Source organism: Equus asinus, chromosome 10 (assembly GCF_041296235.1).
Source record: "Equus asinus isolate D_3611 breed Donkey chromosome 10, EquAss-T2T_v2, whole genome shotgun sequence".
NCBI lineage: Eukaryota > Metazoa > Chordata > Mammalia > Perissodactyla > Equidae > Equus > Equus asinus.
In genome coordinates, this window is record NC_091799.1 from 66,964,556 (window position 1) to 67,108,734 (window position 144,179).

Sequence of the window (144,179 nt, forward strand, 5' to 3'; positions counted from 1 at the left end):
TTTGGTGACTTACGGCACGGGAAGGTGCTGGCCGTTAGAACTGAATGAGGGAAGTGATATTTTATCAGAATAGTTCCTGCAAAATGCTTGAGAAGAGTACACGGTTATTTGAACAGGGTTTTTGGCAAGGGAGAGAAGTAAACCCCTTCTGGGGAGAAGGAAACTTCTTTTTATTGATTTATTTATTTATTTTAATTTTTATTCTTTTTTATTGAGACATAATTAGCATATAACATTATATTAGTTTCAAGTGTACAACATAATGATTCAATATAAACTTCCTTTCATGAGGCTGAAATGTGACAAGGTAAGATATGATCCAACTTATTATTTGTAATAGGACCTTCTAGAAAAGAGATTAATATTCCAATGGGCTTGAGCTCCAAAAGTACGGAAATTACTTGGGTTTCCCTTCTGGTTGTTCATCCCGTGATTAGACTATGTCAAAACCTGAACTTAGTTGTGACTTTTTCCCAGTTTAATTTTTTTTTCCATTAGAAGCCCCAAATAAGCAACTTATTTATTCTCACGTTATTATCCAACCAATTTTTCAGCTCACACTCAACCTCTGTTAGGCATGAAGCTGGGGAATGGCTTAGGGAAAACATCTGATTGAGACATGCTTGCATTTTTCACATGACTTTGCCAAAAGGGGTTTCTGCCTTCAAACTCTGAGGCTTCCACCCTGAGAGCTGCCTTAATTTAATATTCCAATCTGCTTTGCAAGAACTTGGAAATGGAATTCGAGCTAGTTTCTGTACATAATTTCTAGACTGGTTCTCTTTTTCCCTGGGAAATGACAACCTAGTGCCTCCTTGGGCAGGGTTTAGAGAACCCCACGAAAATACAAGGGTAAGGTTTTGATGTGGCTTTTATTGTCATATTGACGGGATAGGCTTTGATTTGGGAATCTGTGCTTAGAAAGGAGCATGTAGAATTTTGGCAAGAAGGCTGTTTTAATAAAAAATAATCTTTAAAGATCAGAGAACTGTTACCAAATGCATAAGATAGGTTAAAAGTCCATTGCTTTTGCTGCATTCATAGAATCCTACTTTTGCGGAGTATGAAAAACAATACAGCTCATCCCTATCCAAAATCAACTTAAGGAAAATATAAAAATACTTCCTTATGTCCAACAATAAGGTATTCTTTTATGTGAGGTGTCTTTGGCTTGGAAAGCAGGCCTGAACTCCCAGTGTTCTGGCATCTGTTTTTGTTGTATTGACATGGCTTTAACATGGCATTGCAAGGTCTCTGACATGGGTTTTCAGGATGTTTATCTGAGCTTGCCAGTTTTTCCTTCACTTTTATTAATAATCTAAAGGAAAATATAGAAGACATATTTGGGTATTTGTAGGTTACATAAATTTGGAAGCTTCTGCTAACTGAATCAATATGCCTAAAAGATCTCCACATGTTAGATTGATGGACTGAAACTAAGGGGATAAAGTTTAATAAGAAGTGAATATTAGGTCTTAGGTTAAAAAAAATAAATTGACTGGAGAAGACCGGCTTAACAGAAGTTCATGTGAAAAGTCTCATGAGTTTTATCACCAGGAAGTTCAGTGGGAGTCTGGCGTCACATGACGAGCATTAACTCTTAGAGTGCATTCATGGAGGTAAAAATCCTCCTATCAAGGATGGTAATGGTCCTGAATTTTAACCCTGGCCAAACCTCAGCTGAGTTCCATATCTTTAATAGGGTCCAAGACAAATCAGAGTTTGTCTGGAGATAGCTAACCAGGTAGTAAAAATCAGGCAAATGTATCATTTATCAAATTGTTGCAGGACTTACAGGAGCCATGATATAGTCCAAAGAGGACAAGCACAGGAGGAAAACTGAGTGATTGCTGTGTGGAAATATTTATCTGAGGGGTTGAAGGTTTCCCAGAATTAGAATGTCTAGCTCTGGGGCAAGACCAGGATCAATGTCTGGACATTGCAGGGAAATTGTTTGGGGGTTGACATAAGGAAGAATTCTCCTAAGAACAAGATTTGTTTGAAAGTGGAATGGACTGGCACAGGAGGGGAGTCCCCTGATCCTGGAGAATGAGGCCAGACACCAACCTTCCGGCAAGGAGGTTGTGGAGGATTGAAGTGTGAAGCCGTGCTGGATCCCCCTTCAGATTCCATCCATTGCCAAGTAGGCAAAGTTTGTCTCTGGAGCTGTCCTTCTCCCCTTTATCCCAACTGTTACTCTAGGAAAGACAGGATCACCTGCATCCCACCATGATATTACTCACTTCAAGACTTGATGTTGGAGCCCAGAGAAACTATACTTCATCGAATTCCCACCAGATGGGTCGGCTTCTAGTCACGCAGACCACACTTGCTTCAACTTACAGACAAAGGAAACATCACAAGAATGGGAGATTTTCATGCTCCTGGAGGCAGAGATTTGGGCAGGGGTCAGCTTCCATTTCTTAGATGAAAACACATAAACAAGTCTCTATTTCCTATGGAAGTAGGAAGTCGGAGAATGTTTTGTCCTAGCCTGTCAGTTCCGGACAGTATCCTGGTCTGTTTGAGGGCAAGAGCAATCTTTACCAAATGGGCACAGGAGAAACAGAATCTTACTATCTACTGTTCTTTTGTACTGTTGTGGGATTAAAAGATCAATAAGAATGGCAGCTGTGATCTTGGTGTTGGATGAGAATTTTTTAGCCACTGCTTCCTACTTTAGGTCACTTTAGCATCAGAAGTGGGCAATAAGTATGGAATATTTGAATATGGCTGCAATCATAAATTCTCAGCTTATTCCTCCTGTTTCGTCTCTCTCCCAGCCAGGAAGGAGGGTGGAAGAGGAGTGAGTCCATACCACAAGAAGGCAGGATAGCAAATATTTTTGAGGTGAAGAGCTACCATCCCAGGAGATGGGAGAAACGCCTGGAAGGGAGAAGACACCTGAAAAGTATTTTCTCTTCCACCCAGGAGGCTCCTGGGGACCACTTTCTGAATCCGGCATCCTGCCTGTTGGTCTCTTTGCAGAGATGTGCAGAAGCCCTGTGGAGTTCCTGAGGAATCCTGCAGCTGCTGGGGCCTTGAGGAGATGGGCAGTGTGTCTCCCGGTCCTTGTTAGTCCCACAAATGGCCCATTGAGGGGAGCAGGAGAAGGGAGAGGCATCGAGGGCTGGCCCTGGGGTCCCTCAATGGGAGTACTGTTCAGGCTTGGGTGGAAGCCAGCCCTGACACCATGCTAGTTGTTAAAGCCTCATTCTTCCCAAGGAGGCGGCTGGAAAGGCAGCAGAGCAGCTGAGGCTCCAGAGAAGGTACTTCTCTTGTTCCTCACAAGGCCTGACTGATACATGAGAGGAAGCCACTTCCTTTTCAATTATTTTCTGTTGTTCATTACATTTACATCCCAAGCGTTTTTCCTCTTCCTTCTTACTCTCATTTTACTACTCAAGACCCAAAACTGATGGACTTTTCCTTTCTCTCCCCAATCTCAACTGAAACTTAGAAATGATGTCAAATTTTTCTGTTTTGTACCAATCTCCCTGCAGCCCATCAGAGAAGCACCCGAGAATGGCTGCAGTTTTCCTGTTTCTCTTGAGCCCCGGAGGATTTCAAAGTCTCTTTCAAAATGAAGAGTGGATCTTTGGAGATTGCAAAGTACTAGACGCCCACTGTGGGAAACGTTGCTTTTCCTACCCACCATCCATACTCCTTTTTCTGGTAACACCACTTTGATTGTCCTTTGAGGGCCACCCTTCTTCCACATTCAGCTCATAGGCATTGGTAGGGTTGACCTGACCACGGAGGCTCCCTGGTTTCAGGGTAGGCACAGCATCCTGGCCTGCATCTTCTGTCCTGGCTTTGGGTGCGGGGTAGTTGGGACCCAGACTGAGCCATGTCAGAGCCAATCCTGAAGGATTTGGGGGAAGTATTGGGAAAGAGACTCTGTTTTCACCGAGGTTGTTGACTGGGTAAAGTATAAGTTGGCAGCTGTGGTGATCATCTTTGCTGCCACATGGGAAGAGTCAGTGAGAATATAGGCCACAGAGGAAAACTGAGCCAAAGTGACAGACCCCTGATGACATAGGGTGTATACCGGACCCAACTATGCCTGAAGCCTGGACCCTGACTTCTCAGTTATGCTGGTCAGTACATTCCCTCTTATTCCTTTATCTCATTTGAGCTGAGTTTCTGCTCCTAGCTCCATCAGTTTCTGTTAGCTTGACTCTTTTAGTTGCAACTAAAAGGGTCCTAACTGATACTAAGCTTTTTTCTGCTTCCTACTGCCTGCTAAGGTTACCCTTATCCAGTTATTTGCTACAGTGTCTTGCGACTGCTCCAAACTGTACCAGGGCTAAGGTGTACTAACCTTGTCCAAACTTTCAGCCTAGATGAAAACAGGAAGGCTCACTCACCCAGTTCTCCTCTGACTGGATGGGGTAACAGGCACCACTGAAATCCCCAGCCATGTCTTGAGTCTGTGGTAAGAGCCCCAGCATTGCCCATTCATTCAGCAATCATTAATTCTATGTCTACTACAGAATTCCTTTAAACAGCTCACAGTCAAGCAGAGAGACTGGTGTGAGTGCAAAGAAATATGGCAGGCACTGTGAGGAGAGTCTACTTTTGCCTGCCTGGGAAGACCCAAGGAAGAAGTGGCCAGTTCCTGTCTTAGCAGGATGAAGAAAGATCTCATGGAAGAGGTGATGCTAGAACTGTATCTTCAAAGATGAACAGAGGTTTTCAGCTAAAAAAAGTGTAGGAAAGACAGACCAGCCCAGCCTAGGAGAGAAATGTCAACTGTGGACTATTACCTGTCTTAAAAATCTATTACCTGCAGTATGGAGAAGGCAGTTCAATCTTGTATGTTTAGCACATGCCTGACTGGTATGCTATGCTGTCTAGAACATAGAAACTTGTCGTCACACTTGTCGCCTCCTTCCTCCCTTCCCCAAATTCATAAAATACTATAAAATTTTCTTGCTGGTAAGCAAGGCCATATAGATGTTAGAGTTAAGTGTGGTGGGTAGACTCAGTATTCCATGTGTAATCACCAGCTTGGGGGCTGTGAGTCAGTGGTGGGGAGACAGCAGTATCAACAGCAGCACCATCTGCCCTCCTTCTGGATCAAAGTTAGAATTGTACACCCTCGAAATAAGTTGTCCAGTGGTGGCCCCCTGTCTTCCTCTTCAGCTCTTCCAATAGTTTTGTAAGCTCCCCACTCCTTATACTGAATCCCTTTTGGCTGGAAATACCTAGAGCAGGTCCTGGTGTCTGCACTGAATTCTGACTGATACGATTCCCCACTGTGAGGTCCAGAAGGGCCAAGAGCTGTTTGTCTTGTTCTCCACTGCATCCCCAGTACCAAGCACAGGGTTTGGCAGTAGTAGGTTCTCAGTAAACAGTTTTTGAGTAACTGTATTAAAAGTCATAATATGTAAACGGGCGTACATATGTATATACAAATAATTACAACAATTCAAAAGATGCCATGAGGCTGCACATACATGGTCAAGAGCCACCGTACTAGCGATGAGTGCTATGTTGTCATAGGCTAGTGGTACTCTGGGCTGGAGTGTTCACAGAAGACTTGATGGAGAAGTCTTGGTGGAAAGGAGCTAGGTTCTGATGGATAAACAGGAATTTGGCGGGGGGAAAAAAAGAGTGGGACATTTTAGATATCAGTCCTTAGTGCTCACGTCACTCTGATGACTAATGTGTACTCACTCCTGAAATGAGGACTAAGTTCCCTTTGAAATGCACACGGACTTAAAAGTGAAGGGAAAAGGTCTTGGCATGATGTTCTCGGGTTCTGCCAAACCCTAATGTTGTGTTTGGAGCCCTCCTCTGCCCCATAGGCCACAAGAATTCCCCTGTCCCAATCCCATACCCACATCAAGCATGTTTCCGAATCTTCTGGGAAGCCACACAGTGAGCAGTCAGATGTCTGATCCTGCTTCAGAACAAGCAAGGCAAGATCCGAGTTCAACCAGCAGAAATTTCCTCGTTGGCTGTCAGTTTCCCTGAGCTCCAGGGTTGGGTGAAAGGTTTGGGGGACAAATCTCTCTTTATCATGCAGTGATTACAAGCAAAGCGATGTGAGTGAGGACTTTTGTACCTGCCAGTCAAGATGATCAGTGTCACCAGAAGGCCACTAGGCTCACGAGCTCTTCTTTACATGGGAACCAACCCAACCAATGCCAGTTTCTCATTTCATGGTCTATTAAAACAGGTCATTATTGCCTTTTAAAAATAGAGTACAATGAACTCTCAGGATTGTGTTAAATAAACGAATAAGGATTTACCACAATTTGTAGCCCTGACGTTAGATTGGCTGAAGATGATCAAATTAATCAGAGATGCAGCCTTACTATGTAAATGTAAGAGAGAAAGCAAATGTCTACAGAAGCTTTGTAAGGCTGCAGAAACTTTTCTCATGCTGCATTCAGGTTAAGAAAAGGGGCAGATGAGTGAGGCAAGAGCTGTAAGGGTTCTAAACAGCTCGTAAGAAGAGACCTGCATACCTGAGAAGATGAAGACCTGAGAGCTGGGCTATTGCTCTGGACACTCAGGCTTTGCTTGAATGATGTAAGCCCTCTTTTTTCTAAGTCAAAGTAAAGTCAACTTTGGGTGCCAAGGGTTTAAAATTAGGAGACTCCTAATTATACGAGAGAAATATAGGAACCTATAGCTGCCATCCTTGGTATGCTCTGAGACCTTATTGTTTTGTTGTTTAACCTAACCCCTCATTCTATTGAGCTGTTGATTAAATGTCCTAATCTCTCTAAACTTCAGTTTCCTCATTGTAAAGTCCTTAGGGACTTTATTGTGAGGATTAAATGAGAAAATGCATGTATATTGCTTAGCCCAGATGCTGACACAGTAGATCCTCAGTAAGTGTTAACCACACTTCCTGTTACTATCAACATATATCAGGTCATCAGTTCAATGAATTGTGGACAAATGAATTGCTGAACCATGCTGGGTTAGAGATCATAAACTTCGAGATGGTTCCCGGTCTCTGCCCTTGGCTTATTGTGTAACTTCAGTCACTTGCATAAGTCCAGGGGGTGGGGAGAGATAGGACTTGGCAGACAGCAGGTCATATGATAAGGACTTGGAGGGGATGTGGTTGACCAGAAGCTCCCAGGACCTAGGTAAGTGGCTCACCTGAGTGACTCAGTCTGAGGCTGCATAGGTTTGTAGGATCCATAATGAGGGAGGTGGTGGTTAGACTCATGCATGAGCACCAGGCTTAGAGAAGGATAGGGACAAACTAGAGGATGTTATGAGATGAGGGATAGTCTCTGAATCACATTTCCTGAGGTCTAGTGGAGGAGATGGAGGGATAGATTTGGGAAAGTGGGCAACAGGGTAACTGAATCAAGCTTCCAATAATTTGAAGGTTGCTCCATGGTAAAAACTAAGACCACTGGGTGGAAGTTCTGGGGAGGCATTTTCAGTTCTATTGCCAGTTGGGATGAGGGTGATAGAACCTTCTAGAAATTAGCAGTGGAATGGACTACCATGCAATGCAGAGTCTCTAGAACTGAGGAAGTTTTCTGTCCAGGAACATATGGAAGGGACTCAGTACAGCCTTGTGGGTGGAAGTGATGGCCAAGGAAGAATTTTCCTGAGGAAAAATTCCTCAAGAAGGAGTAGACATGAGGCAGACGAGGTTGGGGAAGTGGATGGGGGGGAAGAGAGAGAGCATGATCGGCGCTGGTAACTGTAAGTGCTTTGGTATGGTGGGGGCATAGATGTGACGGGGAATGACTAGTGTGGAGAACAGAGAGATCTTTGACAGCTTTGTATGTTATCTTGAGAAGACAGCGCTGTATTCTGAGGGTTACGGGGAGCCACAGGAAGGCTTTAAGCAAGGGAGTGACATGGTGCCGTAGAAAGTTATTCTCACTCCATCAAAAGCCTAAATAGAGCAAGAAGAGAATCAGCATTTCCTGAGAACCCACTGTGAACTGGATACTTCACGTAAATGATAGCACCCACACTCACAACCACCCTCACAGACAAGGAAACTAAGGACCAGAGAGGTTAAGTGATTTTCTGAACATTGCCCAGTTATTAAGTGACTGAGCAAAGACTCAAAATCAAATGGGTCTGATTCCAAAGTCTGTGCTTTGGTTCACTTTAGTGAAAACAAAACGAAATAAAACAAATATCTCTATTGAAAATATACCCAAATCTCAAATCCCCAGAGGAATATTTCTTAGCCATTCTGTAAGACTGAAATAACACCCAAGGGTGCCAACCATGAGGCTTTCCCCTTTCAGGTGACCTGCTGCTGTAAGACCCTCTTCCTCCTGGCTGGAGATAGTTAGACAAGGGCCATCTGACACTCCTTCCAGGGAATTTGGGATTGGGATTCTGACGGCAGCCAGTTTGTCTTTTTATGTAGCTGGGTACTTGGTTGCTAAGATGCAGCCACATCCCCCTGTGTGGATGGAGAAGCAGAGAAAACGAACTGCAGAGAGAGAAGAATGTAGCAGACGGAGAAGCAGAGAGAGACAGAGGATAGTCTTGCCTGGGGCTTTCTGGTTCTTACAGTCCGTTGGAATTTCCTGAGAGCCCCTATATCCTTATAACCTACTCTTCTTTTGATTTAAGTTAGCTAGTTTAGTTTCTGTTAAAATGGAAAGAAATGGATGCATCGGAGTTCCTAAGGGGGCGCTGAGGAGGGCAGGCGGTGAGAGAATGTGGACTTCACTCTCCAAAGGGCTGAAAGTGGTGGGGAGCAGGTTTTGGGGGATGGAACCCTGTGATGCCTTCTGATAACTCCTCAGAGAGTCACTAAACTCGTGAAATGCTGAGTGAGCCTAGGTTTCTCGTGGGAACAGAGAAGGGGGTGGGGTCTGAGGACACCCTGATGTGGGGCTTCATGGAGACACTGCATGGGGAGGCAGTGGGGCAACCGCAAAGAGGAAGAAGAGGAATGAAGGCAGGAAAATCTCAAGGAGGGGATGGACCTATCGCAAACCTCAGAAGTGGGGTTCAGGCCAAGTTTAACAAATCCAAAAGAGTAGAAAAGCACATTTGGTTTATAATTAAAATCAGAGGTTTAAGTAATATAATATTACAGAGTTCCATTTATTTCATTTTATTTTTATAGAAACAAGGCATAAAGATATTCTAGTAAAATTCCAAGTTATGAATGTGTGTGGAGTAAGAAATGAAAGCCCCCACTACTTTCCCAAATATTTTAGTGAAATTCCACGTGGAACTTGGCCAGGCCCTGAAGAGTCCATTTGGGAGTGAAAAGTGTCCCAGGCTGTAGGAAGCAGGTGAGAGAAGAGAGCACAGCACTGTCCTTCCTCCCAGTGGATATGGGAACAATGCTTGGGACTGGATTTGCTTTTAATTAGCATCTAACAAGCATACATTAAAAATTATCTGTCATTGCGTAAGGCCTTTTTGTTTGTTTCTTGAGAAGGTACAGAGATTTCTTGTATACCTCCCTGCCCACACGCCTGCATAGCCACCTCCGTTATCAACATCCCCCACCAGATTTGTGACCATCAGTGAACTGACATTGACACATCATAATCACCCACAGTCCATAGTTTACAGTAAGTTCATTCTGGGCGTTGTAGATTCTCTGGGTTTGTACAAATGTATAATGACACATATCCACCATTATAGTGTCATACAGAATAGTTCTACTGCCCTCTGTGCTCCACCCATTTATTCCCCCGCCTTCCCCCTCCCCAAACCCTGGCAACCACTGATCTTTTTACTGTCTCCATAGTTTTGCCTTTTCCAGAACATCATATAGTTGGAATCATGTCCTGGAGCAGGATTCTAAGCTTCCTTGACTCTTTTCCACAACAGGTACAGTAGAGAGAGCGGGGCCAGTTGGTGTCAAAGCTGTGGGTGCCCCTGAGACTACCAACTGCCCTGCTGATGTGCTCTCAGCCCCACCCAGGCCAGCCCCACCACAAGCAGCAGGGTGAAGGGAGTGACCACTAACTCCAGAACCCCATTTCATTGCCCTGCAACCCAGCCTTCCTCAACTGTTTTTGAATGAGTCACTGGGAAAGGGACTTTCGAGAGATGAAATTTTTGTCTTTTGTCAACTATTCTGACACCAAGCTTTTCCATTTATTGAGAGTTTTGCTCAGTTTGAAGAGTTGGTTAACTGGGGCTGGTTAGGTGAACCCTGTTTGCCTTGGGGAATTCTTGGGCATGAGAGAGGAGTTAGCAACCAGCAGGTATAGCCAGAGTTTCATTTGTTTATCTATTGATTTAAACATGAATGTTTTTTAAAAAAATAAACATGGAAAAAACATAAGACAAAAATTTTAGATACAAAATCAAAGCCTCTCTCTTTTCCTACTTCCAATTCTACTGCTATGATCTGAATGTCTGTCTTCCCCCCAGATGCACATGTTGACATCTTTACCTCCAAAGATGATGGTATTAAGAAAGTGGCCTATGGGGCTGATTAGACCATGAGGACAGGGTGCTCATAATGAGATTAATGCTCTTATAAAGAAGGCCCCAGAGAGACCTGAGCCCCCTCCGCCATGTGAGGAAACACATGCTGGCTGTTAACCAGGAAGGGGGCCCTCACCAGAACTCCACCATCCTGGCGCCTTGATCTGGGACTTCCCAGCCTCCAGAACTGTGGGAAATAAATTTCTGTTGTTTATAAGCCACCTAGTCTGTGGTATTTTGTTGTAGCAGCCTGAATAGACTGACACCTACCTTTACCAATTTCTCTCTTAGAATTAAAAAAATCAACATAATAGCCTATATACGCATATTCTTTTTCATTTTTTCGTGTGTGTGGTTTCTTTTTCCGGTAAGGAAGATTGGCCCTGAGCTAACATCTGTTACCAATCTTCCTCTTTTTGCTTGAGAAAGATTGTTGCTGAGCTAGCGTCTGTGCCAATCTTCCTCTATTTTGTATGCAGGATGCCATCTCAGCTTGGCTTGATGAGCAGTGCATAGGTCTGTGCCCAGGATCCAAACTTGCAAACCCTGGGCCACCAAAACAGAGTACGTGAACTTAACCACTATGCCACTGGGCCAGCCCTCTTTTTTGTTTTTTGAATTGCAAATAAAGATACATTGATCATCTTTGTACATGCATCTTTGTGTACTTTTATTTCTACAGTGTACATTTTTTAAAGAGGAATTTCTAGGTCAAACTGCATGTATATTTTTAACTTTGCTAGATGCTGCCAAATTTACTTTTACAAAACTATACCTGTTCAGACTCCCACCAACAGTATATGACTGCCTGTTTCTCCCCATCCTCACCAATGCTGGGGATTGCCAAACTTTAGTACTTTCCAGTCTGATAGGGAAAAGCAGTGACTTTTTAAAAAAATAGGTTGTGTGTGTGTGCGTGTGTGTGAGAAATTTTGTCCCTGAGCTAACATCCATGCCAGTCTTCCTCTACTTTATATACACAGCATGGCTTGATGTGCAGTGCATAGGTCCATGCCTGGGATCCAAACCTGCGAACCCTTGGCCACCAAAGCAGAGCTTATGAACTTAACCACTACACCACTGGGCTGGTCCTCAAGCAGTGACTCTTTTGATTTTCATTTTTTAAATGTTGAACAATGTAGTGCACTTATTGTATCTCCCTCTTTTTTTTTAATGAGTAGATAGTTAATTTCTTTTGCCCTTTGTCTTATTGATTTGTAAGGACTCTTCGTTTATTAAGAAACCAGACCTTTGTCAGTCAGATATGTTACATGGACTTTTCTCCAGTTTTTAATTTGTCTTTGACTTTGTTTATAATGTCCACCATATTTGCCATATGGAAGCTTGTTTTTTATTTTAATTTTTTGTAGACACATTCATCAATCATTTCCTTTAGGGCGGCCTGAGTATAACACCCCATGCTGAGAGGAAGAACACAAAGAAGCCTTCTAGGAGAGGGAGAGATAAAGCTCAGCTACCAGTTCACTATGATGACAACATTGTGTCACCTGAGACTTCTCTATAATCATAAGAAAGAGCAGTGCAAAGAAACTTTTTTTTCTACATGAAGTGGGGATGAGGAGATGTTACAGTAAGGGATGATGAAGAGTTCAGAGGAAGGAACATCCCCAAATGCAGCCCGGCAAGGGAATAGGACAATAGAGCCTAAGTTGGAAGTGAAGGAGGCAGCCGCTCTCATGCTCCCGAGCTTGACTTTGGGCTGTGGAGATGGGTGTGGGTGAGTGGGTGCAGTAAGGAGGTAACTGCAGGTCTGGATGACCACCTCCTGGGGCTTCGCTATCTCTGGTAAGTTGACTCTTCCTCTCTTCTCCCTCCATCTCCATCTCCATTCCCTTTTCTCTGCAGCTCAACCCCAGCCTAGAAAATGAAAAAAGTCACATCCCATAGAAGACACTCTCCCTTGGTCTGAGGTGAGTCCCGCTCTGAGGACCAGTGACCATGGAGTCCTTGGGGATGTGGGTTGATATTGTTGTGTCTCTTCTTTGCTGGTCTTACTGGATGACCCATCTCACTGAAATGCTGAGAAAAGGAAGAAGGAATTTGAGAGATATAGATGCTATGAGAACGAGCCATTTGGAGCCCTGGCAAAATGCTGCATTTGACCCTTGTTCTTTCTTATTCAGAAGTTGACCCACCAGTTTGGATTTTGCTTCTCGTTTTTCCCTAGGTAGCTGACCCTTGGGTGTTTTTCAGCTCAGGCTCATTTCTACTAGAGGAAAAAGAAAAGGTACATTTCAACCAAGCAAGCTTACCACTTACTAACCACTCAAGATTTGGTGTGGCAACAAGCCAACGCTAAGGTCTCAATTCAAGGTTTGGGATTATGTGTGGATTTGAGCTCAAACTAACAAGTGAGAATAGAGGTGGGAATAGAAGCAGGAGAGGAAGAGAAGGGTGGAGCAGGGCTGTGGTGGGCGTGGTGGATGGGAATTGAACAGAGGAGGCTGGGAGGCGACAGCCTGCCTTCCTCAGCAGCTGGAATCACACCTACTATAGAAACAACGAGGATCTTCGAGAGAAGAGGGGCGTTAGTTCCTACCAGTTAACTGGCAGAACTTGCGGGGCAGCTCGTCACCCATGTTGCAAGTAGGAGTTAAAAAGTAAGGAAGAAACGAATGAGAGAAAATCTAGCCCTGCTGAAGCGGGCGGGAGGGCTCAGTGTCAGTCCCGGGGATTGTGAATGCGGACTTTCTCCAAGCTGATTAAACGGAATTAACTCCACAGTCTGGGATCTTACAACCTCCTGTTGCTCTCATCTGCCCAAAGCCTTGTTCTACCTCTTCAGAGCCTCCTGGAACCCTGAGGAATTTATTAATGAGGTCCAATTATGGAAAATGTCAGGTTTTTAATCAACTTTGGATGCACGGCTGAAGAGTTCAGCTCACCGCCCCTGAGAAAATGTACATTAAACGAGATTTCAGATGGACTGCCTACTTGATTTCCCCACCGTTTCCCCACGTCCAGCCCTCTCCCCTTCCCAGTTGTCTGAAGCACCTCTACCCTTGCTCCCCCCACTTCCCCTCTGTCTTCATCTTCCCACCCCCAGCTTTCACACAGGGCAGTGGACTTCAGCTGCCCCCTTGTTTTAAAACCTGCAGGACAAACAGGGCACTGCAGACTGGCGCCCCGGCTGGTTTCTGTCCAAGCCCTCCCCAACTTTAACTTGTGGCTTTCATCTAGGTGTGCTGGAAAGACTTTTCCGAGCCATTTCCACCCTCGTCAACTGCTAGCAAACAATCTTTGTTTCCTCTCCGAGGATATTTTTGAAAACAGATTAGAAGCTTGAAAAAACACTTGGAATAACTCCTTAAACAGGTTTTCCAAACACTAGGGGAAGGAAACAAAGGAGGTGGGTGGGAGCATCAGCCCTGAATACTGTTCTATTTCTCATCCTGTGTTGCCTCCGGCCCTGCAAAGCCCAGGTTCTCCCCGGTCTATGGAAACTTTGCAAACTTCCGGGGCTTGTCTCTGAGGAGGCTGCTCCTCACCCTGGGAGAGACGGGCCCTCCACCAGCTGCTGTGGGAATGGCACATCTGGCATTCCGGCAGCCACTTCCTCTCCAGGGAAAAGCCTGGGCTCCACCCTGTGCAGTTTCACAAAGTGATGCTGAGGCCCCTGGGAAGGGGCAGGAGCGGTTGTGAGCTGTTAACACCCTCCGGTGCTCCTGTGGGGCCTGAAGACTCAGCTCAGCTGATTAAACATTCTTCATCTAAGGAAGACATTTAAAGGGACCATTGCATGGCATGCCCAGGTTTTCCATAGGTGGAAATTTCACTTAACAAGCTGGGAGACCCAGTCAAAAAAAAAGAAAACAAAAAGCGACAGCAGCAGCTAGGTAGGCTGGAAGGTTGGTCTGCAGAGGTGGCAGCTTCAACCCTGCTTTTTAGATAAAGCCATCCCCATCCACTCTGGCTGGCAGGGACTTCTTTAATAAGCCAAGATCCTTGTGGTTGCAGGTGACTGGAAAGCAACTGGATTTATATTTATTGGACAAGTGAGGGCACTTGTCAGCTCCTGAAATCAGGTTGGTAACGTAGCTAGGTCTCAGGAATGAATGGAACCCGTAGAGGGCTGGGTCTGGCTCGTACTGGTTCCTGAGAGCTGATTGTTCAATTTTCAGGAATGTTGTTAGTTGTTAAACATTGCCATTATTATAAATGAAAGTATATAAACTCACGAGTAAAAATTATATTAAACACAAAGGTAAGAAATTCTAAAACCTCATCGCTTCCTAATTGTTTCACTGCATTTTGCTATTACCTATGCTCTTGAGATTCTTTACATCTATTGTATCATGGTGTGTATTCCTCAGCCCTTTGCAACTCCGTTTCTCAGTGATGTTGCATTGGAAGCTTGAAATTGGTGTGGTAGAAGCATTTACACCACAGAAATTCGCAAATGTTACAAAGCAGAGCTTGATCTATTGCTTTGTTGGTTGTCCAGAGTCTAGACTTAAGGAAGTGATGGAGAAAACGTTGATAATGAAAATTAAACTTAAAAGTATGTTGCATCTGTAGTTGTCACATTGTGAATGGCATCAAAAAATGAGAAAATATTATTTCCATTTTTGAATACTATCCCTGCAATCTTTGATCTAGGACAGATTTGCAAATGGCCACTTACCTGAAACTCATGTCCTTAGTTGTGTCTCACTGGTAGGAACTTCACTGTTTTTTATTGCCTGTGTTTTACTTGGGGGAGAGACTATCCTCTCTTCACTATATGGCATTGCTTTTCTGGTTGGAAGGAAAGAAATTTGAGGGATTATCTTGGTGCCTCTCACATCACGCCATTTTATATGTATATACATATGATCACACCATTGTGCATACAGTTGGCCCTCAGTATCCGTGAGTTCCACAGTCATGGATTCAAGCAATCACTAATCACGTGCTATGTTTAGCAGTCTCCCTTCTGTGTATGTGGGAGCCCAAGGATACCAAGGGTCGACTAAGGGACTTGAGCATCCGCGGTTTGGTGTCTGCAGTGGGTCCTAGAACCAATCCTCCCTGAAACTGTGTGTATATGTAATATCACACTATTTTAAATACATATATTTTTTTCTCATTTATGTCATATATATATATAACCTCATTTAATCCTTAGAACTAAATGCTTTTCTTAGACCTGCATTGCTTTTCTTGTCGGTGGGAGGGAGACTTGGGGTGTTATATTCGTGCCCCTCAAATCCAAGCCAGTGTCTGTCTATCTCCAAGGAGTCAGGCAGCAAGTTTGATGTGTGCATATTTGTTCTTCTTCACAACCTTGGGCCCATGGCCGTTACCATCATTGTTTTCCACTGATGCTAACAAGCAGACCTGGCCCTGTTTCCCAAGCTGGGTCATGAGCAGAGCAGTTCATGACGTTCTTGTTTAGAATCCTGATTATAGATGATGATTTCTGTGAACCTCCTTGAAGGTGAGCCACTTCTGCTGGAAAGGTGTCATTGCTCCTGTGGATTGGCAAAGCTGGTGGGACAGGGCAAGATAGGGCCTCCGTACACAGGTCATGCAACCCAGGACTACTGAATGGGTCATTGAACCCATTACTCTGCCTCCACACTATTTCACTGAAACCATTTAAAGAGTAGCATACAAGAGGAAGAATTTGGGGCCAGCCCTGTGACCAAGTGGTTAAGTTCGTGCGCTCTGCTTCCGTGGCCCAGGGTTTTACCATTTTGGATACTGGGCACAGACCTGGCACTGTTCATCAAGCCATCCTGTGGAGGTGTCCCACATAGTAGAATTAGAAGGACCTACAACTAGAATATATAACTATGTACTGGGGGGCTTTAGGGAGAAGAAGGAAAAAAAGATTGGCAACAGATGCTAGCTCAGGGCCAATCTTTAAAAAAAAAAGAAGGAATTTTAAAAAACATAATTGTATTCAAGAATGCATTCCAGGGGGCCAGCCCGGTGGCACAGTGGTTAAGTGCGCACGTTCTGCTTTGGTGGCCTGGGTTTCACTGGTTCGGATCCCTGGTGTGGACATGGCACTGCTTGGCAAGCCATGCTGTGGTAGGCATCTCATACATAAAATGGAGGAAGATGGGCACAGATTTTAGCTCAGGGCCAGTCTTTCTCAGCAAAAGGAGGAGGATTGGTGGCAGATGTTAGTTCAGGGCTAATCTTCCTCAAAAAATTTTAAAAAAAAGAATACGTTCCAATGCCTTATGCAAATCTTTTCTTCTGTACTGTGAGTTGATTTCTCCCTATTCAGTTTTCCAGGCATATTAAAAAAATCACTGTGTTTTAGACACTGAAGCTTCCTAAAACCCCCTGTTCATCATCACTTCTGAGCAGATTTTTTTTTTTTTACCTCTTAAATGTCTCCCACAATGATTTCAAGACATTACTTTTCAGACATTTGTTTTTTGTCTTTAAGACACAGGGCTGGCTCTAATTTTTCTAATATTTTAAAAAAGATTTGGCCTCAATGGAATCTCTTATGCTCTCTCTCATGCTGATTTCTCCTTTCTCTGAATTCTTTTAAAGCTTATGGTCAGTGTTCTGCAATTTATTTGTTTTCTGTGTGGAGCACTTTTCTACCCTAACCAATATATAAGCTATGGAGGGCAAGGCTGTTAACTTATGCTTTTCTGTCCCTTAACATCTGCTAAAGTGCCAGAAAAATAGTTAACATTCAAAATGAACTTGTTGGTTTGTTAGCTTGTTGACTGACAGCTGTAAGAACTCTTCTTCCTTCTAATGTTTACACATTTCCGATTTGCTGCTTTTCATCTGCTGACGATGAAAAAGCTTGGTAGAACTGTGGACAAGGAAGGTGACTTAGCTCTGAGTGATATTCTGAAAGATCTCTCATGAATGAAATTCGTGACTTTTAGACACAAATGTTTTAAGTATCTATTTTGTCTACTCAGAATCCCCCCTATGCCCCATCATTGTTGTCTGGTCGTTACCATGTTTTGAGTTGGTTGAGGTTCTTAGAAAGCAATGCCACTATCATGATCTTCCAAGTAAATTTGTAAATTGTGTTTTAAAAAAATTTTTAAATCCAGGGGATAGAGACTCCTTTGACTTTTAACTCTTGATTGATAAATGGTTTGGCTGGATTTTTGGTAATGTTATGAGAAATCTAATGCAAATGTGATATTTATAATTGAAAGTATAATATTTTGTCTTGAAATAGTGAAAGGACTAAAGCAGTTGCCTTCTAAAATTAATCCAAACAAATCCATAAAGCATGGTAATACATTCAAATTTTCACAAGACAATTTTATATAAGAATTTTTTTTCAACAAATCTCTATAACAAATAATTTAGTATTTGGTCTTTAACAAACTGATAAAAATCCACAATATTATTTTCCTTTGTTTATAAATACAGGCTATGACAGGATTTGGAAAACCAATGTAGGTGTATTGAAGAGGGAGGGTTACAATTTCCCTGAAATAAGTCATTCCCAGGGATTAAAGAAATAACCCAGGGATTAGCATTTATGTGAGGTAATAGCGCACTTGTTCTTATGGAAAACCCATAAACCTTATGGCTACCCCATAAGGGTAGCGTGGGCACTGGATATAGACTTCTCCCGTAGCAGGACAAATCCACTAACATTTATTGAGTGCCTATCATGGGCAGTATTCCCATGCAGACTCTCAACCAATATTAATCAGATAAAATATTGCTTCGTTTCAAAGATTCAATGGAAATTAGGGGTATAAAGGATGAAATGGCCTTATACTCCTAAGCAAGCGTTTATTGAATGCCTGCTGTGTGCCTAGAACTATAGTATTATCTTACCTGCTTGATTATAGATGAGCAAATGGAAGCTCAGAGAGGTTAAGATAATTTATTTAAAGCCATGGTTTGTAGTTAGGTCTAACTCCAAAGGCTTAGCTTTTCTTCCCCTCCCATTGCCTCCCATGTGGCTGAGACCAGTATTTCCTGCCCCTATGGGATCCCTCTCCCCTTCATGGGGCTGGGGGTGGGGACTGTGATCTGGGGGATGAGTGTCACCCACAAGTACATGGGATGGAGACAGAAGGGCTCAGATCTTACCAAGGGCCAAAAGGTCTTGTGGATGGGAATTCTAGTTCCCCGACTTACAGGAATTTTGAGAGAATTGGCACTGGTATAACAAGAAATGCTTTGGGCTCTTCAGATGAAAGGCTGTAGGTAAGTATAAAGTGTAACTATTAGAGACTGGCTTGGAATTTTATACAAAGGAGAGTGCTTACTAATTAGCAGATAGCTACTCATTTGCAGATTTGTTTTCTAGTTTAGTCTCTCATTGGTGCTATTACAAGGGATAGAAAAGTGCCCGAATGTTTATGACCAAGTCTTAAAGGCTAAGTTTGCATGTCCTGGGTAGACCTATCTGCTTATAAAAATAATAATACTAATTATAATAAATCTTGTTTACACCTTCTCTTTGCTTGAAAGGCTTCAGAATCTCTGCAAATTTTAGCCTTTAGAGTCATGTTTGTTCACTGGCCTATGACTTATCTGAGCACCTGAGGACATTTTAGTAATAATAGGAACTGACAGGACCACGGAATTAATTAGGCATTGTCTCCATTTGGAGCATACCTGTTGGGGAGGAGGAGGGGGGAAGTAGAATATTTTTTTTTTAATGTAGCCTAGATGGCCACAATCTTCTAATTCCTTTTATCTTCTTAGCCAATCCTGGACTAGATCTGGAGGTTATTATTATAAAGTCCCCCCAAGTTAATGTTTCCCTTTGTCTATTGTTTATTTTTAAATGACCCAGGCAGTGGCTCAGAAAGGAATGCAATTCCCATACAACATTTTCCCACATTAAACAATTAAAAATTATTTGGGGGAAAAAGGGAGAGAGAGAAAGCAAGAGAAGGAACTTAGAGTCTTGGAAAAACTTTTATAGAAATGTGGTTGGTATTTTTCTTTTGTGGCTATAAATAGAAAGCCAAGGACAACTTAAGTGCTATGACCAAGGTCATAGAGTAGATGGGAGCTACTAAATAGGGACCGAAATAGACTGACCAGGTCATCATGTGCAATAGTACTTCTTTGTTAAAAGCCACATTTTGATATTCTTTATTCTGAGACCTTGGCTTCAAAGGCTAGCCATAGATACTAACTGCCATCCTCTTCTTTCTCCCAGCTGTTTCCACTTCCTCTCCTTATAATTCTCACTTTCATTATTCAAAAATGCAGCCAGTGAGCTCCTCAGTCCTCTCCCCAGCCTCATCTATGCTGTGTTAATTAAGGTAATGATGGCTGTTGTAACAAACTCACCCTCAATGATATACTATTGGCTTGAACACAATAGACTTGTTTTTTCTTGCTGATGGAAAGTCTAAAATAGATATCCTGATTGATAGAGTTCTATCCTCTAAGCAGTGACGCAGGAACCTGAGCTCCCTGTGTTGTGGCTTCACCATCTTCAACACGTGGGTTCCAAAGTCACCCTGGGCATGAGCACCCAGCCTCCAGAGGGGAAAATAGCATAGAGGATCACAGGTAGAAAGTTTTTATCTGCCTGGTTTCGGGGTTGCCCACATCGTTCTTTTCACATTAGTTTGGCTAGAACTCTTGGTCATGTGGCCACACCTAACTGCAAGGGAAAATGTAGGGGTTGCATGTCCAGAAAGAAGCAATGGAATTGATAAATGATCAGTTGGCCTGGTTTGCGCACTTTCTCCAACTTTGGTTTCTGTGGTTCCTTTTCCTTTCATCAGTTCTTCAGGGACACCTTTTCTGCTCCTCTGCTTATGTCCTCTCTGTAGAGAGTACAATCAACTCTCCTTAATTTACTTTTTCCTTTTAATTAATTAGTTGGTTAATTAATGTAAAAAATTGTAGTAAAACATACATAGCATAAAACTTCTCACTTTAATCATTTTTAGGTATATAGTTCAGCGGGACTAAGCACTTTCACATTGTTGTACACCCGTCCCCATCATCCATTTCCAGAACATTTTTCATTTTGTAAAACCAAAACCCAGTACTCAGTAAACAATCCTGCCCGTTTCCCTCTCCTCTCAGCCCCTGGCAACCACCATTCTACTTTCCATCTCCATGAGCTGATCTTTTTTATCTTAACATTCCACAAAACATCACAATGGTCCTCCACATTGACAACATTATGTTAATTGGATCTGAATAACAGGAAGTAGCAAGCATTTTATGTTTCTCCACCTGTATTGAGGAATAATTGACATATCACATTGTGGATTTTAAGCTGCACAGGCCCACTTTCCGTGGTAGCCCCTTGGCACCCAGCCTTCTCTCATCCCTGGAATGTTGCATCTACGGGGACGTGGATTCCCTGTTTTCATGCTCCTCTCATTGTATGTACCTTATACCTCACAGGAGAAAAAATAAACTCCTGTCCTCTCACCTGAGCCTCCTGAGCTCTCCTCTTTCCCTGAGTATTCCCCCCTTACCTTCTCCTAAGACCCTTCCGATCTGATCTCCAACACTCTGTATACTTTTTGCCTCATTCATACCCAATTTAGTTGCTCCTTCTGCCCCATCCTCCAAATCCCTTCCTCACATTCTGGGTACCTCTTCCCACTTAACTTTTCAATCTCCAATTACTCCAAATGGGCTTTAGGCTGATGCTCTCCTTACTCTCAGATGAAACATAAGCTTCCGTCTGTGGTCTCCCAAACTCTCTGTGGGCTGTCTTATGCCAGTTCTCGGTCCTCAACCACCATTTAGGTAATACCGCTTGCACTCGCATAACCTTTTGAACTGACAGAACAATTTCTCAGATATTATCATATGAATCCCATCAGTAATCTGAAAGATAAGCATCAGTAGTGCCATTTCATCTACGTAGAAACAGATCCAGGGGGAAAAGTGATTTTCCCAAAGTCACACAGAATATACAGGATTAAGACTTTAGCTCAAGTTTATACAAAATAAAAGCTTAAGCTCAAAGCTTATTACTCCTTCGAGTTTCTTGTAGCTGTCAATTTTTTCCATCTAAACTGTCTGCTGCAAGTAGTTATTCCTGCTGTCTCCATTTTCCCACTGCGCCAGCCTCTTACCTCCTCTGTGTCTCTGGCCACAAACTTAGAACTCCTTCATGCCCTGCCTTCATATCTTTCAACTCAAGACTTTGCAGAATGGAGTGGAATGCCCCTGGAAGGAGCATATGCTATACAGCTGAAACTCTGAAATGGTGAAAAGGTTTGTTGACTGCTTATTTATTTATTTATTTATTTGTTTGTTTAGTTTATTCTAATATAGCAAAAGTAATGTATGCATAGAATGTGGGACTGTAGACATCAAATAAATAAATAAAAAACTTTAATCTGCCACTCAGCCAACAGTTTTTGAGTCCCAGCTAGGTAAAATTTTATTTGCAGTTGTAAATGATGTAGAGAATGAATGAGAGTCCCTGCTCTCCAGGAGCCTTAGGGTAGCAGAAGATAAGACTAAGATCCAGATAATAATGACAAGACATGGGAAATGATAGCGGCAGCAGGAAGCACAAAGTTCACCTGTTTCTTCCGATGATGACTAGCAGGAAAATATTCAGTTGGAGAGGCTGAAGGTTGAGCTAATGAAGGAAGGGAAAATTTGAACTGGTCTTTACATTAATTAATGTAGCTATTAATTTGACAATTAATCTAAGCCTCTACTACCGGCCCGCTGCTTAATTTACGTCAAAGAACACAATACATGTAGTCCCTATCTTCAGGGAACTCACTGTCCAGTCAGGAAGAAAGCCACCCGCTGATGGCTACATATATAAGCATTTAATGGCAGTAGGGATAAGTGTTATGAAGAACAAAATGCATGAGAGTGTGTAATAGGGATATATGAGAGGGTTTGCATCAGAAGGATAGGATTTGAATATACCGAGAAAGAGTGGGTGGAGGGGGACATCTAGGTGGAAGGAAGAAAGCATGGAACTACGTAATAAAACAGTGTAAGTTGGGGTGAAAGGGAAGGTAGGAGAAGTATTAGTACCACCCCCAGGAGAGCCTCCTCAGAAGTCACAAATCTGAACTTGATTTGTCAGAAAATCAGGAAGCCCACAAAGGTTGAAGCAATCAAGGGGAACACTTGTGACCAAGATCAGAACGAGGCCACATGAGAAGGAATTACATAGCCCTTGTTTTTGTACATCAAACTACCTTGGTCCATGTGAGAGGCAAGATGAGCAGTAGAGCTGGTGGACTCATGGTACCTTTCCGTGGAAATCCTTTCTGCGGTTCATGACTGAAAGTCTTGGTCTGTTTGCTCGTCTCACAGTGTGAAAGGCAAGAGGCAGGAGCTTAGAAAGTGGATCAGGAAAGAGTGGGGAGGAATGTATTTTCACATCCCTACAGTTCTGCTGATGAAACGTGAGTGCTTCCCAGCACGTCCCAAGGCAGTGCAAGAAACAGCCAAGAGGAACACTCTTCTTTTTGTTTTATAGCTTGGACGGGGCAGAAATGAGACCTTTCTCTGGATCCTGAGAGTTTTCCTTTCTTTGTCCTCCCCAGGTGGGGTGGTTTGGCTGGGCCTACCCTGGCTCTGTTCTGTTACAATTCACGCAGCAGTTTCAAAGTGAGACTATTTATCAAGTGCAGAGAGGCACGCCCCACCAGAGGGAACATCACCAAATCTCCCTGTATGGTTCTTCCTGAACATCTTCTTTAGCAAGGTTACACCTGGCACATAGACCCTATCAGCTACTGACTGCATTCTTTACAAACCCAAACCCACTGGCAGGCAGAGTGGTTAAGATGGCTGGCCGTCATCCAGAGGATAAACAATAGAGGCAATTATTATGCAGCCATTAATCTTGTCAATTATATATTAACCCAGGCAGTGCGTAAACAGAAGCACTATCCACTTCCATTCTTTTCCTTCTCTTTCTTAGCCTTCTCCCCCAGAAAATAAAAAGGGACTACATTCTACCACTTTCTTAACATCATCGCTGCTTCCACTTTTCCATTTGTGGAAACAATCATACCAATATGGGCATTCCTTTAACATGAGTATTGATTTTATCTTTCATTTTTTTGGTGAATTCTAACACAGACGACATTCCAGTGGGTGCATCAGAAGCTGATTTTTCTGTTTTCTATAAATCTATGGTTCCTTTTCCACTTTGAACTCCCCAGTCAAAAGGATCATAGTAATGTAAAATGTCATCCTGATTAGGTATGATCAATGATCAATAACACAAGAGTATTACATATTTTGAAATTTCTTTCTATACACATGTTTATAAGTAACTACTTCCCATTCATCTTTGTCTAAGTAGATACCACCCAAAGACATCCTTGTCCACTTGAAAACCAATAGCAGTTGTCTTTGTGGTCAAAGTTGACTTAAAAAAAGAGTGAGGAACAGTTCCAGAAGCAGTTAAATGTAGCAGATGGTGAAGTGGGCAGACTTTCTCTTTAATGCCTCCAGCCTTTCTTTTTCCTATGTTCACTCTCCCTTCAGTACCCTTGACCTCTCCTTTCCCTCCTCCTTTTCCAAAATCAGCTCCAGGAAATGACCCATGTCAGTTATTTACCCCTTTATGTGCATTAGTGAGTCCAGAGAATGCTTAGTCCTGCTATGTTTACCTCTAAAGCCTTATCTTTAAATATGGAATGAAAGGAATTTCAGGTATCGAATCACAGCTCAAAGTTCAAGTGTTCAAGTTCTATTCACATAGAGGTCAGACAAAACTAATTTCTTACTGGAAGCAGGGCAATTTTTAGCAGGTTCCCTTCCCAGACTCTAGAGGTGACCGGTCTGTGCTCTCCCTCTTTGTGGAGCCATCCTCAGAGGGGAGGGTATGAGGCTGGGGTGGGCAGGACAAAGAGCACAGAGTGATTTCTAAAACGTTGCTTCATAAGCTGTTTGAGACTTACACCAGTGAACCCTAATAAATGTCAGGAATAAGAGGATACCTGGGTCAGGAATGCGAAAAAGATCTGCCCAAACAGGGCAGGGACCCTCTTCCTCCTTGGGATACAGCAGGAAATTCCCCAGGAGGCTTCCGTCTACAGGGCAGCCCTGCTGCCTCATTTTGAGGGGGAGGGACCTGGACTGAGGTCTTGCTTACCTAAATTAAGTTACCGCATTGTTTCCAGGGAGTTGGGAACAACTTTGATCTTGGTTCTCTCTCTTGATGTAGGCTGAGGCATTTATTCTGGAGCTCAACTTTGTTAAAATGGAGTTGACTAGTCAATCATTGAGGTTCCTTCTAGCTCCAAAAATCTGATGATCTCTGAGATCTATGACGTAAAATTAATTGGTACATCTCGACATAACGCTATTTCAGCCAAAATGCTTAGAGTCACTGGTAAAAGGTTAGAAGCCAAGGATGCAAGGGACAGTGGTCATTTTCCAGGGATTGTTGCCTCCCAAATTGGAGCGATTCTAGGATCATGGGAAAAAACAGAAGCTGCTGGTAGCAAATCAGTACTCACTGCATCACCATGAGATTGTTCAGGGAAATACGTCTACAAAGGGTGGGAAGAAACAGACTGAGTCCGGGAGAGTTAAGGGAGAGAACAGTCTCTCCTGATGACAGTGGTTTGAGCTGACATACAGCACAACCTCTTTGGTGAAATGATTAAATTGAGCCTTGGGAGGGTTCCCTGAAAAACCAACTCACAAGTCAGCAACTATCGGACAATCAAGGAGTGTTAATTTCACAACTGACCGACTGTTTCAAAAATACTCTTGAACAGTCCAGATCTTCAGTTTAAAGGCATCCAGTAAGCACTGGACCTCATAAATAAATAAATGGAAGGACAATAGAGAGAAATTTAGTGAAAGCTGATGATTTTAGAGTTTTTAATGATTTCTATTTTGACAGAGCATTTCTGTCTTCTACACTATTGTGGGCAATTTCGTCAGTAGCACAGCTGGTTAAAGAATGGTGTCAGCGAAGCCCAGGTCCAGGGTGAGCCCCACGGGTCAGTCATCTCTAGTTCAGGAATAAATGACCAAATCTCTTGTGTCTTCAGTACTTGGCCAGGAAAGAGAACAAAAGATAAGACACAGTCAGAGCCCTGGAGGAAGGTAGACTTTAGCAGAAATGCAGAAACACACAGTAGATAACAAACTGGAAAGCTTTTAACCTTGCAGCTAAAGACTGTGCCACCAGCCCTGACAAGCCATCTCAGGAACGGGAATCACGAGAGAGACTGAACAAGATAGTTGGACCAGGGTAAACTCATCGTCTCTCCAGAGCTTGTGTATTTGGAACGGTTTGGTGGCATCATTCCATACATGAAGACGCATGTATTTTCTAGTTAGAATGTTGATGGCTATTTCTTTTCTCATTACGAAATATAAGGATTTAGTGATGAAATAACTTTAGAAACTGGGTTCTAGTTCCTCCAACTTCTAAAAGAAAAAAGAAAAGATGAGAAATGTATTCTATGATACGTAGGTAAGAGAAATCTGTTAGTCTGCCAATATTTATTGAACATCTATTCTGTGAAAAGCCCTGTGCCAGTTTGCGAATTCCTTTTACATTCCTTACTCATAATCCTATGGGATTGATGAGCCATGTGTTTTGATCCTCAGAAAGCCTCTGCCCAGGGGCTGAAGTATAGAGTTTTATTGGCTCTTCAAGCAAAAGCTGGTTTTAGAAGCCAGAAGATTGATGGAAACTTGCAGACCCTCTCATTCCACCCTTGCCTGCAGGCAGGTCTGTTCCTTTTGCAGACCTGGCATGGTGTAACTCATTGAATATGAAATGTGCCAGTGTTGTTCTTGTGGTTAGCAGCTTTGGAAGTTTTAAATGTATTTGGGATTTCTCCTGCTGCTCCCTGCTTAGTCCCAATGAGTTTTCCTCCCTTTAATCTTTATAGAAGAACCCTTGTAAAAAAAAAGAAAGAAAAAGAAAATCTTTCTTTTCAGTGAGTTTGAAAAGTATTAAATTAATACTTAGCAAGTTCTTTAAAAAAATCATGACCAAGTTGCATTTATTCCAAGAATTCTACGTCAATTTACATAAGTTACCACATTAACCAAATAAAGGAGAAAAATTTTATGATCATACGAATAAATGTAGTGAAAAATTTTTACAAAAAATAGCATCCATTCTTTTCTCTCTAGGAAACTAGGAATAGAAGGGAAGTCCTTAATTTGATAAACAGCATATACAAAAACCTATGGCAAACATCATGCTTTGTGGGGAAACGTTAACTGTCTTGGTCAGCATCCTCAGAAGCAGAAAGAAAGAGAATCATGAGGGAAAGCTGTCAGGTGAAACCTATAATGAAAGGAAGGAAGCAGGACAGGGCAGGGGAAAAGATTAGGCAAAGATGTGGATTCAGCTGATCCCAACAGGCAGCTCTGAAATGTGAATAGTACCACAGAGTTATCCCACATTGAGGTACGGGGGCAGGTCTTCCTGGTACCCCATATCTGTTAGTCATTGGCTGCAGGCCCTCCTCAAGGGGCCATAACCTCCCACATATTCTGTGTCCAAGTGGCTGCTGCTGGCCAAGCACAGTTTTCAGGAGTAGAGTGTAGCTGTGAGCTGATCACAGCCCTTCCCCCAACAAGCCAGCGGGAGAAAGTACACCAGCCCAGTGAAGGGGGTCTGGGTGGGGCACCAGCAGAGTCTATAGATTGACTTTTTTTACATTAAAAATGACTTCATTCACTCAAAGCTAGGAAAACTTTCATTTTAACTACTTCTGGGGATCTGTCTTGTTTCATATTCAAGTTTTGATCTAGTATCATTTTTCGTCTGTCTGAAGAACTTCCTTAACATTTTTTGTGGTGTAAGTCTGCTGGTAACAAATTCTCTCAGTTTTTACTTGTTTGAAAAAGTCTTTATTTCCCTTTCACTTTTGAAGTATATTTTCTCTGGGAATAATTCTGGGTTAATAGCATTGTTTTTTTCCCTCACATTTTAAAGGTATCATTCTACCGTCTTCTGGCTCGTGTGGTTTCAGATGAGAAGCCTACTGTCATTCTTAGCTTGTCCCTCTGTATGTACTATTTCCTTTTTCTTTGATTGTCTTCAAGATTTTCTCTTTCTCTTTAGTTTTAAGCCACTTGACTAAGATGGGTCTAGATGTGTGTGAGTGGTGTGGGTTTCATTTTTCTCCTTTCTCCTTTTTCTTTACTTTATTATTTAATCTGTTTGAGGTCTTCTGAGCTTCTTGGACCTGCAGCTTAATATATTTCATTATTTTGGGGGAAATTCTCAGCCTTTATCTCTTCAAATATTTCTTCTACCCTACACATATGTTAGACCCACAGTTCTGATGGCTCTGTTTAATTTTTGCTTTTCTTCATTTTTTATTCTCTTTGTGTTTCACTTGGGTAATTTCTTTCTCTGTTTTTTTAATTGAAATATAATTGACATGCAACATTATATTAGTTTCAGGTGTACAATATAATGATTTGATATTTGTATATATTGTAAAATGATCAGAACAAGTCTAGTTAACATTTGTCACCATACACAGTTATAGAATATTTTTTCTTGTGATGAGAACTTTTAAGATCTGTTCTCTTAGCAACTTTCATATGTACAATACAGTATTATTAACTATAGTCACCACGTTGTACATCACATCCCCATGACTTTATTTTATAACAGGAAGTTTGTACCTTTTGACCCCCTTCATCTATTTCACCCGGTCCCCATCCCCTGCTCTGGCAACCACTAATCTGTTCTCTGTTTCTATGAAGTTGATTTTATTTTTAGATTCCACATTTAAGTGAGATCATATGGTATTTGTCTTTCTCTGTCTGACTTATTTCACTTAGCATAATGCCCTCAAGGTCCGTCCATGTTGTCACAAGTGGCAAGATTTCATTCTTTTTTATGACCAAATAATATTCCATTGTGTAAGTCTGGCTAATTTCTATTGACCTATTTTCAAGTTCACTGATTTTTTTTTCACTCATTTTTTTCCCTTGACTTGTTGAGTTTCTTGATCAGCCAATTGAAGGCGTTCTTTATTTCTGGTATTTTTAAAAATTATTTTTAGCATTTTCATTTTTTTCCCTATAGTGTTCATCACTCTGCTGAAATTTTCCATCTGGTTTTGCATGCTGTTCCCGTTTTCTACTAGAGCCTTAAGATATTACTCAGTTATTTTCAATTCCCTCTCTGGTAGTTCTATCATCTGGTTCATCTCTGAGCCTTTTCTGTTGGCTGCTTTGTCTTTTGAAAATGAGTTGTTTTTCCTTGACTTTTTGTGTATCTTCTAATTTTTGATTGATTGCCTGATCTAATGTGTAGAACAGTAGAGACTGAGGTAAACCATTTTTATGCCTAGAAATAGACATATCTCTTTTTCTACTAGGCCATCAGCAGCGGAAGAGGGTGGTAGTGTTGAGTCAGTCTGATCAGGAGTTGAACTGTGTTTGTTTTTTATTGTTGCTATAGTTACTTTCAGTATATCACTGGCTTCAAATTCCTCTGATATTACCTTGTGCATAGGGTGGAGGTTTCCTCGATGTTCTTGCATCATCTTCAGCTTTGAGCGTTTCCTGTGCTCTTGTGCCTCAGAGGTTCTCTCTATGCTCCTAACTCTCATCCAGCAGTAAACTCCTGTTTCTTGTTACTTGGTACTCGCCAGCCTGGTGTGGGGAGCAGGGGTTTCTCTGTTGTCTTGATTCAGTTTTTATCTTACAGAGGCCCTATGTCCCTGTATCTTGGGGGGAAGAGGGATCTTTCTTTTTTTTTTTTGAGGAAGATTAGCCCTGAGCTAACATCTGCTGCCAATCCTCCTCTTTTTGCTGAGGAAGGCTGGCCCTGAGCGAACATCTGTGCCCATCTTCCTCTACTTTATATGTGGGATGCCTACCACAGCATGGCTTGTCAAGCAGTGCCATGTCCGCACCTGGGATTCCAACCAGCGAACCCCAGGCCGCTGAAGTGGAATGTGCAAACTTAACTGCTGCACGACCAGGCCAGCTCAGGGTGCGGGGGGAGTCTTTTAAAAAGCCTTTCTGTGTGGAACATATACCCAAACTAATTAAACACGTGAAGCCAAAGAAGACTCCAATATTAGCATGGGGTGAGATCAACAAAAGGACTCTTAAATAGTGCGAGAGGGCTTCTGTCCTTCTGTCGTTCATTCCGCTCTTGTATACAGATGAAGAAACCCTCTGGCGCAGTACCGCACAACTCCAGGGGAGAACTTTACACAGAAAAGAATATAAATGGTACCTCTGTGGCTGTGCACCCCGTGGTCCTGGGTGAGGGCATATTCTAGCCCAATGTCGGGACTTTGGGGAAGTTGTTTGGAGGTTGTAGTGCACAGGGACATTTCTGGATATTTAACAGACCTCTGGCCAATAGGCTTCCAATTTTCTTGAAGAGGTAGGCAATGGTAGTTGACAGTGAGATGGGCGGAAAGAAGTACTGGACAACTTTTGTGATGCTGCTGAGGTCTTCTAACCTGTGAATCAATATGCTGTACCCAGAGAGAGCTCTCTAGTCTGTCTTTCTTTCAATTGCTTTATGACCCAGATTGAGGGAGGAAAGTGGAGGGGAAAATATACCCCCTCTGCTAGCCTATTTATGGAATAGGAGCTATTTTACTTTTTTCAGACCTGTGTCGTGACGTCATTAATATTACATTTTTGAGTGCTTTTTAAAAATAGGAAAACATTGGAAGCAGCCTAAATGTTCAAAAATAGAGGGCTAGTTAGAACTGTAATATTTTGTACCTATTAATATTTGTGAAGAATTTTTAATGACGTGGGAAAGTACTCAAAGTATAAGTCAAAGTGAAAAAAGCAAGTTCAAAAAGTGTACATATAGTTGTTTCTTAACTGTGTAAAAATATAAAGTTTGTCTAAGAAAAAGGCTGGAATGGAATCTATCAAAAAAAAACTAAGGTCATGAATTCTGGGCAGTGGAATCGTGAGTGATATCCCTGTTTATCTTCTTTATCTTTTTAATTTCCCAGAGTTTCTTTAACAAGCAAATACTACTTTTAAAATCAGCAAAAGAGAAAATGTACTAATGTAAATGTGACATTTAACAGTTACTAAAGACGGGAAGAAGTGGCATTATTTCTTATTTAGTGATTACCTTCATGTGAAAGCTCTTAATTTTTGTACAAGTACTGAGAGAAAGCATATTATTTTTGCTTCAAATGTTTTCACTCCTATCTTACATAGTGATGTCAGCTGCATGAGTCATCAATTCTGGATCCTGTAGTTTTGTTCAAAGTACACCATTTATACCATTTACATACACATTGAAGAAATTAAAAGATTTCTGTCTTCATATATATTTCCCCCTCTCTTTTTTGGTTAGAGACCAAATCTGTGTGATTTAAATGGTGTATGTGTTTTGTTTTCAATGTGTTTAGCATTAGGAAGCTCTTCTTTCCATCCAGACTAAGTCCCTTCAACTCTTTATTGGGTGAAAAGCAGAACAACCAAGCACCATTTTTGTTTACCAAGCTTCCCTAAAGGGAACATGTTTCCAGTGAGTCTCAACGAATATTGCAGAGACTTCTTTTACTTTTGGAGACACATATCACCAGTAGATCTAGAAGCATTTTTATCCTTAGGAAAAGATCTAGAAGCAGTTGACACAGTGTCTGACCTGCAGGAGGTCCTCAACAAATACTGCTATTATTGCTGATATTGTTATTTTTTATTACTAGTAAATCATTGTGTCTGTAGACCATAACGATGTCCTGTAGTCCATGTGATTTGGGCAGCCTATTTGTTGCAAGAAACAGATCAAGTTTCTTCATTCCTTTTTGTAATCATTGAGGTTCAAGGTTTTATTAACTTTTCTTTCCCCAATATCTGGTCAATTACTTATCTCTGTTTCATTTAGTTTTTTTCTGAGGTTTTATCCTGTTCGTTTGTTTAGAACATACTCCTTTGTTTCTTCATTTTGCTTGACTGTCTTTGTTGGTTTCTATACTTTAGATAAAACCACCCCTTCTCCCAGTCTTGAAGGAGTGGCCTCCAGCAGGGGATGAACTTAACTGAACCCGGCCCTAGGTCTTGGTTGTCTCTCAAACCTTTCTGACTGTCCAAGCAGCCTATTTTATTTTGAAGGCTCCCAGTAGTTAAGGGTGTGCCAAAACCTGTCAGTGTCCCAAAGAGAGGATCTCAGTCAGCACCTACATTCAGGCTGATTGGACCCAGATCCCTCAGGCAGCAGCTGTTAAAGTATGCAAATATATGCACTCTTGTGGCGCTACAAACATAAGCCCCTCTGGCCACCAGAGCCAGGCGATCTGGAGGTGTCCCTTGGATGGCAATCGCAAAAACCGGGGCTCCAGAGGAGCGTATGAACTCCCTCCCAGGAGACACCCAGAGCTGTCGGGATGCAGACGGGGAGCGCCAAGACGGCGCCCACCAGCCTCTGTTCCCTGAAATGGGCTCCCCACGCCTCTGGTTGTCTGGCAAACCGGAAGCCGCCCCTCAGGCGGAAGCTCCAGCATGAGCAAATGGCTTTTCACAGAAAGAGTGGAGTGTGTTTCCGTCTGCTGTGGGTGCAGTGCCTTGGGTTCGGGGGAGGAGGTAGCCCGCCAAGAACCATCTCTCCTCTCTGATTGTTACCATCCTGTGGGACCCAAGCACACAGAGTCCCCCGGCCGCCAGAATCAAAGGGCACGCGCTGGGCGCCAGAGCACATAAAGCTCCCTCTCTGGAGACCCCGGCCTCTGGAGCACGAGGGAGAGCGCCAAGATGGCGCCCAGCGCCCGCAGTGAGGCCGAGGGAGAGTGTGTAGACGGCGCCTGCAGGAGAAAAGAGAAAGAATGAGAAAGAAGAAAGAGGCTTCAAGTTTAAAAAAAAAAAAAAGAAAGAAAGAAAAGATGGTGCTTGCTGGCTAGAGGGACGCAAAGGGAGAGCTGAAGATGGTGCCCTCCCGCCGGCGCACCGCCAGATGGGTGCTAAATGAGATGCCTGCCCCTCGGCACGGCGCTTTGAGACTAGCAAGTGAACCCCATTCACAAAAGCCTGGACCCTCTCAGTTGCGTCTGTGCGGAGCCCTGCGGCGGGTGAGTTCAAGCGCGGCGCTCTTTTCTCAGATTGCTACCGCCTTGTGGGTCTCCTGGACGAGAGCCACATTGGTTTCCAAAGCTAGATGACTTGGGGCTGGCTCTCAGATGCTTGTTTTCTAAGTTGGGGTGCCCAATGTGGGGTTCAAACCTTTGGTTCCTCAGCAAGAAACTCTGGGGTTTTGAGTTCCCTTCTGCCTGTGGCTTGCTCTGCTGGGCGTGGGGTTTACGGCGAGACTGTGGCCCCGCCTCTCCTACCCTGGCTTTGATGTGGGCCTTCTCCCTCTCTTTTGTTTTCTTTTTAAAAATTATTTTATTGAGGTCATATTGGCTTACAACATTGTGTAAATTTCAGGTGTACATTATTATGTATCAGTTTCTGTATAGACTGCATCATGTTCACCACCAGTAATCTAGTTTTTATCCATCACCACAGATAGGTGCCCCTTTACCCCTTTGGCCCGCCCCCCACCCCCTTCCCCTCTGGTAATCACTAATGCGTCCGCCTTATCTGTTTATCTTCCACATATGGGTGAAATGGAATACTATGCAGCCGTAAAAAGACAAAATTTTGCCATTTGCAACTACATGGATGGATCTTGAGGGTATTATGCTGAGTGAAATGTCAGAGAAAGATGTCGGCCTTCTTTTGTTTGCCCAATGCATAGAGTGACTCAGACAGTTTTTAGGTTTTTCAGGGGAAGTTAGTCAACATTTAGCTGTAGATTTGGTGTGTCTGTAGGAAGAGATGAGCCCAGGATCCTCTTAAGTCACCATTTTGAACAGGAGCCTGCTTTTCCAATATCTGTTTCATATATTGGACATAGACTTTAGACATCATTCATGTGATTTGAGAACATTGTAGGAGGTTAAGCGATACATATAGGTGATTCCATGAAGGACACATGCATGTTCATGATTCCTTTAATCTTTTCCCCCTCATCAAGGGACTGAGTCTTGTATGCCACATTATTAATTTCCCCTTACATGACAAAATTTGAGGAAGAACTTCCTCATAACCTTTTTTTTAAAAAACAACTTTGGCAGGCTGAGTTTCCCCACTGTCATCAGGAGTCCCTTAGGAATTCCTATGCATTGATTATCCTGGGACACACTGTTAGACAGACAGGAAAAAGATTGGGTAGAGTCAGCCTTACATTACAGATAACAGTTCTATTCGAAGGCGTTTCTACATGACTAAAGACAGTGCAAAAATGCAGTTTTTGCACTTTATTTGCTCTCTTTTTTGGGGTAGGAACTGGAGTATGTTGGCAGGTAAGTTAACTGCTGCCAAGATTTAGAAGTTTAAAAAAAAGCAAAAGGAAGATAGTATTTATCATGTGCAAAGTGTACAGCAGATTGGTGCTCTGACTCCGTCTGAGCACTGTGGAGTGGGAGAATTTAATGTGCTTCAGCTGTGACTGGATTACAGCACAGATAAATGGCCAGGTCCTCTCTTGCATCCATTTTCCTGGGGGAAGCTTCTCCCTGCTTCCAGGGAAAGGCTTGCTCTTCCTGCAGTTACCTCCCTGCTTTTATTCTTGCCTTCCTACGTCCATTCTTTATCCAGAAGTCAGAGTGGTGTGTAAGAAAGATAAATCTGATTATGTCACTCTCCTGTTTAAAACTCTCCGAGGACTTCCCACGGTACTTAGAGTAAGATCCAGGCTGTACCTCAACTCTCAGAAAGCCATGACCTGTTCTCTGACCTCCCCTTGGTCGTCTTCTTGGGCCGTTTCTCCTTGCTTGTTGTGCTCTAGTCACAGTGGCCTTCTTTCGGCCTCCAGCAGTGGTTAAGTTTCTTCCTGCCTTAGTCCTTGCCTCCTCCTGCTCCCTGTTAGCAGTGTTCTTCCCACTTCCCTTTTCCTAGCTGGCTCCTTCTTGTCAATCAGGTTTCACCTCCTCAGAGAGAACTTCTGATTGCCCTAGTTTACTCAGTAATGATCTTATCCCTCTATTTTTAATTCTGTGCTAATGTTTTCACTCTAAGTAACTTTTCTTGTTTATTTCTTTGTTTCTTGTCAATCCTCCCTCTCACCCCTCCAAATAAAGCTTCATGATCACAGGGACTTTATCTACTCTTATGAATCTCTAATCCTACTGCCTAGAACAGTGCCTGGCACATGTTGAGGGTCTAAAAATAATTGTTAAATGAATAAGAAAATGTTCAATGGAGGTAACAATACTGACCACAGAACATTATTATAATTAAATAAGATAATGTCTATAAAGTGCTTATAATAGAAAATGACATATACTCAATAAATGTAACTATTATTGTTGTTGTTGTCATTATTATTTGGTAATTTCTTTGGTGAGTTTTTCCCCAGTCTTTATAATTTGGGAATTCCTTTTTTGATGCAATCCAACTCTTTTTCCCACAGTTATCTAATTTTCCTCTCTGTGGGCCACAGAGATTTGTACCCCTTCTGAAGTATTTGAAAATAGCAAGTTTAGCCCTTGGCATTCTTTCCTCTTAAGTTAAATAATTTTTTCTTATTAAGTTAAATAATTCTAATTCTGTTCATTTTTCTTATACTTGGAGAAGTGACTTAAAAAAAATTCTTGTGTGATCCTCATTGGAGCCCGGTGCCAAGGCTACTGAACAGAGCCATCACCACATGCTAATTAGCAAATTCCTACACAGCTCTAATTTGTCCAGATGTAACGGAAGCTGCCCTCGCAATTTTCCCTTGAAAATGACAACTTTGCAATAGGAGTTCCACCTACTCTTAAGGGACCGTATCCTCATGGAGTATCGTTGCATAGACCGTCTTATAGGCACTTTTAAAAAGACATTGACAAATAAAGGGTCTGGTCTTTATTCAACTCTCAGTTCACTAGGTGTTTTTAGAGAGCTCCCTCCGCTGTGCCTTAGCTTCCCTATTCATAAAAAGGAGACAGTGATTGAAATTAGAATCTGTGAAATTATTTCATATCCAAAGTAAGTACTGTTATATTCCAAAGGATGGGAGGAGTAATCTGGTTCAGGTCTTTCAGCATATGCAGCAAGTACTTATTTTTGGGGGTTTCTTTGTGTTTCATTCATACCTTAAGGATGGAAAACACTATGATTGCCATACCTTTCTTTTGCTATATTGCACAGAATTCTATCTGGGTGCTCTTGACTTTAATAGCAAACAGTGGTTACTTCATTAAAAAAGAAATAATGATATACAAATATCCTCAATGTGTCAGAGGAGTTGATGGGACTTTTAAACAATCTGAAAAGTATATATTATAGAATTGTAGAATGGGAAGGAAATGTCACTCTGTGTGTGACCAAACTTAGTCATGTTTGGCTATTTTCCTAAATTCTTCCTCAAAGTGGGATGTACATTTGGAGAAAAGAGACTAAATAAGAGTATGTAAAGACATTACAAATACTAATTTATCCCTTTACATTTACTCTTTTTTTTCCCTTCACAATAAAGCCAATTATGCTTTTCCTTTTCACTCAGAAGTTTTCAAGAATCGTGAGATTATGGCTATCTTAAATCTGAAATACTGCAGAATATTCATGACTGCAGCCTGACTAGCACTGCCATTTTGTTACAGAAATTTAAATTACATTAGGGCAGCAAAAGAATAATGATACTGTGAAGCACCAAAAACAGTGAGATGAAGGATAGGATTGGGAAAAATCACAAAAATGGCTAAGGAAAAGGATTGAGTTGCAAGAGATTAGAAAGGAAATTATGGATACAAAGAATAGCCAACAGAGATCTAAGACACAGAAAATAGCAATTCATGGACAAGAGAAGAGAAGAAAAATAAAACATTCAAAGACATAATAGAAGAAAATTTTCCTAAAATGAAAGATCTGAATCTCCAGATTGAAAGGGCTTATGGTAGCCCAGGAAAATTTAATAAATAATTCATATCAAGATACATTCTGGTGAAGTTAAGTAACATCAAAAAAGAACAGGAAGAAAGATTCTACATCATCCACAAGTAGAAACAGAAACAGGTCACTGTCACTCCATTTCTCCCCCCACCTCCAAAAACCTCTACTCACAAAAACAAAAACAGGCAAACAGTTCAGACTGATCTCAGACTCTTCAGGAACGTTTTCAGATGGAAGACAATGGAATAACATCTGTAGAATGCTGAGGGGAAAGAGTGCCACTCAGCCAAGTTGTCTTTCGCATGTGAGGCCAATATGAAAATATTCCCAGGAAAGGGTTTCCATGAACCCTTCCTGGGAAATTTCTTGAAACTGTAACTCAGCTAATCAGAATAAAAAGAATTAACAGTAATGCAAAAAGAAAGAAACCCAATTTATAAGTGAAATCAAAACTGGAAAAAAGCATAGAATTGGTTTAGATTTAAAGTTAAAGGCAATATTTTAAATTGAAAGTGTAGAGAAATTGCTTATACTCACACCTGAAGTAAATATTTATAAAGGTATGATTGAGCTGGTGGTAAAGTATGGAAAATAGAGGCCGGAAACAGAAGAAAGAATGATTTCACAGAAGGATGTGACCTTCTTATGCTGATCCCTGGTGGATTTTGCCTGGATTTTAATGGGCCAAGTATTCTCAAGGGATAGGAGCAAAAACTGGAACCTAATCAAGGGGAGGGTGGATTGAAGAGTTTTGTATGAATTGGGACTCCTAAAAGATGTCACTTTCAATGCGTACAAGATCAATGAAGCAAGGAGGGACTATTAAATTAAAAGTGGGACAACTGGTTGTCCTTGTAAAGGATAAAAAATGGAAAATACTTTTCACATCTCGCATAAAAATCAATTCCAGATGGATTCATTATTTAAAGATTGAAAGGCAAAATTTAGCCCCTTTTTGGAAAAAATAGAGAATATCTCTGGGATCTCAGAGTAGGGAAAGATTTTCTATATGAGATACCAATAATGATAAAGGAAAAGATTAATATATTTGACTACATTAAAATCAAGAATTTCAGCTCATTAGAAGACACCATAAAGAGAGATAATGAAATTCATAGGGAGAGAATGTATTTGCCACATATAACCATTTGCCACTAGCCAAAAGGTTAGTAACTATCCAAAAAGAACTCCTTTGAATCATTAAGGAAAAGATGAATAGCCAATAGAAAAATGGGCAATTGTCATGAACAGTCATTTTCCAGAAAGGGAAACACAAATGGCTAATAAAATCTGAAAATATTATTAACTTCATTATGTGTCAAGATAGTGTAAATAAAAAACACCATGGCATCTTTTCATATCTACCAGATTAATAAAAATTTAAAAGTTGGTTAATACCAAGTGTTGGTAAGGATATGGAGCAAGAGAAATCCTCAAAGACTGCTTGAAGGAATATAATTTGGTACTCTTTGTAAAACAATCTGGCATTAACTAGTAACAAAGTTGAATATGTGCATACCCTATGATTTAGCAATTTGCTGCCTATGTATGTTTCTCAGAAACTTTTACGCACAAGCCAGGATACATTCAGGGAAGTATTATTCCTATTAGCAAAAATCTGGAAGTAATCCAAATATCCATCCACAATGGAATGGATTAAAAAAATTCGGGATGTACATGTAATAGAATACCACATAGCAGTAAAAAATATGTGAACACGCTGTGCACATCAATATATGTTCACACACGTGCACGATGTAGAACCACGAAAGGAAGTTACAGAAAAATACGTATAGACTGATTCCATCTAGAAAAAGTTAGAAACCAGACAAAACTAAAAAATATTGTTTAGGAAAATATACATGTGGTAAAACTATAAAGAAAAGCAAGGGAATGCTTAATGCTAGTTCAGTGCAGGATCACCTTGAGGGCGCAGAGGAGGACCCACCAGGAAGGGGCACATGGGGCTTCAGAGGTTGGAGCATGGTGGAGGGTGCATGGGTGTCATTTTATTATTCCTCAGTAGGTGGTACATCTATATACACTATATATACTTTTAGTTTAAATAAACAAAAAAGTTAAACTAAAAACTGTAATAAATATGGTTACAAAGTTCTTTTATTATAATAGATTGAAAAAAATACAAGTGCATATCAAGAAAAATAATTTAGAGTAAAAAGCTTCAATAGGAAAAAAATGAAATTTACATCTCGGCCCAAATACAAAATAAAATAGCAATTACAAGGAGAAGACTTATGAAACAAAAAGAGGCAGATTTTTAAAACAGAATCCCAAAACAGATTCAAGTACACATAGAAGTCCAGTATGTAAAAACAACAGTAATAGCTCACATTTATATCATATTTGCTATGTACCTTACTACTTGAACTTGAATTAATTCCTGATGGATCAAAGATTTAAATGTAAAACGAAGCCCTCGATATATAACTCGTAATTCGGGTGTTAGCTTACATCATACTTCTCACAGGAAGCTTTCCTTGAGCTCCCTGGAAGCCTGTGAGTGTCCCTGCTGTAGGCTTCCACAGCAACCTATACTTTCCCCATCACTGCAGGTAACTCTCTTTCTGGCAGTTCTGCCTTCAAATTCTTCACACGCATACATCCCTCCCTCCCGCCTTAGAAGATCGTGATTTTGGTGAAGGCTTGGTCCTCTTCTATCTTATTCACAATGTTTACCTAGCACTGCAGAGAGTGCGTGGCACAGGGTAGGTGCTCAATGAATATTTGTTAAATTAATACATAAATGGACAAATAAATGAGTATAGTTTTGGTGTGGGGCAGGCCTATGAAATAGCATATAGGAAAAGAAGTCATAAAGCAAATAATCGAAATATTTGATGACCTGAAAATAAAAAACTGAACCTCTGTACAGCAGATGAAAGGCAAAATGGAGGGAAAATGCGTGGTATTGAAATGTCAGGCAGAGTTAATATCCCTAATTTACCAAAAATTCATAAATTGGAAAACAAAAGATGAACAAAGGAATTTCACAATTCGCACACACACCCTTTATCGTTCTCTCGAATGGTTCTGTGGATTAACTGGGCTCAGCTGGGCAATTGTTGCTTGGGGTCTTTCATGCAGTGGCAGGCAGAGGTTGGCTGGGGCTGCATCCAGGATGGCTCACTTGCACAGCCGGTGGCTACTACTGGCTGTTGATTGGGGTCCAGCTCAAGCTGTCCACCAGACTGCCTACACGTGGCATCTCATGAGGTTTGGGCTTCTCTCAGTATGGAGGCTGAGATTGAGAGGAGGCATCCCACCGACGTGTGTTCCAAAGACCCAGAGGATGCTACAGATCTCTCTAATGAATCAGCCTCAAAAGTCATGCAGCTTCATTTCTGCCATATTTACTCTCCAGCTAATTGCTAAGGCCAGCTCAGATTCTCAGAGGGAATTACATTGCACATCTTGATGGGGAAGCAGCATGCATGTATAGGAAGGGAAGGCATTGATGGCAGCCATCTTTGGAGAGTAACTCTCTGTTGCCTGCTGATTGAGCTTCTCAGGGGACTGCAGGACTCAGACTTCCTGTCCCCAGGAAAGCTGCACATGTTCTACTGGATCTTGGTTTTAAACCACTGGATGTTCAGTAGCCATGTAATTTGTGCATCTCACTATGTTTTTTTAAAAAAATCATAATTTCTCTTTCAAAACCAGCTTACTTCTGGTAGTCTATAGTGATTTCCCTTTTGCAAATGACTGGTTTTGATATTCATCCTTAAACTTATCTGGACAGTGGAGGTGGCATTCAAGAAATGGTAGCACCTGCTCCCCACTCTCCACCCCTTTTGAATTGTACCTTACAGTTCTGGAGTTAACAGGAAATTTCTCAATGTTCACTTGCCCAGGGGTGTGTGTTTGTGGGGGGTGTCACTGCACTGGGAAAACTTCGGATTTGAAAGACAGTTTTGCATTTATTTGAAAGCTTTTATTTGTGAGCTTGAGCGGTCCAAAGCGTTCTTGTGTGCAAGCCCTGCCTTTGCTTAACTCCTATTATTATCTTGCTACGGAAGTTCATGCCAACTGCTTAATTACATAGAGAGTTATGAAACAGCCAGGGCACCAGAACATTATTCAACTGTAGGTTCCTAAAGGAAAATAAACTCTTCTTCTTGCGCTGAGGACAGGTGCCAATAAACCAGGCATGTTTGGCTGTTTGTGCCCTCCTGTATAGCTCCCTTGTATAAAGGGATTCCATGGCTGGGCAAAAATCCTAGATTCACCTTTCCTAACAACACTAGCAGTTATAGTACAATAGAACCATTTTAATTCAGAGAGAGATTAAATCTGAGTACTTCAAGTCAGACTGTTCCTTTCATTGAATGTAAACAATAAAACCTTTCCTGCTTCACTCAGAAATAGGCTAATACGTTTCATGGCATACCCCTAATCAAACATCAGGCTCAATAAAAGTGTGTGTTTATTAAAGAGATGATTACATAGCTTAAGGTTCCCATAATCCACCTGTCCCCAACCATCTGCCTTCAGGAGGAAAGAATTTGTGCTAAGAAAATCCATGTTCAGGGGGACGAAGGCTTTTTGTTTGGTTCAACCTGTGGGGTTCCTGTTTGGTCTGACTCTCACCTTGAAAACACTTAGCGTTTGGCATTTCATTCATTGCCTTTGCTTTATCTGCCTTTCTGCAGAAAAACGTACTAATTCTAAATGAGCTCTGTGCAAAATTAGACGCCGAAAGAGAAACAGAAGCAGACCCCTTGAGAATGAGCGACTCTCCTGAAGGAGTGTTTTTCACAAGGCAGTGACTGAGATAGTCACCCACTCTTGCTTCTACAGGAAACAGCTTGCCCCATTGCAGAGGGTGGGGCCCTCTTATTTCTCTAAACACTTTTGGAAAAAAAAAATCAGCCTCAAATGCCAAAAAACAACTTTAACCCTCAAATCCCAGAACGCAAGGTCACCTAAAAGTCACACATTCAGTTCTTAAACCAGAAGGTTGGTGAGCTCTCTCTCCAGGCAGTGTCTTCCTCCTGGAATCTACAGCTAAAATTGAAGCCATGGAAACACTGCTTGCTCATTCTAAGTCAGAGGTACCTGTGATTTATTGAGTGGAATGAGGTGCTGGTCAGGGCATTAAGTTAAAGATTGAAAAAGACTCCTGCTCCCACAGCTGCCCCTCCAATTTGAACCTTAATTTAGACCATATCAAAGTTTTTATAAAGACATTGCTAATACCATTGTGCTGTAAATCCTGTCTGATCCAACCTTCAAATATTTATGTAAACTGAAATATGTCTGGAAAGAAGTCAAAACAAAACAAATATGCCACATCATCTCATTCCAGCAGGTCCCTCCTTCCTCATTTACATTCAGGGGTAAACCTTTCCAACTGGCTCCCAACTGTTAGGGCTGGTTAATTAGTGATAATTGCAGAGACTATTTCTTTGAATGCACTGACGGCCTTATGTCTTGCAACCAATTTAGCCTGGAGTTTTCAGCACGTGTGAAATGCGTTGGTAGCAGTTTGTTAAAATCGTTACACATAAGTGCAATTGGTTTAGTCTCCCTACAACCTGCTGTAGCAATAATGAGTGCTTTTAAAGCATCTACGGGTTGGTCAGGATGTGTTCCTTAAGCTGTGAACTCAGCCTTTGCAGTCATTAGAGTGGGTTGTTTCTCCTGGGATCATTTTGGGTGAAGTAGTCTAACTCAGCTTCAGATGCAGTTTGCTAATGATAATTTGCGTCACTTGCAAGTTGTAGCAACATTAGGATCTCATGGTATATCTTTTGGCTCATGATACCATGTAATTAGAGAGAGTAGAAAATGGGAATGAATTTTAAAGTGAGTGTGTACTCATATTACAGTTCTGAAACCCAAGGGAAGTAAAGAGGAACCATTATTTATGTTAATAATGGAATACTCTTATACTCTTTGGAAGGTACTTTGTAACCTTTTGATATTGGAAGATAAATGGTCTTTGCCCCCACAAGTTTGACTTATGTTATAGTAGTTTTTGGTTTTTATTCTTTCATCCATTTATTAAATACTTACACTGTGCTGTGTTTTGAGAGATGAAAATTCTCTCATTACTCTTCTTCAGAAGAGTGAATGGGGCACAGATCTTGCTTCGAGGGTTCACTTTCACATATCAGATCTTATTTGAGATTTACCATAATCCTGTGAGGTGAGCAGGGCAAGGCACGTGTTCGTTATCCCATTTTACAGGTGGGGAAATTGAAGCTTGGAGAGGTTAAATGACTTGCCCTGGGTCACATAGCTAGTGAGAGCCAAGATTAGGATTCAAGGCTCTGACTCTAAGCTCAGTCTTTCTTCCTTACATCATGAGGCCTCAATGGTGGGAAAATGGGGCAAACACAGTTAAGCTTGTAAAAACAAAATGGGAGCCACAGTCACACTTCACTGACCTGTTCAGAACTATATACACCAGAGCTAGATCTTCTGGGCAGTGAAAAATGCAAATAGAACACTAGGGTGATGGGAGTCCCTAGACACAGGACCTGTAGGCTTCACTCTGGAGCGTATCCCATGCCAACGCTATGTTCTTATCTCACCTCACACCTCTAGTATCCTGACATCAGTAGGGGGAGTAGCCTTTCTGCCCTTACCATGCCCCTTCTAAACAGTGTTGAGCAGAGCTTTGAATAGACTGGGGTTTGAGTGACCAGGGCACTGCAGATGAAATGAATTGTATATGAGACATTAGTGTGGGATGATGACAAAATGATTTTCTTGGCTTGGGTAGAGAGCTGGATTCAAGCAAGAGATGGGGTAGCTTTAGAAACATTGGACCAGAGTGGTAGTGGTGGTGGTGATGGCTTTGTGACTAGGAGCAGGGCTGGCTTCACGGGCATATGACCTACGCTGTCACACACAACCCTGCACTTGGAAGAGCCCAGCACTTGGTTTAATGCTCTGCTGTCACCATCTTGAAATTCTTAGTAATTTTTGAACAAAGAGCTCCGCATTTTCTTTTGCACAGAGCCCTGCAAATTATGTAGCTGGTCCTTTGTTGTTTATGCTGCTTGATTGTTTGAGTATTAGACCAATTGGCGTATTAGACAAGTATTGAAAATTAGTGAGGGGCCGGCCCCATGGCCAAGTGGTTAAGTTCGCATGCTCCGCTTCAGTGGCCCATGGTTTCACCAGTTGAATCCTGGGCGTGAACGTGGCACCTCTCATCAAGCCATGCTGAGGCGGCGTCCCACATGCCACAACTAGAAGGACCTACAACTAAAAATACGCACTATGTACCTGGGGGCTTTGGGAGAAAAATAAAATCTTAAAAAAAATAAATTAACTAATTAAAAAATTAAGGAGCCGGCCCAGTGGCGCAACAGTTAAGTTTGCACGTTCCTCTTCTCTGCAGCCTGGGGCTCGCTGGTTTGGATCCCAGGTGCGGACATGGCACCGCATGGCATGCTATGCTGTGGTAGGCGTCCCACATATAAAGTAGAGGAAGATGGGCACGGATGTTAGCTCAGGGCCAGTCTTCCTCAGCAAAAAGAGGAGGATTGGCAGTAGTTAGCTCAGGGCTAATCTTCCTCAAAAAAAAAAAAAATAATAAAAGAAAATTAGTGAGTATTAGGCCACCAATACTTGGGACTGCATGTTGTATCAACTGGAGAAGGCAGGTAATGAAAGGGAGAAGAGGGGCCCATTTTTATTGTATGCCAATTGACGTAAAGTAACCTTAGCTTGGTGGAACAACAGGAGGGGAAGTACAGTAAAAGTACCCAATTCCTGGCTTCGTCTAAAGTTAAAAAGCTGTAGCCACGAGTCTCTGTATCAGGAGAGGAGAAAAGCAAGCACTGAATTGGTTTATTTGACCTATACTTTTCTTATTGTGTGTTCAACATCCAATATAAATAGAGTCTTCTGCTGAATCCCTTGAGTTTCTTAGACATCAGAGGAGTTGCATAGAATGAATGCAAGAGTTATTTTGGCTTCAGAATTTTCTACAGAATAGGCTTTTAGATCAAGATACATGTAGAGAAAATCTGAGGGATTTATTCAGATATTGGCGTAAGGCCAGATATTGTTTCTTTATCTTGAATTAAGTAGACGTTGCTTCAAGTTTGTAAATTTTCTTAGGAAAGGGTTGACTGATGACGATGATGATGATACAAGTGACAATAGCAATTGCAACCATAGTCTCAGGTGATATTTAGCGAGTGTTTACTATGTGTTGGCTACTCTAAGCACTTTTCAAGTATTAACTTATTTAATACTCACAGCAACTCTATGAGGTATGTACTAGTATCGTCATCCTAATTTGACAGGTGAGAAAACAGAGACACATAGAGCTGTACTCGATGCACAGCTGGCGTGCGTTGGTGTTGGATTTGAACTGGCAGTCTGGCTCCAGCACCATCTCTTAACTGTTTTGCCTCCTAATCTTCAGTTAATGCTTCTCCCAATAGATGAAAATATATGTAAAAAAAAGTTTTCCCATGGTTTCAGCTCTTAGAACTGAACTCTTCTTCAACACTTGCCTCACTACTGCTTTTTACGCAGATGATGCAGGGGAAATGTGAAAAAAAAAAAAGTAAATTTGGGTACTTGCTGATGTGGCCTCTGGTTGTCTGAGCAGCTTGGGAGAAGGGGGCCAGTACTAAATGGGGAACTATGAGGTGCTGTCACCATTTTTCTCATTGACTCTCTTCTCCCTGTAAAGTTGCCTGGGGTGGTGGGGGTCACACTGCCCTTGTGCACAGTCAGAAGACAGTCTGAAGAAGACTTATCCCAGAGGGTCAAAGAGGGGCATGTTCTTTGTGACTCGTCAATGTTCTCCAAGTGGGGCATTGAGAAGTAACAGGTGCATTCAAATGGGTGTGGCCCACCCAGGAGTCAGAGCGCTCCACTTCCAGATTTCTAAGGAGCTGCCCTTTCCCGTCTGTTTTAGGGCTATGAGGTCTACAGCATAAGTCTTTTTATGGACTAATGTCCTTTAAATGGGTGCACAATGTACCTCTGTTGATTTTTCTGTTGACTGTTGCTCTATCATCCAGTTCAATCAATTTAGCTTTGCACCATTCCATATAAAGAAACAGGTATTGAATTTTACTAGGAGTTCCATTCTAGGCTTATCTTGACCTTTATCTGTACGGTCTCTTAACTTTCAATAGGTATTCAGCATTTAAAATGCATGCTTTTAAGTGGAATGTTTATTCAGTCTCCTCAGGTACTAAAGGAAAGTGGCAGTCAAAATAAATTTAAAAACAGAGAGAGTCAAAACAAATTTGAATAAATGTTTGTTTGTGACTCATGTCTTTGAGTAAAGGCACTGTAAAGAGCACTTAGAGAGTCACTCTGACTCCTTAAGAGGTTTGCTCTTGGAGATTGGGGGTGCTTTAGGGTGAGCTTGTGCTCCAGCTCATCACGCTGCTCCCGCCTGGGCTCTGCATTCTTGTCCTCTTCCAGTGTTGCTTAGAGATCAGCTCCTTTTACAGCATCAAGCTAGTGAGACCTCCTGAGCCCATCTATAAAATGAAGGATGATAGTACTTACCTTCCAGGGATGTTGTGATACAAGGTAATGACTTTGAAGTAGCTGGCACATTAGAGGTCTTCAGAAATCATACGTGTTATTGTATTCATCCGTACTCTTCACCACAAAATGTTTTGAGAGCACAGAAAAGGAGACAGGCCAGAACATGGATCTCAAATTCCAGTGATCTAGAACTTTCCTGTTTGGGGGATCAAGCTCCAGTGATTTGTAACTTGTCTTTACTAGGGATTATTCTGCTGTGGTTGTTAAGCCACACTGTGTAACCAAGTCACAGAGCAACCTCAGAGAAGTGCTCAAGACCCCATATTTCTCTCTGACCTGGACTTCCGAATACAGCATTATTCTACCCTGCGGAAAACATACAGTCCTTTCCAGGACCTCAGCACCCCTGGACGGTATATGAAGGTATTTGGCAAAATCTCCCTTTTGGCAGTAGAGGGTTTGGGTTGTGGCCAGTTTGGGCATGGTAATGCTGTTGAGTCACCCTGCCAGGGGATCAAAGGAGAGAAGCCCAAGAAGTATGCCCTCCCTGTACTCAGCTAACAGCTGGAGGAGTAAGAGCAAGAGTGGGCGGTTAAGTCTGCCGTTTTTCCATAGACCCACACAAGCTTGTCTTCCCTGTTGTTGTCTGTTGGCATCTCCTTTCTGAGATGGTGGCCGTGGCATGGACACATAGAACTTGCGTTGTAACTTGGGGGTGCAGTTGCTGCTTCTACCTTTGTCCCCAACCTTCCAGATGCATATCTAAGTCTCTAGTTTGGAACAGGGAGGCCAGAAGAGTCAGGATAACAGGACCTGAGTGAAAAGAACAGGAAGGCCCCACATTACACCTCCATTTCCACTCTTCTCCATCTGCAGTCCTCTGGTGTTGGAATTGAGGTGTGGAATTCCAGGCACCTAGTCAGCTGGCAGCTTTCTGAAACCCAAAGTTCTCACCTCTTCTCCTGCTCCTTCTTCACATCTCTCCCCTTCTTCCCCCATTTAAAAGTAGTTCATAGAAACTCTTCCAGATCTAAGGAACTAATTGTGAAATACCTTTGTGATTACAGTTTATACATTTAATTAGAAGCTGGGAATTAAGCTCCCAAATACCACAAAATGAAAGCTTGAGATTCTCCCAACAAAACCCCAGCTTTCCACGAATGTGGGCTGACTCATCCATCTGTCTTCCACTCCCCCCACCCGCCTTCTCCCCAGCCCTTGCCTTTCATGCTGAAGTCATCCACTTTCTTCACCTGGATTTGGAAAACTGCTGAGGTCTGGTTCGGCCTCATTCCAAAGTTGTCCATCAAAAGCGAGGGCGTGGAAAGTAACTGCCTGTTGCAGGGAACACAGGAGAAGGGCACACCCATTGAGTTTAGGAACCTCAGAAAGACTGTGAATAACTCATTTCTACTAACGAGAACAGACTAAAAGTGCACAATTAAATATGGAGCAGAAGGAATATCTTGTTCTTGTGATTTGATTTTAAACGTTGTATCTGGATGGCTGGGTGATATTGAAATATGTGACTTATTTCCTTCCATGGGTTGAGATAAAATGGTTCTAATTTTCTTGCTGTTTTCTGGTGTTAGAGCCCTGTGAAAAAATGTTTCTTCTCTTGCTTTTGGTGGGAATTGGATGTTTGTTGATGTAGCATATATTTAAAATATTTTGGCTTTGGAAAACTGCACTGATAGCCTTTTCCCTCTAGGCAAAATTAATCTCATCTTCCTCTAGCTCGTACAGCATGTGGCTCTAATATAGCACTTCTCATATTCTACTTTTTCTATAGTGACATGTTTCTGTTTGTCTCCTACATCAGATCTACAGATCTGTGTGGGGAAAAGTATGTCTTATGCATCTTTGTGTTTACCTGAGTCTAGTCTAGTACATGACATATGATAGGCATTCCATACATGTTAAATTGAATTAAATTCTGAAAGATCATGGGGAGAGGGAAGACTGTGAGTGATAGCAGATGCCCCAAGGTTCAACTGAAGAAGTTGCTGTACAAATGGACAACCTCCTGCCTCTCTCTGCCTGAGGGCGTTCTCTCGCCATGGATGTGAGCTTGGGAGCACACAGGTTAGGCTGCAAGTGCCAGGGGGTTATTGCCGGAGGAACAACTCTTGGCCAAGGAAGGACAGGCCTGGCTGCGTAAATACCCCAGCTTCCTTGCCCTCATTCTGAGGAATGTTCTACACAGTCTCTTAGAGGCTTCCTGCAGCAGGAAGCCCTAGTCGCCCACAGCTTCTTAACACACTCTTTATTGTCTTTCCTCCTTTCCCTGACTCACGTTCCTTCACTGGGATCAACAGCCAAAGAAGCTACTTCACCCAAATCCTTGTCTTAGAGAAGTGCTACAGGGGAACCCAAATAAAGACCCTCAAAGATTTTAAAAAAGCATTAGGAATGATGACTAGGCTGTCAGTGAGAACAAGGATCAATAAATAGAGCCTGTCTGTCATCTCTGCTCTTCTAATAAAGGACCTGGAGAGGTGTGTAAGCAAGGAAACAACATTCTGTGCATGAGCCTGAGGCACTGTGAGACTTTTGAATAGGGGGAGAGTGAAATTCTACTTCTGACCAGGAAATAGAGCTGACGCCTTATAGAAAGGTTCAAAGTGGAGAAGTCAAAGTGCAAACTTAGATCAGTTGGTGAAGGAACTCACTGAGGACCAGAACCAGCCTATGTTTCAGACAGACCAAATGACCAGATGTCGTGGAAGAAAGGTCTTCCAGACCCACAGTCACAGCAATCTTCAGGAGAGGGGTAAGGAAGAGGCATTGAGCCCTCGTACAGGAATATCTAAAACCTGGGTTGGTAGGGGCGCGGTTGGGCCATATCTGGGTAGGATCCAAGAGTGGGGGGCAGAGGGCTGGAGAGGAGCTGGGCTCTACTGCCAAGGCAGTCAATTAGGAACATAGGCTTGGATCTCAAGCCCCAGTGATCTAGAACTTGTCTGGTCTTAGCCGTTTTATATTCATTTCTTAATAAAAGTGTGTTTATGTGTATGTTACTTGTCTCAACTGAAACACAGGGAAAAATGCTAGATGAAACTAGTCCTCTTCTACATGTCTGTCAACACAAATAAAGTCTTAGCACATCCTTAGTCTTAGTGACTGGGCATGGCAGTCTCCCAGAGCCAGGCGGCCTGTGATAAAGGGAGAGGAGAAGACCAGCAGGCAGATGCAAGGATCTGCTATGTGCATACGTGTCCCTTCCTGAACTGGCTTTATTTGGCTAGGAGATCTATTCCTGGGATCAATTTTAAGGTATTCTGTGTTAGGTGCTGTAACGAAAGCACTGTTTTGAAAACACAGATTTGAAAAATAATGGAAAATCCTTCCCTGGGTTTGACAACTACTGGCAAAGAGATTTCTTTTGAAAATGAAGTCAGCTCCCTCATAAGACAAAAATAAAAGAAAACAAATTATCCACCAATTTTAGCCTGAAGGAGTAGCTGGAAGGTATTGGAAAATCTCAGCTCTAACTCACCAGCTCTGGGACCTTGGGGAAGTTGCTTCACCATTTGCCTGTTTCCTCCCCATGAAACAGTGGGGTCGCCAAGCTATCTTGAATGGCGCCTACAGTTCTGTGATCGAAGGTGAGATGGTGGGGTCCAGAGAGGCTGGATTCAGGGGCTGGCCAGGCTGGGGCCTGCTGGTGTGCTCAGGTTCTGCAGGCTTGGGCTTGGATTCAGCACATTTGGTTGACTTGGCCTCCATGGAGATGAAGGTGTGAAAACCTTTCTGAAAATCCTTTTAATTGAAACTATTTGGGGTCCTTTTCTCTAATCTGACTGTGGAGCCACATGACGATTCCATTTTTTCAACATTTTTTGAGCACCTGTTGTGCTCTTGGCACTAGGGCCACACAAATATTTATAGTACACACCTGCCTTTGAAGGAAAGCAGACTTATTTTTCTCGTGCTGATTTTTAGGGGATTTAAAAAAATGGGAGTTGCTGGGTAGGGCTGTTGTTTATGTAGCAAATGGCATTGTTTTAGGAATCTAATAGCTCTTTCACTGTGACCCATAATTATAGTAAGGCTTACATTTGCATAATGCTTTGAAACTTGTAAAGAGATTTTGCATGTTTAATTGTATTTGATCGTCACAACAATCCTGTGAGGTACGTTGCCAGAGTATTGTTATCCTTACTTAACAGAGGAAGGAACTGAGGCACGGAGAGGTCAGTGACTTGCCCAAGGTCAATAACTAGCAAGTGGTGAAACCAAATTTGCAGCTCTGATCTTGTGACTCTTCTAATTCAGAAGTCTCGTTACCATTCTGCCTCCTTTAGAAAAGAATGAGGAGTTGCACTGTGACCCACTGGGTAGAGCTTGTCTTGATTACCTCAGATTCCTCCCTGTACCCCAGGCCCCCATCCCCCAGCACAATGTCTGGTACACATCAGGCAATACTGTATGCTTATTGGTTGAAATTAAAGCCCTTCAATGAGAGAGAATAAAGAAATGACCACCTTCACACCTTCTCACCTTCATATTACCAGACTTTAAAGATTCTGATAACTCATTCTACTTTCTTGCTCACCACCCTGCACAGAATTGCCCATGAATATTTGTATGAAACACTTCATTTCCCAGCAGTCTAGGGCACTCCTGGGTAGATGGTAGCCTGAAAGAACATACTAATGCATTCACAGAGCTCTTCATTCACATTGTAGCTTAGCTTATCTTCAGTCCTATGACAACTTTGAGGAGTCCCATAGAGAATTTGGACTTTGTGCCCGTTCCAGAGACCAGCCAAGTAGACAATTTTAACAACCTCCCTGTCAATGTCATAAAGGCAGGGAATGGGGTAGGGGTTGCTGTTAAGACTGTCTTTTCACAATTACCACTATGAAGAGAAGCCAGGTACTTGTCCTAAAGTTCAGGGCTCCAGAAAATGCTTCTCTTGTTCCTGTCTTCTGGAATTATCATCCTCAGCAGAGGAGAATTTATTTTAGGCTAAAATAAGCACCTATTTCAGTCTGAAACCACAGTTACTCAACTTCAGGAAATCTGGATAACTTCAGGCAGGTGACAGTTGATGGTGTTTTCCCTTTTGTATAAGATGAATTTTAATTTTTCTCTAAGGTCAACAGACATGACGCTGAAATCCTTCAGTGGGTGCCCACTGACCTGAGCTATCCAACTTGTATTCAGCAAGTACAAAATCTATTTCAGATGAGTTTCTGTTCCCATTCTGTCCTGTCAGCAGGGAAGAAAGGGGACAATTATTTGGTGATAATTACTCTGATGGCAGTAATCTCTGGCAGCTGCTAGAGAAGAGACATAATTGCCTCCTACCACCCCCTAACCTTTTAGAATAGAACTCTGAAAGCTTGATAAGAGGGGCTGAAGATGTGTGAACAACCTCGAAATAACTTTCTATCCACTTCCATCACCCAGGCTTTAATTAAGCACAATTCATACCTCTTCAGAAGCTGGAGATGATGCATGTTAAAGAGCTCTGTAAAGGGGAAGGGCATACAAATGGCATACGTTACTATATATTGTTCACTTCCTCTTATCCAAGTCAGGAGCCTTTCAGGGCTGCTGCCTGGGAGCCTGCTTTTTCTTCCTATGGGGAGAGGGAGGAATTGGAGAAGAACTGAATTTTCTTTGGGAAATTTTGGGAGAAGATTTTGAAGTGGAAGATAGGTGAGTACATATGGAGGATAAAATTTGGGTAATGACCATGACTGTCAATCTTATGCCTTAAAGTTCTTTTGTTCCTCATGTAAATGAACGCCTCAAAAAGTAAGAAGCCAACTTTGGCCTTTCTGAAAGGGAATTTTCAGTCTTTTTCCAGTTTTCTGTGAAGCTGAGCTGTCTTTCTCACTGGAGGATTTGGAAGTAGAAAGATGCTAATTTTACTGTAATTTGTCTGGCTGTTCTCAGAGAGGCGGGGCAAAATGGGGCAAAGAAGCGCAGTTGGAGGCGGGCTGTTCGTGACATAGATTTAGCTGGTCTCCTTTCACATTATAAATATATATGCCTATTTTTATATGTTGCACACACTTTGGGTATATTTTAAAAATCTGATAGAAATCTTTTGGTGTGGCCATTCTTCTGCTCAGTTTAAACTATTTCATCGAATACTCTAATCATAAATTGTCTGAAATTTTCAGAACCTCACAGGGCCTTAAGAACACATTTGAATTTGTTCAGTAAAAGTCAGAGACTGGTGTCCGTTGTTAACCCCTCTCTACTTTTCCTCATCCCCACCTCAGGCCTGAACCTGCACACATCACACTTGTCACAGTTCCTGTAGAAGTAGTAAAATACCCCTCCTTTTCCCTCCTCTTCCTTCATCCCGTGCTTCCATTTCACTGTGTTGCACCATCTCTTATCATTGCACTTTCCAGCACATCCATGTTATGAAATGGCTGCTGGTTGAAGGTTAATGAGTATGGCCATAAAGAGTAAGGACAAGACAAGCTTACCTCCCAGGCCTTGTGAGCCCTACAACACAATTGTAGGCTTCTCGTAGGGGCCATGTGGATCCATGGGTACATTGACGTGTGAATTGATTGTTCCTGCCTCAAGAGTCCACAAATGAGTTGGGACCATTAATTTATCTGAGTAGGAGTATTGTCAGGGGATCTCTGAACAAAGCTGCCATTCCCCTGCCCTGGTGAGTAATGCCACAAAAAGCACTATCCCTTTATTGTTGTTTCATGACTGTGACAGAATGAATCTGCCTCCCCCTGATTACCCTCAGAAGGAACCTGTGAATAACCCCTTGAGTTTCTGGTGTTCTAAAATAGCCCTTCGCAAAATCTAGTGAGTGCCTGGATCCCCTGCAGATCTTGTTAAAATGCAGATCTTGTTAAAATGAGAATTCTGATTCTTTAGCTCTGGGGTGGGACCTGAGACTCTGCATTTCTAACAAGCTCCCAGTGATGTCAACCTTTCTGGTCCATGGGCCACACTTTGAGTAGCTCTGTGAGATGAGATGCAGCTTTGGGTGGGTCCCCTGTCTGGGACCTACATTAAATCCTTTTGTGGCCCACCCTTAGCCCTGGATGTAGAAATTGGGCCTCCTTCAAATACTTCAGGAAACTGAGAACTGTTATTGAATTTTAAAAATCATTTTGTTGACTATTTAAAATACAGTTATTTGTAGACCATATTTCAGAAAAAGGTCTTATTGTGTATTTTTGCTAGTCAGTACATTTAAGCATATGACTTGCTGTTAATGACACTGATCATCTTCACCTTGTTAGTGTTGCTAATATGCGTGCTCTCAGTCCACAGAACAAGTTATCTTATCTGGAAAACATAACTGGGATGATTAACAATTATGTTCCTTTGGTACTGACAATGAGCCCACAAGTGGATCTGGAGCAAGCATCAGTCTGTGGCCTGTGGTCTTTTTCAGCTTCAATCCACATGTCACTTGGGGTCTGATTATCCAATGGTCATATCTCTGTCTCTTCCCTCTAAGGGATGGGTGACTTACAAGTAATTTTCCTCCCTCCCCCCAAATGATTCCAATTTCCTATGTGTGTGTGTGTGTGTGTCTGGGTCTGGGTCTGTGTATGTGTGGGGGTGGGGTTCCCACACCACTAAGCAATTCTTAGACACCAGCAGGGTGTCCTACAATTCAATTCAATTATGACACTATCTACTTGAAGATAGATAGCATCAGACCCCAGAGCTTAAGGTCTCAGTCCCACAAGACTGCCCCCACCCGCTTCGGACACCAGTTGCAAGCTTTCACCAGCTATAGATTGGGCGTTCCAGTGACCCCCACTGAGGTTTGATTAATTTCCTGGAGCAGCTCAGAAAACTCAGAGGAACATGCAGATGGAAGAGATGCATAGGGCAAGGTATGAGGAAGGGCACGGAACTTCCATGTTCTCTGAGCTCTCTACTTTCTCCAAATCTTCACCTGTTCACCAACCTGGAAGCTCTCTGCACAACAGGCTTTTGGGTTTTTATGGAGGCTTCATTACATAGGCGTGATTGATTAAATCATTGGCCATTGGTGATTGAACTCAATCTCCAGTCCTTCTCCTTTCTCTGGAGGTCAGGGGGATGGGACTGAAAGTTCCAACCCTCTAATCACATGGTTAGTCTTCCTAGCAACCAGCCCCCATCCTTAGGTGAGGTCTAAAAAGTCATGTCATTAACATGAAAAGAGACGTCTTTATAGCTCTCCTCACTTAGGAAATTCCAAGGGTTTTAGGAGCTCTGTGCCAGGAACAATGGAAGAAGACTAAATATGTATTTCTTTACAATATCACACGTCCATAGATTGAATCTGTACCCATGTGTGAGGATCACCTTCTACCAGCTTCAATTTTAAGTAGAAGAAAGCAGGTTCATTATTTACCTTATTCCCATAGCTTAAGAGGAAAACATGGTGAATTTTCCTTTTCCTTCCTTCTTTCTCAGAATCAGGGAGGATAGACCCCAGAGTGTAGGTCTCTGGAGGAAGGACTCCCCCAACCCTTCCTCTACCCATTTCCTCCCCAGCTCTCTTCCTTTGCCTCCTTTCCCAAGCCCTTTGCAGGTCAAGAGAGGCCCCGCGGGGCTGCTGGGGAGGTGGAGAAAAAAATTTGCCAAAACTCCAGGCAGCCTCTGGAGCTTGTGGTCTGTGGTAAGTAGGAGGGTAAAGGCGAGGTGTTTGGGAGTGAGGGAGGATCCAGGCTGTCATTTCCACAGCTTTCTAGGAGGGTGGTCACCTCAGGCTGGAGGTCTGTGGGCAGGGAAGTCCTGAGCTGACACTCCATGAGTGGGCTTGGAAAGAAGGTATATGAGGGTCTAATGTGGTTGGAGCTCCTGACACGAGTGAGGCACTGCTGCCGCCCCTCACACTTACCTGTTGGAGCCCTCATTACAACAGCTCTGAGAAGCTGGTCCTCATAGCTCCATTTTATAGGGAGGAATCCACAGCCAAGAGAACAGTTGGTGCCACTGAAGTGGTAAGTAGCAGAGCCAGTATTTGAACCGAGGTCCGTCTCACTCCAAATCCCTTGAAATCCTACCCTGCAAAGCAGGGCATTATGGGAACTAGTAAGACCTTTTGTAAAGTAAGGCAGATGAATGGGGTGGCATGCAGGCTGAGGCTGAGATGCCAAAATTGGTTTTGTTTACAGTATACATTTTTTTAAAATCCGCCATATCTTAACACACATGTTGGTGGTTGAGAGATTAGTTTTTGCAGGAAACTTAAGTGCCGTTTTAGAATTCTTTTTCTACTCTGCAGAATTGGATTTCTAAATGCTACCTTTTCTGCAGCTGGTTTCAGTAGTACCTTCTGGGTGTGCAAGGGGACAATGGTGTGAATCGCACATCCCTCAGTGCTGGGGGCCAGGGGCTCCCATAGGATATTTTAAAGAAGATCATAGAAGTCAGCACAGCTTCTCTGTGGCCAAACCACAAAATTTTAAGGTTTCCTTAAAGTCCCGGAATCCCAAAGGGTGTGGGCCCTCCCTGTGAAAGAATGCTGAGCTGTGTAAAATCCTAGAGGGAGGAACCAAATCCCTTGCGGGTATGGACACATTTATCTACTTAAGGAAGTTTGGACGTGAGTTGAATTCCTTTAATGTTCATATGGAATTGGAGTTTGTAGGTGTAGAAGTTATCTATGCCAGTTTGGGTCGGACTTCACTGTGCTTAGGTATCACCTCGGAATCTTGTTAAAATGCAGATACTCGTTTCTGGGGGTGGAGTCTGGGGTGGGGCCAATATCCTCCATTTCCCAAGCTCCCTGGTGAAGCTGAGACTGCTGGTCCATGGACTACACTTTGAATAGCAAGGATCTAATGCTATGCCTCCCCTCATTGTCCTTGTTCCCCTTTTCTAAGCCCAGTGCCGGATCACTTACTTGGTGATAATTTTATTTAGGGAGGCAGGGGAGACACGAAGAAGGGAGCATGAGGAATCTTCTGTGTAGATCTGGAAGAATCTCTGTTGCAGCATATTTTAGATGTGAAAAGCTGTCAGGACAACATAATGTGGCAGTGGTTTGTAGTCAAATAAGCCTCGGAAGCTTGGGTTGAAAAATTCAACAGGTTTGTTTACTTCATGATTTCTCAGAGCCTTTAATTGACTAATGTGTATTATGACTCTCATAGGGGAATTTTTCTCAAATTCATTTGGCCAAAGAATACTTTTTTTGAGAACTGTCTTAAGAGCGTAATGTTCACTGAGACCAGCTGTTTCAGACATTGACACAGGTGGCCATATGAGAGAAGGTGCTCTTCCCTGAAATACTATATAAATTCGAAATTCCTCTCATTCTCCATAGGGTAAGAGTAACTGTAAACTAAATCGAACTTTAGAAATCAGAATGACTTGAGCTGTGGGATGGATTGACTGTGTTCCATGCGTGTAGAGTGCTGGGCAAATGACTTTGGAGGAGGAGAACTGATATAAATGGATGAGGAAGGTGTTAGGAAAATGGGAATATTTTAGACTTACAGGGATATAGGGCAGGAAGGAGTCACCTAGCAAATGCTTGTAGGTGGGGAGCAGTTAGTTAGAGTGCTCAGTCCATGAGGCTAGCAAGTGTTGAGTGTGGAGAAACCCAGGAAGCAGGAGGTGGGCAAATTCAGGCAATTGTCATTCCTTTTGGATGCCCTGTGACTGATCACCTCTCTTTTTTGGGGGAAATTGCCAACCTGATCAGGCAGAGCCTTCTTTCATGGAGAAGCTGAACATGGCAGACCCAGGTTTTCTCATCCTACTTTGGAACTAGGTTCTGGGCATGTTGACCTGGCTCCGTCAATCAGAAGTGGCGTCCTAGACTTTGACTCAGAGCAAAAACAGGCACCTGGTGGACCCCATTCTGGTGAGGGTGGGACATCAATGACACTACGTTTAGTTTCTAGAGGCAACATGGGCTGTGGTTCCATAGCCAGCTTCCAGTGTCCAGTGCTGGCTATGCACATAGTACCAGTCACAGTGTCTGTGCCCAGTAGTGATGGGAGCAGTGCCTCACTGGACCAGCCCTGTAGCCTGATTTGGAGCATTGTTCTTGGTGGAAAGCCTGTGACCTTGTTCCTATTTGCTTTTTGTAACTGCTTTTTCTGCTTAAATGAACAAGAGTTGGTTTCTGTTGCCTGCAGCTTTGAATCCTGACAGACACAGGATGAATGAAACCTCTCAACTCAGCTTCAGATAGCCCCAGGGAACATTTTCAGTCTTGAATTGTAGGGTGGACTCTAGGGTTTAGAAGGAAGGTCTGTGTGGCCTGAAGGTCAAGGTCAAGGGCACCCTTGGGAGCCATGGCGAGCCACCTCAGGTGACAAGGGAAGTGAAGAAATTAATATTACTGAGTTAGCACTCACAAAGTGCCAGCTAGATGCTCTTATCTATATTTTTCTTATAATCTTGTGAAATCGATATTGTTATCCTCATTTTGCAGAAGGGGAAGCTGAGACATAGGAAGCATAATTAATTATCCAAACGGTAAGTGTTTGGAGGCAACATTCCTGCCAGCGTCTGTCTGGGTCCAATTATTGCTACATCAGGCTGCCTCTCAGTGGTCTGGTCTATAGTTATTTGCAGAGTGCCCTCCATGTGTCAGACACGGTGATACTCCCAGGTGATCCTTCCTTCGTGGAGGTTAAGATGTGGTGGAGGAGATACACAATAACACATAACTACAAACCAGGGAGGTGAGCTACATGAGAATATGTCATGGGGAAACCTGACCTAGATGTAGATGTGTGGAGGGGAATGGTTCCCTGAAGGGTTCCCTTTGAGCGGGGCTTCAAGGGCTGAGTAGGAGGGAACCAGGCTGAATGGGGAAAGGGAGCGGGGCTTTCCTGGCGGGGGGAACTAAGTACAAACCAGACATATCCCATGCTCTGTTCCTACCTGAGATGTCGCCTACTGTAGCAAACTGGTTTTGCAGAGCAAACGGTCATCTGATCTATTAAAGAGAGATACAAGAGAGCAATGAAAGAAAAAGGGTCAGAGTTTCAAAGTCCTAGTAGAAGATGGAAGAACAGCCTTGTTCTTGGGGGAAATGGTCCTGGAACCACCTGTCTGTACAAGGCCTGTCTTGTTCTAGCTTGGAAATGAGCACCCACCTGATTTCCGAACAGAGAATATAAAGCAGAGCAGAACTCAGCCCCCCACAACAGTTCCAAGCTTTTTGCTGGCTGCTGCAGGCAGGCAGGCACCAGACAGTGAGGGAAGAGAGGGTGGCATGGCTTTCTACATGGGCTTAGGACAGATAGAGTCAGACGAACCGGGCTGCTGCCTTTTATTTCTCTGGACACTCTCCTTTTTCTCTCCTGGTTTCCTTGGAGATGCTCCTTGTCAAGGGAGCAGAATGATATCAGAAATATTATTCCTACTTTTATTTATTTCAAAAAATTTTTGAGTAAAATTCTAAGTATAAGGTACAAATGGACTTTTTTTTTTCTTTTTGCTGAGGAAGATTGGCCCTGAGCTAACCTCTGTGCCTGTCTTCCTCTATTGTATATGTGGGACGCCTGCCACAGTGTGGCTTGATAAGTGGTGTGTAGGTCTGTGCCCAGGATCCGGACCCACAAACTCTGGGCTGCTGAAGTGGAGTGCACAAACTTAACCACTATGCTACCGGATTGGCTCCCAAATGGATGTTTTTTAAAAGCCCAAATCCTCAATCTCCGTCTATTAAAATCCTGTGTTAAGCCCCAGCTTCAAAATCACCCATCTAGGAAGATTTCCTTGATTCTGCCAAACAGAAGTGATGTCTCACCCTTGGAACCTCCCAGTGCCCTGCAGGGCACCATTCTTGGGGCACAGACCATGTCTGCTTTGTATGGTAGTTAGTTGGGTCCACGTCTTATCTTCCCAGCGCCGTTGCAAGTTTGATGAGTAGAGGAACTATGTATCATCTAGCATTGTAATGACCAAAGTGTTTTGTGCATAGGAGATACTCTCTCTGAAAAAATTTGCAAGCAGAAAGGAAACTGAAAGTCAGTTTTCAGTGAGAGCTCTCTTTTATTTTGTCACCCATCTGAGTGTCTATTAAAGTACAGAGTACATTATAGAGAGAGCTAAAAAAAGAATTGAAAAGATAGGGCTTGGTACATATGCCTTGGTTTTCAGTGTGCAATAATCAAAGAATGGAGTCCCTTATTTAGGCCTTTCAATACGCCGCTGGAGTACAATGTGGAATAGGAAATCTGGATTCAAGTTCTGGTCCTGCTACTTGCTTGCTATTTGATCTCAGGCAAGTTATTTAACCTCTGTGAACTTTAATTTTCTCATTTCTAGTGTATGGGAAATGCTATATCTAACTTGTGGGATTTTAGAGAGAACTAAAGAAATAGCGTAGCGGTGCTCTCCGCCCTCACCCTCAGGATAATTCCGGTGGTGGAGCCTAACAGAATGGATGGAAGGACCCTGGCATCCTCTCTCCTCTTCTTGCAGCCTGAGAGAGGAAACAGGAGCCAGCCAAGTGCTTGGTACGCTGCAGTTTCCAGTCTGGAGCTCTATACTTTGCTTCAAAGCAAGTGTGTCTCTCATTCATGATGTGCATTTGTGAATTAAAGGGCAGGACAAATTGTCTGTTTTCCAGTCATTTTCACAGCAATTGGTTGGTGTCATAAATTACTGTAAATCACTTGTCCTCTCAACATGGGACCTTCCTTGTGTGGGAGGAGGACACTAATCCCCCTTGGAAAGGGCTGGCCCTAGAGGCCCAGCGCCTCTCAGGAGATGGGATTTGTTAATAAGGGCAGTACCCAGACCCACAAGTGTTGGGGGACAAACTCAGGCCATGGCCTCACCTTGGGAAACTGCCCACTTGACTTGGATTTGGAGTAAAGGAGCTTGTGCAGCAGGTCCAAGGAGGGGCCACCAGGGTGCTCTCCCCTAGACGGACGTTCTGCTCCATGCATGGATCCAGGCTTCCCACCCTCTCCCTGGGGCGCTGGGGATCAGAGAAATCCAGGCATGCTGGGAAGAGCTCAGTGATCCAGCTTTGAGAACAGTTTCAGCTCAGTCTGAGGATTGGGTAAGTTCTTGGTTTTGGAGCAGATGCTTTTAGGTGGGTGGGAGAAAAGCGAAGCAACCAAGATGCAAAGTCTGGCTTCCATTGGTCAGGGTCAGCCTGGGCTGTGGTGTTAAGGGGGTTTCACAGTCACTGTTGTTTCCGTTGCTCTGGCAACCAGAGGAGAAATACACTACGCCCAGTGCAGGTGCACTGGGGTCGAGTGGGCCGTTTCCTCCAAGCAGTCCTGGACAGCCTAGAGTCAGCGAACTTGGGCTTCTCCCAGGATGGCTAGCTGAAAGTTTGGGGTGTGGAGACCAAAGTATGGAAACGCTGAATTCAGGGGGCTTTGACTATAGGGGCTATGGGCAGTGCACAGTGGTGCCATCCCTCTCAGCACAGGACAGCTGGACCTGGGGCTTGAAAGTGTTGCCAGGACCTCTTGCCTCTCCCTGCTTAGCCTTCCTGGCTCTGGCAGCTGCAGCCCCAGCAGTTGCGTCTGGGATCCCACTGAGGAAGCTCAGTGCTGGGTCAGACCCAGGACTTGCAGCTCTGCCCTGGAGCTCTGATGAGAAGCCAAGGAGGGTGTCAGAGCTCTCTCACTCTGGTGCCCACCCTTGCTGAGCCTGTGGAACCTCACAGAGCCACCATGCTATGCACACCTCCAGGGGCTGTCCCTCCGTAAGGGGCTCAGGGTGACAGGCTCTGGGGTCAAGCAGACACAGGTTCAGGTCTCTATCCCTTTCCTTATCTTTGAAGTGGAAATAGTCAAACCTACTGCAAGGACTTGTGAGGAGGAAGTTTCTGTGAGAGTACCCAAGGACACACCTGGCACATAGTTGGTGCTCAGTAAACGGGGCCTTTCCCCTTGCCTAATGGCCAGAATTCAAGAAACCGCTATTTCGGATGCATTTGTGCCTCCCTGAACTCACTGCTAGGTCCACTCTTTTACCACAAGTTTCAGGACCAAAGGCCTCCAGGCAACCAATCCATCAGCAAATCCTGCAGCTGTCTCCTCTCAACATACCCAGAAACTCTTCTCTCCTACCACCTCCGCTGTTTCTACCTCGTCCCAGCACCATCACCTCTTGCCTGGATTGCTGTAGTTGCCTCTGAACTGGGCTCCCCTCTTCTGTCCCTGACCACTCAATCTCTTTCCACCCGGCAGCCCAAGTGATCTTTCTACACCGTTAGATGGCACCTCTCCTCTGTTCAGAATTCAGAACTTGCCAGAGTCTGCCAATCTCATTCTGAGCCCACCCCATCAGGGCCCCCTCCTCAAGGACCTTGCTTCCTGCTCCTCCCTCCTTGTTCCTTCTACTCCAGCCACATTGGCCTTCTTGCTGCTCCTGCTAGCATGCTCCCACCCCAGGACATTTGCACTTGCTTTCCCCTCTGCCTAGTGTATTCTTCCTTCAGATATCCTTATGGCTCATGCCTTGCTTCCCTCAGCTCTCTGCTCGCCTGTCTCCTCCTCAATGAGGGCTTTCATAATGGCCTAAACATCATTCCTAATCTCCATCACTTTCTATCTCCCTGCTTACTTTTTCTTTGTATCTCTTGTCATAACTTGAAATATACACTTATGTGTTTATTTTTTTGTCTCCTCCTACCAGAATGTCAGCTCCACAGGGCGGGGAATTTCGTTCCTTCCCTCCTGAATCTCTAGTGCCTAGAACAGTGCTTGGCATATAGTATGCTCTCAATGGATATAAATTAAATGAATGAATGAATGAATGGGATGGAGGAAAGGATATATACATATATATTTAAATAATCTGCATGAAGTGGAAGTTTTCATATATTTAGTGATCTTTTTCTTTAAAAACTTTCTATAGGGATATTTTCTTTGGAGAGATTTTTTTTTTTTTTTGGCACCACCAATGTGGGAGCACATGCCAGTACAGCCCTGCTATATTTGAGGTCCCCATTGTCGCCCCACCTCAGATGATGATGAGAACACTCTCAGAGTGGTGGCCTGGGTGCAGGGTTCGTGTGGGGTCCCTGCAGACTGTTTCTGGGGCACTGGTATTTTACATGCGGGAGCCCTATTCAGAGCTGTAGTTATATTTGCTGATGATGGGTGACCAAGGCGGGGCTGTGGGGGGAAGGGATGGGGACATAGAGGATATTGGAACAGGCAGGAAGATGGAAGGGAAGTAATTGAAATAATTTCCTCCAACAAGCCCCGCCATGGGTATGAAAATTAGTATCTGCCCGTAGCGAGGTAAATTAGAGGCCCCCACTGGGGCGAGGGAAATGTCTCCAATTAGGACACACTCACGTGGTTTGGCAGCTTCCAGCTAGATGCCAATGGCCCCTGGCCACCCTCTGGTTCTTCCTACACTCCCTCATATTTTTCATTAAGACTTGAGGTAGAGAGAAGGGTGAGAATCGCTTAACTTGAGAACACTGTGAGGAAAGGAGCAAAATGAAAACCCTGCCAATGGCAGGAGAGCTACAAACTTTAATCTTCTCAAACATAATAGACTCAGAGTTGCATCTGGAATTGTGTGTGCCTGGCAAACCTAAGGTGGAACCCCTTTGAAAAACATCTGACAGGAATCGCTTCCCCATGAAATGTGAAAAGAAGCTCCCACCCAATTATTAAGCGGCTGCATAAGAGGAAAGGAAAAGTTTGTGCAGCTAACACAACATGAGGCTTGCCAAAATCATCCTGCCCTAATTCTCTTGTCAGCAGAGCCACTTTTCCGAAGAGCAAGTAACTCGTGATTTGGTTGCTTGATTCTGCCTGCCACTCCTGCTGTACACCCCCTACCCTGCCTAGGACCCCTGCCCAGAGCTCACCCTCTCTCCGTATTTTCACTGGTGGGGTATTCTTTGGGGCTGGAAACCTCAGAAATTCCGTTGAGAGCACAATGATCTACACTCAGGATATGAATGGCCACGAATGTCATCTTGCTTATCTCGCTCTATGCAACACCCAGCAGCTGCTGGTGCTTAACGAGGAGGCGGCACAGGGCTCTGAGAATCGTCCTGTGTGTGCTTTGTTCGTGCATTTTGCAGCTGATTTAAGGGCAAGAAAGGAACAAAACCGATCTGGTGTCTTTACTCCAGAGATCATCTACATCCTTCCGAGAGCAGGAAGAGCAGGTGACTGGGACACTGGACATTTGGCAAGCTGGTGGCTTTCCTGCGTTGGCATGCTTTACCGGGGTTTTCATGAAAAGATAATGACCTTTACAGAAAACAATGACCTTTGCGGAGATCTCTAAACCCTGGCAACTCAGCAGCAAGCTCAATTCCAAAAGCATTCCTCTTGTCTTTCCCAACAGAGTTGAACAACTGGAAAGAAAGGAAGGAACTTTTTAAAAAAATCACCCAAGTTTTTGGCAAACCTTAGGCGCTCTTTCCCCCACCCTGTAATTAAGGCAGAAGTAAACAGTAAGAGAATATCAAATTGCAGCTTGCTTCAGTAATAGGTGCCCAGGTGGAGCTGCAGCTTGTGCAGACCTGTGCCTTGAGACAGAAGGGCAGCCTCTTTGGGGAGCACTCTAACAGGTCCCCAGATCTGACACATCAAGATTAAGTCCTGAAGATTTGGAGCTGAGTGACAAGAAAGGGTGAGTCATCTGGGGCATTGTTTGAAAAAAGAAAAAGTTTCTTCTCCTTCAAAGATGCCCTCTCCCCACCAGCTCTGAACTCCATCTCATTTTGGGAGGTCATCTCCTGGATAGTACTGCCTCACCTTGAAGAGGCTGGTGGGTCCAAGGAGCCCAAAGGACTCCCTGCTGGTCAAAGTGTGTGTGAGGACTCTCCATCAGCCTGGCATGGTCTGTGTCCTGCTTCTGCCGCTCACCAGCTGAGTGACCCCAGACAAGTTGCTCACCTTCTCTAAGTTTCAGTTTCCTCAGCTCTAAAAAGAAAATAATACTTACCTTATAGGGTGCCTGTGAGGCTAAAATGAAACCGTGTGAAGTTCCTGGCCTGTAAGAACCACCCAACCATTGACTTTGCCTGTACCAATAGTTCATTTCTTTTTATCGTTGAGTGGTACTCCATTGTATGGCTTTACCATAATTTGTTTACCCATTCACCTATTGATTCGACCTTTGGTAGCTCCCAGTTTTTTGCTATTTGCAAATAAAGCTGCTACTTTTTGTGTACAAGTCTTGTATGGACATAGTTTCCCTTTTCTGTTGGGTGAATACTTAGGAGTAGAGTGCTAGATCATATGGTAGGTGTATGTATAACTTTTTAAGAACCTGTCACACTATTTTCTGAAGTGATTGCACCATTTTATATTCCCAACAGCAGTGTACGAGAGTTCCAGTTGCTCCATATTTTTGTCAACACTTAGTATAGTCAGTCTTTCTAATTTTATCGATTCTAATAGGTGTGTAGTGGTAAGTGATTCACATTTACTTTGGGTTGTAGTGAAGATATTTAGGTGAGTGTTCTGGGCAGCTGTATCATTCATTCATTGCCTTGTGCACAGGCCTCAAAGCTTGAATATTATCTAAAGACAAACCATCATGAAATTTAATCCTTGGTGCACAGTTGATTGCATCTGACTCAGAAGATTAAGTGAATTTCAAGCAGCAGCAGCCTAATGATTCAGCACTGTAGACCCCTTAATTTTCTTCCCATCTTTCCTACTAAAGCCAAATAATTGCCATCATTTCATTACTTCACTTATGAAGCCCACGATGATCCCTGATCCATATCACCTTTAGCTCTTATTACTAATACTAACAAATATTGTAAGATTGGCAGCTCTATGAATTTTGCCCCTGTCTTTACAATAATGAGGTTAGTGAGGATGTTCACTCCTTTTTTGGATCCAAAAGAGAGGACCCACAAGGAGAAATTTAATTCTAACCTTAGTTCTAGGAATAGCTTTGTTTTTCCTGAACAAATTGTTTGTGTTCACCTGATGGATGCTGTGAATCGTGGGTGTTCCTTTCTTTATACTGGTAGCCAGAGACTCCGAGCCAAATCTTCCTTCTGCTCCATAGCGAGGGGGTGAGACTGTGTGTTGTACATTTTGCAAACTAAGCCATGCCCAGCTCCAGCTTATTTTCCTATTTGGTTTTCTATTTGCTTTACTTTCCTTACTAGTTAAAAGATTTTAAATTTAGATGATTATATATTTTAAAAATATATGTTTATAATCAGAATTCAAAAGGCATAAATTGTCTTCTCTCACTCCTGCCCCAAAGCCACCTGGTTCCCTTCCCCAGGGACAACTGCTGTTACCGATGTGTTGCGTGTCTCTGCAGAGATAATCCATGTGAATCTCAGCATCTTTGTGGGGTGTGCAGCACGTATCTGTCAGCAGTTTGTTGAACAAGTTGGAGTCCAACTTGGTACACACAGAAAGGAACTTTGTTTCTGCCCATCACCAACTCTTGAAATTCACTATATTCTTTACCTATTTGCCCACAGACAATTCTCTGGTAGATCCCTTAGTTTTACCAGTCACTTTCAGGTATTAACAGGTAGCCTCCTCTTCATTTAAAAAGTCTGGACTAATATAGAATCCAAACCTCAATCTCTCCTCCCAGTGAACACATGTCCCCTTCTCTCACTGGGGCCTGGCTCAGCTCAGGTGTGCTTGGGGGCGCAGGCCACCTCCCACCTTCTCCAGCCTTGCTCTTCTGCCACTCCTCCACACTCAGTTATCTCTGGCTCTCCCAGGGTTGTGGGCCGGGTGGCTTGTAACTGCAACTTTGTTTAAGAAAATGCCCTTGGGCTACTGCAGTCTCTTCACCTATAGGTGCAGAGATCTGGGCGTGCCTGGGAGTCTGGGAGTTTGTCTCCCCATTTCCCTGACAGCCAATGACTGATGGAACAGCACAAGGCAAGCCTAGCTGCCTTGCTGTAAAACAGGACCAACTCGGAGATGTAATTTACTCTCTAGAGCTCCCTGTGGGATCAGCCCGAGGCTGGGACTGTGCTGGAAATCTCATCCTCCCTTAGCTTCTTCTCCTCCTCTGTCTTCTTTCCCCACCCTCGTACCAGATTTTCTGAACACTCTTCCTTATAAATCACTGGCTTGCACATGAAGCCTCATTTCAGGGTCTGCTTCTCAGGAACGCAACCTAAGACAGCAGATGTCTGACAGTCTGACACTGTTGAAAGTCCCTTGAGTTCGCTCACTAAGGCCCTTACCCATAGTTTTCTTGTCGTGGCTGAGGCCTCTCTGGAGAGGGCTACTTACAACTCTCCCCTCACATCCTGGCTTTCAGGGTCCACCCCTTTGACTCTTGATTGGGGTCTTTAACTCTGACTATTCAAGGGCACAGCTCAGTGTACTTCAGTCATCGCACGTCGTCCCTTCTTCGTCTAAAAATGTTGTTAATTATTTCATACATACATGCTCAGGATTTATAACATTTACCTTCTGTTGTGTAAATAAAATACTCACATTTGTTCTAGCTGTTCTCCCTCAGTTAATTGGATGAAATACACATAATAACCAGCAGTTCTTTTAGTGAGGCCTATCTGTTCTCTTCGTTGGGTAATATTTGGTTCTAGTAACGTCCTCAAATGAAAAACTTCAGTCACTGAGCTCTTGCATTTTCAGAAATGTTTACCTGTTGTCTTTATACTTCTATTGATGGATAATAAAATTCTTGAGTCACACTTTCTTTCCTGGAGGACTTTGTTGGCATAGCTTCACTGTTTCTAGCACTGATTTTTTTCACTTTCTATGAGTGACTCCGTATTTTTTTCAGGACACTAAAAGAATTCTTTTTATCTTTGAAGTCGAACAATTGTTCTGTGATATTTTTTCCTAGGGACAAGATGTATCTTTCAATTTGTAGATTTAAATCTTTCCTTTTTTATTGGAAAAATTATATGGCTTTTATACCTGAAGGATCAATTTTATTATTCAAAATGTTGCGCTCCTGAGATTGGCTGATGGAGCTGGATTTGAAGAAGAGCTAGATTTGATCTAACATTTTAGAGAAGGCAGACCACCCTGCAAGGACAGCCTTGTCCTGGGGGGCTGCCACCTGTGATACAAGCAGAAGTCACTTTGAATTGTATCTTGAAATATGTTACTGTTCCATTGTTTAGGTTTTCTTTTTCAGGGATGTGAATTTTGCTCATATTTTCTCACTTAATCTCTTCCATAATTATCATCTTTTTCTCTGAACTTTTTTTGGTAGCCATTTGTTTGCTTCCTTTTTGTTTTACTCACTTCTCTCACCACATCCTCCATGTCTTTTACTATATTTGCAGCAGGGTCTAATCTCCTTAGTGCCACATTCAATGTGAACTTCATTTTTGTGATGCTATAGTTTTTTCTTCCACTTCTTTTTAGATACTACCAGTTCCTGTTTCATCTACTTCTGTCTTTTTGTATTTTCCCTCAGTGCTTATATCTCTACTCTGTGTTCTTTGTTTACAGTGGCAACTCTGGGTATTTTCTCTTTGCTAAGGAACACATCACTGTATTGTCTCTCCTCTCTACCACTTCCCTGGAACTCCCATGGTAATGGAGCTTTCCAAGGATGTTGGATTCCAGTTCTACTTGGGAGGCAACAAGGACTAGTGGGCTTGAGAGTTGGACAGAATTTTGTTCAAATTTTGACTCTGCTACTTAAAAGTTGGGTTATCTTGAGGAGATTGGTCTCTCTGAGCCTCAGTTACCTCATTTGTGAAACAGATAGGACATTACTTCATAGTGTTGTTGTGAGGATTGGATGAAATAAATAAGGCAAAGGGTCTTGCTCAGAGTCTGGATTACTCAAAGTGCTTAATAAGTGTTCCCTTTCTGTTTTGTTTTTTCCTAATTAAACTGATAGATAGGTGTAAGCAATTTTACCATAACAAAAAGAGACTTTGTCTTAAATGCTCTTTAATTTAACCACTACCCTAAAGCACCCATCATAATAATAATATTAGAAAATATTTATTAAAGGTTTACTATAGTCTAGGAATTTTCCTAACTTTCTTGCATATATTAGTCATTTAATTGTTCATCATCTCTATGAGGTATGTCATATCATTACATCCATTTTACAGTTGAGGACACTGAGCCTTGAGTAACTTCTTGCTCAAGGTAGTAAGTGACAGATCCATAAATTGGTCCAAACTCTAACTTCAGTGGCCATGTCTTAATCACTAAAAAATATTGTTTATGCAACGGGATCCTTCCCTGTGCTGGGAGCTATAGCAGAAGCAAAAAAGTGTGAGTTATCATGCCTGATCTTAGGAAACTCACAGCACACATGTATATACACATTGCATAAACAGTTTTATAAAAACACAGTTGGTTCACATGCCTAGTACTTGAAGTAAGGACTCTCATTCCCAATTAGATAGAATGAGCTTTGAGATAGTACTTAGACAATGCTTTCTTCCCTGGGGATGAGAGCCTTGAACTACAATTTCTCATCCTTGTCCCTCTATTTTTAGGTGGCCTACTAAAAGTGAGTGACTTCTAAAGCATTTAGATTATTGGGTTTTCTCAGAATGTGGATGTGTTAAAAATGTACCCAGGATTTGTTCTAATCAGGTGTGGTAAGACAAACAGACACAGAAATGATTGTCATGAAGGAAGAATTTTGTACTCACAGATCCCTAGAAACATGAGGCACAACACACCAGGCCATGCAGGCAATATAGGGAAGCAACGGAATTGATCAGGGGTCAGAGAGAGAGCGAGCAGAGCATGGCCCAGAGCCTTTACTAGGGTTTTCCTGGGAAGGAATGGGTGGGGCAGGGAAGGTACACTGAGTAAGTTTAGAATTGAATAATTTTGGCAGGCTCTGAGCTATAGGGGTGGTCCCTAGTTGTCTGGTTCCTGGCCCTGGGGTGATTTAGGGTAGTGGGGATATTGGTGTGGTGTGTGAGAATTTGATAAAGAAGATGGAGTTGGGAGTGTGGACCCTGCATTGGTTGGTTTGTTTATTAAAGGCTCCCTCCCAGGGGACTCATTTGCTATCTAGGAATTAGCTAGCTCTGAAAGGGGCAATCTCTCTAGGATCAACGCCTCAAAAGCCAGAGCATCAAGAATATAGGAAATAAGAAAATGTAGTCAAGACAGTATCCATGATTGTGTGTGTGTATATGAATGCTGTAAAGAAATGATTGGTGTTTAATGCCCTTCTTGGGAGGGGACAGGAGGGGAAGTTGAGGGGAAAATTGAGCAGGTAATGAGGACTCCATCAAAAGAAACAGGCTATGCTCTACCGTTTATCAAAATATTTTTTTCATTTGGAAAATGGAGGAGGTATTATCTGACCGAATTGTTAAGGAAATTCCTATAAAAACCCAGAGACTTAATGCTGTGCTTGAAAGGAACTACGGAAAAGCAACACAGTATTTAAATTCATTGTTTAGCATGCGCCGACTTTAAATTGCTCCAGAAATGAGTTTGTGCTTTGACAGTTTTTTGGTGCACATAGCATACACAAAGCCAAAGTGAAAAAGTACAGAATCTTAAGAACTGTATCGTTTGGGTTTCTCCAGACTAAACAAAAATTTCCAAGTAGGGCCAGATAAAAAGATGTTTCTGAACCTCCCTGTCCCTCACCCCACCTTCCCATTAGGGAACTGAACTTGCATACAGTGCAAGAGTGTTGGATAAAGGGCCTTGCCCTGTTTCTATTCATGGTACGTCTCTTGCCTTTGGGCAGAGTGTGAGAACTCAGCCATATCAGGGAACAGGTTTGTTGGAATTCAGACAGTGAGTGTTTCCTCTAGATTACAATTGATTCTTTCCATAAAAAATATTTTTCTAGGCAAGTAGTTCCATAATTTATTAGCTTCAAGGACTGACAAAGTCAAATGGAGATAAACTTTGGGAGAAAATGAATAGGAGTTTTTAGAAGATGCAGACCACAGCCATTTGGAGACCTATCATTTGCTGTCATTGTGGGGAACCCACCATCAGTGTGATATGAATGCCCTGTGAACCAGCGCCATTCTGCCCTCTTTTTGCCACCTGACAGTCTTATCTCCTACAAGCCAGTGCACCAGTGTGAACTGATAATCATAGACATTTATTTAGCTGCTACCAAGTCTTTTGTGCCTTCCTTTCAGTATTTGGCCAACTGAGTTTCCAGGATCCGTTTTACTGCTTTCTCTTAAAGCAGCCCGAAAAACCAGTGAAGATATCCTCACTTCAGAAGCCTTGACTTTACTGACGTTTTCATTGTTTTCTCTTTTAGATCTAGAAACGCTGTGTACTCTCTGAGTGGGAGCAGGGCTCCTCATCTCTGCTCTGGAGGCTGGTTCCCAGGAGCTGGCCCTGAGTTCCCCCAGCAGTAGATTCTGCTGCACGTGCATTCAAACACTCTATATCCAGCCTTCTGGCCATGTCTCTTCTGGTTCAGAGCTTGACTTGGTCACCAAATTCTAAGTTAATAACAAGTAGGCTGGACAAGGAATACTTGTGGAAATATTATCTCTTTGGCTGGTTACTTCCTTCCTGTTTTCCTAGTTCCCACTCCATCTTTTCCAATTTTTCCTTCTTCTCTACTTCTACCCTCTCGTCTTTCCTCTTCTACTCTCTCTCCTATAGATATCAATTAAGCACCTGCTGGATGCTAAGGAAGACCTAAAGATAAATAAGACTAAGTTCCTGCCATTGAGATGCTCATTATAAGGAGAGCTTTATAGCAAATAATGATAAGATAGTATGCATTCAAAAATGGGTTTCATTGTGCATGCCCCTGTTCCTTGTCCCCTACATTCTGTCGGTCACTGGGTCCTGCCAGACCTGAAGCTTCCTCAAATCTCCAGTTTGATCCTTTCCTCTTCATTCTCTACCTGCTCTTCCTTGGAGACACGACCCAGTCCTATTACTTCAGCCTTCACTATATGCTAGTATCTTCTAAGTCTACCTGTCCAACCCAGAGTGGTTCCTACTCGGTTCCAGGTCCATAGAGTCAGCATCCAGCTCAGTGACTGAGACAGAAGGGAGGGGCATTAGCATGGCCAAAGGAATACAGGAAGATGCTAAAGAGGAAGTACCCTTTCAGCTGGTTTTATATGGATTTCTGCTAACATAGCTGGCGGAATTCAGATGCCGTGTACCTTTCTTGGCGCACAAGTACAGTGATTAATGAGTAAACTTAGATTTAGACTTCAGGACTCTGGAAGGTATTTGTCAAGAATGCTTTCTTCCTTACCTCAGCCCTCAGAGGTAGACTTCAGGGCCCTTGGGAAGAGTGGAGCCTTTCTTTTTCTGGACATAGGTGCTGGCAGGATTGATTGGATTGGACCATGGCAAGTGGATGAAAGGTTGCAGTGGCTCCCATTCTGTAGTCCAGAGGGGAAAGTTAATAGCACCTCCTGTTTTGTTTTACTCAGGCCAACTTGCCTGGAAAGACAGACAACGCTTGGCTTGCTCCGATCTGTGGGACTTAGCTTTCTGAGCTGGGAAAGGCACTGCTTTTCAGATTGAAGAATCCCTAGTGCCAAAGGCACTCATATGTTTGGCGTTGATTACTTGAGGTCTGACCTGTAGACAGAATGCTGTGACTTGATCCTCCCCACAGTAGTCAGTTTCTACAGGATAAATACTAGTTTTCTGAATGTTAGTTCTCAATCGGCTGGGCCATCTCAGCTTCATTCTAATCCTTTTTAAGGTCATATACAAAACTCACCTTTAAAACGATTAATCTCTTGAGGTGGGATAATAGGTGATTATACTTTCTTTATACTCTTCTGTGTTTTCTGAACTCCAGTTAATTTATATTAATTTATTAACAGGAAAATTTACAAATTACCTTTTATTTTTTTGTTTTTGAGGAAGATTAGCCCTCAGCTCACTACTGCCAGTCCTCCTCTTTTTGCTGAGGAAGCCTGGCTCTGAGCTAATATCCATGCCCATCTTCCTCTACTTTATAGGTGGTACGCCTACGACAGCATGGCTGCCAAGCAGTGCCATGTCCGCACCCGGGATCCGAACCGGCGAACCCTGGGCCGCCGAGAAGCGGAACGTGAGAACTTAACCACTGCACCACCGGGCCGGCCCCTACAAATTACCTTTTAAAAAATAAAAAGAGATCATTCAAAGGGTGGTGACATGATACACGGTATAAATGTGCGCATGTACTCAACTGAAAGAGGAATGTTAACAATATAATGAAATTAGGTGGGTTTCCGTTTTTTTACAATTTCACAGAAAGGTCTTACAAAAAATGACTACTGTCTCCTTTAAAGCATTGCTTGGGAGGCTTGTCACCTATTTTTGTAATACTGCTACTGCTTACTGTACTTTTTTTTTAAATCACACTTTTGGATTGTGGATATTTTTTAATTGTCTCATTTATAGCTTATCATCCCTTATTTATTTATTTTTTTGTTGAAGATTTGCCCTGGGCTAACATCTGTTGCCAATCTTCCCCCCCCCCACACTTTTTTTTTCTTTTAGTGTGAGCTGCCGTCACAGCATGGCCACTGACAGACAAGTGGTGTGCTTCTGCACCTGGGAACCAAACACTGGGCTGCTGAAGTGGAGCACATTGAACTTTAACCACTGGGCCATTGGGGCTGGCCCCATATCATCCTTTTTAAGAATGATTTTGATTATGATTGTAAGCTGGACCAACATCTGTCTTAATTAAAGAAAGCTGTAATTATAAAATAATGAGTTTCATTTTATCTGTCATTCTGTTATTTGCTGCTCATGAACTAGCTCTAGGGACAATTTCAAAGAGGAGGTTTTTGTTGGAATAAGTATCTTCCTAGGTATTATTATTATTATTATTATTATTATTATTATATTTTTTGGTGAGGAAGATTGTTGCTGAGCTAACATCTATGCCAGTCTTCCTCTATTTTGTATGTGGGACACTGCCACAGCATGGCTTGATGAGTGGTATGTAGGTCCGCGCCCAGGATCCAAACCCACAGACCTCTGGCTGCCAAAGTGGAGCATGTGAACTCAACCACTATGCCACCAGGCTGGCCCTCCCTAGGTATTATTCCAAAGGAATCAATATTTATAATGGATATGTTTAATTTAATCTCACTTTTTTTTTTTAAATTCTAGAGTATTCTATGTACATTCTTTTAAGGGATTGTACTATAAGCTGATTAAAACAATTATTTGTGTGTGGTTTGCTCCTAAAAGTCTTAAATAGCAAAGTGTGTAATTATAAAAATGCCACAAATACATAATATTTTAATGTTGTTGATACTTCTTGGTATAAGGTTATAAATATTTAAGGTAAGAGAAGGTACCAGCATTCTTAGAAGTTAAGGATAGAGACAGTGAACAAGGAAGGATAGAATGGGATTTACCGAAGTTTTATACATAACATTGCTTCTCTGCATTGAAGCCTAGGATTCTTGAAAAAAGAACCTTGGTTGCTGGCTTATTCAGAGACAGTGAGTACAATCCTTGATGAACACCAATGATATGCTGATTATGCCTTTAGCAACAGAGCCTGGATCTAATTCTGGTTCACAGAATAGGAAAGTTGGAAAATATTTAGGAGGATTTCCCTGGAGACTATGGTCCCAGATACCCTCAGCCAGCACATACCCTGGGAACACACTAGGTCCCCTCCCCACCCCATGTAGCCCTGTGCTTGGAAAACCTGTTTTACTAACCTCCTTCCCTTTATCTACAAGGCTGGCTCTGACCTCGCCCTCAACTAGAAAACCACCCTAGATGCCATCAGTTCCTTGGCACTCCACAGGGAAGAAATGATTCCTATTGAATTATCTCAACTCCTTTGAAGGTGGTTTGGCAACCTTTTGTTTGTCAAGATGAGCCCCCTTCTTCACTCCCCCACCACACGTTCTGTCAAGCAAGCCCATGAGAGAAAGGACAAGGGATTAAATAGAGGCAAGGAGCTCCCATCTGCCTACTCATTCTGCTGTCTGTTTGTGAGGCACCTGCCCCTGGATTTCTAGTTAAACCAGAAGTTTGCATTCATAACTGAGAGTTGGCTCTCTTCCTGGGTTCTACTCAGGAGCCTAGGCTGCCAGCCCTGAGCCAATCACGGGGCCAGTGTACTCTAGGATTAAGTGGTGCTTCCCCCATCTCTGCTCTTTGGAGGATATAGTGAATGCTCCATAAATAGCAGTTGAATAAGTGAATTACTCAGTAATTCTCTACAGGGAGAGATGGGAGGATATACTTCTCCAAACAGGACATGGTAGAATGTTGAAGTTTTTCTGGGGGTTCCATGGAAGTGGAGTGGGAGATTCTGACTAACTTAGAAAAAGCATTTTCAATATTATTTTAATTTTTTCAGTGTTTATTGAGATGTAATTTCCATATTATAAAATGCAGGCATCTTAAGTGTGTAGCTCAAAGACTTTTTACCTATTTATATACCCATGTGGCCGTCACCTAGATCAAGATCTAAAACATTTCCATCACTCCAGAAAGGTACCTCATGCCCCCTCCACTCAATAGCACTCAACCGCCTCAGCTCAGGGTAACGTTTATTCTTATTTCTAGCTTCATGGACCGATTTTGCCTATTCTTGAAAGTCATATAGAATTCTGAAGTTGTACTCTTTAGTGGCTGACTTCTTTGAGTCAACATAGTTTTTTGGAAAATTTTCTATGTTGTTGCAGGCCACCAAGTTCATTTCTTTTTATTGCCATATAGTATTCCACACATGGAAGGTAGTCGCCTTGTATATTTATAACAATTTCTTTATCCATTCTTCTCTTGATAGACGTTTGTATTATTTCTAGTTTTCTACTATTATGAATAAAACGTCCATGAGCATTCTTATACAAGTCTTTTGTGTGCATATACACTCATTTCTCATTGGTATAAACCTAACAGTCGAATTGCTAAGTCGCAGGGTAGATGATGTTTATCTTGATTAGAAATCACCAAACATTTTTCTAAGACACTTATAACATTTCATTCCCATCAGCAATGTATGACATTTCCAGTTACTTTACATCCTTGACAACGCCTAGTATTGCCAGTCTGTTTTCCCCCTACCATTCTGATGGGTATATTGTAGTATATCATTGTGATTTTAATTTGTATTTCACTGATGACTAAGGATTTTTAGAATGTTTTCACTCTCTTATTGGCCATATAGATGCTACTTTTTGTGAAGCACTTATTCAGATATGTTGCCTATTTTTAAGTTGGATTGTCTTTTTATTATTGATTTTTTTTATATATTCTAGATATGAGTCCTTTGATAGGTATCATATTGTACATATTTTCTTAGAGTATGGCTTATCTTTTCACTTAACAGTGTCTTTTGATAAGTGGAAGTTGTTAATTTGGATGAAATACTATTTATCACTTTTTCTTTTATAATTAATGCTTTTAGTGTCTAAGAACTTTTTGCCCATTCCAAGTTACTGAAGATATTCTCATGTTTTCTTTTAGAAGCTTTATCATTTAGCATTTTTAGCTTTCGTTTTAAGGTCCATCTCAAATTACTTTTTGGTATGGTGTGAAGTAGAGGTCAAAGTTGATAGTTTTTCATTTGATATCCAGTTGTTCCCACAACCATTTATAAGAACCTTCTTTCCACATTGATCTTCATTGGTGCCTTTGTTGAAAATCAAGCATCTGTATATATGTGTTTCTATTTCTGATCTCTCTCTTCTCTTCCACAGCTCTCTTAATATCTCTTAGTGACACCACCACACCATTTTACGTACTGTGGATTAGCCTACAGTAAGTCCTGAAATCCGGTGGTCTAAGTTCTCCAAATTTTTGTTTCTTCTTTAACTATTATCTTGGCTATTCTAGTTTTTGTATTTTCTTATTTTTATTTAGAATCATCTCTTCAATTTCTCCTTTAAAAGAGCATGTTGGAATTTTTTGTTGGCATTGCATTGACTCTAAGAAATCAATGGAGGGAGAAATTAACTTTTCCCGAGAGATTTCTGTTTATTTAGGTCATTGTAAAAGGAAGAATAATATTTAATGTTAAAAGATAATTTGTGAGGATGGAGTTCCTTTCAAGGAGTGGATTGCTTTTTTTTTTGTAACATAAGGCATGATCTGGAAAGAGAATTGGAAGACCCAGGAAGAACTGAATTGCTCTCTGAAATCAAGTGACAGAAAGTCTCTGTGGTGCTTTGAGGAGTGAAGAAAAATGGGGGTACTCACAACCTGGGGTGAATTGTGAAGATAAAACAATAGCCCTCAAACGGTTAGAAACCAGAAGACAGTAAGAGGTAAACTATAACTTAGATGGACTCTGAATGTGGGGCCACCTTTCTTTACTCTAAATAGAAGGTGACCCTAAGAGCTGAGATGGTGTCTAATTCTTTTAAAAGTTTTATAAGTTAAGGAATATCTTAGAGAGCAGAGAGTTGGGTTATATTTGGAAAACAAACAGAAGCAAATGTTATTGTTTTTGAAACATAAATACCAGAGAGGACCTCTGTAGCACCCACTTTTTCCCTTAGGTGGGAGTTCTCTGTGAACTACCCCATCACCATATGAACATAGATAGTAATTCAGACAGAATGACCTATTAACTTCAATTGGACACTTTGCAATTTGTCTGAGTTTACAGAAGTGTACAAAACCCATGCGATATAGTTCTCAAAGGTTAGTATTGTCTTGGAAAAGCTTGCGTCATGATGGGGATGCTGTTTCTAAAATGGCCCCAATGGTCCTACCTCCTTGTATGTGCTCCCTTGTGTAAGCACTTTGTTTGCGTGTAGGCTGGGCCTGGAGACTTATTTCTAAGGAGTCGAATACAGCAAAAGAGAAGGGCTGAACATCTAAGACTGGGTTATCAAAGACTGATTTCTGCCTTGTTTGCTCTCTCCCTCGTACAGGCACTCCCTCTCGCCCTCTCACTTGCTCACTCTGATGAAGCGAGCTGAGCTGCCCTCTTCTGAGCTGCCCTTCTAAGAGGCCCATGTGGCAAAGGACTGAGGGCCACCTCACTGAGAGACCAAAGCCCTCAGTCCAACAGCCCTTGAGGAACTGAATCTTGCCAATTCGGTAACTTGACTGAGTTTGGAAGTGGATCCTTCCCCCGTTTATCCAAGAGATGGCTGCAGTCTCCGCTGACACCTTGATTGCAGCCTTGTGAGAGACCCAAAGCTGGAGGACCCAGCTAAGCCACCGCCAGATTCCTGACCTACCGGAACTGGGAATATACAACAACAGATAATTAAGACAAATGATAATGTTCATAACTAGCATTCTTGAGTGTTAGCTGTATGTCAGGCACTGTGCTAAGTGATTTACATGTGATTTCTCTTTTCATCTTCACAGCAGTCCCATGAAGAAGATAGTAGTAATCTCATTTTATAGATGGGGAAACTGAGGCTTAGAGGAATTCGCCAAAGTTACAGAGCTAGTGAGTAAACTCAGAGTGTAAACCTGTATAGTCTTGCTCTAGAGCCTGGGTGCTTAAACAGGGTGTTCTGTTTGCTCTGCTACATCAACTAATCCCTCTCATCCTGAATACACTTTTTGCTGAACTGGCTGGTTTTTTAAATGGAACTACATTGCTGTTTTTGAATAAAGTAATCCCAGGCCTGGGCCCTTGGTCACCTCAGAGATGGGCAGGCAAAAGCCAGAGACGGGACCAGCAGCCTTGTGTGAAAAACATATTCCGAGCACTTGCGTTCTTTGATTTGGAGCTGACATTTGTCCTAGCCGTAGTAACGGAGGAGAGGGAAGGATGAGAGTGGGGAAGGGTGATTCATTATTTCAGCTCTGTGTCAGCATATCAGACTGTGAGGATGAAAACAAATCAAGAGAGAATGTTGTTGGGATGGTTTGGATATGTTTCAGTTGGGACCTACCAAGAAAAAAGGAAATAATACGTAAAGTGTTGTGATGTAAAACAATTATTGTGAGAATAGTTATATTGCTTTTTAAAAAAAAATTATTTTGGAAATAGCTTTTATCTCTTTTAATGTAACAGTAGTTATTATTACATGCTTGATATAATAAAAACATGAATAGAACAACTGAGAAAATTATAGAGAGTGGATATCACCCCCAGTCCCACCCAATAGCATTAAACAGATGGATAGTTTTTACTGTTTCATAATATGTTTGCCTCTTATTACGGCTATCTTTTCATGTCAATAACTAGGTCGACATCATTGTTTGCAGTGTTCTGCTGTTAAGTACGTTAAATCATTTATCCAAAATAATTTCCTGGATATTTAAGTTGCTTCCAGTTTTCTGTAATAAACAACTCCATGAAAGGTCACTTTGTACAGACATTTTGTGCGTTTGTCTCATGATTTCTTTAGAATAAATTTCTAGATGTGGAAGAGTTAGGTCAAAGGGTTTGCATATTTTAGATTTTTGTAGGTCTTGCCAAATTGCCCTCCAGAAAGGTTGTACCAAAATTAAATTCCCACCAGCAGTTAATGAGAGTGCCGACTTCCTATACCCTCACCAACAATGGGTATTAGCATCTTTTAAACCTTTGCCCATCTGATAAGTGAAAAGTAGCATCTTGTTGCTTTAGTTTGTATTCCTTTAATTACCAGAAAGATTAGGAATTCTTTCTTATTGGTCATTTGTGTTTCTTCTCATATGAATTATCTTTATATGCCATTTTACCATTTTTCCATTGCATTGTTTATAAATTTTTTATTAAAAAGTTTATAAATGCAGGAATTTAACACTTTTTTCTTTTCCGTATGCTACATTTTACCCCGGTTTGTAATCTTTCAACTGTACTTTAATTTATTTGTTTAGTTTCTTGCTCTGTTGACATTTAGAATTTTTATGTCATCAGTTCTATCCATCTTTATATTTATAGTTTCTGACTTTGTTATGCCTAGAAATGCCTTTTTTTCTGGCCAGATAATTTTTTGGTCTGGATGGCTATAAGGAACCAACATTTTGAGGCAGATTTGGAAAGCAAAATGTGGAAGACAATAAATTACAAAAGCACTCTTCACCCTTATAGGCTTCATGTTTCCCCTGGGACTTCTGCATTTGCCATTACTCTGATTAATGACAGTAAAGAAAACACCTCAAGAATTTTCATATATGTTGATTTGAATACACATACCTGCATAAAGTTCAGTGTTTCTCCTTGGGCTACATTCTTCGGTAATAACAAAGCAAAAAGTTGTAAATATATTGGTTTATCCCATTATAATTCTAACAACAGAACTATATTATAAAATGACTAACACTCATAGCATGTTCTATACTTCCACAAAGTTATTTCACATACATGATTCATTTAATCTTATGACAACACTGCAAGTTAACTGTTATTATCTTCCTTTTACAGATGAGGATGTTGAATTTGCCAGTGGTTAAATGACTTGGCCACTGTCACATGATCAAATGCTGGCAGAGTCAGGACTCAAACTCATGTCTTTTAAATAAAAATCCAGTGTTCCTCCCAGTTATCAAAATAGTAATTATGATTTTTTCAGCTGCTGAATGTAGTCAATGGGAAGTTCAGAATTTTCATTGCTTTTAGCAACTTTGATCTTACACAAGGAGCTTCTTGGGTTTTCCCCTCAATTTGGTCGTGAGAAGCAGTGGATTGCCACTTGTTAGGCTATGATTGCTGTCTCCTTCCTAACACTGTCCACAACTCAGGGCAGCTCCTTTATTTAACATATCTCATTCAATGGAAGCACACATTCTTTAGTGGATGACTATCCACTGGTAAACTGTGGAGCTGTTACTACTCTGGTAGAACAGATTGGCAAGGATTTCCTCTATTAATGATGTAGAAAGACCTACCCTGGAAAGATCAAAGTTGGTATGTGGTTTTATAGATGAAACACCTGCCTTTAGAGACTCAAGAAAGTGTTGGAAAGCACATGACTCTGGTCTGAACACATGCCTTCTCACAGGACTGATTCTGCCTGGCTTTCTCCCTCTTCCCCTCCCCTCCTTCATCTCCCTTTCTCTTCCTCATTCATTCACTCATCTATTTGTTCAGTGCACATCTATTGAGCATCTGCTATGTGCCAGGCACCTTGCCTGTTGCAGGAGAAAAGGGATAGATAACATGCTTCCCCTGTTCTTGAAGAATGAGGCAGAGAAACCATAACTTACATAAGCTGTGAGTCCAGCCTTGCAGGTGTTGGGTGCTGTTGATGTTACCCACACCAATGGCCTAAACTTGGACAACCCTAAACCTCCATTTGTCCTTCGGAGTGGGAAGTCCAGCTTTCCCCAGGGTTTCCTTGCCCTGAAATGCCCAAGAATCTCCAGGATATTTATTTGTATCAAAAGGATTAGATAGTACTGAAAGTTCTCATGCCTCTATAATAAATCTAGAACTTAGTTTTCCTACACACAAGAAATCTGTAGGTGTTGGATTGGAAGCTACATACCAAGAAATAGGCCACTTTCTGTGCTTTGTTGTTGCTGTTGCCCAACAAAACAAAACACAAAGCTGGAACAGACAGCCGTCTACTTCTGCTTTCCCTGTGTCTTCTCTTTGATAGAGCAGCCCTCCTCACGATCAACGCTTCAGGGGAGCAGAAACTTCGTTCCTTTCACCAGGTCACTCTAGCAGGGACAGAACTGACACACAAACCCAGATGCACATTTGCTTCCCAGCTCAGCTCCCTGCCCAACCCCAATGGCCGTGGTCAGCTCAGGCCCATCTACTGGAACCAGTTCAGACCTCTCCATGCCGGCGTGTCTAGCTTAATTTCTCCAGTCCTTTCCCCCTCTGCTTTGCCTCTTCCTACCCCAGAAGTTACCTATTGCCTGATGAAAGGCGCTAGGAGCATATATCCCTTTCAGAGTCACCTACCTCTTCCAGCACAGGGGTGTGGTATCTCCCCCACCCCAACAAACAAGAACAGCATCTTTTGAAATTGATACATTTTCCCCCCAAGTCTGGATTATTTATTCTTATCCGTGGTCACCTGTTTATACTCCAATACAGTGTGATCCATGTTAACAGGAACATGGTATTTCCTTCACAGAGGAGATAGTACTTAGGCTGGCTCATAAAGGATGAGTGGGTGTTTCCTCAGGCATACAGGCAGAGAATGTCACTTGTGGCAGAATTATAAGGACATTCCAGGCATAGAGGAACAACACAGTGGAGGAGGACACATAATTCACTGTGATAGGAGCCTTGGGTGCATGTGGGAATAGCAGGCTATGGAAGAGGAGAGATAGGCATAGGCCACATGTGCATGCCACGGAGGGACCTGTAGCCACTCAGGGTACAGATATAGTGGACCCAGCATCTTTCCATAGCCCATCAGTCGTAGCTGGGCCCTTCTAAATAGAGGGGGCAGAGGACAGGAAACTGTATCAAAGAATCCTCCTGGTCTTGCTGTGGCAGCTGAACTTTGATCCGTTGGAGCTGCTGTGGCCATTATCTTGTCCTACTCCTTGTTGGCTGGATATTCTCGAGCTAGAACTCTCAGTCTTACTCTGTGATTGAGTGAGGCCACTGAGAGTCACAGAGTTTTTAGCAATACAGATTGTATCTCAGCCATGCTCAAGTGGCTTCCCATCTCCCTAGAATAAAATGTAAAGTCTTTATCAGAGTCTTGCGTGATTAGGCACTTACCTTTCTCTCTGATATCATTGTTTATTAATTTTCTCTCTTGCTGCTTGTATTCTAGCCACACTGGTCTCCTTGCTGTTCCTCCTGCACCCTAAGCAGGTTCTAACCTTCTTGCCTTTGCACTTTCTATTCCTACTGCCATTCTATTCCTGGGCCATTTTTCTCTTAGGTGTCCACATGGCTTGCTAATGTCATTAAGTCTCAGCTCAAATGCTGTCTCCTGAGAGGGACTTTTTCTGATCACGCTAACTACAATATCTCTCTGTCCCTTTAGCTTGCTTTATTCTACTGCCTGCCGCTTACCACTGCCTGATCCTAAATGATGCGTTTACTTACTAGTCTTTTGTCTTTCTCCTTCATTAGAATATAAGCTCCATGAAGGGAGCGACTTTGTCTGTCTTGTGCTTTGCCAGATCCTCAGCACCTAGAACAGTGCCCGAGACATAGTAGGTGCTTGATAAATATTTGCTAAGTAGATGAATGAATGAATGAGTGAATGGAAGAGTCTAGCCTCCAACCCCTTGAAGAAAAGAGCATGGTACAGGGCAGAGAGATCTTGGCCATAGGAGGAGAAAACCAAGAGGACACTCCTTTACAGCACCATCTCTCAGCCACAGAGGCAGAAATGATCATTTGCTGGCTCTGGGAACTTGCTGACCAATACTGTAAGGGCTCCAGGGAGCAGATCATTGCATAGACCTGTGCTTTCTGGAAAGTAGCCTTGGTGTGCTCCACATAATCTAAAGATGAAGGGTCAGTTTTTGACCCGAGTGGGAAGATTACCACGTCCCACTGTATTGAAGCCGAGATCAATGCAAGGAAACGTTGGAAGCAATGGATTTAGATGTCCAAACCTTTTCGGTTTGGAAGTATAGTTTTTCTCTTGCTCTGACTTGTCATTGAGTCAGAACTTCCTGAGCTGTGTAGAATTCCTTGCTTAAGCCTGGCTGCTCCTCACTAGCTCTGCAAAGCTCCCGGGAGTCTGCCTATGGCTCATTTACAGGAAAGAACCTGGGGCCACTCTTTCAGTTCACTGCACACGAGCTGCCCTCTCTGGACTTGGGTTTCCCTACAAGCCCTCTGTACAGCCCCAATCAGCTTTCTGTGGTTGGAAGTCCTGTTTACTGCTTCCTCCCATTCGCTGTTTACAATAAATAGACTGGGGCCCTCAGGGCCAGTCATGCTCAATTTGACGCAAGGATGGGTGAGACTGGCTGGATAGCACGGAGTTGGGTAACAGGAGATAATGCATCCCTTCTCCTCCCCTGAGATGCAATTTCAGTTGTTCCCACAGTATGTTTTCATTGTACAGTAGATGCAAGAGCTCCAGCTAGTGTGAGAACCGAGCCCGGATAAGAAAAACACAGTGATGGCACAGTTCCTGCAGGACTCCCATGCTCTTTTCTCAGCATTAAGAAAACCCAGCAATGTCTGAACAGCTGACCTTGTGGTGTGTTGGTAGGTTTGCACAATTCCCGAGGGTCATGTTAGCATATGCATTTCAAGGGGGAGATCAAGCTGACTTTGGAAAAAGCAAGATTTAGGTGCAATTGAGACTCGACTTTCATCTACATTCTCCCTGAGCCAGAGGAAAACAGTTGCCGAAGTCTCCCCAGGCACACAGACATGCCTGGGTCACAGTGATAGAAGCAGCTCAACTCTTAGTTGCACATGGAAGCTGCTTTTTTTTTTTTTTTTTTTTACTATAATTTGTCCCTTTGCTTGTGGATATCCCTGAATGTTTGTTGGAAATACCCCTGGACTCTTCACTGTCTTGCAGCAGCCTCTTTCTTGCTCTGGAAAATATCAGTGAGAGTTGCTCAGTTGCTTGTCGGTAGTGATTAATCCTTCCTCATCAGCTGTGTGGAGTTCCCTGGTGGCCTTCTTTTTTCCTGTCCACACAATATTCCCACATCTCCCATCTCATGTTGTAATCTCTCTGGTTACGTTAAGTCTTCAGACTTTTCTTAAGTTGTTGCTTATTAAGGCATTATTTAGAAATTGTTTATAAAGTTATTTTTAGTCAGAAGCCATGCAATGAGCTCTGATTGTCACCTTTCCAAAATTCCAGGAGGCTCGAAGGGCATTGTGCTAAAATTCTAGGGACCAAAGCCAGGGCAACTCTTCTCTGGGGTGCTAGACCACCCTCAGTACTGCCACTGAGCCTGTCAGCCACCACCAAGGCAACTGAGTGAGCCTCCTCTGCTCTAGGCCAACTCTTGGTTGATGAGCTGGACCAAGGACTAAATGCTCTATGAGGCAGGAGCCCTGTCTGTTTTGATCGATGTTGAATACCCAGTGCTTAGCACAGTGCTTGCTGTGTAGTCGGTGCTCAATAAATACATGCTGAGTGAATGAGTAGCTCTCCTACCCATGGATTGCCTGGTTTTACTACTGATGGATTTAAATCACCAAAAATCTGTTGCTCTTGCTGTGTGTGTGTATTTGTTTTTTTCTCTTGGTTTCAGGGATGTGATCTTCTAATACTGTCTTGAAGGATAAACAACACAGTGGTTGAAGTACAAGCTCTGCTAATCTATGGCGTTAGAAATCAGCATAGTACATATCCTTAGTCAGGATGGGGTGAGCAGTGTCTGAATGGGGCCATGATGCTGATAATGTTCTGGAAATGTTCTGGGTGTGTTCACCTCGTGAAAATTCATCCAGCGTACACTTTTGACTCGAGCACTGTTCTGTAGGTGTTATTCTTCATTAAGAAGTTTGTTTGTTTTTTCATAAAGACAGATTCTGGAATTAATTGTCTAGATTCATATTCTGGCTCATTTATTCATTTTCTGGCTGGATGATCTGAGGACAAGTTTCTTAACATTTCTGTGCCTTACTTTCTTCATCTATAAATCAGGAAGGATGATATATCTGTCTCACAGGGTTGTTGTGAATTAAATGACTTAATCTATAGTAAGTACTCAATAAATGTCAATTATTATTGGCTGTTGTTTTTCAGAAGGTGAGAGTTTCAAACCTGGTACAATCAAAGACTTGGAAAATATCGTTGGGGGTCATTAGAGTATTCTCCTCGCTCCAGGCAGGGCCACTCTTAATTCCTCAAGTTCTCTGTTCGTCTTAAAGATCTCTTTTTATGTACTGTTTTAGTCATTTTCCAAAGTATACAGACCCTGGGGACTGAATAAGCTTTAAGATCCACTATAATACTTGTTTTCCACATTTTTACCTAGAGAAGCTCTATGAATCACAGAATGCTAGAACCAGAAAAGCTGTTAGAAAATGCTCTCTCTGTGGTGGTCAGTATGGTAGCCACAAGCCATGTGTGGCTCTGTAAAATTAAATCTAAATTAATTTGAAATAAATAAAATGAAAATGAAAAATGTAGCTCCTCAGTTGTGCTCGCTACACTTTAAGTGCCCAGTAGCCACATGTGGCTAGTGGCTACCATAACTGACAGTGCAGATATAGAACATTTCCATCAGAGCAGAAAGATCTGTTGGATAACACTGCTAGATCAATCTTCTCATTATATGTATGGAAACACTGAAGTCGAGAGGTAACATGATCATACCAAAGTCACAAAGCTAGTTAAGGACAGAACTTTACTACAATTCATATTTCTTGATTTCTATGCCAAGGTATTATCCATTTGTCCACAAAGACACCTGCAGATCCATAGGGCTTCCCCTCTCTTATTTCCAGGGACATAATGTTGATGGCTTCACATTATCCATGCTCTCATACTATCCATGTCCCTGAGTTTGAAGGGAGACTATGTCTCCGTTTTACTAATTGGGAACTGCATTTCCATTCTAGAGTCTTTTCTTCTAGAAATCAGTGGGTCATGGGGTCACTCAGACACAAAGGGTAACAAGTTGTGGTTAGTTAATGATAATTGCCAACATTTGTTGAGCATTTATCATGGACCAGTCATTTCCTCTAAGTACTTTACATTTAGCTGAAGAATGTAAGATACGGAAAGGTTATGTGGTATGCCCAAGGTCACAGCTAGCAAGTGGTGGGCCTGGGATTTGAACCCCGGGCAGCCTGGCTCCTGTTCTTACCCACTACACTATACTGCACTTGCTGAACAGCAGCCCTGTGTAGAGCATTTTGTAAAGTCTAGTTGAGAGCTGAGTGTGATGGCAAAGAATGAGAAAGCAATGTCCGAGCTCTCAAGAAATCAATAATCCAGTTATGGGGTGGGAGTAGAGGAAGAGAATAGCGTAACTATGCCCATGACTTATATATACTTTTTAGTAATTATGATCACAAGAATACTTATGGATTTGGCTTTCTGCACCTCTAAATCTACTTCCTTTCTTCTCTTCCTTCCTTTTTGTGGAAAAACCAAAATTCCCAAAGCAAATCTCTTCCATGATAAATGCCCATCAAACAGTTGACGATTGTTCCCAGGCAGTTCACCTGTACGTAGGTCACCTCTCAGAGCCTTGGATTCGTCTGATGTGCTCCTGAGAATCCATCTTGTTGACTTACCAGGGCTGTAGGTGAATGAAGGAAGGTGAGTGAAGAGATCACTTAATGCTTTGACTATAGTTCTAAGCTCCCACCAGGGGTTTCTCAGTAAGACCCTTGAGATAAGTATGTTTGTGACAAGCAGGATTTTTGTACAGATTCACTAGGTATGAATAGACAATTTTTTTTACGAGTAGATAGAGTTAGCAGTTGATTTTAGGGTTTGGCAGCAATCATTTTTAATTTCCAAAAAATATCCCTGCCCACACTTTCTAGTGAAATCACATTGGTGCCCAGCGAGCAATGGTGGTGTTTAAACATGCTGTGGCTGGCACCATTGAAACAACAACAGAAAGGGGTTTAGACTCTCAAAGCCTCCTGACTGTGCTGTACAGGGTTTCTTCCAAGATTTCAAGTAGATGAACGAATAACATACCAAGTTGCAATTAGCACTGTGAATTGGTCCAATCACATGATGCTATTATTGAGTTACTAGTAGAGTATGATTTTTATTATTCATCTTCCATCTGGTTTGCGATTTGAATTTGAATTGTTTGTGCTCAACATCTTCTGCATTTGGCAAAAAGCCCCAGTCAAGGCTACTGATCATTTTTATAAGATGTTCTGGGTAATGGGTAAGTGGAACTGAGCTTTTGAAAAAGCCATTTCCCTGGACCTGTGCTCCATGGAGTGTCATAAGAATAACTTCATTGTTTAACATGAATTATGCTTTTTTTTCTTTTCTTTTTTTAGGCTAGAAGGTAAATCTTGCTGAGTGTTATTTTAAAAACTGAGGATTAGAGTGAAGGCTTTATTAACTGACCTCCGCTTAACCAACTCGCCAGCTTAACTGACATTCGCCACTCCCTCTGTATAGGATACTATTTCCTACTTTCTAGTACCTAGAAGGCCGCTCTGTGGTGTCCTCAGTACTTCTGCTCTCACTGAGATTTAACTAACTGACCAATTGCCTGATCCTAATTCTGCTAAATAAGACAGCCCCAACTATTTTTTTCATAAATTCATAATCTTTTTCTTTCGTATTCCAAGTTTCATTTACTAGGTCAGGGAGAAATCTGTTGGGCCTAGAAGGTGATACTGACCTCAGAAGGTCCCAAGCTATCAGGAGAAGCAAGATAGGTATTATTCAAATAGTGTGGCTGAGGAAGAACCAGCCAATGTTGTAGCCAGGAAGATGGTACTATGCATCAATTCTAAAGGATAGACAGAGATGGGAATGAAAGCCTGGGTAGAAAGGATGGAGGTTGTAAGAATCCAGAGACAGAATGGAGTGCCCAAATTGAGTCAGGGCAACTGATCTGGAACTAAGCTTGTAACTAGAGTGTCTAGGTTGGAATGCCCTTTGTAGGGAATGCTTCGCATGGGAAAGGCTGAGCAGTGTGAACTAGCACATTGCCTGAAGGACCCAAGTTAGGCTGCCATTTAGGGTGTGCCAGTCAGGATTCTCCATTATGCATGTAAGTTGGCCTGAGGTAGCAGGCTGAAGGTTTGGGGTTGTGTTCACTGTTTTTGGATTTAGGCCAGAATACCGTGGTGGGGTACGGTGTTCAGTCCTACACATGTTCAGAGGAGAGAGAATCTTCAAGAACTTGGAGAACAGGAGTCATTGTTTCCAGGGAAGGAAATAGAGGGCAGGGAAAATGATGAGGCAGAGATAAAGGAAGCAGAGTTTGGTCCTTCATCTTTGTTAAGGTTTAGAGTTTATAATAAATCAGGAAGCCAAACACATAACTGAGAAATTGTCTCAGAAAGAAAATCTGCCCAAGGGTCTTGAAAAGACTTGAGTTAAAAGTCCCACAGATGAGTCTCCAGAGAGACAAAAGAGCCAGGAGTGTCTTAGAGAGAGCATCAAGCAGCGGCCAGGAGGAACCCAGCCCAAGAATATTTCCTTCCTCTCCCCATGTGAGGTAAAGGGCAATTAAAAGATTGGAACTGCGAGGTAATTAAGGCTTCCTTATAATCAAAATCCTTAGGTAGGAGTACTAACTAAAAGTCGGGATGGCCATATCAGTTCCACACTATTGTGGTTCCTCATAGTTCTGAAGTAGGGGACTATGCTAGAAAAATCACTGTTCCTTAGAACTAAATGTTAAGGGAATATATAGAAGAAAGAAGAGGCACCAATATATGTCTGATCAAATTCTGCACTAGCCACTAGGAAACCAACAAATCAGTCTCGTTTGTAGTTCTCTAGCTGAAGTGAAGCATTACATAATCAAGTTTTATCAAAATCACTAGTTTCTCAAGTAAATGGTAGGGTGTAAATTTCTACCTACATCTGAATTGTACCTTTTAGCTTTTAACACAGCTCCTTGAAGATGAGAAAAGTTGGGTGAAATTTTACTGATGATAATTTCACACTAGATAATTTCCCAGGCTCAAACAATGCTTTTTCCCTATTGACACCTATAATACAGTATAATTTAAGTCATATTAGCTTTTTCAATAGAAGTAGGAACAAAGTTACTTATTTTCTCTTTTATTAACTGTTCTTTCCTTTGGGTGTTAATGAGTTCTAATGGTTTTACTGGGGGCATAGAAAATCTGAAAAACTCACTTTAGACTTATCTGTTAAAAACATAGTTAAAAATTTTTGAAGACCCATGTCTACAGGTGACTCTGGCTCTCTGCTCTTAGTCTGTTAGCAGCAGATGGTTTTGCAATCTGTGTGCTTCTACTTGCAGATCACCTTATCTCATATCCTACCAAAGGGTAACCCGTGGGACTGTTAGGGATTCATGTTTTACCTTCTGGTCCTTGGATTCTTCTAGGGGAGGGAACCACAAAGGAAATCACCTATCTTTCTCAAGAGAATGGAAAGGCTTCGGGTCTGCAAGGGTTACTCATTATAGAAAAGAGCAGTCTTAACTGGAATGAGAATGGGAGAAACTGGAAGGAAAGGCCTGGAGGAGAAATGGACATGGTTTCCTCGCCCAGCTGGAGGGTGTGATGAGGAAGAATTGTGGAGATGTAAGTGAAGAAAGAAGATACTGAAATAGGATTCTGGGCTGAAAATGACGCTCAGAAATAAAGCAGTTGCAGAGACTGATGCTGATGCTGTTGCCTTGGCAGGATGGGAAAATCCTTGGCCCTCTCTGGTCTGGAGTGATGCTCAAGGCAAGGGTGACTGTTTTTTTATGCACAGTACAGGGTTATTGCTTGCTCACTGGGTTTTGTGTTCATTAAACCTCCTTCCACGATGCTCTGTGGGCTCCTGGGCTGACCAGGTAGCCTAGGTGGGTGAAGCTCCACTCACGGTTTTGAGGGAGGAGGGAGTGGGTTTCAGTTCCTTGGCTTAATGGCTTTCTGAGAACTGGGGCTTCATGAAACACTCCACTGGTTTCTTCTGAGTCTTTCACATGACCTTTCCAAGGGCATGATTTTAACCAAACATGAGACTAAAGCTAATTGGACTGTTTTAAAGTAATTACTCTGCAGTATCACTAAGGTTTATCTGGCCATTATGTCATTCATACAACATGGCTGATGAACAACTGCTCAGAGCCCTGAGAAACGGAAGAGGCACTGCGTCTTCACTGTGGCCACTTCACTAGCTCAGACCACCCAGACGCTCAAGTACACAGAGAATTAAAATATTTAGGGCATATTTTGACATAGTGAACCATGTTCAAGCATCACAATCTTATTTGTGTTTATACTGACCAAAGACCTCCTTTTTACTCTATTTTTCCCCTGTTTCCTAAAATGCATCATTAAAATGACAGAACTTGGCTTAGCTTGAAACCAAGGCTAGACCTTTAGAATCTTTGATTTTGAATCAAAGTTCAATACAGCATTTTTAACTTCCACTTAATATAAACATGATGTTTTGCCTCTGCTCAAACCCAGATCTTTCCTCCCTTTCAAAAGCCTTTATGGACTAACTCTCACCAGCCCTGTCCATAAATAGTGAATACATGGGTGTCTCAGGACTCTGTGTCCTGTTGTACTTGTGGATGCAGATTTATGAGGCCTCATTACACAAACTGAGATTTGTCTTATTAGAATGTCAGCTCCTTATGGGACTGGAGTCTTTCCTTTCGTTTGTGTCTACACCAAAAGTTATCTTAAGGAGGAAGGAGGGGAAAGTGGGAAAAGAAGAAGGCAACTCAGTGTGATGCTCCCGGTCTTTGACAGCTTTTGTTGCTTTTCTGCTCCCCAGACAGATAAAGATCACCTTTCCCAAGATCCCTCTCTTACTTGCTCTCCAAGGCTGGAGCCTGTCAGGGAACAGAGGGAGTTGGAGTTTTGAGATGGGGGATGTGAGTTGGTTAGAATAGCCTTCTGGTTCCTCCCCACTGACCCCAACCCCCGCTTTATTTTTTTTAATCAAAAGTCAAAAGTTGCTTTATAGATTTTGTAGACTAATTGCCCCAGTAGAAAATTTCATTGAATAAAAAGTGTTCAGATAAACTTGGGCTCCCATCCTGGCTCAGAGACTGTTGCTATCTCCACTCTCCAGACAGTCACACAGCAATGAGAAGGAAAATGACTCAATAGAAGCCTTGATCTTAGTCTTCTTGTTCTTGTTCTCAACTGGTAATGATAGGACAGGTTTCCACTCTTATTAAAAGGGATCTGTTGAGGATATTTGTGAATATTTAGATAAAGTAAGTCCTTTTAGAACCTAGAAAGATGTTATAAAAATATCACAGAACACTGTAGAAGCAAAATATTCTCATGGCTGCAGAATATTACAGTTTCCATAGATTGGGCTGGTTTTGATCTAGGTGTTTAGGCATGAACAAGAAGCACTTCTATCTGAGTGTCTGAATTCATTTCTTACTTCTCTGCATTCCCACATCATTTTCCCAGTTATTACCTCCAGAGTAACTTAGCATGCCTGTGTTGAGTTACAGTTACCCATGTAGGTCTGTCACACCTACGTAATATTGAGGGCTAGAACCATGTCTACTCACTCCTACAGTCTCAGTAGCAGCTAGTCTAATCTAACTTATGCATAGTAGATGCTCATCAAAGTTTACTGAACTGAAGCAATAGCTTCTCTGTTGATACTGTGGCTCGTTAGCTCAGGTGGACAGCATGGTCTGCTTCCAATGCCAGACAATCAGATTAGTTATTCTAAGCATGTTGGTAATTGTCATCACTGTATATGAAAGATACCACATTCATTAACATCTTCTGTAATCCCCTGGGGATAGTTTCAAGTGGACTCTGAAAATCAAGTACAGATATTCATATTTTTATTTATCCATTCAATAAAATAAGTACAGATTCAAGAAGAAGCAATAGCTGTGACTCACCTTGGCATAGTTTTATCATTTGTTTACTCTTTAATTTTGAAAATTAAGATTATTTTTTACTTATAAGAATGTCATATTCTGATGGTAGAATATTTAGCAAACATAGACATGGATGAAGAAAATAAAGATGAAAGGAATCTCACCAAAGATAAATATTGTGTATACTTTGTTGTATTTTCTTCAAGTCTCTTTATATGCTTGGACAATACACACACACACAAACACAGGTATGTATACATATATATTTTTTGCTTGATGCTCTTCTTACTTAACTTTTCATCATAAACATTTTAACACGTCCTTCAAAATCTTATAAACATCACCTGTAATGAGGACCATTGAGTGCTTGTACATAATTTACTGCTATTCCTCTACTAGTGGACATTTAGATTGTTTCGGATTTTTGGCTCTTATAAATAATGCTGTCATGAAAAACTTTGTGCTTAAAATTTTGTTTATATTTTACTTAATTTCCTAAGGATGGATTCCCGGAAGTAGAATTGCTGAGTCAGGTTACATGAATATTTTTAGGCTCTTGATACGTATTTCCAAATTGCTGTCCAAAATGTTTGTGCCAGTTTATACTGCTGCTAACCAGAATGTATTCTAAAACTACCATCATAGTTAGAGGTTTAAAAAACACCCTTCCAGTAAGGGTCTGGTCCTGGAGCCCATTAGTTAGCTATTTAGTTAATTAATCCATCTACTTTTTTCATCTATTGCATTGAATAAAAAAGGGAGGGAGCACTTTCTATGTTGGTTAATAGGTTTATCAAATATTAGAGTTTATAAGAAAAAGGACTTTTTAGTGAAGCTATTTGGTCTACTGTAGATCCTAGGCACATTGCAGGCATATTTGTTTCTTCCCCTCTGATTATTGTAGAGATGCTGTTAGCTCCCAAATTAAAAGTCTAGAAAAAGAATTCTCCCATAATAACATTCCATTTTGAGATCCATGGAAGAACAATCCATCCATACAAATAATGTTTGTTACTTATTGTTGTTATGATCCAATGAAGTCTTGAAACTATCCCTCAGGGCATGGAAAAAGGCTGCGAATTATTTTCATCCCCACATTTTTGCCAAGGTAGTTAAGTCAACCAAAGATGAATAGCCATTTCCAAGCACTCTCACTGGAGATTTTATTTAAGTTCCTTTCAGGAAGACTTCAGTGTCTTCAGCTATAAGATGAGGTTGATGGACCAGATGAATATTTAAGTTCCTCCCAACTGTAATAATATTCTAAGTCTTTGATCAGTTTTCTGAAAGGGATGTTTCAGATTTGAGATTTAGACATGATGTTTGAGAGAGGACAATGCAATCCAAGTCTGGAAAACACTTGCTTTAACTAGCATCTTGACCATGAGGCACAGTGACATCTGGGCTCTGAGCGAGGGACCAAGCATACAAAGAGGTAGAAGAACTGGACTGTCTTCTCTGAAGTTGGGGAGATTGGTTTATCTCCCCGATCTAGTTGGATGGAGAACATCCATGCAAAAAATCAATGACAGTACAAGGCATCACGTGATCAATAGTGGTTCGGATAGGACTGCAAAATCTGTGTTTCTTTGCACAGTAAGGAGGCAGGTAAGGTCCCCTGGAGGAGCTTAGTCTCAATGGCATCACCAAGGTTATTGAATAAAACTCAGACTTTAATCCCCAGATGTCATTTGGAGAGAAGAGCATACTCTGGGATATCTGGTGAAAGAACCGTCTGTAACATCAAATGGGATTGAATAGTTTGTATACAGACAACTTCACCAAAGCACTCTTTTGAAGCTTGAAAGGGGATAGGCTTTGGACAATTAAAGAAAGTGATGCTTTATCTATGAAAACCCCCAATTGCTGAGGTGCAACAGCGTAAAATAACTAGATTCAAAATAGGACAATAGAAGCAGAGGGTACTCTAAAGGGAAATAAAGACACTGAGTTTACAGGTCTTTTTCTGAGAACAGTATCTCGAAGGTCATCCCTGTGCTACCTCCCTTCCCTCAGCTCTGCTGTTCCCCACTTAGGCTCTTTGTTCCTTTGGTGGTACCATTGGAGACTGAGCACTTGCTTAGAAAGACCAAGAGTCTGATCCCAAAAGATAAACTTTTGCTTTTAAAACTCTAAGCAAAAGGCCTCACACATAGTAAGTGCCTAATATTGATGTAATCTGGGAAAAGAAAACATAAAGAGAGTCATTTATCATGGCTTAAATTCAAAACACAACAAAACTGCCTATCAAAAATGAACATAAGTAAAAGTACTAGAACTTAAAGTATGCTATTAGAAACTTTAAAGAGTTTTGTCTCAGATCCAAAGCAATCTGCCTTCTCTTGAGGTTATGAAAATTCCATTGGCTAAAAGAGCTAGCTCCTTTCATTCCAGATGTGGCTTTTTATTTTGAGGAAGATTAGCCCTGAGCTAACTACTGCCAATCCTCCTCTTTTTGCTGAGGAAGACTGGCCCTGAGCTAACATCCATGCCCATCTTCGTCTACGTTATATGTGGGATGCCTGCCATGGCGTGGCTTGCCAAGTGATGCCATGTCAGCACCCAGGATCCGAACCAGCAAACCTGGGCCTCCGAGAAGCGGAACATGCGCACTTAACTGCTATGCCACCAGGCCGGCCCCAAGATGTGGCTTTCTTATCTACCAAATAACACCAATGTGAACATGATTTGAGAGAGAATCTCACCTTCCCATTCTGGTAGAAATGGTCTGAGTGGGCTAGGTGAAGGCCCACGTTAGGGTCTTGTGACCACTGCACAAGTTGACTTTTCACTGAGTGACTCTGGATAGACCCCAAAAGGATATGATTTGAGTGAGTGTGCTGTAAGTGGATGCTAAGGCATAAAGTTCACATGTGATGGATTGGTTCAGGGGTCAATGCCAACTTCATTGGGTGTGTTGTGGATTTTGAAACATGAATGGATTCATGCTGCGAAGTTTGACAGCTGTGGCACAAGAAGATAAACAAAATTATAAAATCATTTATGAAACCTGGTCATGCTGGAAAAACAGGAGAACAAGATCTTTCAAGATTGGGCAGGTACTGACCATGGCTTCATCTATCTTGGATGTTCATGGCCCTCCAAAACAGCAGCAGTCAGGCGCAATCATAGCAGCAGATCGGGCCAACCAGCTCTGGCTGAAGGCTTGGTTTTCAGGTGCTTAACTCATGGGAAGTCTGATGGCTCATCAGCAAGGTAGCACACCCATGATAAACAGACACCATGAGGAGGGTAAGGACCTACTATCCACTCTGTGAGAGAGGGGAGTGTTGGCAATGAACTAGCTTCAGAAATATGTTAGCTAATCGGAGGAAATTTGTTAGAGTAAGACTCATCCAAGATTGGCATGGGTTACTAAGGAATGCTATTCTGGGACAACCTGAGAAAGATTTAAACTGGACAGAATTTCATATGGGAAAGATTTAAGTATTTTAAGCTTAAGGAAAGAAACCTTTCTTTCTTATGGATAATCTCTGCAGCTATTACTTTTTCAAGTTGATGAAGCTATTAATTTCACATTTACACATGAGTTATTTGGTCCTTTTTTTTTTCTTGTTAGGCTGTAAAGAAGACTAATTATATCTGTGTGTTGGCATTGTAAATGTCTTTTTCTGATTAATTTGAGAAGGCTAGAATTTGAAAACCATTATTTTCTATCTAGATTTGATTATATGGAAATAGAGCTCCAATTTCTGAAAACTTGGATTCTTAGGTTTTCTTGACCATGGTTGGTCAGTTTACCGCATCTTTGCAGTAGCTGATAAAGCCAATGTCACGTGGTCAGAACCACCTCTTCCTGAAATCCCAGTGACCAGCTGAATAGCCTTTGATCTGACTTTGTGTGTGGAGGGTATATCACGGCCCCAGGTGGGCCAGACTGGACCAACTTATGGAGCATCTTAGGCAAGCCTGCGCTTGGCTTCCTTGTCTTCTCTGCTCTCACCACCCTACTCCTGGGCAGCCTCTTGACTTTTCCCAGGCAGTCTATAGGCTCTTCCCTTACTCACTTTGAAAAGAGGCAGCCTAGGGAAGTCAAAAGAGCAGAAGATTGTGAGCCAGGAGCCAGGGCTCAAGTTCTAGCCTCCTCACTAGTTGGTCATGTGACCATCAATTCTTGACTTGGAGGCTTAGTTCACTTGTCTGTGAAATTGGGCGGCTTGGCTATGTACTTTCTAAGGAGCTTCAAGTATAAATTTCCTCTGATCCAATACTTCCATGTTTGCCTGTGTTCATGAACTATAGCGTATTTCCTCTTTCTGCCCCTCTCACTATTATAGAACTGGCTTAACCTCAAAGATGAAATTTTGGAGGCACTAAAAGAGAAGGCAGGGGGCCTACGGGATGTGCTAGAGATGACTGGACATTTGGACATGGAATTGATTAAAATTTCTACCATCAGCGCAGCTCAGAGGCTGAGAGGGCTACTCTGTCCTTTTATATCCATTCCTCATGCTGCCATTTATGACTTCTTCTCCCCTTCTAGTCTTCCCTGAATGCTCATTCTAATTTGACTCCACCTGGATAAAAATTGAGAGAAGGCCACGTTCATAACAGGATTTTAGCCAGCCCTTGTACCTTTCCCAAGGATGACACATATTTCTATTTACGTTTGTGGGATAATGCAAGATGTGTTATGCATAATTCTATTTTCAGGGGCTTACAATCAAGTTGGGAAGATAAGACAGATGCATCTGTGTTAGTTTTACCTTTATGTTTCAAATAAAATTATGCATCACTAAGAATATTTTTTTCAGGTTGATGAAAGAAAAATCTGTGGCAACCTTGGGGAGTCCCCTGCTGCTCCTTAGGTGGATTCCTGACTATGGTTCAGATGAAATTGGTAAGGGCTGGTCGAGATGTTAAGAATGATAGAGATGCTGTCTTTCAGTTCTTTTGCTTTTTTTCTGGAAAAAACAACTTCCTTCATTCATCAAATATTAGGACATATTATATACCAGGCATTTTTAGTCCTGAGATATAAGATCTTTAGAGCCAGACATAGACCTGGGTTCAAATCTGGCCGTTCTCATGATTTATGTGAACTCGGGCAAATTATTCATCTTCCTAAGCCTTTGGTTTCTCCTCTTTACATTGGGGGATAGCAGTGCCTCCCTCTAATGTTATGAATATCAAAGGAGATAAATTATATATATGCCTAGTACTTGGAAAGCATTCACTAAATGGTAGCTATTATTAAGAAGATACAGTCCTCAGCTCCCAGGGACCCTAAGTATAGTGGTGGAGACAGACATCCAAAGTTTATAATCTCATGGAAATCCTGGCTTGTTGGCAATGGCGCCTCATTGGCAGTGCTTGGTGCCACATGAGCATTGGTCTTTCTTGCTTTTCTGTGTGTTTCATGTCAGGGGTCAACACTATGGTTTTTACCGCCTGTGGACGTTTGTGACAGATTGGCCAATGTCCACAGCGGGGCATGGAAGCCCATTCATCATCTTCCTGTATGACTGCCAGTAGGGAGAAGGGATGGAGATGGATTTTTTGCCTCAATGTGGAATCCTTTCCACTCATTTTAAGTGGCTATTTCAGGACACTTGCTTTCTTCTAGGAATTCTCAAAGCTCAGTTGATGGGCAAGATAAGAGAAAGTGACACTTTCTTTTCCCAAGGAACTTCCCCAGCTCTTTGCTGGTTCTTTCTGCCGGTACAAACCTCACTCTGTAGGGGAATGCAGTGGCAGTCCCGTAGAGAGAGGAGGGACCTGACAAGACCTATGAAGTTTTATGCTAAGTACTTTACATGCATTATTTAATCTGTTACACTATTGTAATCCCCACTTTACAGGCAAGGAAACTGAAGCATAGACCTCAGATAAATGAGGACCATGTGTCCATGGTCACCCAGTTTAGAATCTGGGGAGCCAGAATTTAACTCTGGGTCGAACTCAGTAAATTCTCACCCCTGGGCTCAGTTGGGAAGCTTAGAAAACTCATAGACGCTTGCATAAATACCCACCTACTCACGTAGGCCTAGATCCCAGTTCCAGAGATTCGGGGTTAACTGGTAGCCTGGGATAGGGTCCTAGTGTCGGCACTTTAAACAAAGCTTCTTCTGTGATTCTAAAGTACAGCTGGGGTGAGAACTTTTGGTGTAACTCCAAAGTCACACTATACGTTTCCACCCAAATAACATGTTTCCTCCATTAAAGTACCGGGAAGTGCTTCCCAAACCACATGTTAGAAGCAGGAAGTTTCTGGACAGATTTGAACTTTTGGGAAATTTTTAATCACTTCCCTTACTCATGTCTGTAGACAAGCATTTCTATGCTTCTGTGGCCCAGAAGAGTCGAACAGAATGGTTGTTAGAAATTTCAAGGGAAGAAAGAGATCTGTAAAGATCTTCCCTGATCCTCACTTTTTTGAATCTCATTCATCAGTCAGACATGCTCCCTGACTGCCCATCATTTCTGGAGGAAATTTTGGCTGATGATCAGCTTCCTCTCCTTCCCTCCTTGCTTGGTGATTTCCTCTTGGGTCACCTGAACTTTGGTTGAATTTCTGTGGCCCACTTGGTTACCACAGGGAACAGTGCATGGTCCTTAGAGGGCAAGAGCTGTAGCCTGTGTCCTAATGGTCATTTGACTTAGGGTGACATGCCCTTGGAAACAGATCAAGTCATTGCCATAGTCCCATATAGTAACTGCCACTCTGGTTCCACAGATACTGTAAAATTTATGTCCAACAAAAATCCCCCATCAAGGTAGTCAGGCCCTGGCTTTCTTAGCAACTGGCCCTTACTGTGCACGTTATGCTGTCCATGCCGGTTATTTATGTCCTTTGACATTTCCTGCATTTAAAAGGAGGATTTTGAAAACCAAATGTTTTCAGCTAGAAGGCAATATTTCCAAATCTTTGGAAGATTATTAAGCGAAACACACTCTTGGGAATTAGAGGTAATTTCCAACTGTGTTGGCAAGTTACCGTGGGCATCAACATATCTGTTAGGAAATCTCTTGGAATTGAAAAACAATATGTACAGTATTTTATTTTTGTTTTTTAAAAATTGATATAAGGATGCACAAGAAATTATTAACAAATTTTTTTTCACTAGAGAATGGGATGAGGAAGTATGGGAGACATTTATTTTCACTTTATATTCTCCTATAATAATAATAACTGCAACCATATTGACAGCTGATATTTATTACTTTCTACTTTGTGCTTGATCGTATACGATTTCCCTTACTGCATTTATCATTTAATATTTACAATAACCTTATATGATAAGTACTGCTGTTCTGTTTGAATGCATTCAGCTATAAGTAACTTGACTGGCTTAAACAACAAAGAAGTTTATTACCTTATGTTATAAGAAATTCCATGGTAGAGTGGCTCCAGGGGTGGTAAATTCGGACTCATCAGGATCTGATATTTGTCTCTTTTTGCTCTGCCATTGTCAACATGGCAGGTGGTCCTTAAGCAAGCTCACCTTGTGGATCCGAGATGGCTGCTGCATCACGTCCATACCTAGCAACATCCACTGTCTTCCCCAATGCATATCTTGCTGTAAACCTTTCCCAGAAGCTCCTGCTCCCCAAGATAGCGCACACATTTGCTTCACATGCCCATGTGTAAACTAACCATCCATTGCAAGGAGAAAGGGAGCACCACAATTGGCTTCCAGGCTATTCAAGCTTCATTACCTTCCTGAGGCATATGGAGAAAGAAGGTAGAGAACTGAAAAAAAATCAGTTGGAGCCGTGACAGCAGGTTTGAACCAGAGGAAGAACGTGTTCAAGTCCCCATCTAGACAGGTCTATCAACTAAAAGTGTTTATAAGGAAGTTACGTTGATAAACATCAAAATTGCCCCAGGCTCCCTTAAGGGCCATAGGTGGGAAACTGTCCCCTCACCCATGCCACCAGGATCAGAGTTCTATTACAGATAAGGAAGGGGTGGATTAGATTACTGTCAGCTACACTATTGTTATCCAAATGTTTACAGATGAGAAAAGTGAGGCTGTGGTAGGTTTGACAAATTCCCCAAGGATGCATGGTTAATGCATAGTAGAACTGAGCCCTGAAATTAGGTCTGCTTACCCCAGAGCCTATCTGTGCTTCAACCACTGTTAAAAAACAAAATTCAACTGAGTAAATTTTAAAGATCTTATTGGCTTTCTTGCTTTATTCATAAATTGGGCAGCATCGAGTCTAACAGATAGAAAGGAGCTCTGAGGAACTGTACAAAATGAAAGACTTTTATCGGTAGAAAGGAGCAGGAACAAGGAAGTTATAGTAGGCAAAAAAGCCTGTTGGTTATTGCAAGGTTACCTTCCTTTAGATGATGGCAGCGGTCTATCAGGCAGCTTACCTAACTAGTGCTGATCAGGAGATTCCTGATTGACTGGTTTAAGATTCCATTTCTGGGAGAGTGGAAACCGTAATTAAGTGTTGGTTTGGTGATTTAGCATAAGCATAAGGCTAAGTGACTTAGCATAAGTGACTCCTTTTGGGGGCTCTTGTCTTGTTTTCAACACCACTATGATAGACTGCCTCTATTGTATGCTGTCACATACTGCCTCTCTCACAACGTGTATTGCTTTACCAGAAATTTAAAAAGTGTTTTTGTTTTTTTAAAGGATTGTGCTTTCAGGGTTCAGTTAATTCTAATCACTGCTCCTCTAGTCTGGGAACTTGGAAAAACCACTTAACCTTTTTGGACTTAGTTTTCCTTATCATCAAAATGAGAGGGCTCAGCTAGATGAGAGCTAAGATCTTTTCTAGCCCTAAATTCCGTAAGTGTATGGTTCTCATGTGAAAAATCATTTAGAGTAGAGATTTTGTTTGAAAAAAAGCTTCAGTCATACAAATAACGTCGTCTATGAAAAATCGGGTAGAATTTTTAAAAACAAATGTTACTCTTTCTATAAAATGCACCTGCTTATTTTGCCACCAGTGCAGATGGTGGTATGTAACCCTTCATCACTGGGGGTTTGGCCCGGATGTCCTAGGCTGGGTTTTCTTCTCTCTCTGAACTGTCTCTTCCAAAGACTAAGCTCCCCACAGATGAGCATGCCAGGAAGCCCATCTGCTAGTGGCTGTGAGCTGACAGCTGCTCCACAATCCCCACCAGAACCCTTGGTTTCCATGCTGTGTAAGGAAGCCAACCTAAGTGAGCAGATGAGGGTCCTTGTATCTAGGAAATCTGCCCTCTGGAGCAAACGTACGCTGCTCACCTCTTGAGACCTCCAGCTGAGATCAACCTTCTCAAACCACCTTCCAAGACTTGGAGTAAGGTGAGAATAAAGACAACTTGCCCACCCAGTGTTAATGGGTGATGTAAGGGCCTAGGCAGTAGGAGAGACAAAGGGAAGAGGCGCAAGAGGTGTGTGTGTGTTTGCGTGTTTTATTTTTTTCTCATTTCTAAGAAACAAGGAGGAATATTTAGGAAAGAAGAGAGAAAGTTTCCACAGCGTTATTCAGCTCATTATGAGAAATTGAAGTTGAAATGCTAGGAAATATTCACATTTACTGAGGAACTTTTGATGTTGAAACGTGTACTTTACCCTTAGACAAATATAATATTGTCCAACGTCTCTCCTCAAGTCCTGGAAAAGCTGAAGCATGTTAATTGATAGCAAAGATGTCTTCAGAATTGCCATTTATCCAAGAGCTAGATACACGTTGCTTCTATACCAAAAATAGTCATAAAATTCAATAGTTGATAGCAGATAACAAGCAAGACTTGTTGTAAACTTTATTGAATTTATTTGCCTCCCTCATATTAGAGCCAATAGGAGTCAGGCACATATACCAAGAATTAAAGGAGAAAATTATCCATGTTTGTTCATTCTGCCAGCTGTTATTGTGGAGGAGGAGACCCTGTGCATGGGAAGAAAAATTTAAAGAAACATATAAACAACAGCAGCCCATAATAAAATCAATATTCCAAATGCAATTTAGAGAGATAGTTCTTTCTCTTTCTGTCTCTGACAAAGAGGGGGTTTGGCGGCCCTTTGCTCTGGGCGACTGGGAAGGTTCTGGTCACTTTGGATGAGAGCTGCAGGTAGGTGTCCAAACTGGTACCCCATTCAGGCACAGCTCCCAAGAGATTTATTTCAAATCAACAGATAACATTTGCACCTGAATTGATTCATGAGTGTCATTTCAGGAGACTAAAGCAAGCATTTGGATTAAATTATCCAGGTAGTTGCTTTGATTTTCATTTTTCTTCCCCATATGAATTAAAGACAAAATTCTTTAGGTGATGGAAGAAATAAGATACATACCACATTGTCACCAAATCCTGTCTAAGATTTGGCCACATTCTCATGGACCAGTCAAGACTTTGGCTTCTGGCCTTCTTTGAAAGTCATGCCCCATGACACATGCAAAGTCCTCCTTCACTCAAACCAGGGTGCTCCTTCAAAGACTCTCAGAAGGCAGCTGCCACCCAGAAGGCCCTTATGAATTGCAGAATTCCATGCGCTCACACCTCTTAATACAGCACCAAAGACAGCTTGGCTGCTGGATGTGCTGGTACAGCTGTGAAGGAGCTAACTTTGGCAGCCATAGATCATGGAGGCTTTGTCTTGGCTTCTCTCAGAATAGCTTTGCATCAGGAGACTCTTCACATCGCTCCAAACAAATGCAGGAAGAAAGGGGGCAAACATAAATGGATGCTTTAAAGAAAGATATTTTGGATCTTTGGGTTTTGATATGTGGCTACAGTCTGTGGAATCAAGCATTTCTGGTTTATGAACAGTTCAATAGAAAGAGCAGTGGATTTGGAGTCCGAACAGTTTGGATTCTTGGTCCAGGCTTGTCTACAGCTCATGCGTCACTTAGTTAGCTTCTTTGACCTTGGTTTCCTCATCTGTAAAACGAGAAGGTTTGGCCAGATGATCTTTGACCTAATGATTCTATGAAAAGTGAATGTTGGAAGCACATGTTCACCATCTCCAGTTACCAGCTGTGAATATGTGACTGGACCAAATGGCACTAACTGTCGAAATGTTTTAGGCTGAAGGGGAAGCATTCTGAAATGGGACAAGGGCACCTCGTGTTGAAACCTGGAGCCGGTCAACTCTCTAAGGCCTGGGCCAACTGTTGCTTCTGCCTTCTACTCCCACTGGTTTTAGCTGGACTGGGAAGTACTCACCTAAGGATAAAAAAAAAAATCTGAATCAATAAGTTTCAATGGGTAGCTTTATGAACAACTATAAATCAGATCCCTGCCAAAAAAATGTTAACTTTATTTCTTGTAACTAATCTAAAATTGCTGTCTAGCTCACGGTCTCACAGATAACCCAATCTCTTCCAGTTTACAACTGTCTCCTTTGGACAAATATTGGGTCATATCAGAGTTCAAAACCCTCTTTCAGGACCATATCTGACATCTCAAGGAAACCCCTTTCTGATTTTCATTCCCCAAAATGGTTTCTTTAGGGAGAAGCTTACTTTCCTTGAAGGTGGCAGTTGGGAGAGGGGTCCTTGGTCTGAGCAGTCCTCTAGGTCCTCTCTGACCTCTAGTGAGATTTACTTTGTTTTACCTGGCCAATGGGTGACCAGTGTTGGTTTCTACCAGATCTGGTTGATCCCACCTGGACTTTTGAGATCTCATGTTAATGTCTGGCACTTTGCCATTAATTCTGAAGTTGAGATCCTGGCACTTTGTGAATTTGTTTATTCGAACACCAGGCCTTGTTTGACCCACCAGTCTTTCAGTATGTGTTCCCCAGCTTGGGAAATAGGAAATTCTGAATCTCCTACCTGCAACCCAAGACCTTGGGGAAATCACTGACACTATATTGGGTTGTTGCTTTCTGCCAAATTCTTCCATGTTACAATTTCTAATCTACTTCATCCTCCCTCACTCAATCCCACATTCATGCAGAGCACCCAGTGAAGGTGTCTCCTCTCAGACTTCTAAATAGGAAGACTGACCCACGACCCCTGCCACCCTGGCTCATAGTGAAAGGATGCAGTGATTGATTGGTGGTGCCTAGCATGGATGGGGAAGATGGGAATGGTTGCACTTCTGCTCCATATTTACCATTGTAACTTCTGCCTTCACAATAAAGTAGCTCTTGTCTTTGAATTGACATCATTTTCCCAGTGAGGCTGGTAAGACTATAAAGGACATGACCTAGAGCAGTGGTTCTCAAACATAAGCATGCAAATAATCACCTAGAGGGCTTATTAAAACAGATTGCTGGGTCAACCCTTGGATTCTGATTCTGTAAATCTAGGCTGGAGCCTGAGGATTTGTATTACTAACAAGTTGTCAGGTGATACCAATGCCGCTGGTCCTAGGACCACATGTACCTATAATCTTCAGGTTTTGGTGCTATGTACAGATGGTGGTAAAAGCAATGCAATTTCTGTGTGTAATTTTGTGCTTGGAAACATGAAGATATACAGTTTTTCAATCTGAGAGATGTTACTAGGGTCTGAATAGAGAATATTAAAAAATTAGTAGATGAGCCGTCTAGTTATATTATTACATCATATATTTTTCAATGATTTCTGTCTTTCCCTTGATGCATTTCCAGATTGCTAACCTGGCCAACCCTGCAGTGAAGGTCATTATAACCAAGGTGTGATGTGGGGTCACTAAAATGGCTTTCTCTAGCTAGGTATGTATCTAAAATACCTAGGTTAGCTCTGAGCTCAGATCCAAGCTCCTCCAGGCTCGCTGCTTTGAGGAGGAAGCAGCAGGGGAGAGCAAGGACCAGCCTATCTGTGGCACAGGCTTAACATATTAGTTTTTTCTCATGTTGTTTCCTGTCTGTTATCTCCTATGTTTCAAATACAAGCTTGTTTTTTTTTAATTAATAGCCTTATTTACATACCATAAAATTCACCTACTTTAAGTCATAATTCAATTCTTTTTAGTATATTTACAAAGTTGTGCAACCATCACTACTATCTAATTTTAGAACATTTTTATCACTCCCTAAAAAACCTCGTGCCCATGTACAGCCACTTCTCTTCCACTCACTGTTCTAGGCAACCTCTAATCTAGTCTCTGTCTCTATCTATACCTTTGCCTTTACTGGACATTTCACGTACAATCATACAATATGTGTTCTTTCGTGTCTGGCTTCTTTCACTGAGCACAATGGTTTGGAGATTCATCCATGTTGTAGCGTGTATCAGGACTTCATCAAACGCTAACTTCTATCGGATCTTCTTTTAATGCGTATGCTTCTTTCTGTTTCTTCTCTGACCCTTTTAGTCTAGGTCCTGGTTACTCAAAGTGTAGTCCCTGGGCCACTTGCATCAGCGTCACCTGGGAGATACTGCATGAGACAATCAGGATCTGCATTTTAACAAGATCCCAGGGGGTTCCAGTACACGTTGCAGTTTGAGAACTGCTGCCCTAGAGAAGTTCTTCACCTCTCTCAGGTGTTTGAGAGCAGCCTCCTGCTACCTCCTTGCCTCCAGTCTTCCCGCCAGAGCCTGCACACTGCTGATGAGTCCTGAGATTAGTCATCAAATGCCAATCCCTGCCTTCCACGTCCATTTCGTATGCAACATAAATAAACGGCTTCCTATTAACTGTTTGAGTGCTAAGGCCCCATCTCTTGACTGTGATACTCAAAGTTTCCTAAAACAGCCTCTCTTCTACCTGCAGAAGCTTCTCACCTTCAATGCTCCACCACAAACTTTCAGTTCCTGACATGCCAGACCTCACTCACCTTGATCACACTACGATCAGCCTCAACTTCAAGTGTCTTATTAACATGTTCTTCCCTCCATCTATCCAATTCTACTCACCCTCCAAGGAGTGATTTAGGCACCATCCCTGCCTGCCCACCCTACACAGGATCTTTCCCAACCTGTAGGTAAACATCAAACTTTACCTGTTCTAAGCTCTAAGAATACTTATTAAACATCAAATCCTATGGTTACTGTGCAGCCGCTCATGGTATTAACAATGATAATAGCAGTAATGATGATAATGGCAAAGATTCCCACAGCAGTTTATGGTTTATTAGGGACTTTAACTTATCCTGTTTTGCTTATGTAATTTGTATATCTTTTAATATAAAAATATAAGCTCCTAGAGAGTAGGGGTTATTTCTTGTAGGTCATTGACATTGGTTACTAGGAGATCCCTGGCCATATTGTAGGCAGTCCATAAATTCTGGAGGACTGAGTACCAGGCCAGAAGGCAGGATGACAAAGTTTCCCCAGAAGGGAAGAAGTGATTCCAGTAGAGCTTACATATGGAAACTGTTAAAGAACAAAAGATAGTAAGAGTATAACTACCACTATTAGTTGACATTTATTGAATACGGTATGAGATCTTTATGTATGTTGTGCTATTTTCCACTAGAACTCTATGAAGTTCTATATTAGGGAGGCATTCTTATTCATCCCTGTGGATGAAGAAACTGAGGCTCAAAGAAGTTGTGCAACTTATCCAAGACACAGCTGGTAAGAGCAGAGCTAAGACCAAAACCGAAGTTTCTGCCTCTAATTTTTATGCCGTCTCTCCATCCTGAAAAAGGAATTACACCAAGGGAGTATTGGGACATGATGGGGATAACTAGGGTCTTAGAGGTTATAACTATTTTTCCAACTCAGGAAGTGTTTCCACAGGCAATATTCCTGTTTTCATTGGAACACTGGTGAGATTTAAAGTCCTTCATGAATTTCCTCCTTTGCGTCAGAGAACATTCAAAAGGAACAACCCAACGGATACAGATGGACTCCACCAGCTTCCTAGGCCAAGTTCTTCTCATTCTTTATGTGTTGTGAGAGGCCTAGGTGGGCTGAATGCTCTTTCTTAATGTAACACCTTCACTGTAATTTCATCACGGGGTGACCAGGAGAACAAAGGAGACATTCTCAGATTAGAGCTTTAGTTAAAAGGTAAACTACCTCATCTGGTCAGCTGCCTGCCCAGGGGTCATATGTAATTTGTTCTGCTCAGTACCAGTAAGTTTTTAATATTGTCAGATGGCCCAACCTTGAAAAACATTTATTTCCCTGCTCCATGTTTACACACTTATTGCTTAGCAATTCCCTCTTCTTTCTGATGGTTCCCAGGTCACTAGCCCAAAAAACATGAAGACATCCTATAGCTCACAGCTTCAAATATGATTTCCATAGCGCTACCTTCAGAATGAAGTAGAATGCGGGAATGTAGAAACTTGGAACCAGGAAAGATGGCAGGCACAATCCAGCTTAGAGGTCTCCAAAGGGGTCCTCAGAGGGTGGTGCTCTGTGGAGGTTTTTGCCAGCTACCATAGGATGAGGGGAGAGTAATAGTATTGCTGTGCAACAAATCACCATAGACTTAGCAGCTTAAAACAATATCCATTTAGTAGCTCACATTTCCGTAGGTCAGAAGCCTGGCATGGCATGGCGTGGCTGAGTTCTCTGCTCAGGGTGTCTCAAGGATGAAATCAGGGTGTTGACTGGGCTGAGGTCTCATCTAGAGCCTTTGGGAAAAGTCCACTTCCAAGCTCATTCTTGTTGCAGTCATAGGCCTGAGGTCCCTCTTTCCTTGCTGGCTGTCAGAGGGGCTGCTCCCAGCTCCTAGAGACCACCCACAGTCCTTGCCTCCTGGTCCCCTCCATCTTCAAGTATGTGTGAATCCTTCTCGTGATTCAAATCTCTGTCTTCCTCTTTGGCCATCAGCCAGAACAAACTCACTCTTAAAGGGCTCATGTGGTTAGGTCAGGCCTACGCAGATAATCTTCCTATCCTAAATTTACTGGACTTGGAATCTTAAATACGTCTCCAAAATTCCTTAACAACAGTTCTCAGATTAGTGTTTGATTGAATAACTAGGAGAAAGTGTGTGTACACTGGGGCTGGGAATCTTGGAGGCTGTCTTAGAATTCTGCCTACCATAAGAGGAATCTGGGTGGGACTAGACTCCCCCATTTTGCCCTGTCAGAATTGCCTCATTTGATGGGTTTTCTATTTTGTGCCTTCTTGTAACTTTTTCAATGAATAAACAGTTATTTGGTTTAAATAATGATTTGGCCATACCTTCTTCCCCGTCTGCCCCATGATCTACACTGACTCCTTCATTTCAGAGGAGGAAGCTGAAATCCAGAGAGGCTATGGCATGTCAAGGAGGCCCAGTTGGTTAGTGGTAGAGTTAGGACTGTACACCAGGCCTTCTGACTCCTGGGCCATTGATCTTTCCACAGTGCGACACTGCCTTACCCTGAGAAGACTGCCTTCATTTTTCATGATCAGAATACTCTGAAATTCACACTGATTTAATTAGTCCTCTTTACAATCTCTGAAAGGTGGGTATTACTATTATTCCCTCAGGTTGTATCTAATGCAAACCAGTATTAGTACTTGTCTCTGACTTGGAGTACTGTGCAGAATAACTATTGATGTTACTAGGAGCGTGCATTAATTTCCTGCAAAGGGATGGGTAATCGCAGGATGCTTGCATACTTCTTTGCTCTCCCACGGGGTTTCTTTTCTTGCTCTGAGTCTTTCCTTGTGCCAAGTAAGCACTCCCACACAGCTCAGGAAATGCCAGGAGCTGAGTTGAAGATGTGGTTTGCTGGGCAAGAAATATAAGAGAACATTGTGTTCTGTGATCTTTCTCTGAAGTCCAACCTGTGCCATACACGGGCAGAGGCAGTGCCAGCAAGCAGCCATTGACATACCCCCACTGATCGGAACTCCCCAGGCATCAATCACTCATTGGATCCACTGGTTAAAGTGTACCATTAGCTCTGCTCCCTGGACAGGAGATGGGGAGATCTAGCATGTAGCTTAAGAACACAAGTCTTCCCCAAAGTCTGGGTTTTCACATTCACTCTCAGCTGTTTCCTTCTGTCAAAATACACAACCTGAAAAAGTCATGAAAATAAACAATCAACAGTAACTATTGCTGTATGTAAATTGGGCAAATGCCCATACCAAAAACAATGTCTCTCAAAGTTTTAGGATTGCAACACACAGTAGCAACTATATGGCATTAGATTCAGTATGCTATACTCATGCGTATATATAAAAACATGTAAATGAATATGTATAAATAAAAGGAAACGAGAGTGTAGTGAAATAATGCCCTTAGTACTAGTATTTTCTATTCAAAATTATTTTTTTAAATGGCTGAGACCTAGTTGCTGGCTGTAACCTGGTTAGGAAAAGCTTAGTGAGTTGTTCCTGATAATCCATGTCCCGCTACGGAGCAGCATTATACACAGGTCCTGAATATTGAAGTTCTCTCTGAGAAGGGAGAGTGGAATGCCAGTCTTTGCATTCTAGAGCTCTGATTCATGTGTGCAATGTGGATGCAATGATATATCCTGACTTTATGTATCATTCATTCAATTATTGAACAGATACCTAGTGAGCATTACTATATTCAAGATGGTGGGCATGGTGAACTCAGTGATAACTCTTTTATTGAGAAACTACTCTGAATTACACATTATCTTAATCTTCTTTATGATCCCTGAAACATGGGTATTATTATTATTCCAATTATACGGATGAGAAAACTAAGGCTCAGAAAGTTTTTGACCTGTCCAAGATGGTGTGGGGGTCAGAGAGCAGAGTCCATGCTCCCCTCTACAATCTGGTCATTGGAAACAAGCAAACAACAGAAACAGAAACAGAAAACAGCATTTGGCTACTGGCCCGAATTTAAAAGTTTACATTCTGGCACCCCTCAAATGTTTTAGGAAGGCTCATCCCATTGAAAACCCTGAAAGAAGAATCTTTGTTCCTGCCCTCCAGCTTCTGGCATTCCAGAGACTCCCCGGGCAAGGTCAATCAATTACCTGCAGAAGGTCTGTGAGGACTGGGTGGGGCATGAAGAGGAGGTGGTTTCTTGAACCCTTCTGCTCTTCCCATCTCCCAGTGGCCTCAGCTGCTGCCTCCTGACCCTTGGGCCAGAGAGTGGAGTTGGAGGGGGAAACAGGTAAATTGCCAGGAAAAGGATGAAGGGTGCAGGGCACATATGTAGTTTGGGGTTGTAGTCAAGTAGGCTGGGGTCCCCTTGAAAGTTCTTACCCTCTGATTTTTACCTCCCTCAGCCAAACCAAACCTCACAGAGATCTTTTTTTTTTTATTGTATCAAGTTAGCATCCAATTAATAGTAGCCAATTTATGCTGCTTGTCATTTAACAAATCTCTGTGTTTGCTTTCTTCCTTTACAAGGTACCTTATCAATTTATCTCCAAACCCCTAAGACTCAGCTCATAGAGGGAGGAGTCATCTACTCTGAGTCAGAAAGACTGGGTTCTGTCTTGGGACTGTCATTTAAAAGGCGTTTGACTTTCTTTTTTGAGATTGTGTCTCCATCTATAAGGTGAAGATTGTATTAACCATCCTCTGACCACATAGTTTTTTGGATAATGGTGCAAAAGCAAATTTTGCAAAATATATATTAGTCTTTGAAGGAAGAAGCCATTCTAATAGTCTCCAACTGCAACTTGAGTGACCTAAAGGTATTAGTTTAGTTTCATATCCTTATTTTTAATTCTGTTAGGGTCCTGGTTGCTAAGATAAGCTTTCCGTTTTCAGAGAAAGCCTATACATTGTAGAAACCACAACTCAAACATAAGTTGACTAATTGAGCCACTGCAGACATGTCTTATCATCAAGCAGTACCAGAAAAAAGGGCAGTCGCTGGTTTTGCAAAAATCATGAGCCTTCCCTTTTGTCAACCATGCCACTGTGGCTGGAACACAGTTAATGAGGAAGGGTGTGACATGAATTGAGGCAGGAAATGTGGGCAGGAGTTTCATCTTGCAGGACTTTGTGTAGATCATGGGAGAAAACTGGATACTGTCCAACTGCAATGGGACACTAAGTAGTTAAAGCAAGTAGGTGCTGTTTTTCCTGGCAAGAGTGTGAGGGTGGGGGAAGTTTGGAGGGAGTAAGGGTCTCTTCCATGTGAGAAATTTTGCCAGGTTGACAAAGCTAATATATCAACCCTCAGCTTCTTGATGACACTGACCTCTCACTCTCCTGCCACCATCCCTACAGGGGGAGTGCGGTGCACAGGGACAAGGAGAGACCACAAGGAATGAGCCCAGAGCCTCTATGCCAGGGTCCTCTCTTACTCCCTCATCACCCCTGGGATCTCTGCAGACCTGCTTCCCACCCAAGGAGAGGAAAAAAGGGCTGAGCAGAGGTGAAGGAGGGGACCCCAAAGTACTTGCTACAACTATTCCTAGTTCTTAAAGTAAATAAAAAATCCTCTGTAGTAGTGAATAAATGCCCCCGAAAGATATCTACCTCCTGATCCTTGGAACCTGTGAATATGTTCCCTTTTCTGGCAAAAGAGACTTTGGAGATGTGATTAAGTTAAGGACCTTGAGAGGGGGAGATTATCCTGGGTTATATGAGGGACACTTAAATGTAATCACAAGGGTCCTTGTAAAAAGGTCAAAGGAGGAAGTAGGAGATGTTGAGGACTGAAGCAAGAGGTTGGAGTGACGTGAGGAAGGAATGCAAGTGGTCTTTAGGAGCTAGAAAAGGCAAAGAAATGGATTCTCCCCTAGAACCTCCAGAAGGAACCAGCTGTCGACACCTTGACTTTAACCCAGTGAAATTGACTTCAGACCTCTGGCTTCCAAAACTCTAAGGGAATAAATTTGTGTTGTTTTAAGCCACTAAGTTTATGTAATTTCTAAGAGCAGCAATAGGAAACTAATACGTTCCATTTCCTGTGGTTATCCTCAAACTTGCCAATGGATGGACCTTAAACTCATTCATTCTTAGGAGGACTCTGGTCTTTTGGGAACCAGAGCATGAGTATTGAAGCCTCCCAGAATTGGTTCTAGTCCTAGCTCAGTCACTTGTTTGCTTGGGTAGCCTTGGGTCAGTCATTGACCCTCACTTTTTTTTCCCCCCTGAGGAAGATTTGTCCTGATCTAATACCTGTTGCCAATCTTCCTCTTTTTCCTTGAGGAAAATTTTCCCTGAGCTGCTATCTGTGCCAATCTTCCTCTATTTTGCATGTGGGTCACTGCCACAGCATGGCTGTCAACGAGTGGTGTAGGTCCACGCTTGAGAAATGAACCAGGGCCACCAAAGTGGAGCATGCTGAACTTGACCACTAGGCCACAGGCTGGCCCCAACCCTCACTCTCTTCATCTATAAAATAGGGAAGATAATTCAGTAGTCTCCCTTATCCTTGGGAGCTATGTTCCAAGACCCTCAGTGGATGCCTGAAACCATGGATAGTACTGAACCCTATTTATATTATGTTTTTTCCTATATATACATATTTGAGATGTGACATCAAAACTAGCATGAATTTCTTTTTCCTTCTTCACAATTTCATGCATAGAAGATTCGTTCTTAATGTAAGAACTTAGCAACCCTAATGTATGATTTTTTCCTTTTCGTTATTGAGTGAAGAACTTTCACCTTTTCGCTTAAGAAAGCACTTTATGGCTTCTCTTTGGCATATCTGAATTGCCAGCATCACTACTCTTATGCTTTGGGTCCATTGTTAAGTAAAATAAGGGTTACTTGAACACAAGCACTGTGATACTGTGGCAGTCTATCTGATAACCGAGACGGCTCGTAAATGACTAACGAGCAGGTAGCGTGTACAGTGTGGACACGCTGGACAAAGGGATGATTCACGTCCCAGATAGGATGGAGCAGGATGGCTTGAGATCTCATCACGCTACTCAGAACAAAGTGCAATTTAAAACACATAAAAAATAAATAAAAATTATGAACTGTTTATTTCTGGAATTTTCCATTTAATATTTTTGGACTATGGTTGACCAGCAGTAACTGAAACCATGAAAAGCGAAACCGCAGATGAGGGGGACTACTGTAATACCTACCTTGCAGGGCAGTTGTAAGGCTTGGAGATGATGTGGTAAGGCTCATAATGGCCCTGACACGTAACTGGCCCTCACACATGGTAGTAGGAAACTCCAGGATCAGGCAGGCAGGGTTAACAGTCTTTATTGCCAGGGCCTGGAGTGTCTGGCTTCAGTTGAGATAGGTTGGTATCCTCTGGTGGAGGGCATGCGGGGAGAAGGCCCCGTCTGTGATTTGGGAGCAGAATGAACTACCCTCACAATACAGGTGCTCACCCCAGTTTCCCTACCAGGATGTGACAGTCCCATCATTGTCCTTGCTCAGCCAGCGTGGACCTGCCAAGTCTTTCTGCGAGGCAGCAGTCCACGTGCCATGAGAAGAGAGAAGTGAGTGTGGGAAGGCCACGTGGAGTCTCTGTACCTACACAGTCCTAGTATGAGTGGAATGCAAAGCCACTGGCTGCAGTAGGGCTTTAGTTGTCTACATTTCCACCCTCATGATGCCGTTTTCACAGAGAACATGGGACTGTTTGTGGGAGGGGAAAGGGAACCCTACAACCCTAATTTTGGACCCTGAATCTGAGTGACTTCTGCAGTACTGGCAGCTGTGGCAAGTGGACGTGTCCAGAAAGAAACTTCCCGGTGAAAAGGCAGTTACCCTTGAGACAATATTTAGTGAAACAAAACAAAACAAAAATTCTCTGAATGTTACCTGAAGAACTCCCTTAAAATAAGCTTCATGTCCAGGAACATATCACCTGTCAGAAAAACAAGTGCCATATAAGGAATTCCTCTAGCCAGACATGGCAGGCAGGCAGCTGACACACCTTTTCCGCTGTGTGACTCATCACTAGGCGGGAGCTCAATCATAAACAAGGGCAGACTGTTCTGTTCTACCTAGGCTGAGGCTTCTCGAAGGGAGGGGAATGCCCCTCTTAGGTAAGACACTCCCCATCTCTCCAGGGACAATCTAGCTAATCCTTTCAAAGGTCAATGCAAACTTCTCCTTCTTCTACCTTCAAAATACAACTTTCTCACAGGCCTGTTGTTGGTTTGGAAGCCTAATGCTATAATCTAGAATCTTGGAATTGGGAATGTCCTTGGAGTCCCTAGACTTACGTAGTGTTACACATGAGGGAATTGTGCCCCATCAGGTGACTTGCCCAAAGTTACACAGCCCAGCAGTGACAGATCAAAGGCTAGCTGTGAGTTCTGCTCAATCCTGCATTGTGCTCTCGCCCTGCAGCATGCTGAGCCATGACTTTGGACCCTTCAGGCATCGATGCTAAAATGCAGTGGTATTTAGTTGACCAGATTGACCAACTGTTCCCTAGCAGAAAGCAGGTCCAAAGAGCTGAATATGTTTTTGAGGCTGGAGAAGGGTTTGAGCGGGGAGTGTAGCTACGGGGTGAGGGGCAGACATGGATTTAGCACAAGCAGAACCTGCGAGGCACTGTACCAAGGCCAACTTCTCCCCTTCCCCAAGTCTTGCCCTGGGCTTGTTGGGTGGTTAAACTTCTGTTGTCCTTATTCTCAAACAATTTTCTGTTCTAATCAGTAGTAAACAAGTCAAATTCTAGAGCTTCAAAGGAACAGGCATAGATTCTAGACTTTCCAAAATTTTTATAAGAGGAAAGCACGTTAGGTACATCCACCTAACTGACTTGCTGTCCACAAAGGAGCAAGTTGAGGCTCCAGAGAGGTTAAGTGATTTGTCTGTGGCGGTGCTGTTCTATAGAACTTTTAGCAGTGTCAGGAACATTCTATCTATGTGCTGTCCAATATAGAAATCACTAGCCTCATGTGGCTATTACCACCTACAATGTGGCTAGTGCTAATAAGGAACTAAATTTTTAATTTTATCTAATTTTAATTCTTAAGTAGCCACATGTGACTGGTGGCTGCCATATTGGAAAACATAGGTCTAAGGTGACAGAACTAAGATGCAACACTAGGTTTCTTTGGTTTTAAATCCTTTTCTTTCTTTACTACCCCACCACAGAACTCTAGATCAAGCTGGACTTTTTCTGTGGAGCAGGAGACTTATGATTCCAGATCCCTGGACAAAGCTTCCAGGTGAGCAATAGTGGTTGGAGGTGTCCTGTGAGATGTCACTAGTGGGGAAGAAGATGTCTTACTAGTATTAGAATATATGGGCTTCCCCATTCATTACTGTGGCATTTGCATAATGTAAACTTGCTCCATCCTTTCATGGGTGACAATGAATACTCCATAGACTATCTTGAGAACAGTTATTATTTATGGTCCTTATTAAGGGCTCTTAACATGCCTCTGTGTGTGGGGGGGAGAGTGTGTTCATGGACGCTCACGTGTACATATGCATTAGGGGAGTAATGCTGGTTAAGACATAGATTTTTTTTTTATCCTTATAGAACTTAAATATAGTCTGAAAGAGACACAGGTATACAAATAACTAAAATTAAAAGAAAAATAGGGGGCCGGCCCGGTGGTGAGTGATTAAGTTCACGCACTCTGCTTCAGCGGCCCCAGGTTTGCAGGTTCAGATCCTAGGCATGGACCTATGCACTGCTTATCAAACCATGCTGTGGCAGGTGTCCCACATATAGAATAGAGGAAGGTGGGCACGGATGTTACCTCAGGGCCAATCTTCCTCAAAAAAAAAAAAAGAAAGAAAAGTGGTATAAAAGGTAGGCATACCATTCAGGATGAGGAAGCAGTCACTCTTGCTGAACAGAATCAGGAAAAAACAATAATTGGCAAGGTAGCTTTGGAGGTGGCCCTTGATTAGTCTGTCAGATGAAGATGGAGGAGAGCATTTCAGGTGAAGATGACAGCAGAAGCGAAGAATCAGAGGTGGGAGAGCTCAGAGAGGAAACGAGGACTAAGAAGCTATACTATCTGATTAAAACATGAAAACTGCAGATGGGCCAATATAGAAAGCCAAGGAGAAAGGTGATAACCTGGGGCCTGATTGTCAGGCTAAGGAATTTGGACTTTACCCTGTGGTCAGTAGGGAGCCTTTGAAGGTGCTAGAGCCCTAAAGTAATATGATGAAGCTAAGTTGATGTCTGTTAGTTCAGTGACAAAAGGATGAGTCATGGTGGGGAGAAGCTGACACTGGGAATCAGTTAGTGGGGATTTCTGCAGTCCAGGGAAGAGGTTATGGGGGTTTGAACGAGAGCAGTGGCAGAGGGGAGTAGGTAGCTACTGTGTAGCTCTTTATCTGATTGAATGAAGGGAGAAGATCAGAGTGGAAAATGATGCTGAGATTCCAAGCCTAAATGACCAAAGAGATGGAGACAGCTTCAAGAAAAATTGAGAAGGCAGGAAAAAGGTAACCATTCTGATGGAAATGTTCAGCACAACAAAAGGGAGGCATTGAGGGCAATGGAGGCATTGATGTCAGGTGCTAGGAAATAGTGGGATGGAGATGTAGCTCTCAGAACTGAAGAGGAGGTTGTTCATGACCTAACCTGAGAAGAGATGGGGCCAAAGATAACTCTTAAGAAATTGCACAAGAGACAGAACAAAACACCTCAGAGCCAAGGGAGGAGAAGTAATACAGGGTGAGTTAGTCAAGAAGTCTATGTATTCAGCTCCTGTTGCTGGAGATTCATTGATGAACAAGACAGACGTGGTCCTTACGCTCATGGAGCTCACCAACCAAAGGAAAAGAGAGATGAAGCAAGTAAGCAAAGAAACTAGTCAATAATTACAAATAATACAAGTGATGAAGGATAAGCTAGATGCTGTGACAGAGGATGTTGAGTGGATGATGCATCCTTTTAGAGCGGTGGTTAGGGAAGATCTCTTTCAGCAAGTGTCCTTTCAGCTGAGATGAGCGGGTGAGAAGAACTTGGCCATGTCAGAGAAGGGCAAGCTTCCTAGCAGAGGGAAGAGCATGGCAAAGATGCTGAGACAGGAAAGAGCTTGGCAGGGCGGAGGTGCTGGCAGGTAGCTGAGATGTCTGGAGCCTGGAGACTGAGGAGGAAGGGGACATGAAATAAAACCAGAAGGGTAGGGGGGCTGGCCCCGTGGCTGAGTGGTTAAGTTTGCGCGCTCCGCTGCAGGCGGCCCAGTGTTTCGTTAGTTCGAATCCTGGGCGCGGACATGGCACTGCTCATCAGACCACGCTGAGGCAGTGTCCCACATGCCACAACTAGAAGGACCCACAACGAAGAATACACAACTATGTACCGGGGGACTTTGGGGAGAAAAAGGAAAAAAATAAAATCTTTACAAACAAAAACAAAAACAACAAAAACCCAGAAGGGTAGGCAGGGGCCATGTGATGTAGGCTCTGGGAATGAAATTTGGACTTTATGGTAAAAGCAAAGGTCAATAGCATGAAACTGAAAACAAAACTTAAAGAGAGTGAGGATTGAGAGAAGATCATCAGATTCAGCCACAAGGATGGGATTGGTGATCTTTAAGGGAGCAGAGGAGAGAGATGGTGGCTGAAGTTAGTTTGCAATGTTGGGGGGTTTGAAGCATCTGGAGAGCCTTTCTCAGAGAAGTTAGGTGGTAATGAGGGGCAAGGAGATAGGATATTCTCAAAGACACCAGCCAAGACCATACTTACCTTAGATACTTAGTCTTGTTGAGAATCGCAAACCAAGGCTTGTTTGTATCACTGGAACTGAAGTCATAAAGGAAGAATGGAACACCTGGCCTCTGTTCAAAGCTGTTCCTAAAGTCCCCCAGGAAGGTGTAGTAGAAAGCCAGCATTCCTGTCAAATGTGAAGACTAGAGCAGAGGTCACTAGCAGGACCGCCCAGTTGCTGGTTGAGTGTCTGGCCTTTGCAGCTCATAGCTGATGTCAAGGCCCTCAGGCTTTGAGATGGATTAGGAAAGCCCCAGGCCTGGTTAGCCAGCTAGGGAACAGACTGTGCCATCCTGACTATCACTTCACACAGAGTGCTTGACTCATGGGTGTTGACAATTGCAGTCTGGTTTTAATTATACTGGGCGATGTTGCATAATACCTCTGTCAACCAATATTTTGTAAAAGGCCATGAAGTTTTAATAGTTGGCTTCTTCAACAGAGCTCTTAGCTTTTAAACTTTAGCTGAAGGAGGCTGAGTGAGATCTGGGTTATAATTATAAGGGTTGAGAAGTGGCTGGGAATACTACAAATGCCAAATTAAAAAGAAATTCACCAACATCCAAGGCCTGCTTGGGGAGAAGTGCTGAGTCAACCCTATGCCTGCTGCCCTGGGTCTTTGAACTTCCTAGGACAAAGGGCAGGAACCAGGTCTCTAGCTGTGAAGGCCTCCCGAGAAAGAGGAATGACCAAAATTTCCCTTCCTTGCATCTCTTGCAAGGCCCAGGTTTGTGTGCCAGGGTCTTTGATTGGAAATGCAGGGAGAAATCAGTGGAAAAGGGAGGTGGGAGGTCCAGCACCAGTGTGCCCTGGTCCGTCTGGAGTAACGTTTCTCAAGCCTCCCACATGTCGCTGTCATTACCAGGGAGCTTTTAATAACACCTATGCACTGGCCTTGTCCCTAGACCAAACATCAGAACCTTCACTGCCCAGGCTTTAGAATTAAAAAAAAAGAATTCTCTGTGGTAGGCTGAAGAATGCTTCCTGCCTCCAAAAGATGTCCGTGTACTAACGCCTGGAACCTGTGAATGTTATTTTTATGGCGAAAAGAACTCTGCAGGTGTGATTAAATTAAGGATCTGGAGATGGGCAAATTATCCTGGATTATCTGACTTAATCACAAAGTTCTTTATAAGAGGAAGTGTCAGAGGCAGAGAGTGGGCCAGGTGACAATGAAAACAGAGATTGGAGTGAAGCACTTTGAAGATGGAGGAAGGGGCCACAAGCCAAGGAACACAGGCAGCCTCTAGAAGTGGAAAAGGCAAGTGAACAGATTTTCCCCTATAGCCTCCAGGAGGAACACAGCCCTGCAGACACTTTGATTTTGACTCAGTGAACTGACTTTGGACTCTGACCTCCAGAACCATGAGAGAATAAATTTGTGTTGTTTTAAGCCAACAAGTTTGTGGTAATTTGTTACAGCATATTGCTAGTTACTCTAGGAAACTAATTCAATCTCCATAGATGATTCTAATGAACAGCCAAAGTGAAGAATCAATGATGGAGAACCTTGCCACTCAAAGTGTGGCCAAGGACCAGTGGAATCTGCATCACCAGGGACTTATAAATGCAGAGTCTCAGGCCCAACCCTAGAGCTGCTGTAGCAAAATCTGCATTTTAACAAGATTCCTAGGTGATTTGAATGCACACCTAAGTTTGGGAAGTGCTAAATTCTACACCAATGATTTTCCATCCTAGCTTTACTATAGAATATCCTGGACAACTTAAAAAATACAGATCCCAGACCAGGGCATGCTGTTTTTAGAAGTGTCCCAGGGTGCTTTTAATGTGAAGCCAGGGTAAGAACTAGCGATCTGGGACAAAATGTTTTCAGACTGAATAGCCAAGAGAGATTGTTAAAAATTGAGGATTCCTGGGCTCCAACTCAGAGTTTCTGTTTCGGTAAATCTGGGTGGGGCCTGGGAGGATGCCTTTTTAACAAATGTCTAAGGGAACCCCCATAACACAAGTGACCATTCAGGTGAACATGGTGGCCCCCTGTCTGCCTGGACCACATCGCTCTGCTATGATAGAGTCTGCTTTCTCCCTCTTCAATCTGCTCCATCCAGCATTTGCTCATTGTTTAGGCCTTCCTTTACCCACTCTAAGCAGAAAAGCTATATGATAGGCCCTTGGGGACCTCATCCTGAGGAGGTGGCTGGGTAGTAGGCAGGAAGTGCTCCTCCAGAAGGTAGCATCATTCTTGATTAGATTATTCATTTTAGGTCCTGAGAAATAGGTGTGGTGGTAGGAGAGGAACTGAACCAGTGACGCAGCCAGCATCCAGGGGACAGCTGGAGGTGGAGATTTGTGTGAGCAGACCCTGCCTTACCCAGCCTTGTTAAGGCTCCTGCTGCTCCAGCCCTAGGGTCTGATATGCCAGTTCCCTTTGTGGCAGAATGCCAGAATATCTGTCCCCTAGGGCATTGCTCTCAACATGCTTCCCACTCATTTTCTATCAAGTATTTATTTTTGACATGAGTTCTGAAGACAATGCCTTTACCCAAAGGATCGACTTTAATGCTAGAAATTTTAAGCATTGTGAAAAAAAATCTTTCACATCACATTGGTTCCAAAGCTAATCTATTCTTGTGGAGCATTATAGCCTCACATTTGTTTCCAAAATATTTATTGTTTTTGTAATATTATTATGTGTTTGAACCCTGGCTCTGCCACCACTTTAGTGTTTTGGGGCAAATCATCTGACCTCTCTGGGACTATTTCTTCAACTGTCAAGCAGGGATAGTTCAACTTACTTCAAGGGCTAGTGTGAAAATTGGGAGAGATGATGTACCTAAAACACGTGGTCTAGTACCTCACTAAATGACAGATATTGTTATTAGTGTAGATCCTTTTATCTGGGAATGTAATCCAATCAGATAAAGTAGAGGAAGTTTCTGATCCTGGAGCATCTTTAGAGGCAGTTGAGGTGAAGGAGGGTCTTCACCTGCTCTCCTCATGATAATTTTCAAGAGACTGAGTGTACAATCAGAAAATTTATCTGAAATTTGAAAATAAGCAAAACAGAATACCAGGGATTCTTTCAGAACTGGAGTTGGCTTTCTATCATCTGGCTATTTTACAACTCTGGAGAAGCAGATGCTTACTTGTAGATTTTGATCTGCTAGGGATGAAAATAATTTTTGTCCAATAGAAAAAAATTACCTAAAAGCTTACAGTTTAGGGTGCTGTTGGCATTAACTAGTTTTGTATCTGACCCAGCAATCTTATCCTAACATTGCCTGTAAATTCATAGCTTCTCAAATATTCTTTGAACAGTGTTAATTGGCTAAAATATTTGCATTAATCTTGTATTTGCATGAGAATCATGATTTTACCTTTTTGAAAATTGTTTTGAAAGTGTCTGCTTCTATGCTGTTTGTCCAAAGCTTGACCCCTTGGAAATATCAGTTTAAGGGGGCATTTGATCTGGGTTCCATGCTATAGGTCTATTTTTCCTGTTGGACCATGCACAAGGGAAAAAAGAAAGGATGATCCATACAAATAAAGTATTTGTACATTGATTGTTAAGTTATAATTTTATTTGTCACTCTCTTCTTTGACTTCTGGAGGACTTTATTCATAACGTAACTATAGTGTGTATATTATAGCTAGATATTTATGTGTCTGCCTCTTCCAGTAAATGGTGAGTTCTTTGAGGAAAGTGATTGTGTCCCATGCGTCTTTGATTCCCAGAGCCTAGCACAGAATTTGGCACTTAGAAGCAAATAAATATCTAACTGAAATGAACAAAGCTCTCTAGGTCCTTGCTACTCCAAATATGGTCATGGACCAGGAGGCTGGGCATCAGCTGAGAGCTGTCAGAATTCAGAATCTCAGGCCCCCCTCCAGACCCACTGAATAGTCATTTCAATATGATCCCCAGATGATCCTGTGCACTGTTCCAGGCCATTGTCATTTTGGAGTGGTGGCTCAGCTTTTAATGATGAATGAGATTCAGGCAAAGAAAGTTGAAGTAATTGTCCCCAATTTATAGGAGTTCAGCGATGAATGTAAAATTGAAATCATTACCACAAGAGTATTGTTTCTGGGATCAAAGCGGGACAGATTGTGCTGTCAGGGTAGAATTCCAGTTAGGTCAATAAAATCTATGACTTGTGGGTGGCAGAGCCATTAAGCTTGATTTGGCAGGAGGGGTGTTGCATTCTTTGAGAAAAACTCTATAAGCAAAGACCTCTCTGCCCTTCTCAGTTCTAGCCTGGACCCTAAAGTGTTTATTCAAGAGGAGAAGCTGACTCCATTTCTGTTGGCTCCAAGCCCAAAGCAATTGGAAGCTCAGGTTATCCCTTCATGGAATCCTGATCGTTAATCATACAATTTAAATCTCCATTTGTCACATCCAGAGCTTTAATTGTCAGGGGTATTTGCCCAATATCTTTCATGAAAGAGCCAAAGACAAAGGAAGAAAGACAAACAGAAACTTTTGGGAGAATCTTGGATACAAAATCTTTAAAAGGCGAGGTAGTTGTTACCTGGCTGAAATATGTGATGCCTTCAGCTAAGAATCTCGAGTTACAGAACAGGCATCTTCAAAAATACTTGCAAAAAAGATTTAACTTCAATTTCCTATCGGAAAGTAATGATTTTTCTTTCTGTCTGAGGCATGCTTCAGTTGTTCCTGATAAATCCACAAGCCCAACTGTAAAAGAATGAGGATTTTATTTACTCTCACAACAAAGAGATTAAACAATTCAGCCGCTCGATAGAATCAGCAGAGCAGAGTCTCATAGCTGGAGGAAGCCCTCTGAATCATCTCGCCCAGGATTTGCAAACCCAAATGCTTTTAGGAGCTGAACAAGTGAAGCAAATGTGAGAAGGCAGTTAGCTGGACTGTATTAGGGGTGGTTAAGACTGTGGGAACTGGGAAGTGAATGCTTAGAAAAATCATTCACATTTTTAAAACAACGTTGGCCAAATAAAACACATCTATGGGCCTAAGTTGGTCTACTTATTTATATTTCAGAAAGCTGAGATCCAGAAAAGCTAAATTTTTTGCCTAAGATCACATAACTATAACTTAAGCATTGAAACAACTACTCCATCTGTGACAGTGCCTCATGTTTACCCACATAGAGGGGATATTCAGATTGTATTTGTATACACAATTGTGTGTGTGTGTATTAAACCAAACAGGTTCAATTCTAAGAACTGGTTATTTGGAAAATATCTAGTTGCTAACAGCAGAAAGAAAACAACTACTCTAAACCACACAAGGTACTGCCAGGAGAGAGTAAAACCAACAAAACCAGCAGTCATTTCCATTCATCTGGCACACATTTTTACAGGGCTGTAATTAATTGTATTTACACATCTTGGTTGTTTTTGAAACAGTAATAAAAATCTGTATGTTTTAAGAAAAAGGCTCGTGGGTTTAAAATGTAATTGGTTAATTACTTAGAAAAAGATTGCATGTTCTTCTGAGGAGGTGACGATTAGTGGCTGGAGCCATTACCTTGGTTGGCTTCCTCTGCCCTAGGCAGAGCCAGAGTGCACCACTGGGCTTTCCTCAAACTCGAGTTTAGCAGAATGCACAGGGATAGCTCTTTCTAACTTCCTGGTCAGTGATGTCTGGAGGCCATCCTCCGCCAGCTTTCTTTAAGACAGAGCAGTCATTAGCAGCTATTCTCTGTAGAAGGCAGAGAAAGAGGCAAGCAACAAAGTCAATCAGAGCCCTTTCAAGTCATCCTCACACAGGACCACATTCATTTGGTGGACACAAGAGTTCTCTGTTTAGCATTGTTCTGTGTGTATCCAACGTGGTTTTATTACTTTCCTTGTGCCAGGTACTTTCCACACCTTTTTTCATTTAACCTTCACAATAAATCAAATATTAGTACAATTGACATCCCCATTTTACAGATGAGGAAACTCAAGTTAGAGAGTGTAACTAATTTGCTAATGCAGTTGATTTGGGATTCAAATGCAGACCTGTCTCCCTCCAGAGCCCAGGCTTTTAGGCACTATACCTCCTACACCGGGCCAAGGCCCAAAGGCAAACTTGACTCCCATGGTCTTTGTTTGCTTGCTTGCCTCTATGCTTCCCATCAATGTGGCCCTTATCCATGGATGAATCAGCACAGGAATCTCCGGCCAGGGCTTTGAGCTCCAAATATGAAGGGTACCAACCTTGGTTCTGGTCCTAGAGGAGAGGTTTGGTGTGTTATTTACCAAGAACCCAGTGTTTAAAAAAAAGTTTTAGGAGCTCCAACTGGTGAGCCAGTAGAAATAGGTGATTTTCAGCACTAGTGTCTGAAAAGCAAATTTCCAGAAGCAAATCCCATTGTTCTTTTGACTCCAGTTATAAAATCAGAAGCACATTCCCACAGGCTGGAACAGAAAAGGCCAGTCCTCGATTCACTGGGTTGAAAACATTTGGCAAGAACTGACCTGGCGGGGCCCAGGGAGGGCATAGCTCGGAAAGTACACAGTCCTCTCTTGACCCTGGAGTCTCCATTCCAAGGCGAGCCCCCTTCCCTCTCTTCCCCTTTCCCTTGACTTTCATCAGACTTGGAAGGTTCTTGGACCATAGCAGCTCTTAGCATTGCTCCCTGTGATTCCATCTACTCCGACTGTTCACAAAGTGGACTCCCAGAGCAGAGCTGCACTGTCATGCTCTAATGTGGGCATAATCCTCCAACACAGGTGTGGTGTGTTCTATCGGGAAAATTCCACATTCCAGACCTAATGCCTTGTTTTATAAATTCTGTAATTTCAAACACCGGTATATCAGATTGGCCTAAAATAAGATATGTCTTTGAAGCAAATGGGGAATTTTTTTTTTTTCAGTTTTTTTTTTAATTGAGTTATTGATAGGTTACAATCTTGTGAAATTTCAGTTGTACATTATTGTTTGTCAGTCATGTTGTAGGCGCACCACTTCACCCTTTGTGCCCACCCCCCACCCCACCTTTCCCCTGGTATCCACTAAACTGTTCTTGGTCCATAGTTTTAAATTCCTCATATGAGTGGAGTCATACACAGATTATCTTTCTCTTGCTGGCTTATTTCACTTAACATAATTCTCTCAAGGTCCATCCATGTTATTGCAAATGGAATAATTTTGTTCTGTTTTGCAGCTGAGTAGTATTCCATTGTATATATGTACCACATCTTCTTTATCCATTCGTCTGTTGATGGGCACTTAGGTTGTGAAGCAAACGGGGAATTTTTAATGATGAGTTAGAATTTTTCATTCCTTTAATTGCATTCTGAGGCCATTTTCCTGAATGCAAGTCTTTTGGAATTCACTCTAAGCATATTTTGGGGTCCCAGCAAATTAATAATAATCTAAATAATAAACCTCCAAAGATTTTGGGTGTCTTTTACTTAGTCTGTCACATCCCTATAATTCCATTTGAACACTTCCACTCTCTCCCCCAATCCTCTTCCCAGGACAAACAAGTGTACATTTTTGTTTTTTAAGGTGGATGATAGAGCTTTTGTCCTTACCTGTTCTGCCTGGAATGACAGTCATTGTAACGGAGGGCTGAATCTCTCTGTAGTGCGAGAGGTCTGCAGCATAAAGCTGAGAGGAATATTGTTCAGTGTACGAGGCATAGGTTTCAAAGCTGAGAGACCTGGCTCTGCGTCCTGACTGTCTCTCACCTCTTGTTTGTCTCTGGGCCTTTCTGTCCACAGCTGTGAAGTTAGGGCAGTACAGTCATGTGTTGCTTAATGATGGGGTATGTTCTGAGAAATGCGTTGTTAGGTGATTTCATTGTTGTGTGAACATCATAGAGTGTACTTACACAAACCTAGATGGTATAGCCTACTACACACCTAGGCTACATGGTACTCCTCTTACGGGACCACCATTATATATGCGGTTCGTTGTTGATCAAAACATCGTTCTGTGGTGCATGACAGGAGTGCCCACTCATAGGGTGACTGTGTGCTTTAGAAACCGTTGGCACACAGAACTTGCTTGGTAATTACTGTTTCTTGGGAGAAGTTAAATAATATGGATAATTCTCAAAGTGGAAGTGGAGGCAAAATATAGGGAGACTCGTTAAGGGGTAGGTTCAAGTCCCTCAGTGCACTTTTGCCCCCTTCCTTTCTGATCTTTGTCATGTGTATAAGGCAAGGCAGACCTGCTTCCTTTTTTCTCTTTCACTCTACTCATGGGAGATTCATGTGGTAGGCCAGCTAGAGGCCATACATGATGGTGAGATAAAAGGGCTGAAGGGAATTTCCTTTAAATGGTGATGCACTATCAAATGCCAGAAGAAATGTGTTCACACGCTCTAGTGCACACCCACAGACTCTCACAGCAGTGCATGTGAGTAGGATCATTTTAGCATTCAATATGCTTATTAGAAGCAGAAGGAAGTTTTTAATCCCTACTGCCAGTATCGGAAGAATCAGCATTCTGACGCCTGAACCTCCCCATAAATGCTTGATTCTGAGGGCCACAGGAAGCTGTGGGTCTAACCAGATGTAAGAGAAAGCCCTTCAAGTGGCAGAGCAGGAGCCAGCCAGGGCTGCTGAGCATGGCCTTGCTTCATCTCAGAGTTGGCATGACCTCTTATAGGGAGGGCAAGTGGTGGTTACCAAGACGGAGTGGGTGGAGTGTTATAAGCCAATGCCAAGAGTGTCTAAAACCCAAACAGTTGTCAAATAAGAATGACAAGCACCACAAAATGCAGCTGCCTCACTCACCTCCCACCCACATCTAGCCTTGATACCGTGTCACAGCAGAGCTCCTTGGCAGAGCAGCCAGGAACCGCTCTTTGCCTTGGGCATTCCAGATAGCAGAACATTCTTCTTTCCCTCTTTTAGTGACTAGATGCTTCTCTGGGTGAACCACAGAAACAGACTGAGCTTACTAGAACAAACTAAATTAGGATAGACATCTCTACTGCTAGAGGCAACATAGCCACAGCCCATGGAGGATAGAGGGATGAAGAAGGAAATTTCTTTCTTGGTCTCACTATTGCATCTCCCAAAGAAATGACCAATGCTATTTGGGTTATGCATTGGTGACCACACATCCAGTTAACTCTTATTGTGCCCTTTCAGTCTCAAAAACACAGTGACTTGGATGATAAATTATACCTTATCTGTGGGTCATAAAGTGTGGAGTTTATATGCCTTTGCTGGTTGGTGGAGAGATGAAAATAAGGTGGAAATAGGCAGAATTTGGGAGTAGGTGCTAAGACAGCTGCTTCGGTGAATAGCAACCAAACCCAAGTTATATTCGAAGGATGCAATAGGCTTTTTCATTGGTGTTAACATCAGCCTCCAAGCATGGACTGGTATGATGGAAGAGAGGGGCAGTAGCAGCGTCTGGCTGGTCGGTGGGCAAATTGGCAGCATTGTGATTTCAAAGGTTTAGAGCAGGACTTAAGCCAATGGCTGGAGATTTAGGGAGTAGGATCCCCCTTGGAGTGAAGGATATTGACAGGAAACTGGCTGGGGTCAGAGCAAAGAACTAAGGCAGACTCCAGGTATACAAAATGCGCGAGCACAGCTAAGGTTAGCTATGGGGAAAGGCTGCGGTTCAGTGGGCATGTGGGTCCAGAGGGCTCACTTCAAGAGGAGCCTGCTGCGTTCATGCTAGGTACTTACCTATGTTACTGCATTTAACATTCACAATAGTCTAGGAAATGTCCTGTGTGTTATGTCTTCGAAAGAGGTGAGGCAGCCAAGGCTCAGAGAGTTTAAGTGATCTGCCCAAGATTATAGAGCCAGGAAGTGACAGAGCCAGGAGCATAACCTTGATCAATCTAGATGTAAAGTCTGTGCTCTTCCTTCAACACCATGCTGCTTGAAAGATAAGCAGTTGTTTAGGCCAACCAGTCAGGGAAGGGCATAGATACAGGGTAATCAGAGAGCATGATGCCTTCTGGACAGGGCAAGTAATCGGGTATGTCTGTGATAGAAGAAGCATGTGGGAGAGTGGTGCGATTAGACTGGGAAGGCAGGCTGGGGCAGGACCTAAAGGGCCTTAGGAACTGTGCTAAGGGGTTTGGACTTGAACCTGTAGGCAATGGGAAGAAGCAGAAGAGTGACAGCGTCCAATTTGAATTTTAGAAGGATTGTTTTGGCAGCAGGGTGGTGGCTGGATTCTCAAGGAGGTTTGGGAGTGGAAGAGAACAGGAGATCCTTTCAGAGGCCGGTCTGGTGAAGACATCCTTCAAACATGTGAATAAGATCACATTGATCCCCTGACTCAAATCCTTAGATTCCCCACTGCCTTCTAGATAAAGTAGAAGCTCCTTGGAAAGTCCCACAAGGCCTTTCATGACAGTTCTTGATACCTTTCCAGCCACCTCCCCCCATACTCCCAGCTCACTCAGTATCCATGATTCCTGAACACTTGCTGTTTTCTTTGCGAACGGTGGCTTCCTCCAGCTTGGCAAACTTATTCTCAAGCTTCAAATTCCAGTTCACATGTTATCGCATAGGGGAAAACCTCCCATATTACCTGGCAGGGTTTGACTCTCCCTCCTCACACAACTTTTTAAACATGTCTTTATTAAAATGGCCTTTATCTTGTTTTATAACATTCCCCTTCTTGTCTGTTTTTGAGCTTGCTGAGGAAAGTGATTATGTCTGGTTCATCTTAGATTCCCATCATTTAGCTTGGTACTTGGCATATAATCAGCACCCTCCTCCAAACATTTGCGGGGCTGAGGGAAGGAGTACAGTTAGAGGGTTCAGGTGCATAGCTCACCTCTGTTCTCCTTCAGCCTGACACCCCAGCTCTGTCTAGAACCACAAGGAATTTTGCACACGTGTATATATGGACAATCCTGCCCCTTTGTCCTATCCCTACCCGTGTCCCTCCCCCACCGTAAACAGTCACCTCTTGGTCAGCTTCAAGCCTGCAGATGTGCACTCTGGTGATGCAGTATACTCTTGGGAGGATGGATCTGGGAAGAGTCTGTCATGGGCAGGTTGGGCCATTTGGACAGGAAGTCTGCAGTCCTTGATGCAGAAACATGGCCTAGATTTAGGGTCTGTGGGCCCATGGTGGCAACATCTTTTTGGCCCTATGGACTCCTTAAAATGTGTTTAGGGGTGTGACCAGAGAAAGGACAGAGCAGAGTCCTTTAAAGTATGGAGCCCAAGTTGTTCAGCTTCTAGGGAGGTACTGTTCATCGTTCTATGAAATAAGCGAGATAGTAAAGATCTAAATAAAAAAGTAACATGGGGGAAGCACGGCTACCTTTGACAATCCACTATTTAAGAGAAAGAAAACACAAGCCCTGATGTCCAGTCAGCTGTATGTGGAGAGAAAGATGAGTGGAGGAGCATCACAGGCTCTGCTGGTGGGAAAATGATATTGTGCTATTAGCTCAGAAAGGAGGACCGTGTGTATTTTGTTTTGATACAAAATGAGTGAGGATGAGTGAGGTCAGTGTCAGATAAGGCAGGAAATTCGGGGAGAAATGTTCAATAGTTGGAAATACGGACTTTAGAACCCAAGACAGAGGTGGAGTTTGGAAATATGGATTTGGGGGTCATCAGCACGTAAGTGGTAGTTGTAACTATGGGTCTGGCCAAATTGTGCAAGGAGAGAGTGTAGACTGAGAAGAGGCTTCAACAGCTGACAAAGGGAGTTCAGGAAGAAAATTGAAAAGGAATGGCTAGAGAGATACATGGAAATCCAGGGCAGAGGGTGTCATGGAGGCTATTGGAGCTGGGCAACAGTTTCAAAAAGGATGGAGAAGGTCACACTGCCGACTGCCAAGTCAAGTATGGGAAGGCTGAAGAGTACCCATGGGATTTAAATAAATAAGAGGTCACTGGTGACCTTAGTGAAAGCAATTTCGGAAGAGGGGCAGTGACTGAAAGGTACACTGTGTTGTATTTAGAAGGCAAAGTGGAGACAATGTCAACTTAGTTCTTCAGGAAGTTTGAATGTGTGAAAAAATAGCCATAATTTGAGGATAACACAGGATTAGGAACAGTTATTATGTTTTTTGGTTGTGTTTCTTTAAAACATGGGTGAGCCTAGAGCATTTATATGTGCTGAGGCGAAGGAGAAGAATAAGGGAAAGTCAAAGATGTAGGAAATAGAGGGGAACTCAGCGGAGCAGGGTCCCTGGTGCAGATGAGGGTCCCCGGGAACCAGATGGGAATTCACAGGCAGGAGGCTGATTAGGCAACGCTCTTGGAATCAATGCCTTTGTAAGAAAGGGAGAGAAGGAGGCCAGGGTGGAGGGAGAAATTGGGCTGCGATGCAGCTGCAGTGAAGGCCTCAGCCAAGCTCATGGGGAGTTCTGAAGCTAGGGCAGCTTTTCAGAGTTATCCAGAGTTCGAGCAAGGGGGCTAGGCCTTTATACCCCCACGACAAGCTATTATTTGATGCAAGATTCTCTGGAAGGGAATGTGACCTAGGGCAGGGTGACTCTTCAGTCAAAGCAATCCCTGAAGATGGCTGATAGCTGAGGACATCTGCCAGCAGCACTCCCAGTAGCTGAAGCAACAGATCTTTCACTTGTGAAGGGAAATCCAGGCTACGTGTCTGGATCAGTCAGGGTTCAGCCAGAGAAGCAGAACCAGTAGGAGATATATATTAAGAGACTTATTGCAAGGAATTGACCTACATGATTATGGGGCCTGGCTAAGCAAGTCTAAAATCTGTAGAACAGGCCATCAGGAAAGACAGTCTAGAACTCTTAGGCATGGGCTGAAGCTGCTGTCCACAGGCCAGGCCGAATTTCTTCTTCAGGTAACCTTCAGTACTGCTCTTAAGGCCTTTCAATTGATTGGATCAAGACCACCCAGATTATTTAGAATAATCTCCTTTATTTAAAGTCAGCTAATTCTAGACTTAATCACATCTACAAAATACCTTCACAGTGATACCATATTAGTGTTTGATTAAATAACTGGGGACAACAGGCTAGTCAAATTGACACATCACAACACCATCAGGCCATCAGAGTATCCATTACAGTTCCCAAAAGGCAGAAGTGAGTACATATTATTTAATTTCTCCTACACACGTAACTGTAGTTCAGTGGAACTCAGTAATTTGTTTTGGTATTTCTGTAAAAAGCCTTTCCTACGGTATCTAAGCATTAACTCTCGAATATGTGACTACGACCACTTATACTTGGAATGGCCAAAACAGCATATCCTGATTTTTATAACAGAATCTCCATGAGGGATGATCTTCAAAATATTTAGCCACAAGTGCTGCTATGACCCTAACCAAGGAAAAAAGATGCCAGCCGTGAACAATTGCTAAAGCCACGAAAGTTCTTACCGGCTGAAACCAATCCTGCTCCCAGCCACCTGGGGAGCCAGCTCTATCTGAATCCTTATTCCTTATTAAGTCAGTTCATCCAAGGTGGTGAGCATGTAGTATCAATAAGGCAACCAGTCTGGGGTTCAAGCCCCTTCACACACACCGGGTGCCCTCGAGCTGCGTGAGTGCTTTCCCAAATATTGGTAGGAGAAAACTAAAGCTATGTTTCTCAAATTTTTGGTGCCAAAACTGCCCGATAATTTTAGGGAATTCAAAAAGAAGTTTCATCAAAAATTTAAAATCTACTTTTGGCATCAGCAAGAGGAATGATATGCTCTCCAGTCTTTCACTAAGATGTCTATACTTGGCCTCATATTTGGAGTCATCGGTCAAACTCTGCATCTAACCTGGCTTCTCTTCTCAGTGGCAATGTCACTCCCCAAGCATGGATACTCAGTGCCTGTCTGCCCTCAAGGACCAAGGTCCATTGCTTCCTATTCAGCGTTTGCTTCTCAGGAGCAGAGGAAACATTTAGTCGCCCTGTACTATCTCCATCCAATCCTCCCAACTTCCTTGTCTCTACCTAACCCAGCCTCCCTGGGCTTCCCTCTCCCCACTCCCATCACCCACCTTGACCGCCCAGAAGAACAAAAGGACCCTGTTCCCTGACTGGAATGGCTACTCTAGAACTCAGGGCCCTTTTCCTTCTGCCCTAAGCCCACCCTCAGAGCCTCTGAGTGGAGGTGAAGGAGGAGACCTGACATACAGGCCAGCCTCTGCCCAGAGGCCTGAATGACTGAGTGTAGTAAGAATCCAGCTTTAACTGGAGCCGTGTGAGGAACAGAGCAATGTTATTGGCTACCTCTGGGGCAAATGTAATTGAAGGCCTATTGAATTTCTGCTTTAGACTTCATTTTAAGAGGTTTAAAATTTGTCAAACGTGATCTGCCGCAGGCTGGGATTTGGAGAATAAATAAGGTCACTGTATAATGAAGTTTGTGCTGTTGTTATTTGATCACAGGTTTTGAGGTCCATCCATTTCGCTGAGTTTAGATCAGAAAGTAGGCCTCTGGTACCACATGATTAAGAGGTCAATTGACCGACTCCCCCCCCACCCCGCCCGCCCCCAAAAGAATTCAAATGGCAAGCAAGCCAGACTGTGAATGACTTGGTTACTTTGGGCAGTTTTCCAAGATCAAAAGTAAAACTGCTGAGATGCCAAACTCTAAATGTCATCAGCTTCATAAGCAACTTCCCATACGGATGATTATTCTGCGTGTAGGAGCAAGTCTGTATCATCCGTGCTGTTACCGGCATGAACCTCTTTTTGTCAGCTTCGTGAAATGAGTTTCCTTCTCGTTCCCCATGACCCATCTCCTGACTCTTCCTCTATCTAACAGAAACCTACCCCCAGCTCCAGCACATACAGAAAAGGGATCATGCAAAACTAGCTCTAATGGGTTAGGGATCAGGATTTGGGCAGCAAAGAGTGAAACCTAATCTTGGTAATCTCTGCCTTATTCTTGGTTTTAAAACAGCGTCTTCTTAGACAGCCTGATTCCCCAGAGTGGTGGAGGAGTTAAATTTTTCTCCCTAGATTGGATTTTCCCAGAGTCACATATTAACAGGACTTCAAAGCCCTTTTTAACAGGTGAATTATAACAGGTATAGTGTGAAAAGAATCAGCGGAATGGAACAAGTCAAGAATCTGGAGGTTATGTGGACAGAGAACAAATATAATAGTTAACATGGTTTGGATCATCTTTTTTTGGTGAGCATGTGCTCTTGTCTACAAGTATTTTTTTTCTTAGAGCAATTGTAACTTTTTCTTATTTAAGTACAAACTTGGCTACCTTTCTTCTCCATCTATCTCCCTCACAGCCCTGTTTCCCCATTTCTCTGTAGGTTAGTTCATCTGGGGTAGATAAAATATAAGATAAAATGGAACCTGAGAAGGGAGCTGTTCCTTGTTTGATCTGCCAGTTTGGCTGGGCTCAAAGTTAACGTGTGCTACTGTATCAAGGGCATGAACACAACTAGCAGCTTTTCAAGGCAACCTACCTTGGGAGCAGTGGCGTGTGGGGACAGAGTCTCCAAAGCATTAGCCCTAGAGGCTGGAGGAGGTGAAAAAGAGCTCCATCTAATTGAAGTACAGGCCTCTGAGTAAACCACTTCCAGAAAGGGGATGATCTCCTGGTATTTTCCGTGTTGCTTGAGCCAGGAACAAGTGGGCCAGAAGGCCTGGCCCTGCCCTGAACAGCTTCAGTAATTACTTAATTACACCCTTGCCTGCACTGCTTTGCCTCTGGATCTAGGCAGCTTTAAAGGGCCCAGCACGGAGGCACCTGGGGCTGGGCTGATTGGAACACTGCTCTGGCCGCAGGCGGGGGTGAAAGGGAAGCTGGAGCCATGGGCCATCCCTCTTTGCTCTGTCCTCCTGGCTCTGTGAGCTGCAGTAGGTTATGGACCCATTCTGGACCTCGATTTCCTCCCAGTGAAACGGGCTGTTAGGAGGAGGAAATGAAATAACACCTAGCTCAAATGTGGTTTGAGAAAATGCCAAGCTCGATGTCACACCTCTTCCCCTGTCATGCTGACCTCCACAATGGTCCTGGGCCTTGTAGAGCCTGGGGCCCCAAGAATATTCCAGGGACTCCAGAGGAGGACATCACTATGGAAAGAAGGACACCAAATCTTACTCACAGTTCTGCTTAGGCAGTCTCAGTCTATGTTCTTTCACGTACAAGAAGTTACAACTAGCTGTTAAAAACCCTATCTACATGGGCCGGCCTGGTGGTGCAGCGGTTAAATGCGCACGTTCCGCTTTGTCACCAGGGTTTGCTGGTTCGGATCCTGGGTGCGGACATGGCACCGCTTGGCAAGCCATGCTGTGGTAGGCATCCCACATATAAAGTGGAGGAAGATGAGCACGGCTGTTAGCTCAGGGCCAGTCTTCCTCAGCAAAAAGAGGAGGATTGGCAGTAGATGTTAATTCAGGGCTAATCTTCCTCAAAAAAAAAAAACAAAACCAAAAACACCATCTACTGACACATATCAGAACCAAAACAACCAAATGAGAGCTGGGAAATGCAGTTTTCCTATGATACCAAATTTTTCAAAAACATTTTAGAACTGTTCTTCAGGAATTGCCTCCAGAGCCACTTTACCAGCCACCTAAAGACGTTAATCATACCTTATTTTTAGCCCAAAACATTACCCAGTTGGGTCATTCACCTTGACAATAAATGACTTTTGAAAACTACTAATAACCTGTTTTTCAAAAGAAGTTTTTCTAGCGCTGAGGAAATTCTAAGCAAGATCATCGAGCTCTGAAGGAAACTCCCAAAGAGGAATTTTGAATATTTTGAGTAATGACAACTTTCCCAGGGAGGGAAAGCATGCATTGTGGGGGCTTTGGGGCCAGAAGATCTGGGTTTGAATCTCAGCTCCCCACTTTCTAGCTCTTAGACATGTTACTTAACCTGTCTGACCATCAGTCAGAGGAATAGTCCTGAACTTGAGGTTAAGGTAAGGACTCAATAAAATCGTGTATATATAACACCTGGCACACATGTGCACAATAACATTTCCTCTTATTGATACTTTGAATACAGCTGTATTCATTTAGATGTATGAAAATAATAGTATTAGCTAATGTGTTGAATAGCAACTGTGTGCTCAGTCCTGTTCTAAGTGCTTTATGTGTATTAATTTATTTAATCCTCACAACAGCCTAATATAGATACTGTTATTATCCTATTTTATAGATGTGGAAACTGAGGCACTGAACATTAGGTAATGTGTCTAAGGTCATAGAGCAAGCAAATTGCAGAGTTAGGATTTCCAAACCTGGCAATCTAGGTTCAGAGTCTCTATTCCTGGCACTGCATTATACCACACTTGTTAGAACATTAGTCATTACTTTGTTATCATATTTTATATGTTTATCAGGGCTGTGTGGGTGGGAGAGTGTGTGTGTGCGCACACACACATGCGATATGGAAAGGAGGGAATCCGAGTGGGTGGGGTGGATGCCCAGGCTGCATGAGAGCTCCTCTTACTGCTCATGCTCCGGCCACACCAGCCAATCTGAATACAGAAGAGCTTTTCCTTGAGAACCTTCATGGGTGCAAACAAAGCCAAGAGCCAGAGCAGAAGGCCATTGACTGTCTATCACCAGCAGCTCGAGCTGCGATCACTCCTATGTCAGTTAGGACTGAAGAACAGTTTCTGAACCAACCTAGTTGTAGGTAGAGGGATAGCTGTTGTTCTTTGTAATTTTGTACTAATAATAATCTCATAATCTCATTTTACTGATGATGATATGGAGGAAGAACAGCCCGCCAAGATCACCCAACTAGTAACTGGAGAAAGCTATTGAGTCAGTTCCCTTTCTACCATATTGCTCAATCAAGCTTTCCCTTCTTGGAGGAGTGATGGTGTCATCTAATTCCTTCTATTTTTGTTTTGTTTCCACCCTCTTTCTGGAAGCCAAATTGACTCCTAGAAAGGTGAAGAATGTGAAGCAGAGAGCTGCATGGCTTCAAAGAGAAAAGTGGAGGAGCAGGCAAGCCTGGGGGCCGGGTGGCTACCATGGGTAGGGACCCTGGCTACTGACCTTGAATGTCCCGTAAGCAGCCAAGTGACCCATCTTTTTCCAGCTCTGCCCACATGGCTCCATTGTTAATCCTGAGTGGTCATTGGCTGACTGCAGAAGCAGAGCCCCAAATGTTCTGTGCAGCAATGACCTTGACATAGCACAGGAAAAGCACTTAACTCTGGTCTCCGCACTGTGGTTTTTCACCAGTGCCGCCTGGCCCTGCCCTTCCCCAAGGAAGGAGGTAGACACACAATGCAGAAGAATGCTGTTGAATTTCCCAGGACTTCAGGAACATTCTCTACCTAGCTGACTCCAGGTCAAGGACCTACATCCATTCCCAAGTTCATGCCGTTGTTTTCTGATTCTTCAGCCTTAAGGTTGGTCTGTCTTCCCAGGGGAGGAAAAGAGCTGGTATTTCTCTTTAAATAAATATTTGTATTTTTAGATGTCTACCTCCTGGGCATCATGTTAGGGAACCAAGGAGCTTGCCTTTGTGCAGATAAACCTGGAAGGTGGAGCTGGGAAGATGTATGGCAATATTCCAGGTGGAAACAGATCTTGTTTACATAAAGTTTGCCCTAGAAAAAAAATCTTTTGGGAAAGCAATGGCTTGGGGCTATGAAGTATATACTTTTGTCTAACTCTGTTGGGTATGCTCAACATCATTTTAATATTTTTTAATTAAGCAGTCCAATTTACTATATTATTATAAGTTACCTTATTTTCTAATCATCTCATCTGTTTACCTTGTCTACTTAGGTAAACACTTTTGGGAAAATGGAGAAGAGTCTTTCCTTCTCTTGTTTCCCAGTAATCTATCACATAACCAGATGTGGGGAATCAGAATTAACCACCCCAAAATGTGTCTCTTTGCCTTGATTATTTTTAAGGACAAAAGACTCTTTTGAAACTTTTGAAAAGTTTCCTTTGAAAGAAACTTTGACCTTCCCCATAACTGCCTAAAAGAATTTAAGATAGAAGGCCTATTCCAGGAAAGAGCTAACAGCATAAGATAACTATAGTATAATGTAAAATAGGTGTGCTAGAAGGGCACCAATAAGCCCATTTTTATCAAAGTTTTGTCTTTCCAGGTCACATTGCCCATTGGTGGCCCAGCAAACACTTGTTTAACAAATGTTTGCATTTCCATCTCCATGTAAATTGCCTTCCTCCCCTTTGAAGACCCAAAACACTATCCCCAACATTCTCCTTTGTCTTTAGCTGAAGATGATATTTAAGGTGGTAGCTTTGGCCATTCTGGTGAGTTACTCAGCATTCCTGGGTTTCTCCCATGTATACATGTTATTAAACTTTCTTTGATTTTCTCCTTTTATTCTGTCTCGTGTCAGTTTAATTCTTTAGACCAACCAGAAGGACCTAGAGAGTAGAGGAATTGTCTTCCTTCCCTATGTGGATAATTGTCATTCTTTTTGACCACCCATCATCTGAAGCTCCTTCCTTTCTTTGAGGAATCCCCTATCTTATGAGACAGAGCCCAGTCCTCCTATCAAAGCTGAAAATTCCAGATGCTGGATTTCCTAGTCTTCCTTGCAGTTAGGACATGCATACGTGATCCAGGTTTTACCCATCAGATGATCCTTGAATCCACTAGTGGTATGAAGAAGAGAACATGCAGAACCCACGTTGGTGATGAACATTGTTTACAGCAGCTGCCACTGTAGTTCCTGGAGGCAGCAGAGTCAGTGGTTCTAGCATCAGCATCCAAGGCCTAGTGCTGCCGGTACTGGCAGTGCAAGCTGTAATGTCCAGGCACAGGGTGGCGGCCCTGCTGTCTTCACTGGATGAATCCTGCAGTGGGGTTTACAGTAGTGTTTCTGGCTGCATGGTCATCAAGCCTTATTCTCTGGACCCTCTAGAAATTCTTTGAGTTACCCAATGTCCTTTCAATAAATTCCTCTCCTTCTTAAATTAGCTAGAGCCTATTTCTGTTGCTTGTAACAAAGCATCCTGAGAGATACAATGTCAAAACAAACACTCAATAAATATTTGTTAAGTGACTAATTAAGAATTTCTGACATTGCCCCTAGTCCTAATGAAATTCAAGACCTTCCTACAGAATATGTACACAAATAGGGAGGCAGAAATGGATGCAGACTATTTAGGGAACAAAGAATAGGAGAGTTTTGTTACAACAGAAGATTCACATAGAAGTGTAGTGTGAAATGAGGCTACAAAGCTAGATTGGGGAGATATTGTGGAGGACCTTATAAAGCCAGGCTAAGGAGTTTGGAATTAGTCTCCAGAATGGGATGTGTATGTGCAAAACTAGAGAGTTTGGAGTAGTGGCTGTCAATTACTCCAGAGTGCCTTTAGCACAAAATTCCCAAAATATTATGTGTAGAACCTACATATAGAGAATATTAACAAGCAATAAAGGATCTGTAGTCATATGTGTTTGGGGACTAGTAGATCAATTGAAATTCAGAATATTTCTCTACTCTTCTAGCAGGATGAATTTCCAGGAGGGCGCATTCAGTAAGTAGCACTTCTCAAAGTTATGGATATAAATTTCACTCATCTAAAAATGTTGATGAGCGAAAGAAGTCCCACCCAAGGGGATTAGTCCTGGTTTCCATTATCAATCAAGTTGCCTATTTGAGTGAACTTTCAGTAACTCAATCCAAAAGAAGAACATTTGAGCTGAGTGAATACAGCTGGAAGACCTGATAATTGCTGCTTCTTGTGGCCGCATCCTGGCCTTATGCTGACCTCATGCTGAGTCCCTCTTTAGCTTTTATGTAACTGTTCCCCAGCACTTTATGACCTCAAGTTTGACACCCTATCACAGTGACTGTCTCAGGGCTGTGCAGTGTCAGCTAATGGCTTTAATAAAGGGAGAACTTTGACAAGGCTCTGAGCACTATCACATATATATTTTTAAGAGTTTATTTTTTTAGAATGGTTTTATGTTCAGAGCAAAGTTGAGAGGAAGGTACAGAGATTTCCCATATATCCCCTGTCCCCACACCTGCATAGCCTGCTCCGTTATAAACATCCCCCACCAGAGTGGTACATGTGCGACAATTTATGAACCTCCATTGACACATCATAATCACCTAAAGTCCATAGTTTATATTATAGTTCCCTCTTGGTGTTGTATATTCTATGGGTTTGTGTAAATGTGTAATGACATGTGTCTGCCACTATAGGATCATACAGAGTATTTCACTGTGGTAAAAATCCTCTGTGCTCCGTCCGTTCATCCCTCCCCTGAACCCTATCCCTTGGAAACCACTGATCTTTTTACTGCCTCCATAGTTTTGCCTTTTCCAGGATGTCATATTTTGGAATCATACAGTATGTCACCTTTTCAGATTAGCTTCTTCCACTTAGTAATATGCGTTTAAGGTTCCTCCATGTCTTTTCATAGTTTGATAGCTCATTTCCTTTTAGTGCTGAATAATATTCCATTGCCTGGATACCCCACAGTTTATTTATCCATTCATCTCCTGAAGGATTTAGTAGATCTTGTTTGCTTCCAAGTTTTGGCAATGAATAAAGCTTCTATAAACATCTGTGTGTGGATTTTTGTGTGAACATAAGTTTTCAAATCCTTTTGAAATACCGATGAGCCCAATTGCTGGATTGTATGGTAAGAGTAGGTTTAGTTTCTTAAGAAACTGCCAAACTGTTTTACACAGTGTATGTACCATTTTACGTTCCCACTAGGAGTGAACGGGAGTCCCTGTTGCTCCACATCCTCACCAGTATTTGTTGTTATCAGGGTTCTGGATTTTGGCTGTTCTAATAGGTATAGAGTGGTATCTCATTGTTGTTTTAATTTGCATTTCCTTAATGACATATGATATGGAGCATCTTTTCATTTGCTTATTTGCCATCTATGTAACTTCTTTGGTGAGGTGTCAAAGTCTTTGGTCCATTTTTAAATCAAATTGCTTGTTTTCTTATTGTTGAGTTTTAAGAGCTCTTTGTATATTTTAGATAATAGTCCTTTGTCAGCAATGTCTTTTGCAAATATTTTCTCCCAGTCTGTGGCTTGCTTCTCATCCCTTGACATTGTCTTTTGCAGAGCAGAAGTTTTTCGTTTTAATGGAGTCCAGCTTATCAGTTATGTATTTCACAAATCAGGTCTTTGGTATTGTATCTAAAAAATCATTGCCCAAGGTCATCTAGGGTTTTGCCTGTTGTCTTCTAGGAGTTTTATAGTTTTGTGTTTTATATTTAGGTCTGTGATATATTTTGAGTTAATTTTTTTGAAGAGTATAGGATCTGTGTCTAGATTCTTTTTTTTTTTTTTTTGGATGATGATTGGCCCTGAGCTAACATCTGTGCCAATCTTCCTCTATCTTGTATGTGGGATGCTGCCACAGCATGGCTTGATGAGTGGTGTGTAGCTCCATGCCTGGGATCTGAACCAGTGAACCATGGGCTGCTGAAGTGGAGCACGGGAACTTAACTGCTACTGAGCTGGCCCCTAGATTCATTTTTTTGCATGTGGATGTTCAGTTGTTCCAGCACCATTTGTTGAAAAGCTCTCTTTGCTCCATTGTATTGCTTTTGCTCCTTTGTCAAAGATCAGTTGACTATATTTATGTGGATCTATTTCTTGGTTCTCTGTTCTGTTCCATTGATCTATTTGTCTAGTCCTTTGCCAGTACCACATTGTCTTGAATACTGTAGCTTTACAGTAAGTCTTGAAGGTAGGTAGTGTCAGTCTTCCAATTTTGTTCTTCTTCAATATCGTATTGGCTATTCTGGGTCTTTTACCTCTCTCTATAAACTTTCAAATCAGTTTGTCACAAAATAACTTGCTGGGGGGGGGCCGGCCTGGTGGCACAGCGGTTAAGTTTGCATGTTCCGCTTCTCAGCGGCCCAGGGTTCGTCAGTTCGGATCCCAGGTGCGGACACGGCACTGCTTGGCAAAAGCAATGCTGTCGTAGGCGTCCCACATATAAAGTAGAGGGAGATGGGCAGGGATGTTAGCTCAGGGCCAGTCTTCCTCAGCAAAAAGAGGAGAATTGGCAGCAGATGTTAGCTCAGGGCTAATCTTCCTCAAAAAAAAAAGAAAGAAAAAACTTGCTGGGTTTTTGATTGGGATTACATTGAATTTATAGATCAAAAAATAAGAGACAGAGAGGTTGAGGTCGTAAGTGATTTACCCAAGGTCATACATCTCATTTTAGTAGACCAGTTTGGACCAAAGCTGAACCTAGTGGCCAGTCTTCTGAAATATCCTAGCTAGTCAATAAGAAGAGACTCCCTGTGAGTTTTATTCTCTAAGTTTCAGGAGGTAAGCGGTAAGTCTGTAGTCTGGATTGGAGCTAGGCCAAGGAAAAGGTCAGTCTCTATCTTAACAGATCTCGGGAGTTGTGCAAAAATGACACTGGCCATTCACACCTGGCTTAGAGGGTAATGCTCCAGACTCTCAGAAGCATGGAAGAGTCTTTCAGGTAAAGGTCTTGGAAGGAATGACACATAAGATGTTGGAAGATTCCTCAGTATTTGACATATGCGAGTTTTTGTCTCCAATGATTTGGCATTCGCCTTTAGTTCTCTTTCCCATCAGTAAGTGGTAACCTCATAGAAATGGCATTTCTCTCTGTTGCTGCTAGGAATGGCCAAGGTCACATTCCAGAAAAGGATGCTTGCCTTGCAAAGCATACCATTCCTGGGGAGAGACAGAGAGTTAATGTTTGAAGACATTGTCAACTTCATTAACAACTAACAAACTTACCTTTTACTATTGCTATAACTTTGTACCCTTTTCCAGAAAAGTAAAGATAAGAAGTGGAATAAGCCTGTCCAGACAATTAAATAACAATGGTGTTATAGAATTCAATCTAGTCTTTTCAAGACTACTGTTTGTATTTTGGGACTATGTGAGTTTTATATGCCATCTATCGAGTGTCTATTTTTAAAATGAAGTGTGATTTATTCAGATCCTGTACATTCTTTCTGCTTGACAATGCTGGAGGTTAAGGGAGATGGCAAAAAAGGATCAGGAAGGATGTCACTGTGGGTTTCTTCCACTTTTCCTGGCACTGCTTAAGTCAAGGAATCCTTGAATTTTAGAGCCAAATAGGAAGTTGAGGATGTAATCCAACCCACTCCTTCCTTCATCCAATTCAGAATCCATTGCCCAACAACCCTAACAGGGAGTTCTACAACTCTGCTTGGGTGTCTCCAATGATATGGCACTCAAAATTGCTGTCATGCAGGGCTGGCCCCGTGGCCGAGTGGTTAAGTTCGTGCGCTTCGCTGCAGGCGGCCCAGTGTTTTGTTGGTTTGAATCCTGGGCGTGGACATGGCACTGCTCATCAAACCACGCTGAGGCAGTGTCCCACATGCCACAACTAGAAGGACCCACAACGAAGAATATACAACTAATTACTGGGGGGCTTTGGGGAGAAAAAGGAAAAAAATAAAATCTTAAAAAAAAATTGCTATCATGCCATTATTAGAAAAATTTAATTGTTAAAAAAGTTATTTTCTTATGTTGACCCCATTTGACTCTGCAGTGTCCCTTCACTGGCTCTGGTTCTGCTTCTGAAGTTATACGGGATAAATCCTACCCAAGGAGGGTAAACACTATAGCAGAATAATGATCATGGCTCAGGAGCCACATGACCTGGGTTCAAATCCAAGTTCCTCCCCCTCTTCACTGAGTACCTGTGCCTCAGTGTCCTCACCTGAAAAATGTGAATTCTATTAGTGCCAAGAAGAAATGGGTTTATAAGTGAAAGAATTTAGAGCAATCTCTGGCAGTTGGTAGGCACTCAATGAATGTTAGCTATTGACAATGTTATTTTTATTATTTCATCTTTTATACCACTTTTCGAAAAATAGTGTTGTTTAAAGTACTGTACTGAGTGTATCCTGAGGCTTTGTTTGGTGAGTGCCATGATTGATAAGTAATGTCTGCCAAGGGTAGAAGAAGGGGAGATGATGTCACTTATGCCAGATATTTGTGACTTATGATCCAGTCCTGCTTTCTCATGACCCTCTTTCAAATATTTAATGAAATAGGCATTTTTCCTATCTCAGCCTCCTCTCCTGCAGGCTAAAGCACTTAGTAGAGATATTAAAGTCTATTAATTCTGTAAGCTGCCTAAAGATGGGCCCTCAAAGCATCCTTGAAATCGGCTTAAATTCAGAGCAAGGGAGGACATTTTGTCTTTATATTTATTACCTTTTATTAAATGCTTCTGAATACCCAAGACTGTCATAATTATTTGAAATCTCTCCAAAAACATTGATTCTCCATTTTTACAACTTAATGATGAAATAAGTTTTTTTCCTCTTTACACTAACACGCACTCCTGCATTGATCTTGCTCTTGGCATGCAGCGTGTCGTTATAGAGGGAATCTTAGACTGGAAGTTAGGGTGTAGTATGGACTGAACTCTATCCTCCTAAAATTCATATGTTGAAGCCCTAACCCCCAGTGCGACTGTATTTGGAGACAGGGCCTTCAAAGAGGTAATGTGAGGTTAAATGAGGTCATAAAGGTATGGCCCTAATCCAATAGGACTGTGATTCCCAAGAAAATACAAATCCCCAAGAGAATCTAAGTTTTAAAAATGGAGGAAGAAACGAAAGAGAAGCAAAGAAGATAAGAGCTTCATCTTATTAAACCTCTTTCCTAAAGACACTGGACCTTACCTGTTTATAGTTTCCCAAAGAGAATCTTGGGACCGTGGGGTATCTTTAGTTAGACAGAGCCTCAGAGGTGACTTGGTCCATCTATTCATTCAATTCAATACTTCTAACATTTACTGGGGCCCTATCAATAAAAGTCATCATTATTATGTATTTATACCCATTGGGGGTTCAGAAAGGATTTAGGGTGGCTGCAATTACAATAACGATAGCTCCCAATTAGCAATCTACTATTTAATTCTTTTCTGCAACACCTTGGCCCAGTCATTTTATGGTTCAAACATAAGCACCTCCAGCACTAAATGTCCTCCCATCTGTATACCCCTCTGATTAGAGTCAGAACCTTAGAGCTGGAAGGGTCCTTCCAAAATCATCTAGCCCATTGGTACTACTCTGAACATGAGGAAAGTACAGTCGAGAAAAATGCAGTGGTTCTCTCAATGCAATGAAAAGGAGTTTGCATCCAAACTCCCATCTTCTGACACTCACCCAAGACCCTGTTTGGGTCTCTACTCTGTGAGCTCAACCTACCCCTGCTCACCCTTGGGTCATGTCCACACATTCTCATCTGGTTGGCTCAGTCTTTCTTTGTAGCTATATTGGACAGCAGGAAGCAGCTAAATTGCTCAGAGCCATCCCAGGATGAGTGGTAGAAAGTGGGTCTAGTCTTGGGCTCTGTTATTAACACAGGAGATACTTTTATTCCCTCTCCCCTAATTTTGTTCCCAAACTCAGGATACTAGAAAGGGCCCTCATCTGGCAGTCTTTGTAATTAATAGGACTTGGCCATCCACAAAAGGCTGGCTCAAGTTAATGTAAGGGACAAGTTGGTGTCAGGAAGAGGAAAGAAGACCCTCCTTCATCCACTGGCCAAGACCTGCGATTTTCTGTTTTAACACACTCTCCACCTGTGTGTCCTCATAAACTACCAAAGTACCTCAAATTTTAGGATTATTCAGAGACTGATTATTTGACTTAATTAATTTGTAAAAATATTTTCCCTAAGGAACAAGAGTGATTTTCTTCCAAAATAAAAATAGACCTTATTTAGAATTCAATCTGAGTCTCCAGAACAGGATTAATGTCAAATCATGCCTCTGGCTTTGGGACCTGGCTAATTCCTTGATTCTCTGACACTCCCTCCACCTCATCCCCACCCCACTGGGCACTCCCATTGGTTCTTCCTGCTGATAGTGTCTTTAAAAGAATCGACCATAGTATTGTTATCAGTCCTGTAGTTTCATTTCTCCTTCGTGTTTATATTTAGATTGGAAGAAAAAATCTCTTTCCATTGCCCAGGAAAGAAACTGTTTTTACATGAGTTAATGAACATCTTACAGAAGACTTCCAAATGTAGTTGAGGACTTGTTGCTATGAAGGATTACGTACTAAAGCTTATGAAATATGAAAGTTGCTTGCTGGTGGAATGAATGTGATTTTAATAGTGAGATCACAGGTGTACAATCACTTACATATTCTCTATATGTATTGGGCAGGCTGTAGGAGTGAGGCAGGGGCAAGGGCTTGGGTGCATGTGTGTGGAAGTAAGCACCACTGTTGTGTTCTAATAAGAACACAGGTCCATTTTAGTCAGGAATAGTGTTGATAAACATAGTTCTAAAGAGCAGGTGCCAAAGGATTTCTATCCTAAATAAGAATCATCATCTGATACTAGATTTAGAAAAAATCAAGGAGTTAGGAAGAATCATCGGTTCTAACGGATATCTAACCCAAATATACCTTTTTCATATCCTCCCTTCTGGCTTTGAGGAATTAATTTTTTTCTTCTTTATACCATTTTCACTGAACGATTCCCCCAATAAGAGTCTCCTCACTCTCAGCTGTTCTTGTGTTGAGAGGGAGAGGCCATCCCTTTGTCTAATCTTATCAATGGGAAGATCCATGTACTGATCCAGAGAAGAATAAATCAGAATATGTGGTGGGGAGGAAGTATCAGTAAGATGCTTTCAGGGCCAGCCAAAGAATGGAATTTGTCCTTCCCTTTTTCCCCTCATCCCCAAGGGAAGCCTCCATGCTCTTAATTCGCCTAATGGCTGCCCAAGGCTCTGTACTGAAAATCTCGTTAACTCCTCTTCCTACCTCCAAGACACCATGGTGTGATTGGAGAGACTCTGGAAAAGACTCCATGGCGTAGCCTCCAAAACTCTGCCCCCCTCTCAATATTGGTAACACCTAAAGTCACTTCTTTGAGGAGGATCCCTTTCAATTAGGTTACCTCTCGTCAAAATGTAAATCCTTAGATGCCCAGGGTATTAAACCATAGCAGAAAATTTGGGGGGAAGGGGTGCTTGGGTGGAAGTAGAAAAAACTAGTGGGGACTTCCTTAAAATTTATACATATTAGATCTTGCTTCAGACTTTGCTGCTTCCTTGACCTGACTCACCTTTCAGATATTTTGGCTACATTGATCTCTAATGCAGTTTGATTCTCAGGGGTAATGACAATTACATTTTATAGCCCCTCACTTGCTAGGGCCCCTTCCAAGGGAAAGGCCCTAGTAATACATTCCCTTGTTTGTGTGTCTTTGCAAAATTTGCAAATGTAAGATAGTTCTATTTTAATAAATTGGCTGATATGACTGTCTGTTTCC

General features: G+C 42.4%; 1 long non-coding RNA gene across 1 annotated transcript; it reads left to right on the forward strand.

Moving 5' to 3' along the window:
• The first annotated feature begins 7,034 nt into the window (after positions 1-7,034).
• LOC139046409 (uncharacterized) lies at positions 7,035-72,199 on the forward strand. Its single transcript, XR_011506470.1, has 4 exons — positions 7,035-7,112; positions 12,274-12,338; positions 71,465-71,711; positions 71,991-72,199. It is a non-coding gene; the product is annotated as an uncharacterized lncRNA (long non-coding RNA).
• The last annotated feature ends 71,980 nt before the right edge of the window (positions 72,200-144,179 follow it).